We start from the raw sequence: 117,576 nt of genomic DNA on the forward strand, positions 1-117,576 counted from the left end.
CGTTACCGAAAGGCGAGGAGGGGAAAACGGAGAGAGGGGCGTGCGAGGGGCAGCGCTTCAGCCGCGGGGAATTAAAGGGCGCGGATACCTACGAGGCACGGCGTGGAGGCCGGTAGGGAGACAGAGAGGCAGGCCGGACGCGTCTCCGAGTAGAGAAGAGGTGGGGCGTCAGCAGCTCTTCTCCCGCGGCTGCCGGCGTCTCCCTGCGCCCGCCGCCACGCCATGTGGCCCCTGGTGGCTCTCTGCTGCTGGTGGGGACTGTCGCTGTCCCTGTCGCCGTCGGCGCCGCAGGGCTGGGCGGGCAGCCAGCCGGGCGCCCTCCTCCGCGCCCCAACTTTCGCGTCGCCATCCCTGGAGGCGCCGCCGCTGCCCGACACGACGGAGAGCAAAGTGGAGAAGCTGGGGCGCGCCTTCAAGCGCCAGGTGCGGCGTCTGCGGGCGCGCAGCGGGCGACTGGAGCTGGTGTTCCTGGTGGACGAGTCGTCGAGCGTGGGTCCGGCCAACTTCCTCAGCGAGCTGCGCTTCGTCAAGAAGCTGCTCTCCGACTTCCCCGTGGTGCCCGCGGCCACGCGCGTCGCCATCGTCACCTTCTCCTCGCGCAGCAACGTGGTGCCACGCGTGGACTACATCTCGCGGCGGCGGCCGCAGCAGCACAAGTGCGCCCTGCTGGGACGCGAGATCCCCGCCATCGCCTACCGCGGCGGCGGCACCTACACCAAGGGGGCCTTTCAGCAGGCGGCGGTGAGACGGGGCGGCGGGCGGGGGCTGCGCGGAGTGCGCGGCTCCGCGGTGTGGGGGAATGCGCGGTCAGGGGTGCGGTGAGAGGAGCGAGCGGTGGTGCACCGTGAAGTGCAGCACCGGTGCGGTGCGGGGTGCGCAGTAGCAGGGCGAGGTCTCGGCATCGAGGGAAGGCGCGGCGATGCGAGTCGCGGTAGTGCGTGGGGTGCTGGGGTGCGATGGCTCGGCGTACGGTGCTGTGCTGTGCAGTGTGTGGTGTGGGAATGTGGTTCTCTGCGTTGTTCGAGGGTGTTCCGTGACAAGGGGTGTAGGGCTGTATGGTGGGGTGTGGAATGGTGTGGTGTGGCATGCAGAATAGTCTGGTCAGAGCAATTAGTCACTATCTTCCCGTCCTGTCTGCACCTACGACTCCCACGTTTGCTGCTGCCCTTGCAAACAAATGTGTGAAATTCGTTCTTTGTAGGGACATGGAGCCCGTGTCTCAATTACAGAAGTGATATGTATGAGTCAAGTCTGGCATCTGAAATGCCTGCCTCGTTTCATGGCAGCTGGACTTGAGTGCCTGCTAGCTGTCAGACCTACCTACGAACCGTTGCCAGGTGTCTGTTTTAATTGCTGATGACTTACAAAGGTCCCCTTAAGCTGCGTGCAGTATACCAATAAGTAGGGGCACGTCCCAGGAACATTTCCAGACACCGTAACATAATCACTTTTTGTGCTGTCATACAGACCCATCGCAGAAATTTGGTCTAGGCAGCCCCTGGACATGTATTGACACTTGGTCATACTTGGGGAGACTTCCCGGTTGATGGTTAAGGGACAGCCAGTCTACTCAGAAAGCTTTTTTTATGAGGCTAGGCCTGGTTCTTCCTTGTCATTTGGCCTCTGTGTTCAGAAACAATCACCAATCCAAGTCTCATTTGTGTTTTTTTAATTTTTTTTTTAAATCTAATTTCTGGTAGTGTCCTGTAGGAGAGCATTTGGGTGCACTTGTCTTGAAACACTTACACATTCTCATTTGGAGCTGAGGAGTGAAATTGCAAGAGGTGCATCACTGCTGGGCATATGAAATTGGTGGAGATTAGTCTCTTCACTTTTGGCAGGAGAAAGCAAGTTCACTTAAAATGTGCTCAGAGCTGCACATGCCAAACCTGCTTCAGGAAAACACATCCCTGTATTAGATCTTCCACTGTGAAGCCATGTTTCAATATATATCCATCCCAGGGGTGTTGTGTGAAAAAGTTAATGATACAAGTTAAAAATAACCATTAAAAACAAAATATAAGCTTAAGAAATACCATCTGTCGTCTTGATACGAAATCTTGACTAATGATATCTTTAAAGTGGAATAAACAAAAAATCCCTTCAGAAACCTACAATTTAGTTCCTTGAGCCCAGCTAAAGTTTGTGGCTGCAACAGCATGACTGTCATTTTACACTGTGTTCTTATAAGAATGTGGGAAGAAAAATATTCGCATGGTGACAGGGAAAATTAAGATAGAATGACAAGATTAAATTCCAGTCTGTTTACTAGTTCTTGGTTAAAGATACTGTACTGTGGTTTTCTTCTGTTTGATTTCTTCATGTCAGACAAATTAACATCTTCAGAGAATACTCTCCTTTCTAGACACTCTTCAGAAAATGACTGTTCTAAGTTTAAAATACTACTGTTGGAATATATCTAGAAAGTTTTTTAAGTATAATAAAACTGCTATTCCCTCTGAACTCTTAGACTGCTGCCTTATGTTTTTAACTGTCTTTTGGTACAACCGTGATTATTTATTCTTTCACTTTTCTAAAATATCTCTTTTTGATTTGTTCTTTTTCTTTTACACTTTAACTTGGCATTCCGTATACTTCTGACCAGAATTCTCTGCTACTTTTCCAAACTCAAAAGTATCTGCAAAGGATTACAAAGTCTCTGGGATTGTATCATTTATGTGTTATAGTAATAGAAAATAAAGGAAAGTGCACTGTTAGAATAAACCTAGTGCTTGAATCATCATGTAACACTGTTCTTTGGTAGGTCCCGAAGTCATTAATTCACATCTCTGACAGTTCCACTGAAACCACAGAGGCAGAGAGATAAGTGAATTCTGCAAGGTCATCAGGCCAGTTAGTGTCTGACCTGGGAATATGAGTGAACAGGAGCAAGATTTACATAGCAGTAGCTGTCTCAGAACCTGTGGAGCAAAACATGATCCTAAAAGCAGACCTGTGCAGTTTGACAAGCTGTTGCAACAACCACACAACGTCCATCTTCTTTGAAAACATAAGAGAGTTCTCCTTAACTCTGCAGCTTTGCATCCTCTCCAAAAGTACTTTGCAGACAAGTTTATTGCAGAGTTTCTGTGTTTTGTCAAAGCTGTCCTTACTAACTTTTGCCATGTAGACCACACTTCGGCATTCCTACCCCACCTATTAAAGATAAATTCGATGTGATTCACGGAAGTATGCTGAATATACCACAAGAGACAGTGGCAAGAGTCAGAATCCTGATGAGAATGGCTGAACTTCTATTCATGTTTGGGTTTGCCATCCTGTTTGTGATTTCGTGCCATGCTTGAGCTAGCAAGTGCTCATTTTTTGGAGTCTTTCTTTTAAGGCACATGCAAACAGTCTTAGAAAGGGGAAGAAACTGAGCTCATTAATTCAAAACTCTTTGGCTTCAGTTTTTCACAGCATAAGTTGGTGGGACGGCACAAACTACATGCAGCTTATGTTAAGCAGATTGCTTATTGCATTATGGAAAGCTACAGAGCTGTTGTGACAGCAAGAAAGAACCAAAGCAGAATTGAAAATACAAACAGGTTAAAGCAAGTGTTGCTCCTGATGCTTAAGGAATGCAACTAAAGCCAAAAGATCTCAGATGTGAAAAGTGTTAAAACACCTGTTGGCAACTGTATTGAAGCTTCTGATCCTGAGAAATAACCACTGCTAACAGCACCCATTATGTTTTGTAGGAGGGATGTGCATTTGTTACCAGATGGATTTTGAAATAGAACTGAGGGGTCATCAGGCAATGATGGAAGTTTAATAGGCTCTTGTTTTAGCAGCTGAGCGTCACAGTTGCATATATGCCAGCATTGGTGTGCTGTTTTTATTGATGGACAGTTTAAACATCCTGAACCTGCATTGGTTTTGGTGGTCTAAAAAAAAAAAGACAAAAATAAAAATTATTTAAACTATTCCATGTGGCAATGTGTTGATAAAATTATATCTTCTAAAAAGAAGATAGTCTTATTTCTGTCTTTCAGTGGAAGTAAAATGGGAACAATTTATCTTCGTAATTGAAGTGGAAGTTGTAGGTGTGCACTACTATTAAGCAGAAGTCAGAGATAGTACTCAGACAGGCTCAGACAAGTCAATTGTAAAAAATCTGGCAAAGCAGTAGCTGAGGGAGCCTTTGGGACTTCTGTGTTATAAAAATAATTGTTGCATTAAAAAGGTGATCTTTTTTGGTTTTGTAATTCATCCTCACTCCATTGAAGTCAGTATAGATATAGGTATATGCAAGTGGAAGGTTTGTCACCTACAAAGTAAGGTTACACATTTTCTGAGAATCTGGTCTTTGAAATCTGGTGTTTGTATCTAATGTGATTTTGGGGGAGCATGACAAATGTCCAACCAGAATGTCAAATCCCATGCACTGTGTTATAGTTAATAAACATTAAAAAAAAGTCCTCCAAAAGAATGTAAGCACATATCAGTTTAGGATATACAGTTCTAATGCTTATTTAATGCTTGTTTAAATAAGTAGTGGTAGCGATGGCTTTGTTTCTTCTGTATGACAAAAGCACAAAAGTACAAGATGCAGGATTGTTACCCACTAGGAAAATTAGCTTTTATTTTCAATGCATTTTCAGATTCAGAATCTCATTTTCAAATTAATGAAGCTAAAGAACTAAGAATCTTTTCTTACCATGTACTTGATTACATTTTTTTAATTTGAAAAAAAAGTAGTGCCCTCTCACTGAGAAGATGAACATACAGAATCAAGTATATCATCTGGTTATCAAGCATTTGTTTGTGGATTTTTATTCCTATGTTCTCTGCAAAATCTGCAGCTAATAATGAGAGAGTAGAGATTCTAAGTTATCATTGGCATCATGCTCTAAATATCTGATGATGGCTTAGGTCAACTAGAGCTAACTGACTGGTTGACAGTGTTGGGCCTTTCTGAGTTTTGACATGGCTTTGGAAGTCTGTGTTGGAGATATGGTGGTAAAAAAATCAAAGTGGACTCGGTTTACCTCTGTGGCCACCTTTGCAATTGCAGAGCTGGTAGTTAGGGATTACCAAAGTAGCATTCCTGTCAACCATCACTGGTGTCAGCTCTAAATCAGCAGTTTTAATCAGTGTGGTGTTGTGAAGAGTACTGGTCCTGCATACTCCAACTTTGCATGGGGATTGTTCACAAGATTAATAAGGTAGGGTCAGAGGCAAGATACACATCTGCACATTGTTCATTGCCCTTAGACCAAGCCTGAAATATACCTATCTTTAGAAGTTACTAAGTAGTTAATTTTTCTCTGACCTTTTGGTTGGGACCAGCAAAAAGTGCTCTGCTTAGCATAATATCTGTGGCTGCCTAATCAGGATTAATGCTTTCTTTAGCTGAAAACCTGTTCTTTGGAATTCTTCTGCTTATGTTCACAAAATTGTGTCTTGCCTTTTGGTCTAATCAGAAGCATGTCATTTGGAAGCCTGGTGTAGATATTGCTGCACAAAATAAAACAAATCTTGGGAATGTAATATCTGAACCAACAATACAATGAATGGAATATTTCACCACTATGGTATCTGGATGAAATCATCCTAAATGTTTCAGGAGTAGGGATTCCTTTTCATGAGGAAACAATTTCTTGTTGTCATCTCAGAGCCTTTTTTGGAAGGATCTGACAATAAGACCCTTCTGATCCCCAGTCCTTAAAAGTTATGACCCTCATAGACAAATCAATCTTATCATATGCTTTACTTCAGAGATACAAAGACAAACCAAAAAAGCTGCTAAGTGATTTGTTCTGAGAGAAGGAATAAATCCACAGCATTAAAATTTTGAGGAAGTCAGGACAAATTAAATTGGTTCATTTTTAATTAATTTCCTAAGCTTTCGAGAGACCTTTACAGCAAAATACATCATATTTAGTTCCTGACATAAGCCTCAGTATTAAACTTCTGAATGTTTATTTTGCATGTTCTGTGATACATATTTTACACTTTGTCCCCCAGTTCCATGTGCTAGTGGAATCTGTGAGTCAGATTTTGCAGGTGAGGCCACATGTTTGTGATGCTAAGAATTTTCTGACTTTTCTAGGTGCAGAAATTAAAGCACTATTGCTTTTAGCAACAGGTTCTTTGTAGGACCCGCACCCTCCTTAAATTTTGGAACTGCTTCCTTCTCTATGACATTAGCACAATCCAAAACAAAAGCTCTTGTTAAAATTATAATACTCCCTCTGGTTCAAGGTCTCGCTGGCAGCCTCAACCAGGAAGTTGAAGAGCCTCCTTGAATGTAAGCAGCAGTCTATAAAGAGCTTTAACTTTCAGAGCCGTGGTGCTCTGCTAAGCATGGGTGGTATGAACAGTTAAGCAGAGATGGGTTTGTCTCCCATACACTCCCCCACACCCAGTTGGTCTGGGACATCTCTAATCAGTGATAACTTTGGGTTAGTGTTGCTCAATTCTAGCAGCTCTGGAGAGAAAAGAAAAAAAAAAAAAGTATTCAGATGGTAATTGAGCAGTGACAGCTGGCAGTAGATGGGCCAGGTCATGAATTGTGTTAGTCCTTTTGGAATTAATTATTCAGTTCAGCTTTTATTCTTTTCCCCTGCATATTTAAAGTAATAAATGTTTAAAGTAAACACAAAAGAAACAAATATTTGGCAGATGTACTAGTCAATAGTGATGCAATTGCTTGGTCTGAAAATACACATAAATCTGTTACGTATTTAGTAAAATATTTTTGAGTCCCTATTTTTATTATTAGAAGAATATACTTATATACTATATTTTGCATACATATTAATAGATTTTCCCAGGAAAAAACTATGCATATGATAATAATTTTAGCAAAGTCATTACCTTACATTCCCTTCCTTCTGTGCATGCTTTCTGTCTTGGGAGACTGGTGATCCCTGGTGGTGGGCAACCCCAAAGTCGTACCTGATTGCCTGGTGAACTGGTAAAAGCTTGCACAATTGGGCTGGTTGCTTTCCAGATCTTCTTCCTATAGAATCATCGTTGTGTGGTTCCATAGGTCAGTGGTTTTTGAAGAATATGCACTTACCGGGTGCAAACAATTCTTCACCTGGCAACAGTTTCATGATGAAGGGGAAGTGTATTTGTTACCCTCCAGCTTTGCATTATTCTTGGGAGATGACCAGATTCCTCAGGATTGCTCTGGATTCAGTGATAAGATGTCTCAGATTCACCAAAACTATGTTTGATCATAGTACTGGTTTGGTTTTGTTTTTTTTTTTTTTCTTTATAGAATATTTATTTATGTAAAATCTCCTGTCAGATTTGGACATTTTTATCTGTGGGAAAGGTGAAAGCAAAGAAACCTTGGAACAGAAGCTGAGCTTGGCAATTTCCCTTTGTGAATGAAATACCGATCTGCTTCTGGGGCCACCTATGATAAATTAGGATGTACTGTTTTAATATTCTTATGAGTATATGGACCAAATCTATGCAGTGTTTTTTGTAATAAATTAACATTTACTCATTTTAATATAAGCTTAACAACAAATATATTATAGATAGTTAAATTAATTCTACAATATTATAAAATGGAAATTATTTCTTTTATATTGAATAAGTGATCATCTAGGAAAAAGAATAATTTCATTCTATTCAGAACTCATGGCCTAGTGTGTATGTTTTATGTCATTCCTAATGTGAAAAGTAATCCAATGTAAGTGGTCTTTTGAGGTAGCAGAGCTGAATGGCTCTCTGGTGGAAAGCTTTCTGGTTTGCTTCTGAGATGCAGTAGTGGTTCTTCCTGATCTATAAGAAATAACTTTTGCTTTGTAGTGGTTTTTCTGCAAAGTGAATGTTGGATAATGTTATTTTGAGGGTTAGGTTCCAACTTAAGCATTTTAAGGCAAGCTTCTCCTGAGGCTCTATGATGTTTTTGGAGGCTTGGTCTGTAAAGTGAGAGAGAGTAGCCCATTTCAACTTGTTTCCCCTCTAGATAGATATATTAATATTCAATTCTGTATGATCAGAATCTTCTTTAAAATCAAAAGAGAGAGTAAGGATGGGAATCAGGCCCAAGATAATATGTTTATGGATTACATGCAAAAGATGTAGTTGAGACAGTAACAAGGAACCTTTGACAACATCATTGCTGTGGCTGTCAAGTGGCTGAAGAAGTCTTTGCCCTTCAATACTGCTCATCTCCTAATTTTGTATTACAAACTCCTTGTTAATGTTAAAAATGCAGAAGTTAGAATTTAACTGGTTTTGTGACTGTACTGATAGGATTTAGTTTTCCACTACAGTAGTGACTTTCTAGAGGAGAATTTTGTATGATAACTCTTTCGTTGCACAAGACTTCATTTTTTAATTCTAAGGACTTTTATTGGCACAAAACATTGGTTAGATTGCCAGATATTTGTACACACCAAACAGTCACTGAACACAATACAGATGGTAATAACTTTTTGCTAATGTGAAAAGAATGTTTTATTTAAAATCTGGAAAGATTACTGAAACTGACTGATCTACTACTCCTCTGAAGGAAGTGTAGACAAGAAACTAGTTTGAAATAGTAAAAGACTAGGTATTTCTAGTGGCCCCATGAATTTCTATTCAATCATCAATAGCACTAGTTGTTTTGTTTGTACTTATCCGCTATTAATTTATAGTAGTGACCGAATTGACTAAATTCTCAATTTAACAGGCCATTCAGCCCTGTAATTTGAGTTATGGCTGGTGCTTAGTTTCATTTGATGGTAAAATCAGAAGCAGATGTGGATATTTGTGTCAAAGAAACAGATCCTCAGGATCCTCAGTGCTTAAACTTACTAGTACTATTTAGAGGGCATTTAAACTGTATTTATTGAAGAACCTAAGAATTTATGAAGGGACTTCGAAGCCTTGTCATGAAAAAAAAGTCAACTTTATGTAGATACAGTCCATGAAGTTGACAGGGACTGATGAACGATCTTTGTGTGTATGTACAAGTTTAGGGGTTAAACAGGTTTAGGGGTTGAACAAACATTTTGAAATATATGAACTTTCTGTTCGGAGAAAAAAACAGCTTTCAAAACAGCTTTCTGGAGAGGGAAGGAGAGAGAGGTTTCTCAGAATAGAGGGATGTAAGTCAGGGTTAGCGAAAACAAAAATTTTGTGAAATGCTGCACAAATATTGCAGAGTGGAGGAATGGGTACTGATACCTGGATTGTCAGCAGCTCTGACAGGATGGTGGCCTGTCCTCTTGTCCTCACTAAAAGAAACAAAATACTAAGTGGAACAACGGACATACACAAATTATTTCAAAATAGACTTTTGTCTTCTCTCCCACCTCTTCCTTGCCCCCCTCCATGTTGAATGTTTCTTTCCCTCCCTTGTTGTTTTCCTCTGTTTTTATACAGCAGGGATTCTGTGTCTAGAGTTACAGCTGCAAGACATGAGGGCCAAGCTGGTCAGTTGCTTTGTTTTGTTTTGATTTCTAGGGGCAATATGTAGCAATCTTGTCTGTTTATCTGTCTGTTTCTCTACTCAGATTCCCTAGTGCCTGAATATTCAAATCTTCTGGGTAGCAGGAAGATATCTTCATGCTCTCTTACCTGTTGGTTCAATTCATGTCTGTGTGACTGAAGTGCTGTCTTTAAGACGCAGTTGCCCTTTGAAATGCAGAGGACAGAAAAGATACTGGCTCTTGCCTTATCTGAGGGTTGTGTAGCTAAGGCACATTTTTCCCTCAAAAATAATAATTTGCTCCTCAAAGATGGTCTTTTACTGATGCTTTCCTCTTACTCAAACACACATCTTTTAAAAGGTTTTGCTAAGCAATTTTTCATGGGACCAGAAACTTTCTTGATTACATGAAAAGTCATAGAGGGTTTGTGTTTCAGAGCTTTCAGAGGGCATTTGTAGCAGTCTAATTTTGTAAAACAAAAATTCCTGCTTATTTGTTAGTCAGAATTAAATAGTCCTAAGATATCTGTAGTCCTGTCTAGACTACTGGGGCTCAAGCTCAAGTTCACTGGCCATGCAGACAGACTATGTCTCTGTGTTTAAGGAAAACACAGAAGTTTGGTTGCTGCTGATTATGATCATTAATTGCTGGAGAATCAGGGCAATGTGGAATGCTGTCCACTACCTTCATCCGCAAAGTGTGTTTTGCCATCCTTCCAAAATTAAACTTTGTTCCCCCTTCTGTACAGATTATACCACAATCACGAGTTGAAATAATATTCTGCTAGAGCAATCTGCCTGTAGGTGGTATCTTCAGAGAATTGCACTGGCAATCTCCATTATGTCTCCTAACCCTGTGTAAGTTGTGATTTCTTCCTCAGTTACACACATTCCACAACTTGCATGTATTTGGGGCATATTTTTCCACCTTTATTATCTGATTTGCAGATTGAAAGTTCTTTTTTCAAGGCTCAGAGATGCTACAGTTGCCAAAACCAAGTGAGTATGGATGGAACATATGTTTTCCTTGTCTTGTTTTTCAAGAAAGGGCCATTTTAATTGAAATAGCTTTAGACAAACATCCTGGGTTGAGAATATCAGCCTGAATACTTAAGAAGTTGGATAGAAGTTTAAGTTGTTTATAGTCTGCTTTAAAATAGCACAGTTAAAGGTAAATATGTTAATTATAGATGTTAATTATAGATAACGTTACCATCTCTGCTTGCAGTCACTTGTATTAGAGTGTCAGTTTCAGAATGCATTTTGAAATTAGGCATTTGTACATTTTTCCTACTGTTTGCCTACATGTTGTCTTGTCTTTTTCTTCCTGATTCTTTTCATTCTAGTTTCCCACTTCATTCTGTTTTCCCACTTCATTCTGATTTTCCACTTGTAATTTAAGCAATATGAGGAACAATAAGTTTGATTTGTGAAGGGTATTTTTGACTGCAAGAGAATCTGGTTTCACTCCCTTTGGGTTTTGCAAACAAGTAGTAATAAAATCAAGCCAAACAGCAAAATATTGCTTGGCAGTCTCTCAGACCACAGTGCCAATGGTATGTGCTTTGATTTATGGTGTGTGTGCTTATTTTTTCATAGTATCTACCTGAAATCAGAGAACTAACAAATCAAAATCCAATTGTCCTAAAATGTGGCCTGGCTTACTGAGAAGGGGTTTAAAAACTCTGCAGGTTATTTAGGCTGGCCTAGCTAATAAGCTTTTGGATGAGCTGAAAGGCAGATGATTTTACTTTGTAAGACTTACATAAAGATTTTGTAATAAAACAGCTCAGCTTGGTTGATCTCTGGTTTTGGAATTTGTGCTTGTTAAGAGTGTCTTAATCACATTTACCTACTTGTCGTACAATGGTATGTCTTTTGGAGTATCATTCAAAGGTCTATTAAATGTGGTCTTTTGCATTAATTGTAGCATGGTACAATCTATTATTGAAATAAACATGGTCATAATATGCCTGCTTCCAAATTGGAAGTCTGCATTTAATTCTTTCTATGTAAGTTCCCAGAAGATGGAGAAAATATATCTTCACAATCCCCTGCTTTAGGGTTGTGGACAGCACCTGGCCACAATTAGGAAGACTAGTGCATTGTCAGACTGGAAGACTAAAATGGGCAGGAATCTGTGGGGCATATTCTCATTCAGGCAGTTCTGAGCAGTATCATACATGCTTTGTGTGAAGTACTAGGAAGAGTGAGCAGCAGAGTAGAAGGAACTACAGGCATTTTTGAGGCCACGATGAACAATCTAAAGTGATCTTGGCAAACTGTTGTAAGGGAGGAAAGCATCATTCAACAGGGACAAATAGGGAAGTTTATGCAAGGTTTAAAATAACCAACAGTCCAAGTACTTGTTAGGAGAAGCCTTACAGTAAATCAGCAGTAGGGTTTATAGTTTAGTGGATCAAAACATAATATCACATTAAAATATGTTAGATTGTATTTTGGGTCTCACACTAGATTTTCAGTGTTTGTAGTACCTATTTAAACTTCAGTCTAAACAAAGTCACTTAAGCTCTGGTCAGAATCATTGTGAATCTGATGCATGGGTGACTTAATCAATCAGCATGACAAGTGTCTTATTTCTTATCCTGTCATGATTTCTGTGCTTCTGTAAACTGTGACTGCCTAAAGTGTGACTCGGTGGTTGGCCTCGTTCAACCACAGGCTCTACACGCTGATGTTTGACTTTCGTTCTGGTGGGTGATCTTGCAAAGGCCTTATTAGCTGTATAATTCAAATGAAAGGAGTTACATAATGGAGGAGGTAGTGTACTGATCAACCACTGTTAACCTTTCACTGAGGTGTGCAATTTCATTTTCTCTTCCAGCAAATATTACGGCATGCCCGTGGAAATGCTACAAAAGTGATATTTCTCATTACTGATGGCTATTCCAATGGGGGAGACCCAAGACCCATTGCAGCATCCTTGCGTGAACTTGGAGTGGAGATCTTCACCTTTGGCATATGGCAGGGGAATATCCGAGAACTGAATGATATGGCATCCTACCCAAAAGAAGATCACTGTTATCTTCTTCACAGTTTTACTGAGTTTGAAGCTCTGGCACGCAGAGCTCTTCATGAAGGTATTCCTGTCCTAACCTCAAAAATCTACAGGGAGAAGAGAGGTCTGAATAGAAAGCTCTCCAGTACTGTCTTGCATTTACACTTCATGTAGTGTTGATTCCTTTTTATTTTTCTTATACTTTCTAGCAGAGGTGTTTCTCCCTCAATTAAAAGGATGAACTTTATTTGGCTTAACTCATCACCAAGAGGATGTGAGAAAAATTCTCCTCACTGATGTGTATACATATTTACATACATTCAGCTCTTCATTTTGTCTGTGAAGAGCAGACTGTGATCTTGGCCTAATGTATCTTGTGCTTGAATGGGTGAACCTTGTAGCTGGGTACAAGAGGCACCTAGTGTACACTTTAGAACTAGACTTTATGCCTTTTAAGGTGTCTCACACAGCAACAACAGCCTGTTCAGAACCAATCTAGATCCCTCTGTGTAAGAGTAAGTACAGTTTGTGTTTATGACCTTATACACACAGTAAAAGAGGAAGAGGTGGAAAGAGAGTTTGGTCTGTGATTCCTCTTTTAATCTGCTATATCCTAAAATGAAAGTTCTTTCTGAAATATAGGGTCAGTTTAGACAAGCAAGTGAGAACTCATGACTAAACATTTGTTTGCCAATGCTGCTTGATTGAGGCTTAGAACAGGCATCAGACTAGCCATCTGAATTTATTTGCTATAATTTTTAAAAACATGCTACTTTAAATAACAATGTAAAATATGGTTTTCTGCTGCTTTGTTGTCAACCTGTTTGTTCCTGGTAAAGTTGGATTGGTCTATGTGAATGTGATGAAGTTTTTTAGTTCATAATATGACCAAATGGTTTTATGTGCCATGACCAAATGTTCTTCTGATGCCAAATATGGCATCCACCAAAGCTGGGAAAAGCTGTCTCAACAGCTTCTGTTGGGAGTGAGACTGCATTCTGGCAGTGTTAGACTCAAATGAGGAGAAAACCTGAGTGCACCATGGATTTCAGGGAGCCCTTTTCTGGAATAAGGACACCAATTTTTTGCATGTTGAGCATAGCAAGGCTCTGCTTCATACTGCCATCTCTCTTACTTAGAACTGGAGCCCAGGGTTTTTAACAAATGTTTCACTGATGGTATAATGTGAGACTGTGGCATTACTTTTGGTTTTCTGAGGGGTTTTTTAATTCGTTGTTAATAAATTGATACTATTTCAGATCTGCCCTCTGGCAGCTATATCGAAGAAGATATATCGTATTGTTCATATCTCTGCGAGGCAAATGAAAACTGCTGTGACATCATGGCAAGCTGTAAATGTGGCACTCACACTGGCCAGTTTGAATGTATCTGTGAAAAAGGATACTATGGGAAAGGACTACAACATGAGTGTACAGGTGAGTCTCATGTCTCAGTATTTGGGTTTCTCTGCATGCTCTGAATGCATGGCTAATCTATCTGAGAGCTGAAAAGATCTTTTTGGGATTATGGCTATGAACCTGGATCAGAATGCATCCAAGGCTGCTGGAAAACTCTCTGGCTGAAGACGTAGAATAGCTCTAGCAGTAAAATTCAGCTCATACCTTGTTTTCAGCAATAGCTCAAAGAGATGCACAGAAAAGAGGTAAGAATAGGGCAAATGTTCTGACAAAGTAAAACTTTCCTAAAACACAGCTCACTGGAAATTTGTGACTATGAGTTTACCAAGTCTGAGGTAATTCCTTTTATTCTCAAGTGCTCATAGTACATTTTTCCCTCATGAGTTTTGCTGATCACATTTTGAGCTTCGATAAACACTCCTGTTTGGAGAGGGGTTATATATGTGAATCTTTGCAGGATAAATTCTGGGTGAAACTTACAATCATGGAAATGTGTTTTAATTCTCCCATGATGACTTCCAATTACCATAGAGGAAGAAAACATTTGAATCGCTAAACAGAGACTCGTCATTGTGACATTTTGCTAATACTGGTTTTGTTACTACTTTTTGGACAAGCCCTTTTACTTGTATGCATTCAAAGTATGGTTAAAAAACAACAGTTTACGCTTCTTTACAGAAGTTGATCTGTGAAGTTGTATTACACTCCCTGCCAATTATCACATTGCAATTCTCCTTTGTGCCTCTGGAATACCTTTCCTTTTTTCAGTATGTAACCAGGAATTCATTGAGTTTTGAAAGCACCATGAGTATGCAGTTAGGAATCTATATCAGCACTGGCACAATGGATCACAATTGTATTTTATGTAAGTGGTTGCAGCTCCCTTTTGTGCTCGATGAACTCTAAACAAATATGCTATTCCATTTCACTTATTTTCAGTTCTAATACTAATGTATTTAAGACAAAACCACATTTTCATCATATTTTTCCTTTTGTCATAAATTAATTTTTTCCTTCACTTTGAGTGCCATAGTAAGATACTGAACAAAATACATACAACATTTCTGCTTTATCAGTAGTTTATGTCATTAAATATTGTTTTGAGCTATTCCTAAAGAGAACAGGACTATCATTTTAGAGTTGCCCTTTCTTCATGAAAGGGTCTTTTTTCAGGGTAAGCATACCTTTCAAGTGCCATGAAAAATTGTGAAAGTCAGATTTCTTAAAATGGGAACTTTGCAGCTGCAGATTAAAGTTTCATTTTTGCTTCCTTGGTAGGTGCTTCTGAAATAAATTTGTGGAAGGGTCATGTATTAGATACGCTGCAAGTAAGCTGATGATTGCAGCCATCTGCTGTGTATGTGATGATAGTTGAAGTTGCATACATGTATTTTAGGGAGAATTTGACCTAAGTAACTCAAACCTTTTCTTTGTGTATGCTCTGTTCAACTCTTGTATTTTTCAAGAAGGACAGAAAAATGAAAGACAATATGTGTTCTTTAAAGGAATAAGAGCGTATTCTGAAATCTTTTATTCTGAAAAAGGATTCTAGCCTTTTTTTAACATTTCACATTTGAGCATAGCTGTGGATTTGTAAAGCATAAGGAATCTTAAGAATGCATTTTAACTTTTCCTTACTCTATAATGTGCAGGAGGATTTGTGGCAAGTTTACAGTGATAGAACTTCAATTTCAGTTGGACTATTTTTAGGAATTTTTTGGCAAAACTTGGAAGATACTCCACTAGCCTATGTTTCCCTAATACAGTAAGGCTTTTTTTAAAAGAATTTTAATTAAGAGGGAAATTGCTTTTCTGTGTAGCATCTGTTAGTTTTGCTATTGTGTTTATTTTCTGTGATTATTTTCTGTATTCTCTGCTTTTCATTATACAGCCTTACTGTTGTTTATGGTTTTAAATGTGAAGCATCAGAATAACACGTAAAAATCCTTACAGTTTTTTACTTTCATAATTACCAGGAAACACCCTAGAAATCTTCTGTAAAATAAAATAGGAGCCACGTGCTTTGTGCTGAAAAGCAGAAATTCAGTGTCCCACTCCTGTTCTTTGTAGTATTGTTGATGGTGTGCCACTAAAGGAAGTACAGACTGACTGTTCTCTGCTTTAAAAAGCAAACCAAACACTGGCCCACACTTGGGAACTTCATGTGGCCAGATATGTGTGATATCTATGATAACTGGCAAAGGAAGGGAGTGAGAGTTAAAACAGAGGCAGGACTGTAACCAGTACCCGAGTATTGCAGAGTACATGAGCACCTCCTCTTCAGTAACTCTTTACTTTTTCTTCTCCTTCTTTTCCTTTATTACAAATATTGAGGTTCTAACTAGAGATAACAAAAAAAAAATAAAACCGCAGAGGGCAGCAAAAATAAATCTTGTGATTTTTCATTGGGACTCTTTCTTCCATTTAATCAATAAATGATGAGTTCTTTAAATCAACTGCACCTTTCATAGGAGAGTAAGAAAAAGGTTCAGATCTCCACTGGTATCTTCTTCTCTCTCTTACAGGATTAGAATATATGTCTTTGACATGCCATTTTCACAATTTTTTTGAGTAAGACTCTCCTTGGAAAGTTCTGTTTTAGGTGGTCTCTTGGGTTGGATGACATTCTAGGTTCAAGATGATGCAACTGAAGATAGTACCCATCATATTCACCTCATCAGTTACTCCTAAGCACAGCCACAGTTATTGGGGAGGTTAGGACACTGTTCTCTTACAACCACTAGTTTCTTTTGTCTAACATGTAGACCCCATTTTTTGCAGACCATGGTATCCATAAAGATGATGCGCAGCTCACAGGGCAGAATAAATAACTTAATTCCTTGTTCTCTAGGCTGGTTATTCATTCTTTTGTTTATATTTAGCTCACTGTTTGGGTATAATTATTGAATTCCACCATCTGCATGAATATTTAATAGCTTGCCTAGGCTTTTATTTAGGAATGCAGCATATCAGTAATCATATGCACAGCTACTAGGGCAGCAGTCTTGGCTTCAAAACACCACATGGATTAGATTTGTAAAGAGCCTTTTCAATGAAACATGAAAACATGTGAAAACTTCACTTTTTTTTTTTTTTTTTTTTTTTTTTTTTTTTTTTTTTTTTTTTTTTTTTAATTTATATTTAAATATAAATTCAGAACACATTACTGAAAAGACTTTAAACTGAGGGTATATCAGTCCAGCAAGGGAGGGAGGATTTTCTTGGACTGTGGACCTAATTTTCATCCGAGCATTTTTTCCATGAGATTTTCTGGATTGTTCCTGTTGAGAATGCAAAACCAAACCTGATGTTCATAAATGAGATAGCTTTCTAGTTAGAAAAGAAACTTTTGAGTTTTATATACCACTAGCAGTTCTTTCCTTAGTCACACAGGAAGAACATTAATTTTCTTCTTTCCTTAGTCATACAGGAAGAACATTAATTCCAGTGGTGAGTCCAATCATCTAGTCAAAGTAAATATTTCTCCTGCCATGCTGTCTTCTTCCTCCCTTCCTTTTGATAGGAGCTTCCACTCCGCAGAAGCTGAATCACCCTTTCTCATTATTTCTCTATGGGAGGTATTTCTTCAGCCACCCTGGAGGACTTACTGACTAAATGAAGCTTTGCCAACCATCCTGGGACTTGACAGATGGTACTTGGAAATCTTCAGTAAGTTTTCGAGGTTCCTCCAAGTCCCAAGGTTTCCAGAGTTAACAACACATACAACAACATATGCTGTACTCTTCAGTGGGTGCCTGCCATGGATGTGGAGGAGAGCCACCACTCTGAGATTCTGACATACAGAGAGGGAAAAGAAAGCAAGAAAGGAAGTGTGAAAAAGAAGGTAGAAAATGTCTTCAAGCATAGTAAGATCTTGAGCTAAATTTTCCTGATTAATCTGAAGGTTTGAATTAGTTCATGGAACTGCAGATTTTCAAGCCCTTAGAACTAATTTTCTTGCTGTCTCACAAAGCAGTGCTATTTTATGCTTTCGTTCATTGATTCTGCATCTTAAAACTGAGTGGGAGTTTGTTTTGATTCCTCTCTCCTTCTTTGCTTTTAATTTCTAAATCAGAAAAGTACTCTAGATTTCTAACTCAGCTGTCACTAAAAAAGGGCTCCTTTCAATGCAGCCATTGAAAACTGACAAATTGAAAAAGGGACATTGCTTGGAAGAAAGTGTCAAATGGCTGCTAGTGTGGTATTTTGTGTCACATAACCCTGCAGATCTTGATATACCAAAACAAGAAAGCTAATAAAAATTTTACATCAGATGATTTCAAATAGCTTGGATTACAGCTGTGCAAGGAATTTGGAATGTATGTGCTTAATAAAGCAAGAATGAAATGCTTTCAAAACCTGAACAGTTTGGAAAGACTTAGGAGTTAGACTCACCTGCTGTAGAGAGAGAAAAGCCTTACTGGAGAGACCTTTCTCTGTAAACAACATCTGTAAACCTGTGATTCACTCCTTTTACTGAACAGCTCTTTAATCATGATCCCATTTCTGTAACACTATGGGGGATGAGATGCATTTGTTTACTTCATTATTTGTAATTTAGTTTTCTTTTGTTACACAGTGACTTTCAATCTGGCATAATACACAGATGTTCTATTGTGAATATGCTGTGTCAAAATGCCTGGCTGTCATGAGGAGGGAACTAAACCAAGAGGAAGGATGCAAAATGCCTGTAACTAAGTAATGCTGAATTGATGCCTAATTAATACTGGCAAAAATATTCCTTGCTGCCATTCTGTGTATTTTTTTTTTCCTGTTTCTTATAAATCTTGTGACTGTTTATGGGTAAGAGTTTCAGGAAACATCGTGATGGTTAAATACAAAAGAAATGTAAATGTGTTTTTCTACTGAGGGTAGCATAACATCATGATGGATGAGTACAGGAGAAATATAAACCAGTTTTCCAGCAGTTTTCCACTGAGAGTACTGGAAGACAGGTGGATGAGAAAGGTGGATATAAAAAACAAATGCTATGGACATGGCTATGGAAGTTTAGCAGGTTAATTATCTTTTAAAAAGTCTTTTTAAGTCTTAAAACAATAATGTAAAGAATTAATAATTGTTGTTTTTGTGAAAACTGAAGAAAATGGCTTTTACAAGTGTTTTGTGTGCAAAATAAATACATCCAGAAGCATGCAGACATGCTACTCCAGATTTTTTACATTTAAATCTGCTTTCTTAAAAAAAATCTGCTTTCTTGAAAAATAGGCCCATGAAGCCCAGTATTGGGTGCTTTGCTTCTGGAAATTAGGTAGTGGTCCTCCTACCTATTGCTATAGAAAGCAAAGCAAAGCTGATGGAAGAACTTAATTGGATGCTGCAAGAGTTTTTGAAATGTAGCAGACAGTAGAGATAAATCCCTTTGGTTTGAAAATTTCAAAGTATATTGTCAACATATTCTTCATCTCAGGAGAGGCTTTTGATTGGGTTTTTGGTTTTTTTGTTTTGTATGAATGATTGATAGAGATGAAGATTGCTGCATGATCTTAAGGTAGCTTTGCTGTTATTTTACATGACTTTTGACCAAAGCAGTTTGTTGCCCACCTGTACAACCTGCTTTATGAAGATGAGGCATTTCTGGCATTGAATTTAAATCCAGATTTAGTCCATCAGATAAACTCTTTAACAAACAATAAAGTCAGACATTGAGCTATCAATTAAAAAAAAAAGAAAAACACCACCAAAATGTGAGTTTTAACATCTAACCCCAGGGGCTTTGCCTGCAAAATTGTAAAAAAAAAAAAAAAAAAAAGGAGGTTTTCTTAATCAGTTTGGTACACATTTTTCAAATAAATAAATGGCACATGGAGCTGCTGGTGGGTTTTCACCATATCCATAGTTTCAACAAGCTGGTTGAAGTGGATAAGTGTATCTCCACTAGTATCAATGAGATCTGGATCAAGTCTTTGAAAGCGGGTGATTCTTTGCCTTGTGTATCAACTATATAAATCTTCTGTCCGAAAAGTAAAACTTGTAATTAACATGATAGCTAATATGGGTAAAATTGTTTCTATGGTATATTCTTTTTTCTAACTCTGTACCATGTAGCTTGTCTCCCGTGTATTTTAAACTCAATTGTGGCAGAAAAAGAAAACCCAGAAGCTAAAAAAAAACAAAACAAAATCAACAAAAAATTTTCTCTGCATTTCTGCACCATTCCTGACGAATTACTTTAACAAATGAAGTTGAAGGTAAAAATCCAGATTCAATTTTGACATATGCAGACCAGAAAAACAGAAGTGTAATTTTACACCTGTACAAAAACATCCATCCTTTCCATCTAGATGTTATCTGAGGCTTTAGAAAATAAGTCTCTATGCTAAATAAGGCTCTTTCCTATTAAGTCCAGAACTGCTTCTGCAATACATTTGTTGGAATATTAGAAAGTGATGTACAACTTACTCTTTTTTCCTTATCTTCAAAGTGACATGTCTTGGTCACCTCAGAATGTCAGGAAAATAAAGCCCCCAGAATATATGTGCAATTTGAGGAGAAAAAGACCAACCATTTGGAGGACTTGAGAGATGCAGAAACCATACTCTGATGAGAAATAAACATGACATAGAAATATTCTTCCGCTTTCTGTGTCAATCAAACTTAGGCTCTCTACAGATCCTGTCTCTATGTGTCCTTTGGCCACAAGGTAAACATTGCAGCAGTAATTCTATTAAAAAAGGTTAACAAAAGTGTAAGTACATTTAGTTAAATGACTGTAAAATCTTTAGTGTTAAGGCTGGGATTTGCCCTGAGGCTCTAGACTGGAGGAAAAGCAGTCTGTCTTACCTTCACTGAGATTGTGCATGGTTTGAAAACGTCGTTTTCAGTAGTGCAGTCCTGGTAGAAGTGGTAGTTTAAAAGTTTGCCCTGGACGTGCCGTGTTTAACTGCTTAAAATGTTCATCAGCCAGCTGTCACTCATTTTTAATCAGTTTGGGCTCAAACCATTTGACAAGGGCCTTTGATAAGACTTTAACTGGTCCTGTACATTTGAAAATCTATTTTAGGGTTGGGACTGGCATCATAGCAAGCACTTATTGGAATAGTTGTCCCCTGAAATCCTTAATGAAAAGTTATCTAGTGCAACATTCTTTGTTTACCTCTGTGGATCCCATAGTGTCATCTCACTTTCTCTGCCTTTTCAGAAACACATAGTCAGGATGTTTTTGTAGACATATTGTTCCTGAACTTGTGCCATCTCACAAATTAAAAGCAGACAACTTAGCATTCTATAAGCTTTTTACTAGCTTTTCTCTTAGAGAAGAAAATATTTAAATTAATGAAACAGTGCATCAAGGACAAAATTAGATAGCAGTATACAGCAAAGTGTTAATTTTTGACGTAAGAGAGGTTAAAAATTTGAAAAATTTGTTTTAGCTACCTACTTTGTTCCTGGTGGTTCTCCAGGGCTCTGAAGCTTCACATTTAACTACTTAAGTCATTCCTAGAAAGTACTTTCTGCTACAATTAACTTGCAAGTTTTAGTCTTAGTGCCTGTGAGGCTGTGCGTAAGTATCAGGATTTCTAGCATCATAAATTGCATAGGAAGTCTTGTCAAAGCTGATTACTTTAAATGGAATAGAGCACAGCACTCTTATTGTGACAAAATCAGGTGTCTCCTGTGTGTCTACATTTGGATTTTAATGGATTGTACATACTGTATTTGTCATGTGTCAAACAAATTTGACTCTTAGTTCCTGGAATCTGTTTCAAATTGAGATGGAGTATTTTCTCTTTTTTTTTAATCCTTCTCTTGATTGACTTATGCTGTGAAATTCATTCCTCCCAAGCCAGTGTACATTGCAAAGTGCTTTCCCTGTTAGAAAGAGTACTTTCAATATTTTAAACAAAATTATCTACTTCTCTCCCAATATGATTATATTGTGTATAAAGTGCAATTTGCAGCAATTGCAAATGTTCAGATGTGGTGACCTGTTACTTGCCTTGGTTTTGCTGAGATGGAGAAGAAAACATAGAAGCAAAAGTGCACAAAGCTCATCAGGTCATAACCCACATCTAAATAAGTCTTTTGTTTGCAGATTTTGACCTAAGCAAAGCCTTTCAAGGGATGTACCAAAAAGGCAATATAGAGGCTTCTTCCACTTCTGTCTGTTCACTCGTCTACCACTGTCAAAAGAGCGTAAACATTGTAGTGAGAAGGGCTAAGATTGCTTTTCCGCTCCCTCTTTGGCTCAGTCCTGTCCATCTGACTTCTCTGTGCTCTCTGTGGAAAATCAAGTTCCTCAGATCATTTCACAATTACTTCAGGGGAGAACCCTCTCTGCCCTCTGCAGTTGTGCTCTCACTCCCTCCCACATTCTCTGTTTTTTCAGCCTCACCGGGGTCCAGAAGCACTTCAGATTCTGGTACCACTCAAGCAAAGACCATGGACAGTGAGAAAGATATGGTGGAAAAATCACTGTGATGAAAAGGGTTCAAAAGCCCACTCAACTTGGAGAATAATTACAGCATGTAGGTTGCGGAGTATAAGATATTCTATTATAAGCTTATTATATCTGCAAAGTACTCAGCAGCCAGACTGTTTGGTTGACTTACAAGTTTGGTCTTACAAGTAGCCATATTTTCTTCTATCAGCCTAAAATCTGCTGCAGATAGCCCAAATTTCTCAACCTGAAACAATGCTGAGTGCATAGTGGAGTGTGATCCGGTCCCTAGGGAATGAGAAGGCAGCAGCACAGATCAATTTCATCAAACAGGAAATTGTTTTTTACTGTTTTTTTTTTCACTTTCTTGGTGATTTGTTAAAAACAGAATCAGGACTCTGCATAGACATGGAAACATCTTCAGGCCAAAATCCTAGGGTTTAGTTTGTAACCATGCAAAACAAAGACAGAACAGCAAAGCAGATGTTTGAGTAGAACTAACACCTGAAGATAGTTTGAGAAGTAGAATTTTTTCTCCCTAGTCTGAAATTTATTGAATAGGAAATGTTTTAGTAAATAAGAGTAGGAAGAATGAATGGACCTTGGGGTTGGTGGGGAGTTGAGAAAGTGATGTTACAGAAGTGAGTATATGTAGTTAAATATATGGTCTCATCTAATATGTGGTCTATAGCCATGTCTTATAGATACAATTTAGACCTGACAGATGTGAAACAAAACCCAATAAAAGTAGGCACTAAATTACAGATTTTAATCAGTGTAAAGCATGGAGAAAAGGCAAAAATCTACCATCTGTGTCAGTATGGGCAGATGCACTGATTTGACATAGACCTGCGCTTACTGTAACAGCTTAAGAGCTGGCTCTTTCTCTTGGTGATTAGCAAAATTTGCTGCTGGGGGTTTTCTCCCCCGACATCAAAAGAAACATTATGAACAACAACAAAAACAAAAACAAAAACAAAAAAAAAAAAAAAAAAAAAAAAAAAAAAAAAAAAACAAAAAAAAAAAAAACAAAAAAAAAAAAAAAACCAAACAAACAAACAAAAAAAAAAAGAAAAAAGGGAGAGTGGAACTTTTGTCCCAAAAAAGTTCAAAGAAAGGATGTTCCTTTGTAAATGCTGGTAAGTATCCATGCAAAATTGCCAGCTCCTTGTGGCATGTGGTTTGTTTCTCAAACAAAAATTCCAGAAGATAAAATACAAGAAATCTTCTACATTGAGGCTACTAAGTACTGCATGTCTTTTCTCCGAAGATTATTACCATTAACTCCAACCTGTTGTTGGTTAGTACTTCACAGATTATTTGAGAGTATAGCATTGCTCTTACTATTGTCAGGCTCTATGTCCGCTCCAGTTTTTGATTTTATGGCAGAAAAGTGCTTGCTACGTTCTCACTGTGTTCCCCTAGAACAGCTCATGTATGGAAATACACACAGGTGGTATGAAAAATTGTGTAGAGATAGAGGCAGTATTCTAGTGGAACAAAAAACACCCACATGATGGGCTAGGAATACCCTAAGTCACATAAATTTAAAGACCTATTTCTGAGTTTTATGCTTGTATAAAAAATCTGGAGCTCTGGAAGAAAACACTAGCCTGTTATGGTGTTTTCTCTTTCTATACCTCATTCCATACATTGCCCACCTGCTGACTTCAGAACATATCATGAAGCCTGTACAGGCATGGGAATGCCAGACTGCTAAATCCTACTGCAATAACTTTAGCATCTCAGTAGTCAAGACCAGTCTATCTGACATCAGCAACACTATGTATGCTCACTTTGGGGAATCCAGTCAGGTGAGGAGGTGCTCTAGAAACTTTAAATGCAGCAGATAACTAGTCTGAATCTTCTGCATCTCTTATCCCTGTGACACAGTAGTGCCTTGAGTCTCAAGAAAGAACGTATAGAAGAGGGGCTTTCTTGCAGGAGTATGAAATACTGCAAAAGTCAGTCAAGTAACTCAGTTCACAGGACTAAGGTTTTCTAATACAAGGAGGAAAGTGGGAGGCCGAGTAGCCTTATTCTGAGGAGTCATGGTATCAGCACAGGATGTAAGTAGTGCTTGCCAAGCATCATAGTCATATACCAGAAGAGTTACATGATGTTAAGCTGTAACTTGGACTTGCATTATTTTCTGTCTCACAGAGGCATTAGTATATACATACTAATGCCTAAATATATTCCGATCTTTTAGGCCTATTTCTATTTTCAGCTTGCAAGGAATATCACATGAAATGCAAATGTTCCCCTCATTTTAAGACCTAAATAAACTTTTGCCTCAACTTTGTATCAAAATATGCTGTCACTTGCAAATCCCTTGAGTTTTTATGTCATTGTGAACTGTAGAGGAGTAAATCACATATATAAATTTTGATCTCCTTTATTTCTGAATGGAAATTCCAAATGCCTTATGAAATGCAGCACTTTTTTTAAAACATGGCACTTCTGTGAGCACCCATTTTCTTCCTGGTTGGCCAAAAACACTAAAAAATTGTCCCAGTGGCAGCACAGGAGTTCTGCCTTGGTCACGGCACAGGTAATGGCAGGGGTTCTGGCTAGGTCATGGCACAAAGTTTTCATTAATTGCTTGATTTCATCAGTGAGAGTAGCCAAGCTGCATTCATGCATGGCTTTTTAAGTGGACCAGTAGCTCACCTTGTGCTCACAGTCCAAACCCCTGAGAATAGAAGTTGTGTGATCAAAATATGGATTGAGAAGGATCTTACTTGCCTCAGACACTGAGGTACCCTCTGCAAGTATCTCTTTAGTGTAACAGCAGCTGAGGGTTCCCTTCATGCCTACCTTTTTCACTACTTAGCAGTGATACTCCATTTTCAATACTCACAGAATCGTATATCTGTTGAGGTTGGAAATTATCACTAAAATTATTGATTCTGACCATTAACTTAACACTGCCAAGTCCACCACTCAACCACGTCCCTAAGTACCATTCCTACACATCTAGTAATACCTCCAGGTTTGATGACTCCGCTTTTTTGGACAGTCTCTTCCAATGTTTGACTTTCTTGACATTTTGGTGTAGAAATTTACTAGTATCAACTGAAACTTTCCTGGTGCAATTTGAGGCCATTTCCTTTCATCCTATAACTTCCTACTTAGAAGAGGCTGACCCCCACCTTGCTACACCCTCCTTTCAGGGGGTTGTAGAGAGCGATAATGTTTCCCTCCGCCCGAGCCTCCTTTTCTCTAGGCCAAACATCCCCAGCTCTCTCAGCTACTTGTGCTCTAGAACATTTGCCATCTTTGCTACCCTTCTTCGGTCATGCTTCAGTGCTTTAGTGTCTTTCTTGTAGTGAAGGGCCCAAAACTCACCCATGATAATGGCTCTCCTAACCTATGTGCCAGAGGAGTTTAGCCTAGAAGCAGTAATAAGCTAGACTGTGGCCTCAAGAGCACAGTTTGTATGGCCCTCAATTCCAGCTAAAAAAATGAGGTGTCTTGCTTTGCCCACCTCCAAGATACTGTTGTCTTCACTCTCCTGGTCATGCTTCACCATTAACAGCATTTTATCAGCAACTGCCTGGATACCTTCTCCTCCGTCACAGACAAAAAGGCAACTTTGCACTCTGAGAGCCTGTGAGAAGGCCCTTATTGCCTTCTTGTTCCCCTGCTTCTTTTTACCTACCTATCCCTCCAGATGGAGGTGATGGATTACAGCTGTGACTTGTCTGGTTTTTGCCTCAAGGCTGTAGCACAGGCAAGTATTAATGGTAGTAACTTCAAGATCTATGACTGTGATGTTTCACAAAGCTGTCTGTAGCAGCTTGAATTTCACTTGCAGTGATGTTAGAGATTGATTTATTCTCATTATTTTAAGGTAATTTTTGGGAGACCTCCTACATTGAAATAGAAAGTGCAGTGCTTCATGCATTCATAATCAGAGAGGTAGTTTATAAAATGTCACTTACACCCTCACTGGTTCACAGTCTGCAAAAGTACAAGAAACTAGCTGAGAATTTGGCTCTATCTCAGGAAAATACTGGAATGTTTTTAGATAGCATTAATTATATTGTGAAGCTAAGTATTTGGAATCAAGTGCTATTTAGAAATTGATTTTTTAGCTAAAACTCTGTAGTTTGATAATTTTAAGTCTTGGGCCATTGAGCAGTGATTTAATAATTTTTGCCTCTTACCTTTTTTTTCCCGTTTTGCTTCAGATTGCTGTTAAGAGTGTTCCCTCCTTCTTATTCTCCATCTCTGAAGATGTGTATGGTCTTGTTTATGGCAAAAGAGCTTAGAAAGAGAATATGTATTTAAAGGAGAAGGTAGGATTGGAAGTGTGGCAGACCTTTTTTCTCCCAAAACATGCAAAGAATCTCACTGCCCTTTAGAAAGAGAACAAGTGATTCTGCCTTTTTAAGGTGGAAAAAGCAGAGAAGAGGATGGAAAAAAAGCAGAGAAGAGGATGGAAAAGTGGGACACAGAGCATAGATTCACTTAAATATGCAGAGAGGTTGAGAATCTGACAGTTCCTGAGACAAGCTCACTCACAGTTCCTGCTCCCTCTCTGGCAGCTGCCACAGGGTGTTTCATTCTAGTTTAATCAACGCCCTTCAGTAAAGTCCTTGAATCTTACAGGGGCTACTTTAGCACTTTTTATCAATACTGATAGCAAAATAGGGGCCTTAGAAATGTAGGACTCACTGTCCTGGGATTCCTTCTTTATGGGAAAATTCCTGCATCGCAGAAAATTAGGACATTGAAGAGTGACTGTCTAGTGGGGGATGAAAAGCATGGTTCAGAAAGGTTTTATATGGCAGCTGTGTTAGACTGAGGCCTGAGGCTGTGTATTTGGTTAAGGTACTGCAACATAATCGTTTTTATTTCATCCCTTCTACTTTGAAGCAGTAATGTTCACTTTATTGGCAGCCACAAGTCTTAGTATTTAACATCCTTTCTTCAGTTCAGATCTGAAATGACCCTTTTCCTGCAGTAGCTACTGCTTTAGCAAGGGTCAGATCTGTTCTTAAGGATATCCTTTATATCTTGCAAAGGAATGAGGTGGGTGGGGGGATGGGGGACAAGGACAATTGGGGAAAATGAAGTGAGAAGCAGTCAGTTTTCCAAATGTTTCTTGAGCAAGCAGCAGTTAGTAGTGAATATACTGACTTAGTTGTTAACTCAGTGCTTTGGCTTTCCATAAACAAGATTTTGTTTTGATATACATATTTGGATAATATTAAAAGAATTCAGGGAATCCTGTCAGTTTCCATAAGAGTTTTGCTTGAGGAATGACATATGGGATTTATGGCATTTTTCACGGTAAATCGGGAGTATCAGTAGTGATTCCAGGAATTAAGTAGGAACTATAACATCAAGATTATAATAGCTTACTGAACTCTATGCAGGGATAGTTGGGCTAGTTTCACAATACGTAAAAAAATAATTGGCAAAACCAACACTTTTTATGGCCTGATTACTGGCCTGAGCCATTGCATGTCCTCCAGCCGTCTTAAGTTAACCAAAAACTCTGTTTCCTACCCTGGGCTGCTAAGTAAATAAACATGGAAATAGTGACATATGTTCTCCATCTGCATAGTCGTGTGCTATATCTTCAGTGCTCAGATATGTTACTTAATAGGAGTATAATCTCTGTTGTTGAAAAGTATATTTAATGATAAAAATAAAGGATGTGGAAAAGAGGCCAAGTTTGGCACCTAATGCAGTAGTGACAGTTTATTGAGCGTCTGGCAGAAATAGCTTCTCTTTCCTGTTTATAATAACTTTTACTTGCTGCATTCCCCGTCTGTGATTGAGCACTGGAACTATTCTGATCTGCAGAGAAAGGAGGCAGAAATAAGTGACTGGTTTTTTTTTGGTTTGGGTTTTGGTTTTTTTTAACTCCAGGATCATATGCACCAGAAGCTGTTGGGAGTGGGTGTTGGAGGCAACAGAAGAAAATTTCACGTTAGGCTAGCAAAATTATTCAGGAACATACAGGGCTCTGTTAATATTTGCCAGAGAGAAAATTCACAATTTTTGTATCAATGAGAATGAGAAAATCTGAGAATGTAGAGTCCCTTGACTACTCCTGGATTCCCTACACAACTAGCTTCTCTCAGGAAAGCCAGTTTACTCATTGAGTTTGAGCTGAGAGTAATTTTTGGTTACTGTTAGGTCCCAAGAATCACTGGTTACTATTTGGTTACTATTAAGTCCCAAGAATCACTGAAAACAAAACTGTTCAAGTTGCTGAGTTGGTGAACATAGTGGAAATGGATCTTGAACCACCAGGCACGTTCTTCACTGCAGTTACCTATTAGTATGAAGATTGGGGTGCATGCTTTGTCAGCTTCTAAACCCTTCTCCCTTATTTTGTTAAATTGAACAATCCCAGGAGAAGGTGATGTGTTGAGTTAGCTGTAACATGAAACTCCTGCTCTCTGCTTCTGGAAGAAAGTGCAGGCTGTGCTGAGCAAGTGCTGGCTGGACTGTGGTAATTTCAGTGAGTCCTGGGGGTCACAGGCAGTGGAGATTCTCACTTCTGTCCAGATTCCTCTGGGTGTAGCACATTAGTTGTTAAAGAATGAGTTTTTTCAGCTCAGACTCCTCTCTTGCCAAGTTGTGCCTCTTTCAAGCTGTGGTTAAAGCTGTGGATAAAGGAAGCCTATTGCTTGTTTCTCAGTGTGTACCTCTAGCTCACACAGCAGTTAGCTGAGCAGCACAGACTGCAGCCCAGTGGAGCTTTTGAGCTCTTCTGTATGTAACAGCCATCGCTTGGGATCTGGCCTAGGGATAATTTTAGCCCTTTAGGCACCTAGTTGCTGATTATTCGTCCTGCCTGTTAGGGAGGCAGGTGATGGGTTGGTGCAAATGTGTTCTTTTCTTGTCCTTCCCTTTTCCTTCTTGACCCAGAACCTTTTGTGAAAGGGTGAAAGCACAAGTTGAGCTATTTGATACATGGTGAAATGGTTAGACCAGGCCTAGAGAACCCTGGGCTGCCAGTGCCTTCCGACAAGAGAGATCTCTCAAGCAGGTATTTGCTTATCTATGTGTAGCACAAATGAAACAAAATGTTTGGATTCTCTTTAATGGAATTCTCTTTACATCACTCAGTCCATTTGTTGGGGTTTTTTAAATTTGCTGTTCTAAAAATGAATGTGCAACTTCACAGCAATGATACCAAAATGGCAAACAAGTGCAGCTAGTACAGGATGGCAAAGCTCTTTTTCAGAGTTTATATATTTAAATAGCAGTATGCTATCCAGGGCACTTAGGGCAGTACTATTTAGAGTAGCATGTGCTATCACATCAGCAGTGATCAAGGTTTGCTGAGGAATGTGTGTCTGTGATTATGATAAAGACCATATCCAGAGAAGCCTTCTGTATAGCAATGCTGCTCTGAGCAAAGCATTTTCAGAATTTATTGTATTTCCCCTTTTGTATAGGGGTCTCATTCCGCATGAAGTTTTAGACAAAAAAAAACCCTTCACTTGCATGTAAATAAATTCATAAATAATCTGCATTTGCTTAGCAAACTTAACAATATTGACTGAGTTAATTTCCCAGAAAGAATTTTTTTGTAGTTTTGAAGTTAGTTTTACACTTTTGGCATGATAACTTCTAGAAACACATGGGGACATGAGGACATAAATAAGTATTCAATTTCTAAAAATCAGAAGTGCTGGTATGAACTGATATCTGTAGCTTATAGGCATGTATATGTTTGGACATCTTCTCCAATGTATCACCCAGGCTGGATTTTATGTCCATGAAAACAGCAAACCTGTAACTGTCTAAAATGCACTGAGACTTAAACCCAAAAAGCTTCATTTCAATACCTGAATGTCACATCTGTAACTAGATATTGCACAAGTTGCCAGGATCTATCTTGTGATTTTGTAGTTTGAATGAAGCATAGGTAGACTTCCTTTAAAGTTACGGTGCATGGAATCAGGATTTTTTTTCTTATTCTTAAGTAAGCCACATGCTTTGAAACAAAAAAAGAGAAGTTACTTTCTGTAAAAGTATGTATAGTAATCTCTATCAGTAGTCTTTATTTTTATGATTGTAAAACATTTAAAATACATCTCACTGCTCTGTGTCCTTGCAATGCAAGTGTGGTTCAAGTATGAATCTGTTTAAGGCATTCACCTTGCTTTTAACATGTGATAGCTGACCTGCTTCTTAAAAAAGGTTTTAAAAGTGGGCATAGGTGGATTTTCTGTATATTCTCAATACTGCTGCTATGACCAAGGAGGGTGTTTGTCATTCAGAGTCATTGCTTTGCAGTAATCCTGTGTGAATGTGCTGGCCCCAAGCATACCCAGAGGTGCTCAGCACAGCCAGACCTCCCTGTGAAGAAGGTTCTCATTGGCATGCTAACATTTATAAGCTGTGATGCTTCCTGGGCTTATATTCTTCAAGCAGGCAGATGGTTCTCCACATTGTGGATGCTTGCAGTACCAGGATGAGATGCTCACCCAAGAACTGGATCTCCTTACAGGCAACATCTTCTGCCCCATGGGAGGGAATCCAAGATTCTCATTTTTATCAAGAAAACGTTTTTTCTTCTGAAAGTTTGCTGTGCCTGTTTGAAGTGCTTAAAAATCTGGAGCTAAATTATCGCAAAGTGTCATAGCGAAGTCTACAGACTACTTGGCAGTGGAATATTTCAATTTTACTGTCTGTAACCTCAAATGTAAGGTTTGAATGAACCATCCCCTATCTATCATGTAGAGACAGTTAAACTTCTGAATTATTTCTAAATTGAAAGCCTGCTGCCTTTGCCTGAGAGAAAATTTGTGGGACTAATAAGGAGATGGAGGAAAACACATCAAATAAGAACAGAGACATCTAGCTTGTTAAATTGCTAATCATGTTGCTTTGAGAAGACTGCTTAAAAAATACTGACAAAGTGCAAATGGATGAGCAACTTCAATGCCATCTGAAATTAATGCAGAGCACATGCTGGGGATAATAGGAGATATTAAAGAGCTAGAGAACATGCTAAGACTTAGAAATCCTTCTCTGATCCCTACACATAAAGGCAAGCTCAGGGTTTTCCTTTGCAGTCTTTATATAAGTCATGCATGTCAAATGTTTAACTAAAGCCACTTCCTTGCCTATTTTTTTGAAATCCTAGCATGCTCCTGCCTCATTTTTGTTTGTTCGTCTGTTGTTGTTTGTTGTTTTGTTTTGGGTTTTTTTGTAGCATCATACATGTTGCAAATTGCAGAAAGGTGGATTACTGTATCTGCCAAAAGTTTAGAATTTTTTTCCTGATCTTTCTAAAGGCATTTCATACTCACAATGTGGGCAACCTGACAAACCTACCATATAGAAGACCTTAAGAAAAAACATCTTCCTAGATAATAGAGGTGACAACAAAATCTGTAATTCCTCATAGTAATCTCTACAATAGAGACCCATCCTGTGGAAAGTCTTAGAGAAGCAAGCTTAAAGATCTTCTTGTGCTGGTCCAGTAAAATATATTTCAGAGGCCGTGATGGCCTGTAATCCTACTGGCCCAAGCTGAGAAGGGCTCGTAAGATGGTTGCAGCAAAAGCCAAGAGATGTGACTGTGAGATACATGGGGATGGCAGAAATCTGGGGAGTTCCATGCAGCTGTGGCCTCCCATGTGTTATTCACATTCTTCCATTGCAGAGGTCACTCACACTTTAAGTGTGCAGCAGCAGCAGAAGGGGTTTTGGAGGCAGAAGGCAGTTTGAGCAACACTGTATGCTAGTACTGCAGGACATTCCCAAGAAGTCTTTGCTTGGTGTGGAATGGGATCTCCATTTCCTACATAACACCATGGGCTTGTCTTTGTAAAGTGCATTTTATTTGGCAGGCTATTGTCAAAAGAAATTCATAATAGCCCCTGGTTCCCACTGCTGCTTCTAAGCAAGGATGTGCTTGGCCCTTAGACAAATCTGATCATGCAGTACTTTGTCATCTTGAGAGATGAAGATATGAAAGTAGAAAGATGTAGCCTGATACTGTACTGTAATTTAGCCATGTATCCTTAATTATTGAAGTTTTAATTCCCATTTAGTAAAATAAATAAGGTTTATAGTCAGATCTGTTCATGATGCCAAATTTAATGCATGACTAAGGGCAAATACAGCTACCAGTGCAATTTTTTCACACACATGAATGTTACAGTGACAACTTTTTTTTCCACTATTGCCAAGGCATAGCAATAATAGGTGAAATAAAGGAGTAGAAAGGACAACCCACAACTTCAGACTGCAGTTCTCCAAGGACATAAATGTAAGTTGATTTGAGATTTCGGTTGTGGATCTTCCACATAACTTCCAAGAAATTGCTAGAAACACAAGGAATCATATGTCAGGTCTAAGATCCACACAACAAAAAATCTCCATGCCCAGTATTTGGAGATTCTGTAACCTATGGGTTCCATCATTTTTAGTGGGCACCAGGAAACCAAGTAAGAACAGATATTCATGGTGTACTGTGATTCTGGGACAGATCTGTTGAGTACCTATCATGCAATCAATGTCATAAAAATAGTTACAGTATAATAAACGTGACTTGGTTAAATGGCAAACTAGGCTTTCTTTCTTCATTGAAGATGTTTGGAGGCTGAGTTATAAAGACTATTGGAGATTTACATCAGGGTGTCATTTCATTTAGGCTTTGCACTTTTGAGGAAAAATGAGAATTATAGCCTACAGTCATCAGAGTAGCTGTGTATCAATAGAACTAAGGGTGATGCAGAAGACAGCAGGATATTGCCTAGCTGATTCCTGCCATGTCCCACAAAACATAAATCCTTAATCAGATCCTTCATTAGTATAAAGTGTGGAAAAATAGTTCATGCCATGGATTACTTTGTAAAGGTAGTTAGTGGGAGAAATTATGCATTGAAGAAAAATACAAAATCCCTCAAATTAATCTTTGAAATACATGGTATTTGAGTTTCCTCTCTCTTAACACTGGGATAATTGAAGAGTAATTCAATTTCATTGACTTAGAGCACTAGACTAGTTGGAGAGGAAATTGAGTTTGCCTGCTCTCCCAGGATTTTGGAAGTTTTACATTTTTAAGGCAGAAATGTTTATCCTTAAAATTTGTACTTGTACATTTAGAGGAAGAATTGTAATCCTGTATCACAGGGTAGAAGAACCTTTTGTCCCATGATCTCCACCTGTTTAAGTCCAGACTGGAGTCTTTATACCATTGTGGGGGTTCAGTGCTTGTTGGCTTAACTTTGCTGATGGCTTTAGTATTTGCCATTTAAAAAAGCCAAACTGGATAATACATACTAATTGTTTGGTGAATCTCTGAAATAAACCTTTATCTTTGTTGTCACTTTTACAGTATTAAATTCTTGTGAAGATTGAAATGTCAATTACAAAATAGTTGTAGGAAGGCAGAATAAAATTCCTACTGAATTTTAAATGTTGTTTAATTTTTTAGTAGCCTTTTCTAACATTCCATGTTCATTGTTTATCTTCAAACAACATCTTGGCATATAGTTGTGCTGTCAGTATGGCTAGTTGACTGAAATGTCTGCCCTGTGGGTCTTTGTTTCTAGCAAACCCCTGTCATATTTCTTTTCTAGTGATTTCTTTTTGCAACTTAAGTAAGAAAGTGCATTCCATTGGTGGCCCAACATGTCATCAAGCCCAGTAATGCTCAAAAGCAGAAGAGACTCAATTCTCTTACAATTTTTCCATTAGTTATATACCTATGACAACATATGTGAGGACGAAAATGCATGAGGCATGCTGAAGTAATTAATGTAAAACCATGTATTACTTCATTATCATTTCTGGTCAGAAAGTTATTGCCTGTCCTTACTATAGACAATGGAATATGCATTGTCTATAGTAATAGACAATTACCATTTTATGAAAGCAGGTTGTTGATGACAGCTTCAATATGGACCATCTTTGTGTGCTTGGGGAATTTGGGTCTTGTGCTCGTTTTAGTTTGCAAACTAATCCCTGCTTCCAGATATCCTTTAACAAAGAGGAAATCCTCTGGTGTAGCTCAGTGTTCACTATTCTGGTCTCAAGAGAAGAATTACATTAAACAAAAAGCATTTCCTTGCTCTTCCCCTCACTTCTGGGCAGAGAACAACATGGTTCACATATATAGAAATTCACATCTTTTGTCGAGGAAATCATATATGCAATGTGCATCTGAGTTTCCTCTCTCTTTAAGGGCTAATACTGTTAAAATTGTTTTCCCATTTTTAAATTCTTCCCTCTTTTTGTCATTCTTGACAGTGCTAAATTGGTGCTTATTTACACTGGGTTTATTCACACACTGTTTTCGGGCTTTTTACACCCTGACATTGCTGGAAAGGGAAACCAAACCTTGAAAAAAATTTAATTGTTTTTACAAATTAGGATCAAAGAATATGATCTTTCCTTGTGGTCATTTTTTGCTGGTACAGAGTTGGTGAATGCATACAGGTGACTAGAATGAAATTTGGCACTGCTTGATCCTAGAAGATTCCTGACTGTATGATCAGTCATGGATTGAGCTATATGTGTTCTTCAGATGTGCTTGCCCCTCAAGCTCTGCCTTAGTTTTGAATCCACCACTGAGTGTATAGTTCTGGCTAGGATGGGTCTGCAATCTAGCTGGGCCAAATGTGGACAGTCTAGAGCAGATGGCCAGGGCTCTGCTCATCCACAGCTGATTTTGGATGATTTTATTGTGAGCTGTGGCCAGACTAACTTCTGTTACTTTATGGAAATGATGGAAATGCACAGTGTGCTTATGCTCTATTCTTAAATCATCTCTTTGACATCTCAGGATAGGCTGTGTGATCTCACACACTTGGAAATATCTCTGTAAGCCAGTGCTTTCTGGCAAAGGTTCTGAATGAAACTTGTGTGGAGTTTTGTAGTTTGAATATGTCTAGGGCATATGTGGGATCAATGAGCAGGGGTTCAGACATGTGAAAAAAATTCCACATAAAATACCAAGTTAGGATATAGTTCAAGTTCCTGTAAAGACAGTGATAAGCATTTGAAGCATACAAAAAGAATGAGGACATTTGGGAAAACATGTTTTTCTCAGTAGAGACATTAAAAACCATCTTAACAGTGTTATTTACCTCCTGCTGCTTGCATGGAAAGAGCAAATTGTAAGTGTGATTTCAGAATTAATAATTTTTTTCAAAGCAAGACTGATTCAAAGCTCTAAGCAAATTACTGGGTTTATTGTTAAAAATGCTCACATCATAGAATGGGTAATTGCTTCTATTCCATTGTTCTCAAAACAGAAAGGGAAAATTGCTGCTGTTTTTGTTTTTTTTTTTTTTTAGGTGAAGTTGAAAGGGAGAGAGAAATTAGATTGAGGGTTTGTTGGTTTATGGGGGGCATTTTTTGGAATTAAACACCTAGTTTAGATGTCATTTTTTATGCCATACATGGAAAAGAGGCTAATTTACTTCAATTGGCATATGGTGGGCAGCTCTGTCACAGAGCAGGTCCCCTGTGATGCTTAATTTTCACTCTTTCCTGTCTCCTCTTGGATGCACTTCGTCACTTTGTGCTGGATACAGTTTTAAAAAAGGATGAACAGAGACCTTCACAAAGTGCCAGATGGAAATATTTCAGAGACTTCAGAGCAATGCCTCTGATACTCTGATCATCTAAAGCAGGAGAGAATATTTTGAAGGCATGTGATGTTGAAGATGGGAATTTCTGCACAGAACAAAGGAAAGAAGCAGTAGAATTCCAAGAAGATTGTCTTGGATGGGAAGAACAGGTGAATTATATAAAAGGGACTTTTTTCCCCGGTACTTATCTGAAAATCCCATCTCTAAATATGATTAGATTTTTCTGCCCTATTTCCTTCCTGAAATGCTTTGTTTTGTATTTATATCTTTTACTGAATAGGCATTGTTATTGTCTCTTTTTAAGTGTGTTTAAAATACAAATTCATTAATCCAATTTCAGCACCCAAAATTGCCTCTTAACTGGAAGCCACTTCTTCAAAAAAACCACACAAAATTTTTTGAAAAACCAACAAAAGTATTTTCTCTGGAAGCTATCCAAAAAATCATCCTCCTTCTGGAAAGTACCACCTGTTCATATTGGCTCATTTTTGGGGGGTATATTCCATAAAACTTGGCTTATGAAAGTCAAATCTCTCATGACAGGTGAGGAAAAAGGAGAATGGATTTTCTTTTGCCTTTGTTTTTTGGTATTTTTTTCCCAGCTGCCTAGAAATAAGGTTTTCTTTAGTAAGACAAGAGGCAGAGTATCTTAGCATCTAAGTCTCAGAATAGACCAAGTCGGTCTTAGAGCTACCAAAGAGGAGGTTGATGCTGCCAGAATGTCTGAACTCCAGAAATACAGCTCTGTAGGAGAGACAAGCAAGGCACACCTAAGTGTGTAAGGAGGAAGTCACTTGAACGTGTTTGTTGTTGTACAGTTCCGAGCTATCGTTGTACCATTCAGAGCTACTTCAAATGGTACAAATTGACTGAAGGGAGAATGAGAGAGCCTGACCTGCAGTCTGAAGGAGAAAATGTGGCCATTTTATTGACAATCAAGTTAAAGGAGTGAGAGTTTTTTGGCCGGGTTTCAGTGTTTCTATTGCATAACCTTCTCAGAATATTTCCTGAACTTTTCATTAGTAGTTACACTTTTCAGCACAAGTGTCTTTACGTTCTGTTTCAAGTGGTAATCTGGTCAATCAAAATTTCACTTTAGCAGCAGTTGCTACATTGTCCTGTTGATTAGTCACTCTCTTAATTCACACATCTTGTGAAAGAAACACAAATAATTACAGTGGTTTCCTGAAGATTAGAATTCAAGGCAGAGAGCAGTAAGACTCAGAGCTATCAAGCCCATCTGAAGTTCTCTGGTGACAGATGCCTTTTCCCTATGCATTTTCCCTGCCTTAGAAAATGTCTCCTGAATGTTTTTACACCTTGTGTGTGTAGGTGCACTGAGTTAAAAATATGAAATGCAATATAAATGAGTGCAAAGGCTTCAAGCAGTAGCTGCTTTGATTAATTCCTTCTTTGTGCCTCTCACATTTTAGCACATCTAGTATTTAGATCACATATATCATATGACCATAATGTGTAAATTAAAAGCAGGGGGTTTTGCTGGCTTGTATTAGCTTTTTACTATGAATCTCTATGCATTAAACATCTTGTAGTTTTGAATGGCAAGGATTAAGTCTGAATTAATTTTTTACACTTCTGAATCACAAAGGTCTTCATAAGAGCTGCACAGGTTTTGTCAGTGAAAATCTGGTGCATTTCCTGGGACTGTGTTTCTTTTCAAGATGATTAATTATGGACTTAATGTCAGTTCCCAGACAGTTGCTGTAGATAACTCCACCGAGTCTGATAGGCATTAGTTCAAACCTGTTAAGAGCTCTGTAGTAGTTCAAGTGGAGAATGCTCCTGCCCTAAGTGATACTGAATATATAAATGAATAATGTAGAAAGAGTAAAGCAACACACCTGAAAAAGTATGCTAGGTGAAAGGTGAATGTCATTAATTCCTTTCTGTTTTCTTTTGCTGAAAGCTTGTCCACCAGGAACGTACAAGCCTGAAGGCTCACCAGGTGGAATCAGCACTTGCATCTCATGTCCTGATGAGAATCATACTTCTCCACCGGGAAGTACCTCCCTTGAGGATTGCACATGCCAGGAGGGATATCGTGCTGTAGAACAAACCTGTGAAGGTAAGTGTTTCCATCCAGGAACAGAATACCCCTGGAATGCACAATGCAGTGCTGGGACAATTTTTTAATGTGGTTTTGCGCTTTGAGGGACATGTCAAATTGCATGCAAGATTTTCTCTGTCATTCCAAACCAGAAAAAATGCCAAGGTGCAAGCTGAGTTAGAAATTCTAAAAGATTGTTTTCCTTCAGTGGCCTATTGCACTGCTGCTAGTAACCACTTTGTTGTGGTTGTCTAATTATTTAGCTGTTCACTGCCCTGAACTGAAGCCCCCTGAAAATGGTCACTTTGTCCAGAATATCTGCAACAATTACTTTAATGCTGCCTGTGGAATCCGATGCAAAACAGGATTTGATCTCATTGGAAGCAGCATCCGGCTTTGTCAACCAAATGGGCAGTGGTCTGGATCAGAGGCTACTTGCAGAGGTATGTGTTTGAAAAGTTTTTTCTGTTGCTCTTTCTTAGCAGTGGTTTTCTTTACTCATTACATAGTGTGCAGATCTGATCCTGTTAGCCCTGTGTGAAATATTTTGCAAGTGAATATACAAACTCCTTCCTTAGACCTCTCTTCACCTCCGTCTACCTAATTTCTATGAATTTTTGTATCTACACTGTATAAATACAGTGAACCTCCCAAGTATTTAAATATGTAGCAAGACCTTACCACCTGACTGTTTTAAATCCTCCACCACATTCTCAGCATAGAGAGGGGTGTTGGTGTTGGGAGACATTAGGCATGGAAGAATTCCATTTTGCTTTCTTACAATCTCTTCTTACTGAAAATAGTATTACTGAAAATGGGTTTTTGACAATTTAGAATGAAAACTGCGATCCCATGCCTGTATATCTGTCTGGTATGTCTTCCAAGGAGACAATAAAAAAATAAACCAGGTAGAAGCCCTTATCTCCTCAACAGCCACAAGATGTAGTTTAGCATGTTTAATTTGACTTGAATGCCCTTGACATTAGTGTGCTGCACTGGAAACTAGTAAATAAAAAGCCATCAGCTTATTCTGTACCTCTTGTCCTGCTCTTGTGTTCAGGGAAAAAAGGCAGGACTGATCTTTGGAGAAATTAGCACTTTATGACAGTACAGCAAACACTAAGCCCTTAAAGAATCAGCAACTTACGGTTCTGAAAGGAGGAATCTGAGCTAGAGATTAGTCTCTCAGGACATGCTTTGTACAGCAGTTTACTTCAGCTTAGATTTACAGGAACTTTCTTCAAATAATCCCAGAAATCTTAGATTTCCTTTTTAGCTTCCAGTGACAAGAGGAGAAGGTTTCAATAGAAAATAAATTGCTGACAAGTACTATGAGGGTATCTTGAGTAGCAGGAATTGGAACTGTGGACTTTCAAGCAGTCAAAACTGCATGCTGCTTCAGGAAGACTGGGACACTGGGAAAGAGCACCCTCTGTTAAAGCTTCTGTCACACAAACGCCCTTTGTGCAAAAAATCTGGGAAAAGCTACAGTCAGCCACAAAGAAGGGATCCTTGATCTTTTCTTTCATGGAGAAGTGGAAGATTATAGTACTTGAAAATCTTGCTGGAGCATTTAAAGGAATTTGCCTATTTGGGGTGTGATCTTTCTTTAGCAGGGAATTTGGAAGGTGAGGGAAAAGTCTGCATTGAAATACTGTCTTGATATTGAGCTAATATCCTTTGAAGCATTGGAAGGATATTTTTTGGCTTTGTTTGTGCTGTTGTCCATCATACTGAAGACTTCTAATAAAAATAAAAAAATACTAAAAAAAAAAAAAAAAAAAAAAAAAACCACAAAAAAAACCCCCACAAAAAACCTAAAAATCCCACTGTTACATGTGCTGGATCTGCTAGTCTTGATTCACTCAGACTATGAAAGGGAGCAAGATCAAAGGCATGGTTTATAGCTGTCTTGTTAATCCCAAGAGTATTTTATCACATAAATTAGGAAGAGGAGAGGGAAGGAAAATCCCTTTCCGCTGCTTTGGTTTTTGACGTTAAATACTCCTTAGTTCTTTTGCTAGCTAAAATCTGCTTTGCTATTAGAAAGTGATTAATGCAGTCATATGTCATGTAATTAACAGTGACCCAGGGGAAAAAAAACTGCAAACCCCATATTTGATCCAGAGAAAAATTATTATTAGCAACCCCAGAGCAAGCAGAATATACTGTTATTGTTGTTGCTGTTTTCACTGTCTTTTTGGAAATGTTTCTTGGTCATGGAAAATGTATTACTGATTAGAGGATGGGCTGGTGTTTAATGCTGGAACCATGTCCGAGGTAACATTTGCTCAGGTCCAGGTTTTTGCCAGACCCATGCTGAGACACTGAATAAGCATGAACATTGAAACACTTGAGGAGGCAAGAGCACTACAGCTGTGTAGTCCTTCCAGAAGAAATGGCTAGACAGCAGGGAGTGAAGGGACTGCCTTCTTTGTGGGCACATTAACAGTGACAAGAGTCTCTTCAGTGCTCTTAATTAATTCAGGCTTCCTAAGTAGTAGAGTTTGGTAGAATTTGCTTCTTTTTACTGCAGGGACTGCCTTCTTTGTGGGCACATTAACAGTGACAAGAGTCTCTTCAGTGCTCTTAATTAATTCAGGCTTCCTAAGTAGTAGAGTTTGGTAGAATTTGCTTCTTTTTACTGCAGATTGGGTATTTCTATGTCTGTAGAAACCTTGAAAGAGCAAGCCTACTTTCTTGTGGATAGTGCACTTGAGATTCAGCTGTAAATATGTTTTTCCTACTCCCCCTACTAGAAATAAGATACAGCATATTATAAAGCTGCTCTGAAGCTCAGAGTGCCTCACAAAATGAGCATTTCAAGACCATTTTTAAATGCACTTCTTAAAGAATGCCTATGTATATGCAAGCACAAGAGTACTAATACCTTCAGAAAGTAATGTGAGACAGTAGTAATGTAAAGATAGATTAGATACATCTAGATGGCTAATTTGCCTTCTTTCTTATCCCATATACATAGGTTTTGCTACTTTTTCCCCACTTAAGTGCCACCATAGCTATTTTAAAAAAAAAAGATATTATTTAAAAAAATAATTTATATAATTTATATAATTTATATAATTTATATAATTTATATATTTTAAAAAAGATATTATTTAACATGCAGAGGCTGTGTAGTTAGTGATAATTATAGAGCTGGCTTGCATCTGAAGCAGCATTCAGCCTACATGCCCATTAATTAGTCTGAGGTGTCTAGTGGTGTCCACTTGTGTGCAGAGTAAACAATTACTGGAGAAAGGAGAGGTTGCCAAGTTGGTTTTTCTTTGAGTGCATTTGTAGAGATTGAGTTTTGCCTCCCACCTGATAGGAGCAATTTAATTGGTAAAATCAGCTTCCCAAATCACAGCAGAGAAGCAGCTCTCTGAAACCACCCATCACCAGAGGATGCCCTCCTGCCAACAAGGTAAACAGAAGCTGTGGAAAACATGGAAGTGAGAAGAGAGATCCTCTTGTGAAGAAGGGATGAGAGGCTGGGAGAGCTGGACCTGTTTATTCTGGAGAAGACTGAGAGGGGATCCTATCAATGTGTATAAATATCTGAAGAGGATGGAGCCAGGCTCTTCTTGGTGGTGCCAAGCAATAGAACAAGAGGCAATGGGCAGAAACTGATGCACAGCAAGTTCCACCTGAGTATAAGAAAGAACTTCTTTGCAGTGAGAGTGACTTAAGCACTGCAATAGGCCACCCAGAGAGGCTGTGGAGTCTCCCTCAGTAGAGATACTCAAAGTTGTCTGGACACAATCCTGCACAATGTGCTCTAGGATGAGCAATGTAGAGCAGAGAGGTTGCACTAGAAATGCTCCAGTGGCCCCTTCAAACCGTACCCATTCTGTGATTCTGTGAGTTTAGGGAACTGCAGTCTTGGTTGTATTTTTGAGCAATCACACCATTTTCCCTTATTTTATCCCTCTTTTGAACATACTGAACAGTATCTGCCAACTTCAGCTGAGATCAGTTTTAAATCAGAGTTTTCCGCTCATTTTGGAAAGCCAGCAGCTGGTTATTGGTGAATCATCATCATCACATACTCATGTCCAGACAGTAGATGTGTAGAGCTTAGCTACTTGAAGGACCCGAAGGCCAGGTAGTGTGTATGTAGTTCAGAGTTTTGTCTGGAGGGGATCAAGGACACAAATGCTGAAGCATTACATCCTAGCTGAAAAGGAACTGCACTGAAAAAGCAGTACAAAGGAAAGAGGTCCTACTATAAAATCTTGGGTTATGACACTGAAACAAAGAACATAAACCCAGGTCATACTATTGCTACATTTTTCTTACTTTTTCTTACTACGATCATCCATCTCTTTTGGGATCAATCTTAATTGTAGAGTATCTTTGTGCTAGATTGCAGCATCAGCATTCAGTAGTAAAACCGTAAGACAATCTGATGCTCACTCTTCACTTCCCCGCTTCCCTTTCGGCATACACATCCTGCACAGGACTGCATTCTCCTTGGAATCCCACTGCTTTCAGTGTTTGCAAGAGATTACAGGAGAAAAGCCTTTGTGCTGAGCAGCAGCCAGGACTGTCTCCATGCCTGACACCTGAAAGGGTCTCTTTTGTATCAGCAACAACCTGATTTGTTCCTTTTCATCTCTCATGGACCTGATATACAAGCCATATAAACAGCTTGTATTCCTTCCTCCTCTCTCTGTCTCCTCCAGCATGCTGAGCATCTTCTCTTCTGATTTGCTGCGGCTTACCTGTGTCTATATTCTGTGAATACAGTCCAGAGTGCCTGAGAAAATTCCTGAGTACTGGGACATTGTCATCTAACCTGTTCATAAGCTCTTAGCCTGTTCCCTGGTGTGTACTCAGCCCATACCAGCCTGCCAGTTCGAAATCCCCCCAAAATTCTCAGATGTTGTTGGAGACTAGAAACTCCCAAGAACACACACTTTTTCACAGGATTCCATTTGCCTTCAGCTGTCCTGTTTTGAAGGCTGATAGACATTACCAGCTCAGGCTGCACACTGTGTACCAGATACACAGTTAGTTTGCTAGTTTGAACTTATGTCAATACTTAGGTGAGCTTGGAAGTGTGTGCCCAACCTCATACATTCTGTGTTGGAGTGTTTCACGAAGAGGAAGGTGTCAAGCCTTTGAAAAAAATCTACACTGTACTAGCTCTATTTTCTCAATTCATACAAACTACTGTAACTAATGTACAAGACAGTATCTCTCCTACCTCTGAAAAACTGGGCAAAGTGGTGTAACTCCAATGATAATCAGTGCTGAGAGTGAACCGGTGTTTTTCCCCTTTGCAGTGCGAACATGTCCCAGACTTCGGTCTCCTCAAAACGGACACATTAATTGTTCAACAGATGGTATTTCCTACAAGACAGTATGTTTTGTGACCTGCAATGAGGGCTATGAAATTGAAGGAAACAGTAAACTCACCTGCCAGGGAACCTCTCAGTGGGATTCAAAGGAGCCAAAGTGTGTGGGTAGGTATCTGATCTAACTTTGTCTATGCTGTCACAAGTGAGAAATTGTTCATATTTTAATAACTAAATGAAGCTAAGACATGAATGAGAATTTGTCAATGGATGTTTTATACACATCTTAGAAGTTGGGGAAGGGCAAAGGAATTTGTAAATGGAGAAAGTGGACAGATTATCATTTGAATACAGCATGGACTGCTGATTACTGAAAGGCTGCTGTATCTCGTTAGTGTCAGACACTGTCACACAAGAAACATAGAAGCAGTAAGTCTAGGGATTAAATATGAACAACCAGCAGTTTGAGTTACCATAATAAAGCTAAAGTTGGTCTGCAGGCAAGGAATAGCTTATGTTAGCCAGGCACTGTGAGTGCCAACTAAAGGTGCAGCAGTTGTCACTTTTGCTGGACTCACAGCAAGGAAATAAGAGTTTACACAAGTTAGGAACTAAACACCTCTAAGTCAGGATTCAGAGGTCACGCCAGCTGTGCAGGGATAGGTAGGTATGTATTGCTGTTCCAAAAATAAAGGACTGTATATTTCAGAATTATCTGTTTAGGACTACTGGCAGGTACTGAATTAACTTTGGAAAGGAAGATGATGAAATACAGTTGAAACACTTCCAAACATGGACTGAAGGGGAAAAAGAAAAAAAGCAAAAGTCTAAAGTCCGCCAATACAGAAGTTGATACAGTGCTGACTAAAATCAGGGTGAAGTATATGTCACCTGGATCCAGTAAATGCAGTGCCAGTAGTGTGACTTCACTTGAAAGTCTGGCTATTTCTTTACTGTTTTATTGCAGTCTTTAAAATGTGGACTTTGTGTGAGACAAGCATAAATTTCTAGCTGTAAGTACATTCTCTGAAATTATGAAAATAATCCACAAGAAATAATTTAACAAGACAGTTTGCTAAGAGATCCTAATCTTTCTTCTGTTAAAATCAGTGGAAAAACTTCAATTAACTTCAAAAGGAAGGGACCCTGAAATCCGGTTGGGATATTATAATTAGAAGATTAACCATATTCATCAGTTGAATTCATCCTTCCTAACTTAGCATTTTGATTAATAAAATCCAGCTTTACTCTCTATCAGAAGATTTCTTCACACCATGCAATATTGCCTCCGTTCCTGGATTACCCATGGCAATATCTTATGTTTTGCTGAGTCTGAAAAATTTAGTGAGAAAGTTACCTTTGATTGTCAGAAAGGAAAGAATGTTGGCTAGGAAGCATCTCTGCTGCTTCTTGCGACTGGTATCTAGAACAAGCTTGCTGAAACTCTGGTTCAATATATGTGTGTGGAGTTTTGTTCAGGGCGAGGTGTAAATCAGAACACTAATATTGTATCCTCCTCTTGAAGGTTGAAGCTACCCTTTGTACCCATTTTCTGAATGATCATCATTGTCATGGAGGTATTGTCTGTTAATTTTAGTCCAAATAGCTCCTAACTATTATTTACAGTCTGCTGTATAAAAGGTACTGGAAATCCTGCTGTATTTAGGCATTTGCAATTGATAATTTATTGATTTAATATGCTTCTGTTAGAAAACTGAAATGGACTTGTCTTCAGTCTGTTACCTTGAAACAGATTTCTTGGACGTCAGGGTATCCTTCTAGCTGGTTTTCTGAATACTTTTGGGTTTGATTGCTCATCAGTGCAAAATTTTCCGCATTTGCAAGTTAGCTCATTGAGACTGTACCACAGCCATGTGTAACCCCAACTGACACTGTGCCATAACATTCCCTGGATTGTTTACAGTCACGTCTGTGGGGTCTTTTGTCATGCATCTGTTTCCAAGAGACCGGAAGGTAATGCAAGTTTGGATATTACATATGTTTAAAATTTTTGTCTTTTTCATTAAAGATATTGTTAACAATGAGCTACTTCTGAGGAGGCTACATGTATTTTATAGATGTCTGACAAACAAGATATCTGCTAAAAAGGGGGAGCTTGGTCATTTGTCCAGTTTGAGGAGAAAAAAACCAAAACTATGAAAGCTCCATAGTCATATTCTTGTGTTTCCTACCCATTGGCAAAAGTTTAATATCTATCACTTTAAAATAAATAAATTTTGGAAGATGCTTTTCTCCCTCTTTGTTCAAGGTTTAGTGAAGTAAAAATACGAATGACATCCAGGGCGTTGATGCCATCTAGCGTTGAAAGAATTACTAGCTCACACTCCTGGTTGCAGCTGGCCAGTTTTATTCCTGAAGCAATCTTGGCAAAGGGATTGAAGGAAGGAGGCATGATTTGCTTTGTAATCTTCTTATTTGTTCCTTTTGATGTTGAGAATTATAATACAGTATTGTGTTTCATCACAGGTGCTTGCAGGTGAAAGCAGGTTCTTGTGTCTTCATAGAAATACTCCTCTATTAATTCCCTATCAATATAACTAATGTTATGGATATCCCTCTACCCTTAATGAATTCCAGACTTTTGGATCAGCTTGATCAAATTCTGGAGTTGAGCTCAGATAAAAAAATCTAAACAACACTACTACAGTTGCTTTTCCTGGTAAAACTTACTTAAAAGAAATTCCCTTTTGCTAGATATACCAAATTTTATTCTGATTTTTGTCAGACATTTCAGGATTGTGCTATAGTTGGATTTTTCTACTATAGCTGGATGTGTCTCAAGCAAGAGGCCCAGCTGGTTTTGCTGCCCAGAGAGCTGCAACTTTCTCTGCTTTTCATGCTTACATGTTTCAGTTTCTCTACTTGTTCCCAGAGTAATATACATTTTAATGCTTTTAACATCCCTCTACAAATATAGTTTTTTAAATTTTTGATCTTTTTGCTATTTGTCAGTTATCTTCATGTGGTGAGCAAACAAAACTTAGAGATTGGGTTTTTTTCCCCTGATGGAGTTGTTCCACTTGCAGAGCCAACAGTATCTGCCTGAACTATAAAAATGTGTTAGAAGTGTTTGTGACCTGTGCATCCTATTGGAATGAAGTGCAGTTTTTAATTGCTTGGGCTTTTAAGCATTTCAGCATTGAGGGTTTAAATTTCAGAAAATACATAGAATGTTTAGAATCTTTAAATTTTTTTAATGCATAAAAACCAATTTTCAGTTACTTGCTGTGTGTTATGGGAAAGGAGGGGAGAGAAAAGGAATGTGAAGTATTTTGAATGTGAATCACTTTTGTGTCATTGAACCATTGTTCAGTAGAACTTCCCCTCTGTGTAGCTGGGTTGGGTTAGTTTTTGTGTTCTCTTGGTGTAAAGACCTGTCTGATTGCTACACTGACAAGTTATAAAGAGTTACAAGCCTTCTCATTAGCTCTGAATAAGGGAGTGTGTTTGTGTGTTTGCCTATTATCTGTTTTAAGAAACAGTACTGAAAGTGTGCAACCTGCATTCATGAGATACCCCTTTTTGCCCCTTTGTTAATGTCTCCATATTTGAAGTAAAAATAACAGTCCTAAAAACAACAGCTTAAGAATGAAACAGAGCTTTCATGAACCTGTTTAAACACTTCATGGTTTTTGCTTTGATGCAAATTGTCTTCAGGATTTGTTGTGAACCCTATTAATAGAATAGTTCAAAACTTCCTTTAAAACCTTTAAGCAACCATCAACCCTCCCTGATTTTACGGAGCTCAGCTGCTTCCTGTGGTCACCCTGAGTCTTTCCAGCTGTTTTGAACACAGACAAGATCAAGTGCAATTTAATTTGGTTTGGAATGCAGTAAGCAAAATCATGTGTCATATCCCTAACCTATAAAGAGTTCATGGCAAAGTATCCTTCTTCTTCTCCCTTATTTCTTCTTCTCCCTTCTCCTTATTTCAAGATAGAGTATACAAGATATAGAAAGCTACAGATACCTCTTCAATTCCCTCTCTCCTGCTATGGTCTAGTTTTCATAGAAGCAAGGAAATGCAACTAAAAAGCAACCATGAAAGATGAAGTTGTAAGGAAAAGAAAAAGATAAAGGCAAATCTGTAGATTGAGATATGGTGGATCTGCATGAAAATTACCATGTTTTGGTTTCAGTGAAGAGCATGAGCAAGAAAACAGAAGACCTGATAAACTGGCTGCTTTTTACTTCAGTCAGAACTGAAAGTCAAATAGCAAAGTTTCATCAGGTTGTAATGTTTTGGTGCACTCATACCCTTACAGACTCTTGAAAAGACAGTATATTTTGTGTTCCCACTAATTTTCCATATGACTTTATTTGCAGGTTTTTTTGAATGTGTACTTTGTGTATGTCAGTTATAAGTCATGTTCTACTGCTGTCTTGTAGAAAAGCGTTGTCCCATCCTCCAGAAACCAGCAGGTGTGACAGTTGTCCCTCCCAGTTGTGGGCTGGAGCCTGCTGTTTCTGGGACTGTGTGCCAGCTGAGCTGTCCCCAAGGATTCATCTTGTCTGGAGCTAGAGAAGAAATAAGGTGCATTTCATTTGGGAGATGGAGTGCAAACATCCAGGAGGCTCTGTGTAAAGGTAGAGACCAGCACAAAATCGTGTCTGTGTATACATGAGTGCAGAATTGAAGGCAGGTACATAGCAAATAACTGAGTGAGGACACACTTGGAGTGGGGAAAGCACAACTTGAATAGTGTGTAAGAAGTATTGCCTGTACCTTTACAGCTTACCTCTCAGATTTACTTGTAGTTTGTTATAAAAATGTGGAGTTCAGAGGTCCCTTGAGTGTGATCTTGTAGAACATCATCAACTTCCTCTCCTGGGCTCCATCTCTCTTTTGTTAGGAAGCTGCCTGAGATAAATTTGAAATTTCAAAGTAGAGGTGAAAGCTCATAGCTTAAAGATATTCAAAGTGGAACCCACACTTCTAATAAAATAATAATGGTAATAATATCATTACTGTTTTAGCACAAGTTTATGTAAACCCTGTAGTCAGAGCAGAACTGTAAAGGCTGTGTAAGGCCTGGCTGATAGACAGACTATAGAGAAATGTTCATTTTAGCTGTCTTTGAGTGGCTACAGGTGTTGACATGCCTCAAGCAACAATCCAGGAGAGTTAAGGCCAAAATTCACTAACATCGAGTGTATTGGCTGACACAGAATGTAAAGCTGGGCAGGAGAAAGTGACATGCATTTCAGTATGGTTCTGCCATATTTACCCACCTCTTCTAGAAGTGCTTGGTTATTTATTCCCTTATACACAAGCATAACTGTACTGGAAAGGGTCTGGCTTTGGATTACAGTAGGATAAAAACAGGAGTATCTCTGGGAATATGCTCTTCACCTCTTCATGAACTATTGTGCTCTGAGAATTATTTCTTTCCCCCCAGACTGGGGCCCTTGCCAGCCACTGGGTGATGGAACAGTACAGAAAACAGTTACACCAGTCATCATGCCAGGTCACTACAGAAACTGAGGCTTTTTTTTCCTCTGTACAGCCCAGGAAGATTTTGTTTCTCTCTTTAAACATACTATTTTGTTTCTCTCTTTAAACATTCCTATTTTGTGATGTTCCACATTGTTTTTCTGAATCTCTTGTGTAAACCTGAGCCAAACCACAGTTTTTAATATTTGATGGGATCCCAGCACAAGCTGAAGTATTTAGATCACGATAAAACAGCATAGCTTTGGTTCAAGCTTTTAGAAATTACCAGTGCATAAACCCCTAATGTAGGAGGCACTGAGAAACTATGAAGCTTATTCTTTTTGAATAAAAATGAACAGTTGTATTTCAATTGCTTTCATTCTTGTTATTGTCTTTCTCTGTTTTACTGCCAACATATTTGGCCAGTTCAAAAGAGCCATTTTCTTTCTGACTTATTTATTATTAGCCTTTTTAGAGAATTTCACTTTTAAGTGGAATTTGCCCCAGCCTGAAGGCTGTGGTCAAGGGAGTGTGAACCATAAGTGGTAGTTATTTATAAGAGTGCATTTCTAATAAAATTTTCATTTGAATGAGTTCAAAGGAAGGCAAAATCACATGTATTTATTGCTTTGTATTCTTAATTATGTAATTTAATTGCCTGAGATATGCTTTTACTGGAACTATTTCATAACAAAAATATAAGTGAAATAAGTTCTGAGTTGTTTTAAAGCCTCTTGAGCATAGATGAGTTCAGAGCCAAATGTATCCTTGTCTTATGATTCTAGAGTCCATTTATCAAGCACTACAGCAATAAAATAACCTGACCACAAATGTTTTGGGGGGGCCTGTGCCAGGGAACTGAAGAAGTACTTAAAGTTTGTCAGAGATACTTGAGGTGTAGATGGTGGTGGTGGTGTTACCCATATTGTACCACCAGTCCTCTGGAACCATCTGACATTGTCACATGTCACAAGAAGACTCCATTTGTCCTACATGATACCTTGTAATAGGAGTTTATTAAGCAACTGCTGCCTGAATTCTTGACATTGTTACTTTTAAGTCAGTTCCACAGCATACTCCAGAGAATTTGAGTCACTATTGTCCTGTTTATAGTATCTATATCATGTCACAACTACTTTCAGGTTTTTTTAGTCACTGACTATCAGAAACAAGTGTTTTCATCTGTATGTGTCCTGTGTCTGGACAGGGAAATGATGGAGAAGGAAGGGATGGGTAATAAAAGAAACAAAATTATTCTTATTTATTACTTGGGATTTGGTTCTGTGTAGAAACCAGAATATCATTGTGTTCAGTGATAAACAAAAATACAGCAAAAATCAGCCCTTTCCACAGGAAAATTTACTATTCATGTGTGAATCTCTAGGAAAGAATCTCGAAGGGGTAGAGACAGGAAGTTTACAAAAATCTTACATTTCTATTAAAAAGAGTACAAAAAAGAGTGATTATAAGGTTTTACTTCTGTTATACCACATATAAAACCAGATTGTCTTTTTCTGGTTCAGATATTGAAGCACCTCAGATTCACTGCCCAGACAATATTGAGACTGTGACTCTGGAACATCATAACTCTGCTAATATCAGCTGGCAGGTACCAACAGCTAAGGATAACTCTGGTGAAGAGGCAAGTCAAAATCTGTATCTGTTTAACTGGAGGCAATCTGTCTGATTTCAATTAATTTTATTGTCCTAGAATTTCTTTCTTCTCATAAGCAGAAGAAAAATCTCCTAGAAAGTTTGTATCTTGAGAATTCAGCATTTTCTGTCTTAGTTAGAGTTATACTATCACAGAACACTGCATGGAGTGTCAGTGCATGAAACCTCATATGGTTAATTTATGTGGTCAAAAGAAAGAATGTGCTCTTGTTTATAATATGAAGACAGCTGCTTTAAAAATGAGCACTTAGAATGTGAAGAAGTTTAATAAACTCGTCTCAGAAGGAAGTAAACCAGTTCATTAATCTAAAGGGCTAACAAGTACACACTGTGATAAGTAAAAACTAATTTCAGCTTCCTGGGTGAGAAAAAGAAATCTGATTTTCCTGTGCAGGGTTCAGAAATGTGGCCATTGGCTACTATGCATGTCAGGGTGTCTGGAAAAGGAGTTACCAGGAAAACTTGCTTCAGAGCTGTTTCATAAAGAACAACATTCCCTACAGGCTCAGGCATGATCAAATTACAGCAACTGAATGCTTTATCAGGAGTCAGCAGAACAGTGAGTCTGTATGTACGTTTAATGCACGAGTTTTTTGTGCTAGGAACCTGAGCTATCCCAGTAAAAGAGATTTAAGTTCACACATTATTTTCTTTGGCATAGCTACGGTCAGGTATTACAGCTCTGCTGACACAGGGTCATTCACTGAAGTGTAGAAGCCAAGTGCCATACTGAAGCATCTGTGGGCTATTAACTCATACACATACATAGATTAAAACTGGGCATGTGAGTACTTATGGTCCACAACTGTCTGCTCCACTCCTCTCCCAGGTCTGCTGCCCTTGCAGTTGGAGAACTGTCAGCAGACAAAACAGGTTCTAAGTTGATATAATGTGCCTTCAGTCCCCTTTAACAAACAAGGGTCAGTATGGAATTTTCTTAATGCACAGTGCTGTTATCTGCACCAGGTCAGGGTCATGATCCTGACTTGGGGAATCTGTGTTGCCATAAGGAAGGCAGACTTAAGAAGGGACATAGAGCACTCTGTTGTAAAATCTGTCCTCATTACTTTGAGAGGCTATTTGAATTCAGAATGAGCAGGCTTGACACTGAAGGATTGATATTCTGTCCACTCTTTGAAACATGAATATTATGATTGGTAACCAGCTTTGGCTTTTAAATAATTAGTGTTTTCCTATAACAGGTCTCAGTTCATGTTGCCCCAGCTTTCATACCACCATTTCTTCTCCCAATTGGCAAAGTTGACATTACTTACACAGCAACTGATAAGTCAGGCAATGAAGCAAGATGCACATTCAATATCAAGGTTATTGGTAAGTGTTGGTAAAAATCACTGAGAAGGCTGTCTATCATGGCTGAAGCCTTCTTATTTGTGCAGAAAGAGACTGTGTGCAGTTATAAGCCAAGGAATATTGTCATCTCCATAAAGGCTTTGCATCTCCATAAAAGCTTTGCATATGTGCAGTCACTGCTTGCAATGTTCAGTTCGGGGTGTATTTTATTCTGCTGTTCTTTCTAATTGTTAAGATTTCTCCTCACACATTTATCAAATGCATTATTGCATTGTCAGTCATTGCCTTCCATCATAAATCTCTATTTAATTCTTGAAAGACTCCAACAAGTTTCCAAAGTTCACAAACATTGCACCGATGCAAATCACTATTCAAGTATTTCTGTCAGACAGTTGTGTAATTCAGGTGTCCTGCAGGTAGTCCAAGCTTTGCTCTGGAGAAGACAAACACTGAAGAAACCATGAGTTCAGCAGAATAATTACTCTTATTCATTCACTGAGCATCTTCCAATTGCAGCAGCTTCCAAGTGTTCACCTTTGTTGTATCTTCCGATATGAAATTAAAGTTGCTGTTCTGGTTATGTTATTTGAGTGTGGCAGTAGTTCTGCAAGCTAATGTCATGCCATCCTTTCAAATTCTACAGATGCCGAACCTCCTGTAGTTGACAGATGCAGATCTCCACCACCCATACAAGCAGCAGAGAATGGCTACCCAGCAACATGGGAAGAACCAGAATTTTCAGACAATTCAGGTGAGATAGCGCTCTCCAAAACATACATGAGACAGTGGAAGGCTAGAGAACTCCACCTGTTCACCCTTGATCCCTTGGAGTTTGAGATTTGCTGAGGTTCCTTTTACTCAGATATTTTTAAATAATTTGGAAGATTTGCTGCCATTTCCTTTTCAATTTTTCAAAGTTGGGTATGAGCAACACTTTTTCTTATCGATGCTTTAGGTTATCTTTTGACTCTTCCAGGTGGTCCACTGACTGTCACTAGGAGTCATGCACCTGGAGACCTCTTCCCCAGAGGAGAGACAACAATCCAGTACACAGCTGTGGATCCTTCTGGCAACAACAGGACATGTGAGATACACATTGTCATCAAAGGTGTGTTGTCTTCAGATTCTGGCCAAGACCTGGCATTGTTTTAACTGAATATCATAAAGGATTCAAGGTTGCTCCACCTCCTTGTTTACTTATTCCCATTTTATATTGAGGTAACTTGAAGGCAGTCAAGTTACCCAACAAATAAATTGTTTATGACTGAATCAGCACAGCAGTGAATTATAAATTCAAATTACATACAAAAGCATCGAAATTATGATTCATTAAGCAGTAAAACTTACAATTTTTGCAATACCGTGTAAAATGTATTAATAGGTGTTACTCAAATCTTGCTCCAAATCTGTAGTTAAAAGGAATTTTCTGAGAATTTTTCTCTAATTGCATGGAAATACTGCAGCAGATAATAAAACACTCTTTAGATTTTGGAATATGCTTGTACCTATAGATATACTACTGCATTTTGTTTATTGCATAGAGATCTCTTCCCCACAGTTCACTTTCGCATCAAAAATCAAAAAAAAAATTAGGCAGATCAATTATTAAGAATGGAAAATCTATTTGATATCTGCTTTCTAGTTTCTATGTCTCAGTTGGACACCTATGTAAAATATCTGTTAGTGAAGAGAGAATTTAAAATCATACAGACTGCTTATAGCTTTATATTTTGGTTATAGCTTTCAGGAAAGGTAAGTTGCAAATGAGCATGCTAGTCTCTGATTTGCTCTAAATCTCAGCAAGAACCAACCAGTGCTTAGAACTGGCATTGTATCAATGTCTGTACCATCTCAGATGTTTTGTGGTTTGGTGTTTGTGACATAGTATTTACAGACGTTCACAATTTCCTTCACAGCTGGCCTGAAAAATTAATCATAACTGAGGTCATGAGGTAATCCTAAGATGATTCAAATTAATTCATATGTTGTTGTGAGGGTCCAGAATGGATAACGTTTAGTTTCAGAGTTCAAGATGGTTTATAGTTTATAGTTTACTAGAATTCATTGTATAAAGTTTGTATGAATTAGATTGATGTTTGATATTATTTTAGTAAATAGTTTTTCATATGTATAACTTTTTTTTAAGTCTTCATGTTTCTGGTTTTCTGATTGCAATAGCAGAATTTGAGAATTATTTAGCAATAGCCTGATCCTGACTTATGGATATAGCAAGTAATGCTTCCACAAACTTCAACAGAGGCAAGATCAAGTCAGTACTAAATACTTCTAAAAATCCTATCAGGGCTGTTTTCATGCAGGATCACTTATTTCACCACGTTAATCAATATATAAATCTTTGTATTTTTCACAGGTTCTCCCTGTGATATTTCCTTTGAGCCTGTGAATGGTGATTTTGTCTGCACATCAGATGAAGCAGGAGTTAATTGCACATTGCGCTGTGCAGAGGGTTACAGCTTTTCAGAAGGATCAAGTGAAAACTACTATTGTGCATATGATGATGGTCTCTGGAAGCCACCTTATTCTCCACAGTGGCCTAGCTGCTCTTGTAAGTCTTACTGTTACTAGAATGGATCTGCAACTCATGAAACACTAAATTTAATGAGAAAGCAAATGAAAATATTTTAGAATATCTGACTTCTATTCATTTATAACAAATATGCTCTGTCCTCTGCCTCTGAATTGCTACAAAGATGGTGAAATAATGTTTGGAAGTCTGTAAATATGTTTTTTCAGAAGCTGTCTAAATCACAAAAATAGCAGTGAAAAAATAGCAAAGATGGCAAAGCAAACAGGTTAATTGAAACAGTTTGCTAACAAACACTATCAGTGTATTTTTAATAGGAATACAACAGTCTTTACAACTTCCTGATTGAAATGCACAGTGTGTGCTGTGCTTACATATCTAATTACCACCAGATTAGAAGAGCTTATGTGCTCTCTTTGAGAGGGACACATGCAAAACTTCAGTGGTGGAATTTTGCATGTTTAGTGACATTTTTATAATAAATGTATTAGAACTACATTTGAAGCCAGTCTTGGTACCATGTTGCATCTGCTTCCATCAGAGTCAATTTCTTGGTTTTAGCAATAAAAGATCAATGTTTCAGCTATGAACAAACTAGAGTTACGTTTCAGAGCTGCCAATTCAAAATCCATAACTTGGACACTTGCTTAATTTCTCGATGAGAATTTTTATATTTAGTCTAGCAGCATTAGACATAAGACTTTCATATTTATTGCTTTCCTCTCAGAAGTTAGCATGGAGTTTGGTTGACAGTTTGTAGGTTTCTTCCATTAAGAAAAAGCTGAAGTAGAAAAGTTACCTGGGTTTTAATTTCTTTTAACTTTTCCAGTAAATTTCATGCCTGCCAAAGGGTCATATCATTTGCTGAGAAGTAAGTGATCCATTTGGATTGCCGATTCAAAGACTGTATTTACATTCTTATATTTCAGTTTTAGCCTAAATTGTCTTGATTTTAGTTCTGAAACTCTTGCACTGATAAGTAAAAATTTATTTCTCCAACATTTTTCAGTAAATCGTTTTGCGAATCATGGATTCAAATCCTTTGAAATGCTCTACAAAGCAACACGATGTGACGACAACAATCTTCTAAACAGCTTTACTGATGCATTTCAAAGTGCACTTGGTAAAATGGTAGGTTAGTAAATACTCCATCCCTTTGCACACTTCTTGAAAAATATTGTTACTTTTTCCAAATAACTAATTTTCTACAAGAAAATTGACAGCAGAAGCCTGTAAGTTAAATCTGAGCTTTTTCAGAGGCTGATAAGTTATTTTTAAAAATAAAGATGATTCACTGACATTTTAGTGTAATTCAGTTTGGTCTTCAATGTGGACTTGAACAGGGCAGAATTTATGCAAGTATCCAAGATTTTCAGTAGGCTTCCAAAGAGAACCTGTGTAGTTTTGAAACCCCCAATCAGTTGTCCCCTCAGTGTTGTTTTTCAAAGTCAGATGTGATCATAAAATAAATGCATAAAATAAATGCATAACCAAATAGTATGAATTAACACACATATGTACAAATGGATTCATTCCACATTTGGTGTGTACATCCAGGCACTTAAATGCAGTAGCAGTGATTTGCTCAGGTTTCATGAGTTTCTGAGTTCTCACTCTTATCATTAAGAACTGCACAATACTGAATTTGAAGAGGTCCTGTCTTTCTCCTCTGCCATGGCTCTTGCTCTCCACTTCAATATCACAATCTCCCCTGTTAATCCACAAATCTCTCCTCATCTGAAAAGTAGAACAAGCAGAACACTGAGTTCTGATCCCAGGAGTGGATGTCCAAGCCTGGTGCAACATCATTTTTCCAGTGGAGAAAACTGGGCAACTACATGTGTTTTTTGCAGAACACAGCCCATATTCTAATAAAAGGTTGTCTATTAACTAAAAAACATTGTTAGCACATACAAATAATGGGCAAACTCCTGCAACTTTGGAACATATGTCAGTAACACTTGTCAAATGGCTGAAAACTTAAGCGACATGTCTAACACTTGGACATAAATGTCTGCTACTCTCTTGCCCTGATTCAGGTTTGTTCCTTCCAGTAGAGAAATCTTGACTGGTTTTATTTCTGTTTCTTTCCCTGGTACCACCAGGTTCCAGTGCTTGGACTGTTCCTATTGGCAAGAAAAAGATAATAAGAAAAAATGAGTAGTGGCCTTTCCAAGCATTTACATCAAAATGCAACCGTCTTGAAAAACATTCAGAAAGGTTGTTTTGAATATGCTTATTCCTATTCCAAAGAATTTGAAGAAGGTTTGAAAGCTAGAAAAAAGTAACAGCATTGTTTTTAAACCTGACAGAATTACAAGTAACATAGCTGGAAAAAACACAGGTGCTTTATAAATATGAGTTCTCTAGTCCTCTTTGGCAGGGAGAAAAATGCCTGAATTTATTTCTGCATTCTTAGATTTGGCATGCAAGAGTGGTTAATTGTAAGAGTAATGAATTGTCATCTTCTTTTAAAAAAAAATATCTATAATGAAGAGATTGTACTCATGCAAGTTGCTTTCTTATTTCCAAGTTGTATCAATAAAACATAGTTTTCTAGCAGACCTCTCTAGGGTTATAAGAGACATGAAAGGGGAAGTCTAGTGTCACTGGCAGAACCAGTACTTTGCATTGTAATTAGAAGTTTTTATAAGTCAGGGGAGAGGGCTATGTGGGTTTATGTTTTTAAAGTTATTCTTCTTTATGTTGAAAGGTCCCGTCATTCTGTAATGATGTTGATGATATTGACTGCAGATTGGAAGATCAGACACAGAAACACTGCTTGGAATATAATTATGATTATGAAAATGGATTTGCCATTGGTAATTATTGACTCCATAGGTTCTTAGCCATCCAGGTTTAAAGCAGCATGATTCCTGCCACAATGTCTTTAGTTAGATTTTTTTTTTAGGTAACTGTGGTACTCATAAGATAATAAGCAATTACATAAAGGTTTTATAAAAATATTATGGAACTCTTTGATGTCTTGTATCAATGCTGCTTCCTATGTAGCGTGGAGTAGAATTACCTGGGATGCCTTATGGTGGGGAGGGAAAAAAAGCACACACACGCAGAGTCCTAGAAATTGGACTTGGTTAACCTAGAAAAAAGGATCTTCTTAAAAACGTACAGTTTAAAACCAAAATACTGAAAAGCTACAATCAATAGATTTGGAAGTTGTTAAGAAAATGAGGAACATCTGTGATGCCAGTTCAGATCTCCAGAGAATCCTCACTGTGTAAAGCTATAAGTGCTTAAGTTGGCCTATTTGCTGTGAAAATATTTCCAGCACGCAAGGCAAATTTTGCACCATGACTGTGGCTATATCAGAGTGAAAGCCATAACCACCCTAGTGGTTGTTCCCACTTTGGTTTATGCCAAAGTAAGTTGTCATTTTCAGTCTGTTTTTGAACAGCTTAGTGTCCGTGTTGTACTGCTGTTATTCTTGTCCTTTCTGAGTCCCATAGGGGTGCTGAGAGCAGAAAACCTGAAAGTGGATAACTTTCATTACCTATCTTAGCAGGAGACATTTTGGCAGATCCATATCAGAATCTGTCATAGGACTGTGTCTCTTTCACAGGTATATAGTGGAGTTACTTGGTAGAACTTCCTGCTTATACTCACCTTTTATAATGCTTCACTCTGAGAGCATTTCTTTGTGTTCAGACATGGGGCTGGTCTAGATGTTCACGCTGCAGTTGTCATCAGGGTAAGGATGAATGCTGATGACAGCTGGAACTAATCTGTAAAGGCATGTGGAAAAAACAATTACAGACATGGAACGTAGCATCCTATTCACTTCTGGTTCGTGTCAGCCTCTTACCAGAATAACCTTGTTGCTGTTTTTCAGGAATTTCTCATAATTTTACAGTGTGGAAGCAGGAGAGGAGAAGTCTCCTCAAGGCATAAGAGACAGCAGTTCAGAAAATTAGTTGTGTAACAGATGATATTAAACTGTGGGGTTAACTTGTCCTAGTTACCACTGTAAACAAAACATAATCTTGGTGATGCTAACAGATAATTGGCAGATTTTTTTTTTCTATCTAAATGTCTTTTAAAAATAATCTAGATCAATGAAATAGACCACATCCCTCTAGACTTAGTAATAATGAAAAAGTAGATTATGTACAGAAAATATTTTGATTGAAATCATGTTAGAGTGATGAAGGACATTAGAAAGGGGTGAATTTGACTCACTGTGTGTAACAAGAAATGCCTGTCAGGGGGTAATACATAGTCAGGGTGATGCCTTTTCTGAGAGTCCAGACAATGTTAGAACTATTCAGAGTTCTTAGAAGAAGATGCAATGGAGACATGGCATAGGCTATGCTGTCTGTAAGTAGGCAAGAAGTGGAATCAAAGGCAATATGGAATTGTTGAAGAAGTTGCTGGCAGGTGAGGGTGGCAGGGGAGGGTTCATGCAAGACAGAGGAAGAAAAATAATTGCAACATGTGACTTTTATAACTACTTCTTTAAAGCTTTGAACTAATTTCACCAGACTCAGGACCCAGTCTAATTTCACCAGACTCAGGACCTCTAGGGTATCAGTCAGAAGTAAGATTTTTTTGTTAGTAAAAATGCGGGTACAGTGACCACTTGTACAGAGTCAAAGCCAACATGTGTCATCCGAAGCTTCAAACAGATGATATTGGAGTTGTATTTTAGAAATAAATAAGGGTGCTTTTTTTCCACATGATGTTGATTTTCTTTTGTTTTTTTCTTAATGTCCCACAGGACCTGCTGGCTGGGGAACAGCAAATCACCTGGATTATTCCTATGGTGATTTTGTTGATGCAGTACAAGGAGAAGATTTATCCAAGCATCTCTCTGCCTCTGTAAAAGCAGCACCTGCTCGGGTCAAAAGGCATAAGCTGAATGTTCCAATGACTGACCAAAAAATCAAGTTAATATTTAACATCACAGGTGAGACAAGACAAAATACTGAACTTCTTTGCTTCCTTCTTTTTAAAAATTGTGTCTCTAATACATTCAGTAAAACTTCTTCAGCTCATAGAAGCCTGGTGAAGATGCAGATGGCAGTTCTCTGGACATATTCATAGCCCCATTTCATCACAGACTTCCTTCTTGGGGGAAAGATCACAGCCTCATTTTCATGGAGAGCTTTGTGTACATGGCCTCCTTTTCACTTTCCATTGACAAGCTTTACTGTTGCACCCTTGATAAGTTCCAGAGTACGCTGGAAGTGCTGACTGCAAAATTTGTGTGTTTTTTGTGTTTGCTGTTTATATTCCAGCTAGCGTGCCACTGCCTGATGAAAGGAACGATACAGTGGAATTGGAAAACCAGAGACGGCTCCTTAAAACTCTGGAAACAATCACAAACAGGCTGAATAGAACTCTCAATAAGGAACCTATGTATTCTTTTCAATTTGCATCTGAACTCATTGTAGCTGACACCAACTCACTGGAGACTGAGAAAGCCTTTCTTTTCTGCAGGCCTGGTTCTGTGCTGAGAGGGAGAATATGTGGTAAGCCAGATAACCTGTTGCTTATGTGTATTTAAAATCCTTTTGCAAAACAAGGTTTTAGAGGATGTTTTTAGAGGGTTATGATTTGACACAGTCCAGTGCTTGTGGTCTCCCATAATAATAAACTGCAAAAATGCTTTGCACAGTTTGACTTCTAGAGGACGTTTATGTTCCTAACCAAGGCCTGTGGAAAAGGGATGCTTTGTACCCAGGATTCCACTCCCAGGGGGAAATCAGGCATATCCTTGCTTAGCCATACAGAGAAAAAAGTGCTTGGTATGCAGTCTTTTAACCCTATTAGTCCTGTCAGTGATGTGTAGCTAAGATGGGTATTGGATTCCATTTCTTGTGAATAGTTAAATCTTTGCAGTGTTCCAGATCTCCCTATCTGCTGGGGAACAGAGCCACATTTCATAAAAACATTGTTTGATTAAATGAGAACTCCAGGGGCAAGAGAGGTATGTATGACTTTTCATTCAAAAGGAAACTTAGGTTTCCAATGTTACATTACAGTCAACTGCCCTTTGGGTACCTATTACTCCCTGGAACATCTTACCTGTGAAAGCTGCTGGACTGGATCCTATCAAGATGAGGAAGGGCAGCTGGAATGCAAAAGTTGTCCATCTGGTAGCTATACTGAGTATCTACACTCTAGAAGCATCTCTGAGTGCAAAGGTAGGGACTTTTGTCTTATTCGGACAGACACTTCTGAATTCTTGGTGACATCCTTTTGGACCCCTTGGTCGAAGTACTGGAATGAAGCTAGTGTGTGAAACAAGGAGCAGTCCTAATTGCACCTTAATGCATATGTATAGGGAAATATCTAACTTTTCATCACTGCTCTACCATGCAGGGTGCCTAGGCAGAGGTTCCAAGAAGAGTTGGCTTTTGATGCTTTGTTTAATTTCTGTCTTTCATTTCTGTATTTCAGTTCTGTGATTGCGTTTTTCAGACACTAATACACTTAATATAATTCCATTGTCATCCTTGCCAGCCACTTTCCATCGTACCCTACAGTGCTGAGGCATTGAACAGCACAGAACCGCTATGTGTTCGTGATTTCTTCTGAAAAGGAAATAGATAGTTTGATTTAATTTTTATTGTCTTTATTGCTTAGTTTTGTTGATTAAAATGAGTAACTAAGTTGCAGTACATCATCTGTGAGGCTGATTGCACAGAATTCACTTGTTAATAATTCATAATTGCACTATCAGTACCATAACTGTCTTTTTCTTTTTTTTTTTTTTTTTTTTTTTTGCTGTTTGTACCTGTTAAGTCCTTCAGAGTAGAGATACTCCAGAAATAAAATTCCTTGTGATGTGTATTGTGATTTCAACATTATTTTCAGAGATCAGGAGTCATGTTTCCTGTTGGATATAGCTTAAACTTTCTGAACTCTTTTGCCTTATAGCTCAGTGCAAGCAGGGAACTTATTCACCTAATGGCCTTGAGACATGTGAAACATGTCCACTTGGAACATATCAGCCATCATTTGGATCCAGGAATTGCATCTCTTGTCCAGAAAATACATTAACAGTAAAAAGAGGTGCTGTGGATGTCTCAGCTTGTGGAGGTTTGTAACAAAAAGGGTAATGAATTTTTTTTAGACTAAATATTAAAAATGTCTAAATTCTTGTTTAAACATTAGCTAATGTTATCCAATTCGTCTGACTGAGACTGAATTCCTCTTCTTGTTAAGTGTAGACCAGGGAACATTTCCCAATAAAATGACAGGTCATTTCCTGTTACCAATTCTCCTCCTTCTGATTCTCACATAAGGAGGAATAAAATGAGATATGTGATGGGTACCTAAATGAAAAAAGAATATTTTTCCTTACAGAAGAGAAAGTGAATTGTCACTATTATTTCTCCCTTGTTTTCTGTATAAAAATTCTGATTTTTAACACAGTTTGCTCAGTAATTTTTTTGAAGAAATTCTCCTCAATTGTCTTTGCCAAGCTTTGCTAGAAGAATTGCTGGGGAAATAGTCTGTAAGGATTCATGGTGCAAAAAAGTCTTATCTTTGTCCTTACTCTTTCAACTCCTTCAACTCCTTACTCCAACAACAATAATTAAAACAAACAAATTTAAAAAACCAAATTAAAAAAAAAAAAAAAAAAAAAAGGTGTGAGAAACAAAGGGAAGTTCCATTTAAAAGCTACCTTTTAAGTCTAAGAAGACACTATGACAGGAGAAGAGAGAGTGATAATGAAGAGGTGGAGGGAAATAAGGTGGATGTGCTAAAGATCAGGTCACTCAAAAAGGTTTTATTCCTGTTGCAGTACCATGTCTTGCAGGCGAGTTCTCTCGTACAGGTTTGACACCCTGCTACCCTTGTCCCAGAGACTACTATCAACCAGACCCAGGAAAGTCCTACTGCTTGTCTTGTCCCTTTTACGGAACAACAACTGTTATTGGTGCCAGATCCATCACCGATTGTTCAAGTAAGCCAAATCGTCTCTGCTGGATGAAGCGAATAATGGGAACATCTAAAAGATAGCCAGAAGTAGTCTTAACAGAAAACATCCCATTTCCTCTCTGGACAAATGTAGGACTTTGATTTCAAGCAGTGAAGTTCTCAGCTGGTTCTGCCTATTGGTGTTGTCTCTGGTTTTAAGACTAACTCTGATGCATGCCAAGGCTCAGTAAACAGAGTATCCATATGTAGTGTGTGTGTACCTTGCCTATGTGTACTATGCAGATATACTATAGAAAGAAATATATATATAAATATACAGTATATGCATGCATGTATCTGTATATAAGAACATAGGAAATATTTTTATGTGTAAACACATGTATGTGTTTTAGAAGTGTTTATCCTTACAAATACATATTTTTGTAATGGGTAATGTAAGGTTTCTTTTTATTCCCACAAATACACTTTTTTCAGCATTTATTTAGGTACATTACTAATGTGTAATTATAATGCCCCCATGGAACAGGGACCTTGTTACACAGTGTTATTAACAGTTCTTTCATATCTCTACACTTTAGGTTTTGGCTCTACTTTTTCAGCAGCTGAGGAAAGTATAATGATGGTACCAGCCTTCCCAGAAAATATCAGCAAGCAGTACAAAGTCAGCAGTCAGGTAAGGACAAGTGTTATTTTCCAGTGCTATCTCAAATGAAAGAAAAAGCACTTCATGCAGCAGTAAACAAATAAGATCTTTTTAACTGTAATTCTTTTGCTGAGTTTATTTCCTGAAGAGATGAAAGCAATGGTTAAGAGGGGAGCACTCAAACTCTTTGTCATCATAGAGGAACTTTCATTGAACAGAGGAAGTGGCATCAGCTGTTGACAATCTTAAATTCTGTTTTTGAAGCCTTCACCTGATATATTAAATACTTATTTCATTTGTAAAAGAAAAGTAAACTACATGGAAGAGGTTCAGACAATCTAGCAAAAGTACATTGTCTATGTTCAGTCATCTGAGGACTTCCATATGCTGAGTTCCAGAAAATGCTACCAGACATTTAAGTCTCAGATGTAAAATCTTGAGTTTACATGTTGTAACACAGATACACTTGAGAGGAGGCAAGCAGAGCTCCGTTCTGTTGTGAGTACCCTCTCTGAAATACAGGCAAGTGAAACAAGTCAAGTGACAATGTTTGCTGGAGATGCCTCCTCACCCCTTCACCCCCAGTCTGTAACTCTTGACAAAACTGCTTTGACTGAATTGGAATTTGGGATATTGTGTAAAAAGGAGCAAAGTTGATTTGTGACAGATTTGGCCTGAAACATTCTATAACACAGGGACAGGAGACAAATTTATCTCCTATGGTTTTAGTTGACCATTTACTCAAGGGCTTTGATGAATTCAGGTTTGCAGGAATAGGAGAAATAATGCCACATGGTGAAGTTCCCTGTCAGGTCACCTGATGGCCAGTAGCTGATGTAGAGGGATGCAAAGTGGAGAACTTGCATATAAATGTAGTTTAATATAAACTGTGAATCATAGCTCAGACAGTTTTGAGGAGATTTTGCTAACTAAAATGTAATTTTAAAATAATATTCACATTTGTGGTATTTTTCAGTAGGAAAAAAAAGCACAAATGGTTAGCATGTTGAGAAGACAGAGGAGGAACTAGAAGCTAAAGCTGGTGACTTTTTTGTCCCATCTTTCCAAAATAACTGATGGGGCATACAGTTTAAAACTAGAGTATTGTGTGCCAGCTTTGCTGTAAGTGTATCATTTGTGCCTTTGGCAGGTCTTTCATGAGTGTTTTCTGGAACCGTGCCACAATAATGGGACATGCAAGCAATTGGGAAGTGGATATATTTGCATATGCCTGCTTGGATATACAGGTAAAAACTGGGAAGCAGGTGAAGTAGCTACTACTTCATGATGCCCTTAAAATGAGGAAGTTTTAAGGAGCAAAGCATTTCAGTATAGCCTAACTAATTGGAATATTCATCACATGTTTAGAATATATAAGAAAATAGATACTTCTTCATGTCCTTGCTGAATTATGTTGTCTTTTGCAGAAAAGGTTTTGATTGGGATTTCTTTTAATGGGATTAGTGGATGTGAAAATCCTATCACTTGGCAATATTTATTATTAACAGAAGCTAGAAATTTGCAGTCTTGACAGCTAGTTCCACCTGTACAGAGCCTGTACTTGTCTTAGTGTTAGCTACCCAGTTGCTTCAAATCAAAGAGATGTATTATAATTCAGCTGTTATCAAGAAGTTACTTTTGATTGCCCCTCTCTGAAGCTGATCAGTCTGCTGCCCAATGTGTATCACACCTTTCTAACATAATTTGTCTCAGGTCTGTGTTAAAGCACAACCTAATGAAAAGATAATAAACCTGAATGTCTGCTATTGTAGGCAATTAGTCATGTGTTCCTACATTAGGTAGTCGTGGCATCCATTTTTCTGAAGAATTTTAAATTTTGTCTTCCTATTCTAAATCCTTTATTTTGCATTCTAGGCTTGAAATGTGAAACACAAGTTGATGAGTGTAAATCATCTCCTTGTCAAAACAATGGAATATGCAAAGATGGCATTGGAACCTTTGTTTGCCACTGTCAACCAGGCTATTCAGGTAATTTGTTTCACTTCATAGCTTTTCTACAGAGGGGCTTGGTTTCTGTGCCAAGCAAGTAACACAAAGGACAAGTGCTTGTAATTCCACATCCAGTTATAACAGGAAGACAATATGATCTACATGTTAGAGTAAGGTTCTACTGTATCTGAATAGGTTTTGAAATAAAAGGGCAAGCATCCAAGGACAGGGTGTGGGAGTGTGTGCATCTGTGTGTGTGCATGTATCCTTCTCCTTTGTGACATTTCTGGTCTGAAAAAAGGAATAAGGTTTAGAGAATTAGTAAATACTAACAGAGAAAGTGCTTGTGAGACTGACTGCTCAGCTAGACATAGCATTTATGTGGTTGCTTTACTGCAGCCCTACGAATAAGTAAGTGGGCTTTTGATTATGTTTTTTCTCAGTGTTTTTAACTGCCACCAGCATGCACATTGAAAGTATTGAAATTTGTGGGGAAACGAACACACTTGAATAGCTGGCCAAAACAGCACCTGATTTCTAAATATGGAAATAAACCACTGAGGAGATAATTTTGTGTAATTTTGTGTTTGTGTTTTCCATTAGAAATAGTCTCCCTCACTGTTCCTGTTTATGACTATACATTTATTGACGTCAGCATTAGCTGGATGGGTTTTTAAACATTATAAAGATACACAATGGACTTTGCACATTGATCCCAGCATCTAAATAGCACAGATTATCTTTGTAGCTGTTGCAGTAGTGCCCTCAATCACATAATTTTGTCACCCACTCTTGGTAACCTTTGTCATGCTCGCGGTACGGTTTTGTTCTGTTGTTCACATCCAGTCACTGCAGCATACAGTCTGTGACTGTGTCTTGATCATGCCTTGTAATCCTTGGTGTTCAAAGGTCTCTTGTGCGAGGAAGACATAAATGAATGCAGCTCCAGTCCATGTTTGAATGGAGCCCACTGTGTTGATGGCAAGAATGGTTACCACTGCACATGTGCAAAAGGGTTCACAGGTACACCTTGTTCTCTTTGAGTCAGCTTTTACTCTTTCTGACCAAAAAAATGTGTCTTTCTACCCTACCCAAAGTATTTCCATCTCACTGCTATATAGCAATATATATAATATATTACATGTTAATATGAATGTGAGTTACAGATGTTCCGTAGGTCCATCTAATCTCTCAGACTTTCCGTAGTGTAAACGTGACTTCAGAAGGATTTACTAAGTGCTAGATCTTCAATTAATAATTTTGCCATGAACTTGCTGTGTGATGTTAAAGAACGAATAACAACATTCTAATGGGTTTAAATAGTTGTTTTTAATTTTATTTAAAAATAAAAATATTTTAACAGTAGATAAAATGGTCTATATTAAAACTACTCCCCAGTCTCATAGTCTGCTTTCACAGATTTCTATAACAAATACACATATCTGTTGATTATTATGCTGCCAAAAAGCTCCACTATAAAATCACATGCAGTATCAGTGCTTGTGACATAGTCTCTTGCACATCATAAATCACAGAATCATGTGTTTCTGGCTTTCACATCTCTCCTTAGAGTCAGAGTTTCAGTCTTTTATAGTAGGTTTTCATTAGTTACTCAAAATAGTTTCTCAGGTGATTTCCTGGTTCACCCCAAATTAGTCACATTTAAATTCAACAGTTTACTGCATGTTATTTCTGTAACTGTTAAGATGGTTCCCATAATTCTTCTGTGTTTACTTAAACTCTGTTAATGGAACAAATTCCAAACCTGATGTTTGCTTTTTCTTAGAAGATCAGTTACATCCTTTAAAAAATGGAGATTGGTTAATAATCTTCTTTCTTACGTAAATTCAATCTAGAGCTGTTACTTTGTTTGTTTGTTGTTTTTTTTTTCCCCTCAGGTGATCACTGTGAACAGGAGATGAATGAATGCCTTTCCAACCCATGTCTTAATAGGGCTGTTTGTGAAGATCGAGTTGGAAGTTTCTCCTGCAAATGTCTTCCAGGTTTTACTGGTGTCTTGTGTGAAAGAAACATTGATGAGTGTCTCAGCAGACCCTGTAGGAACGGAGCTACATGCAGAGATGGTATCAACAGCTTCAGGTGAAAAACAGATTGATGTAATATAATGTGAAAGTCAGACATGTTGAGGTGCCTCAGCCTTCTCAGATTTCAGCAAGCATATTTTGGCAGACTGATCTAAAATAAGTGGTCCCTGTATGAAGACTAAAGGAGATCTTTAAAGACAAGAAAATATATCCTAGTGTCTTGACTCTTAAAAAATTCCAAGGAAAACAGCAAAGAAAATATGCAGAGTTTGAAATGTAAGACTGCATGGTTTTAATATTGATCTTCGAAAAGGTGTCAATTTTTCTAAACTTCAGGGATTTACCTTGCTTTCCACTGGAATAATACAGGATGACCAATTATGTACCTGGCAATACTATATTTCTGTAGCTTGAAAAGACAGCTTGAAAAGATAGCTGTACATATTGAGCCTAGAGAGGTTAAAATACAAACCCCAGTGGAAACTTCCAGCTATTTAATTTTATGATTTTAGGTATCTGAACTCAGATCAGATGCTACAAATGCCATCAGAAGTGTCATATCCTAGATCACTGTATAGGTAGATGGGCCAGCTGTTAATGTCTATGTTTAGTTTAGTCTTTCCCTCCCAAAAGCCCTAGAAGTTTTGATGCCTTTCAAGCATCTCGGTTTTCCAAGTATCAAAGGCTTTGGTGTTTTTTTGGTGTCTTGGGTGGCTTGGTTTTCCTTATATATAAAGGTGACTATCTGAAAAGTTGAATACCTCTCATCTTTAATTCTGTATATGTAAGAGGTATGCTTTACTCATGGAAGTGCAATGCTTATGTCTCACAATTTCATATAAAGAAATGCAGGCTGTTTAAATATTGTATTGTCCCTGTCTAGAAGTGTTATTATGCAACTAATAGAGTACAAGCATGCTTAAGAGGAATGACCAAAATAACACTCCATTAATTCTGTAGTATATCTGTTGATTTTTTTTTTAGTATTGTTATATACTGTTTCTCATTGGCAGATCTGGCCTCATAGCCAGAATTCTTTGTTATGACAGCTGTCACCTTTGAAGTGTGCTTCTCTTCCTCCATAGGTGTCTGTGTGTGACAGGGTACACAGGACAGAACTGTGAAGTAAACATCAATGACTGTGCCTCCAGTCCCTGCTTAAACCAAGCCACCTGTGTGGATGCCTTGAACTCGTATGTTTGTAAATGTCCCCCTGGCTTTACAGGCAGCAGGTGTGAAACAGGTACACAGGACTAAGTCTCAGAAAAAGGTGGCTTGACTAAGTCTCTGTGCAAGATTTTCACTGGCTGGGCTGATTTAATACAGCTTCCTCGGAAAGTAGATACAATAGTGGGACTGTGAGAGGATGAGTGAAACCTGTGTGACTGCAGCATTAATAACTGTAATTGCAGACAAGTAACAGCATGTGTCTGAGTCATTTCTCTTTTCTAAGGCATGGTTCTAGCTTTTTAATATCCTGTAGGTCTATTGAATTCAATTTGTACTTGCTCTGTGTATCTGAGTTAAGTGGATCTTTCTGTTTCTTGTATTTTTTAGGGCTTTGTATCACAGGGCTGGAGATTAGTAAACAGTAGTCTTAGCTTCAGAAATCCTAACAGGCAAGAGTATCAAGTTTGCTATGGACAGGTGGCATGGGTCACACCCATAGCACGACTTCCTGGGGAATACTGGAGACTACAAGGCTCAAATCCCTCTCCCTGAAAATTATAAAGTAGCCAGTGAATCTTTAAACGGAAACAATGTTGATTTCACAAAGACAGTAGAAGACATTTACACCTGCCATACTATGTCAGAGTTTAACACCCACCTTTCAGGAGAGCTTCACTTGATAACTGTAGCTTTCTTTTAAAGCATTGATAACATTGTAGCATCCTTGTAAAACATGTCACTGTGCATTGAACAATAGCACAGAAATGCTGTCCCATACCAGGCAGTGTATTTCAGTAAGTACAGAACAGGAAAAATCTTGAGTTGTTTTGGGTTTTTTCTTCAAAGCTTGATTAAATGGAACCAGTTGATTATACCTCTTTATATTGTTGGATGGTAGATGGTAGACAGGTCATTTCAGGGATAGAGAACAGAGAAGGAAGGCTCCTGTTCATTGCTAGATAATCAGTGTCTTTTCCAGATATTTGTCTTCAAGCACTGTATTCTAGCCTTGGAAAGCTCTGTATGCTGGCTGATGTTAGACTGCCAGAAGTTCTTTCTACCTCTATTCAAGTTAGTGAATAATTTTGGTAGCAGGACTGCATTCCACTTTATTGCATTTGCTTAGATTTCATAAGATTCTCTTTCCATGTTTGTGTGAATATTGTACTGAATACTCTTTGTCTGTGTTGTAGAACAGTCCTCTGGTTTCAATCTTGATTTTGAAGTCTCTGGTATCTATGGATATGTCATGCTTGACGGTGTTTTACCATCTCTTGGTGACATCACCTGTACATTCTGGATGAAATCCACTGACACCACAAACTATGGGACTCCTATTTCTTATGCAGTAGAAAATGGAAGTGATAATGCATTTCTTCTGACTGATTACAATGGGTAAATCACAGTTTTGCTTTTCTATAGCTTACAGATGTCTTGGATTGTTAAAGGAAGTGTAGAACAGAAGTTTGAATGTAAGTTTTGCCTACTTTGGGGTAGAAAAATCTGCATCCAAACTTCCTTGAAAGAGTTGTCTCTATGTTTTATTTTTCTTTTTGCTTTGCTTCCATCACTTTTTGTACTATAGAAGAGTAATGGCAAGAGAGCTGTGAATTTAGATAGCATGATTTTTTTTTCTGTACTGTATTCACACCTTTTCTTAATGGCCCATTGAAACAATGAGTGAAACAAATGGAGCTCAGCAGTCAGAGTACTTCTGGCATGATTCTAAAAGCAGAGTATGACTTGTACTTTGACAAAAGCAGAGTATGACTTGTAGTGTGGCTCCAAACTCAACAGGAAAATTTAGGAATCCACTATGCAGCCGTGACTTGAGCCTTAATACTTTGTTACAAAAGCATGTCACTTTTTTCAACATGCTTTGCATATGATAACCAACTTCCAAGTCCTCTGGGAGGAAGATATCATCTATGATGACCTTTAAAGACTCATATGATAGTTATCACACAGCAGTTATCTTGTTAGTCAAATAACATTTCTTTGAGTCATGGGGCACAGATCATGCTTTTAAAGTAGCTGCATGCAGCTGAGTATGCCTGTGTCTTCCTTCCATGCAGCTGGGTTCTTTATGTGAATGGGAAAGAGAAGATAACAGACTGTCCTTCAGTGAACGATGGTAACTGGCATCACATTGCGGTGACATGGACATGCAGGGATGGGGCATGGAAGGTGTACATCGATGGAAAACTGTCAGATGGAGGCAGCGGGCTCTCAGTCGGATCAAAAATCCCTGGTATGTTTTATTTATATTATACCACATCTGTTGCCTTCATTCTGTTTTTATTGTGGAATATGCAAGAAAACGTTTAGGTGTTTTTGGTATATATTCATGTTTTCAGCATTTCTGAAAAGCTCGTGTTTGCTGTTCTTTTTTTTGTGAGTTCTCCTCATTCAGCATCACTGAAGACAAAATGCACATTTCTAAGGTATACTGGTAGGTAACTTGTTTTATGGACAACACAGTTTAGTTCACAAATGAGCCTGTCCAGGGCTGGTTCTGGGATGACTTTGTAAGAGTGTCTCACTCAACAAAATAAAGTTTATCTGGCATTTCCCTTATATATGTGTATTCAGGGTTGATTGACTTAGCCTTTTCCTGTTCTTTTCAGTCATATATTTGAAGTTATGTTTGTATTTTTTTCTAACAAGGTGAAGTTTGCTATTTCATTGTTTCCTGTGATCAGTTATTTATAGAGTAATATCAGAGGGCATAAAAAAGAGTATCTTCAGCACTGAAACACTATGAAAAGCCTGGTATTATTTGGCTGCAAAGAGGTTTTATTTTAGTGCTGTTTGCATAATGCCACCATCCAAATTTACATCGAATTTCAAAATACTATTTTATTAAAATAAAAAATACAATATTAAAGCATTTTAATCCATGATCCTTATGTTTGTCCTGTCTTTCCCCCTTAAATTGGAGCTCTTTCCAGAGAACTAAGACCTAAGGAAGTGTGCTGTCTCCATTACTTTTTGACCTTGTCCACATACCCTGTGATGTAGAAGGTGCATGTTCATATGTTATTGGACAAGAAGAATAAATTTAACTTGTGTGCCATGTCTCAGAGCATTAACTACTCTCAGTGTGCTTCTGAGGGTACGGAGTCACATTTGACCTGTACAACTTAGTAAGCTTTTGTTTAAAGCAGGAAGTGTAAGTTGGTATTGTAAAATGTGCCCCAACTGCTCAAAACTGCATTTTACGGTGCTGTGTGTTATGCTTCAAATACTGACCTACAAGTGACCTCTTTGAGCCAATATCATTCCTGAAGCAGCCATCGGTGATTTCTGCTCCCATATGTATTTGACAGTCACTTCCAAATTGCTAGGTTCACCTATCTCAGTCTAACATAAGGCTTCACAGAGGTTTTGCTGAGAGAGTTTGTTGAAGGTGGCTGGTCTTCACTGCAAAATCCTAGTAACACAGGGCAGCAAAATTTTTGTTTTGCTTAGTTTTTAATCTTCTTATGGGATCCCTGCTGTAAGGCTTTGTTTTCTACCCCTTTTCAATTTCTGAGTTTAGGTGGTGGTGCGCTTGTGCTGGGTCAAGAGCAAGATCAAAAAGGAGAAGGATTCAACCCAGCTGAATCTTTTGTGGGCTCTATCAGCCAGCTCAACATTTGGGACCATGTACTTTCTCCACAGCAAGTAAGTCCTTAGTGCAGTGTTTGAGCAGAGGGCTCTGAACATAGGATGAACATTTTAGAAGGCATTCTAGGTTAGCATATTGGCTAGACGTCTACTCCCACAGAAGTCAGTGGGGACCAGATGGAGTTCTGGCTTAGGGTAATAAGCTTAGTGTAGTTAGTAAAATAGCTTTAAGCAGAACTAAGTCTGGTAAAATCAACACTGAGTCACCTTCTATTTTGATTGAGTCTTTCTGTAGTATGTGGCTTCAAAACAGGAAGGAAATCATGTATAAAATTAACAGTGCTGCTAGAAGAGAGAGAAATCCAATTAAATTAAAAAGTGCTTGTTTTACAGACTATGTACAGTTTCCTCATTCTGCTGTTAAAATTTCAGAGGGGAGACATCACAATTTCAGTCAGTGCATTAGACACTGAAAAATCTGAGCTATATGGTTCCAGAAAAAGTCTGAAAGGGCAGTATAACTGACTACTGAGTTACACCTAATCAGGTACCTAAAATAAAGTAGTTTGGCAGCACCAAATTCCACTGAGTTAAAAATCAATAAAGACTGAAAGATGCCTGCAAGGACAGTGATCCCTCAACTTTTCTGGGAGCCAAGCTTCAGTGCTTAGTTTTCCTCAAATGGAATCTGTTTCTCTATGCCTGGTTGGGACCTCCCACTTCCATTTATGACTACTGGTTGTGTCTTCCACCATGTGCTGCTGTACAGACCTGTATGTACCTGGTTATCTCCCCCCTACACACAGGGAGGCTGGGAGGTGTCCCCATAGTTGTTTCTGCTCTAGGCTGAACCAAGCTCTCCTCCCAGGGCAAATGGGAGGCAATCCCATCCCTGAGCTTGCTCCAACTTGTCAATGTCTTTCTTGCTGTGAATAACATGAAATGGAATGCAGTACTTCAAATGTGATCTAATAAGCACTGAGAAAGAATAACCACTTCCTTGGTTTTCTGATGGTAACCCTATTCACACAGCCAAGGATGCTGTTGGTCCTCAATATTTGCACAGTGCACAGCTGGCCAGTACTCAGCTCACTGGTTGCCAGAGTCCCTAAGTTCTTTTCCACAGAGTTTTTTCCTGGTCTTGGCTTTCCTCGCCTATATTGTTCAGAAGTTTTTTCCTTCCCATTTTCCCTTGTTGAATTTTTGAAGTCTGGGTTTGCCCTTTACTCCAACCTGTCAAGGTGCCTATGCATGCAACTCTGTCCTTGAGCACACTGACTGGTGATATTATCACTGGCTTGATATTATCTGCAAACCTGATGACAGTGCTCTGTCACTACTTCCTGCTCATTAGTATTTCTATCCTGAATGTCAGTAACACTTGAACAACAAAGACAAATGTTTAAAGTTAGAGGCATTTCTCTGGGGAAGAATCTTTAGATTACAAGGTTTTGCTATTCTGATTTTTCTTAACGTTGTATCACTAATTGGTGGTTTATAGCTGTTTGTTATCCATGATCCAAATAAGAAATAATAACATGAATAGATAAAAAAGTAAAGTAGAATCTTTGCTTCCAGCATCCAGATGTCTCCTCTGTTTATTTCTCTGGTTTTTTACTACTTTGCCTCTCTGACAGGTTTAAAACTACCCAACCATCTGCTACGGTCCTTGGCTTTTAGGGTCACCAACTGTTGCATTGCCAATCAGATCTTCAAGTTTTTGTCCTCTAGCAGTTTTGAAGCTGATAAGCATACATATGATTTTACAGGGCACACTGGTGAAGAGTTTTAAGTGCAACTTTCTGAAACTTTCTCAGTAGTTGCCCCTCTTTAATGACACGTCTGATTGAATTCCAACTTGCTTCAGATGCAATAGAGTTAGGACAAGGAAGAAAATCCTGCCATTCATTTATAGTTATCCATATTACTAATCTGAAAAGACAGATGTAACACCAGACAGGAAGCTAAGCTAAGTAAGCTTCCTATACAATTTTTACCTCATTCATTTCAGAGATTGGAACAGTAAAATGCTATTGTAATCTGTTATCATGAGGTTTATTCTGGCCAGCTGGAACTATTCATTAAGTCTTAACTTTCTATTCTCAGCCATAAAGGACAGCAAGGCGACAGAATATGTTGCTTAGTGAGTAAAGGATGGTGGAATCTAGTCTGTAAGATTTTTCATTGCATGCTTTAGCTGCTTATTCACTTGCACATTAATTTTGTATAGGTTAACTGTGACTTTGGTAGCTTTGTTGTTGAATAGACAGCAACAGAAATATGAGTCGTTTATAGGAAACTGTGAGATCCTTTCTGGCCCTCCATTCACCATCATACAGCTTAAAAGGGCGATTCCCAAACTTGTTTTTCCTACATTGTTAATTTTTTCATACAGATTCCTTGCAATTTGTTTGCAGCCTTTGGCCTAAGCAGTTTCCATTGGCACAGATTGCTGAAATGAGAATTTTGAAATGGCCTCAGAATAAACAGAGAACATCAGTTCCTTCTCCAGCTATCCTGACTCTAGAATAAAGTCCAATCTGCCTCAGTGGGTTCAGAGTAGGGGCAATATGAGAACAAATCACTCCAAAGTTCATGTACCTTTCCTTCTCACAAGGATAGGCACTGTAGAACATTATTCTTGGTAGTTGAATTTATCTACTGGAAATTTGACAGAAGGCAATCACCCATCTGAGAACACTTTTCCATCAGAGACATATGACCAGATCTTCTCTCAAGATACTAATCTGCTGTTGGTCTAATAGTGTGTTCCTTTGTTCCTCCTGTACTTAGCTGGCCTATGTAGTTCCTGTTTCTATATTCCCTGTCCCGTTTTTGTTGGGCCTCACCTACAGTGTTGTAGAGAGTCTAGTTAATACAGTTCACACAACTTGTGTTCTAGAAACAGCAAATTACTTTATTAAGCTTCTCCTTTTTGTGTTTCTGTCTCTTATTGTGGTGCAGTGCTAGCAGTTTTCAGAATACAGATCTTGAACATTAAGTTCCTTTTGGCTCCTATTTGACATTTTTTGCAAATAGATAAGTGTTCTCTTCAGGTTGCAGCCTTGTTACTGTCTTTTCCTATGATATGGATGTGTTCTTCTTTTACACTAACAGATGCAATTGTGTCTCAAGAACTGTGTTCAATACCTTGTTTGTATGTCAAGTAGTCCTTCAGGTAGTGACTCAGCACTAACTCTCCATATCTAGATAGCTTATAAGAACAGAATAACAAGTACTTCAGCCAGGAACCTCTTGTACTAGAAAAGATGAGCATTACTCCCTCAAGGATCTGTTCTACTGTTGCATACACATATGAAGGGAATATTTTTTTTTAATATTCTTTTCCTACACTGTCCTTAAACATCACCTAACCAACTGTTTTAAATCCATAGGTAGAATCTCTGGCTACATCCTGTCCAGAAGAACTGCAAAAAGGAAATGTCCTAGCCTGGCCAGATTTCCTGCCAGGACTTGTTGGAAGAGTGAAGATAGATTACAAGAGTATATTTTGTGCTGGTTAGAACTTTACTTCCTAGAACCCATTTTTTTTATGAGCAATACTACAAGACTCTTTTATGGGGTCAACAAGATAGCTTGCGGCCTTTGCTCTACTAACCTTGAATAAATTATTTTGATAATTTGACAGTTAGAACATGCAGTCCTTCATTCTTCAAATTCCAGGGTTTTGTAAAAAAAGTTCATTGAAATCTCTGACAAAAACTTATTGCTTCCTGAATTGAGATGGGAAAAGACTGAAGGTGGTAGTAGATCAGGAAAAAAAAAATACTGTGTTTTATTCTAATAATCATTGTATGGTATTAAAATACCTGCTGCCTCCTTGCTTCTTTTTCTGTAGATTCCTTTTCTGAATTTATATGTTGATGATTCTAAAAACCCTTTGGACCCAAGCGGGATGTAGCATGCATAACATTTAGGAAAGCTTAAGATAAATCATATAACCAATTTATTCATTTCAGCATGTAGCTGTACCTCTTACTGAATGCATATATTCTGTTCACAGATTGTCCATCTTTGCAAGGCTCCATACCACATCTGCGGGCCTCTTCTGCTGATTTAAAGCCAGGGTCAAAAGTGAGCCTTTCCTGTGACCCAGGGTTCCAGATAGTGGGAAACTCTGTTCAACACTGCCTTAACCTGGGACAGTGGACACGGCCTTTTCCCCGATGTGAAAGTGAGTTGTCTCAGTGAGCTGGCAGGATTAAGAAACCCTGATATTTATTTGGATCCTATCACTATTCATGGCCTGGTTTTTTTTGCAGCTATCATACACTTGAATCCATCCATGTTACAGCATAGACATATATGCTTAAAACTAAACTCATGTTTTGCTGAGCAGAAACTGTATCATAAGCAGGTTCTTACATGTTTTTCAGTCAGTTTTTAACATCCAGGGCTGTTAGAGAAATTAGTCCATTTGGATCAGCAATCTGGTATTTTCCTCCTCTGCGGCATCAGGAGTGTGGAAGATGCACAGGAAATGCTAGAATATCTCTGTGATTTTTAGATGTCACTGAGAATGTCTGGTTTGAAGTAGAAGCCTTGACTTTAGTAAGTTATGACCTAATTTCTTTAAAGGCAGCAGATATTTCTGTTAGGACTTGGAAGTGCACCAAGATTTACAGGATTTCTTCAAAGAAACTGAAATGTATGCATTCAGGCTGCCAAGTTTCTTTTGATTCTATGATTCCTGCTCCTGCTTTCTCCTTTCCTTTGGTCCTCCTCTGTTGTGACTGCATATATGATTGCAGTTGCTTGTGTTGGAGCTGATTACATTTTTCATTTCAGCAGAATAGTAAATTAGCTTCAGAAATAGATATTGCATAATCCTAGAATTTATATGCAGTTTGGAGAAAATGTGTTAAAAATGCCTTTAAAATAGTTTGATCTAAATTTTAATGTCTTCCTCTTTATTCAGTTATTTGTAGCAAAAGTCTCATTTTCTGTGTAAATAACAGCATGCCCGTAAGGATTTACCCAAAAGCAAGTCCTGATGAGCAGAAGGAAAGCTCACTGGCAGAGACAGCTCTACACTTTCTTGGTGTGTAATATGTGACAACTGCCAGAATCCTATTAGTGTTTCTGATTTCTCTGCATTGGGCCAAGCAGTTTTACCTGCTGAGCACAGAACTGAGACAGAATAGGGCTCACCTGCCACAAACAGACCTTTGGCCTTTACTTTCAAGGTACCTGCTCCACAAGGACGTGATAAATGAAAGTTACTTGAAGATACCTATTTCCTGCTACAATGAACTTTAGTCTATACTAATGGTGTAGGCCTGAAAAAGTACTGACTGAATCAGGCTCAGTGTAATCACTGTCTTCACCCACCAGGATACTTTTCCTCTTCCTAGGGCTACATACCCCCAAAACCACAGATGCCTGAGAGCTTGTCATTGTTACAGGCTCTCCAGGTCTATTCCTTCCCAGCAAGTACTTGGCTTCCATAACTATAGGCTTTAAATTCTTGTTGTGTGATCCTTGCACACAGCTAGGGGACTAGGACTTGCTATAACCCATGTAGCTACAAAGATGAGCTGTGTAGCTGTTGGAGTAAGTTCAAGCCTTTTTGATTGAGATAAAGATGCACAGAAGCAATTCTGCTAGAATTAACAAAAGCCTCTGGTAGGCAGGTACAGGGATGTTTTCTGCTGGCACAACTGGGATCAGATGGGATTATTTACTATAGTCAATCTAAGGGATACCCAGGGTTGTATGTGAAGTCAGTTCCAATCTCTCCATCATTCATGCACTCCCTCATCTCAGGCCAGGACTGTAACTGTTAGCAGTCTCTGTTGGCTACTCTGTTCTCATATTGCCCCTACTCTGAACCCACTGAGGCAGATTGGACTTTATTCTAGAGTCAGGATAGCTGGAGAAGGAACTGATGTTCTCTGTTTATTCTGAGGCCATTTCAAAATTCTCATTTCAGCAATCTGTGCCAATGGAAACTGCTTAGGCCAAAGGCTGCAAACAAATTGCAAGGAATCTGTATGAAAAAATTAACAATGTAGGAAAAACAAGTTTGGGAATCACCCTTTCAAGCTGTATGATGGTGAATGGAGGGCCAGAAAGTAGCCAACAGAGACTGCTAACAGTTACAGTCCTGGCCTGAGATGAGGGAGTGCATGAATGATGGAGAGATTGGAACTGACTTCACATACAACCCTGGGTATCCCTTAGATTGACTATAGTAAATAATCCCATCTGATCCCAGTTGTGCCAGCAGAAAACATCCCTGTACCTGCCTACCAGAGGCTTTTGTAGCCAACAAAAGCAAACAGAGCAATCCTGAACTAGATTTTCAGCAAAGGGAAGTAACAACAACAACAAGGCAATCTCAGTTTTCCTTTTTCTTTATCAAGGATTATTTCTTATCAGAAGTGTTCTGTGACTGAAGGGCATCTGCTCAGATCTCAGCCACAGATGTCTCCTCCAGACCTAGTAAAATTTTCTTAGAAGGACCTGGAAAGTCCGGCTAAGACTCTTATTGAGAAATGCCCAGAAAACAAGACCCTCCACTAGACCTAGACTTGATTAGCTACTTCAGAAAAGGACTGGACCCTCTTGCTAATGGAATAGTACAGCTGCAGAGAAAAACATGTGATAGAGGCTCTAATGTGAAATTATTCTGAAGATGATATGTGTTTGCTCTACTAATGCCTGTGCCCTCTTTTAACCCATGTTGCAGGAATCAGCTGTGGAGTGCCTCCGACTTTAGAAAATGGATTTTATTCAGCTGAGGACTTTTTTGCTGGCAGTACTATTACCTATCACTGTAACAGTGGCTACTATTTGTTGGGTGACTCCAGTATGCTCTGCCTGGACAATGGAAGCTGGAACAGTATTTCACCATCATGCCTTGGTAAGACGTGCCATACATTTTGATGCATGCACTGACAATCTCACACTTCTCCTGTGCCCTTAGGTTTGAGCAGACATTCATTCTGAAACTGTGGAGGCTAACCACAGTCTCAGAATCATAATCCAAAATATTCACTTTTCTGAAATACTATGCTTAGCCTTATGTGAAACAAAAACTACGTTCTGTCACCTTTTTCTGTCCATCATCTTGTATGCCCCACATCCTGCATTTATCAAACATATATAAAATTATATAGGCCTGCATTGCACTCCCAGCCTTTCTCCTTCTGTGTCCTGAAATCCTTGCATTCTGTGCTTCTGACCTGTGCATTTTGTTGTTCTACAGTGTTTTTCAGGCAGTGTCCCATGCTCTCTGACCAGGTACTTTTAGATATTTCACACATGGACATTGTACTATTTAATATCAGATTTATTCACCTGAAGACAGTAGATGCTGCACAGGATCTCCTATCAAGCTGAGTGATACAAAATGTACTGTATAGCACAACAGAGACAAATTCAAGTTATTTAACAAAATACAGCAATAGTAATACACAGTTTAGGCATAATTCCAGTGTGTTTCCCATTATCAAGCTCTGTAATATGTTCACCATCATGACCTTGCACATTCCCAGTAGCTGGGCATGAATGTGTGGGTTAAGGTCAGCTCAAGCCCATTAGGAGTTATCTGACATTTATACCTCAGTGTACCTATTTCCCCTCCTCCATGCTGGTCTGGCTAACTCAGGAAGACATTCACACTCTTTAATGAGATCAAGGAGAAGCATTTACACTGCCAGCTGATCAACTCAACTGTCAATTGATGTTTACCTAAATGAAAGGCCACCTTGCTGTCTCCTTAGTCCCTAACTTAATGGGCAGATCACCTCTGCCAGTGTTCTCTGAGCCTTTTTTCCACTGTGGGGTTTTTTTGGTGAGTCAGACATGCCTACCAGCAAGCAGCTGTAGCATTGAGAGGGCTGGGACACAGTTCATACAGTTGCCACACGGTAACTTACTTGCCGGTCAGATGGATCTGATGTGCCAGGTGCAGCGGCACAAACTGAAAGATGTGGCAGGCTGGCATTGTACTGTGTACAGTGGACTAGGTGTCACTGGTCTTGCAGGGCCACATCTCCAGCCTACCCCTGCTGGAATCCACTAGCTACCTGTACTTGGATTGCTGCATCTGGTTGTACTGGATCTTAGCCATGCCTCAAATAGGAGTTGCACAGTAAAAAACTGGCAAGATTTGTGTTTGATTTGACTCCTAATTCTTTATAGGTATAGCACATTTTCTTTTTTTCATGAAGACAAGCTATAGAAATGCCCAAAGTCTTTTAGTTCTGCCAAAATTCACTTTGGAGTAGGATCCATCTAGTTTCATAGCATCCTATCCAGCAGCACTCCTTCAAAATCTACAAACAGCATCACAGGTGTGTTGAGGCTTTCTAAATAGTTCAGCTTCCACACTGTAGGAGTCACAATGTTCAGAAGGAAAAAGCCTGTGCCCCATCTTCCAGCTTGCCTCACCTCTCTTAAAGCAGCGTTATGGGAAAATGAAAATGAGAGTGGATTTGGCACTCTGACCCACCATTTACCTTTCTGACTCATGCTTCAGGGAGTTGCTAACAAAACCTGGTACACCTATGCCCTGAAGCATTCCTTTTGTTCTGTTAGGGTCTGATTCACAATGTAGTTCCACCCCATTGGAAGTCTCTTGCCTAACAAGACATTACAGAAGAAGCAGTCATTCCAGTTCTGCTGTGCTAGCAGTTTGCATTCTCCTGGTACTTGTGTAGTTGGCAACTGTCTTGGTATTACTGTACAGCTGTCCTGCTGCATATCAGAAAGAAACTCCTTTTCTTTACAATGTGTTGTGGTCTTTTCATGCTGATCAGACTCATCCAGCAGTGAAGAGTAAACCCTCCAATTCAGTAGATTTTCTTGCTTTTTTAACCAGTGCTTTTTTTACTGGAAATGGACAAGGAACACAAACTGTGTATCTGCAAGGTATACCTAGTTCAACAGCTGTCCTGTAGCAGGGCATTTAGATGAAGAATTGTTCTACCTCTCTCTAATGCTCTGAAACAAGCACATTTATAGACAGAAAGTAATCCCTGAGACTAATCCCTGATGCCAGCACTTTTCCATTAGACACTTTGAAATTGACTCTTTGCAATTTTGACTTATTGTTTTCATATGAAGGACATTTCCTTACTGTCAAGATTAAAAGATTTTATGAAGTATTCTGGAGTGAGGAATTTTTTGTTTTTAATTTTGCTGCATTGTACCAAAGTACATGGATCATAAATTATCAATTGGGATTTTTAGGTGCTAATGTCATGTAAATAGTTAATTACAATAACTAACACATTTTTGATTAATTTTAACTTTTCTGGCAACTGCAGGCTCTTTTTGGGCCTAGTCTAATTCTCTTCATCAAAGATGGGGCTCTAATATTTTCAGAGTATCTTCCCTCTTGACTAAGTTTTCCTGTCTTATAAGTAGGAAGGTTGAGATAGAGATGATTTCCCAAGCAAGAGTTTAATGCAAAAATCCTTCCTCAGAGTGTTTACGCAGTAACAATAATTACAATATCTGTTCTTTTGCAGTTTGGAAAACAGATACTTTATGTTGAAGTAGTGACTGAAAGTTAGTAACATTTATCTCTGATTTTCTCATATTGTGCAATATTGTCAAGTAAATTATAATTAAAATTGTAATAAAACTTCACAGTGAGTTATAAATATTTGTTTAAATATTTAGCATTTTTACCAATGGATGAAAAATGTTATTGCAGTAAGTGATTTTTAATTATACTACTTCAAGTAATTCCACTTGACAGTAAGACAGAAATTTAAAGCAAATGCTTGCTACAAATAACACTCTAGAGTCGTGGGTTTTGTGGGTTTGTTTTGTTTTGTTTTTTGCAGATGTTGATGAATGCGCTGTTGGATCAGACTGTGATGAGCACGCATCTTGTCTCAACACAAACGGATCCTATGTTTGCACTTGCATCCCTCCTTACACAGGAGATGGTAAAAAATGTGCAGGTATGGGAAAGAAAAACATCCAGCTAGCCTTTCCAAGATTCTGTATAGGCCAGTATCCTGCCTTCCAGTTGCGAGACAGTAACTGAATCTAGGACAGGCATGCTTTCATCTCCAGGTCAGTTTAGTCTGGATGGGGCTGTGATAAAGTGTCTCCTTTTGTTTCTAAAAAACTCACCTCTCTGTATGGATACGGCTGTCATTGGGATGCTGCTCCAAGACATACACACATACAAAAACCTTATTGCACACAGAGCACAAGACCTGGGAAGGCTACAGTGTTTCACTTCTCAGAACAGAGCTGTGCAGCGAAGAAATATTTTAACACAGGCTTCTGAGTAGGGCTAGAGCTGCCTGTGGAAACATTAAACAAGGTAACTTTGGATGAAGATAACTAGACAGTGGCATAGGTTGTCATAAAAGGTAGCTGAGCAGTTTTCCTGTTCAGGGATGGACATGCTGGAATGGGCTTTCGCTCATAGAGGGAGAAATGACTGTAAGATGTGTTTGCTTCTGACAAGGAATGTAAACTCTGTTACAGAGGGCTCTTCCATGTCAAGATTAGTTTACTTGCATGAGTCTTCAGTGTCTGTCACTTACACATAAAACAGAAAAGACTGTAAACTACTTATGTAAATTACTTTAGTGTTTTCCATGTGCTTTGCCTTCCTGCTTTCAGCAAATTCCCAAGGATATCTCCTGTAATTTGTTCATAAAACCTGACACATAAATATATTATTCATAATTTCCCTCTTCCTCCTCAGAACCTGTGAAATGCCATAATCCAGGAAATCCAGAGCATGGCCATTTACATGGTGGTACTTACAGTGTTGGCAGTCAAGTAACATTTTCCTGCCAAGAGGGGTTCCAGCTGACAGGAGCAACAAAACTTACTTGCATGGAGTCTGGAGAGTGGAGCCACCCAACACCCTATTGTAAAGGTTGGTTCCTAGGGCTAATGCATGATGAAATGTGACTTTAACATTAGACAGATGGAAGGGCCAAAGTAATAGTGAAGAGCCTTTAGAGACCATGGCAGCTTATGAAACCCTGTACTAGCAGATCTGGATGTCAGTGTTGAAGTCTTTGTTTTCTTAAGACATAAGCACAGTTGTCATGTTTGTAGTTGTTCTCTCTTACACAGATTCTCCAGTGTGTCAGAGGTATAGACTCAGTCTAATGCAAGCATTAGAAGTGTTCTTCTAATTCTTCTCCACCCAGCCTTCCATTTTCAAGCAATTAAACCAGAAAGTACAGGCTGATGCATGTACATAGTCATGGTATAATAGCAGAAATTGCTTCTTTAGAAAACCAGAACAAATGAGATGAAGCAAAAGGTAAAGTGAATAGTTGACAAAGACTTTCTAAGCAAAAAACCAATTACTTTGTCCATAGAGAGAGGTAGATATGGAGTCCTCTTGATAGCCAAGCATGTGGTTTGTAGAGCAGTTATAACTACCTACTTCCAATTAGTTCAGTTTCTCAGTAAGGTGAATTCAGATAGTCTTAAATGTCATTTACAGATTAGTCAAGAACTCATTGTTACCTAGGGCTTTATACTTCTTCAAATCTTTTCAGAGAAAACAAAGAAAATCCTAATTTTCTGTTCATTTTTGTTTGTGTTATATCAACCTCTCTTGTATTCCTGTCTTTTTAAAGCTATATCCTGTGGTGCTCCAGTTATTCCAGAGAACAGTGCCATTTTTGGCTCAAATTTTACATACCATAATAAGGTGGTGTACAGGTAGGAATTCAGTATGTTTGAAGTGCTGTATTAATAACTGATTGACAGTCTGGCAGCAAATAAGAGTATGGCTGAATTGAGAGATTGGTTGAAATAAAGGAGAGGAGCAAGATGGGATTAAAATAATGGAAAGACATTTGGTTATAGAGTGGCTGTTCATTAGCAGAGCTGAATGTTTATTCCAGTATTACTTCTCTATTTCCTGAAAAGAAAGATGGTTTATGCAGGTGTGGATGATGAGAAAAAAGGGATGGCTGATTATATTGTGCGTGAAAGGCTCTGTGTTTGATAGCACTTCTTCCAATGCAGATGCAATGATGGATACAACTTGGTGGGTGAAAAGGAAATTCTGTGCCTTGCTAGTGGCATTTGGAATCATGCTCCCCCCTCCTGTGAAATGGTGATGTGCCCTAGCCCACAGGACATCAGCAATGGAAAATACACACTCAGTGGCACAGCCTACCTTTCCTCTGTATCATACACCTGTGACAATGGATACAGGTAAATGCACAAAGATTCCTAAGCCAAATGCAGGTGGCATGCTTGTTAGAATGTCTGACTTACATCTGAAAGAGAAAAAGCTGAGATCATTGCTCAGAATGATAAAATACTAAAACAGAATTGTAAAAAAAACTTCTTTATACCTTGAGGGTACTTTCTGTATTTTATCCTGAACTAGAGCAGTTCAGAATAGTCACTCAAGATTTGCTATATGCATTATGTAATGCTTTCATTTTACCATCAAACTCATAAAAATATTTTGAATATTCAGAGAAACAGTTTTCATTATTTCTAAATGTTCTCATACCTCTACAACTGTAGTTCATATTATTTTTGCTATTAATTTACAACACCTTTTGTGAAGGAACTTTCTGGAAGTTACTAATTTACTCCTTGAACTCTTTGTACTAGTAATTAATTCTAAGGTTTTGTTCTGTTTTTAATTTGTAAGCAATTATACTGCAAATGCATCTTTAACATGCTGCAATTAAAAATTAACCCATTAATGCTATATCCAAGGATGTGGCTTTACATGCAGGTTTCTGCCTCCCCTGATACTCAGACATAAGTGGTCCCATATGGGCCTGTTTAGGGATGATTATTTTCTATATTTTCCTGCTGCAATAATTTCCTTGTCCAGATGCAGGCAGGTAGGTGAGGTGTGTTCATTTGGTGAAAGTTTTAATTACATTAGTACAAATAGATAACTCAGCTGCAGTTCAGTGTAGTGTTAAGTCATAGATTCACATTGTGAGTTTATCTGCACCCCACTAAACCCGGCAGTACAATGAGTTTTTTGACAGTGGACTTTGGACATATAGGCAGCAAATACCACGTCAATTTTGATTCTTTGTCTTTACCTGTCTACCATAGCTTAGTGAGAGAGATCCTCTCTCCTGTGGTTACCACTCCAGAGGAAGCCCTCTCAAACAGTGTCCATCTTATGCATTATTTCTGGACCCAATCTCTTCCTTCAAGCACCTTTTAGGTGTTTTTAAACATATTGCCACAGGTCAGCAAAGTTCTACTTCTCTGACAAGGGCCTGTGCCAAATTTTTAAAAGCATTACAGGTCAGTGTTCTTTTCCGTTAACTTATTTTAGTCAGCTAAACATGGGGTTCTAATACCATTTGACACCAAATTGTAGGGAATCAGACACTCCCATGTAGGGCTCTCAGATATGATGTGGGCCCCACAGGGAACCCACAGACAGCTGACATAGCAGCTGGGGACAAGTGGTTTCACCAAGACATCTCAGGGAGGTCTTTCACACTCTGTTCAGACATCTGAGTCACACCATCTGAACCAATCCTGTTTCCTCAGATAAGGAAATCAAAAAAATACCGTCAATTTCAAATTCACTCAAACAATATCCTTTACTTCCTGAAAGAAATGAATACCTTTTTGTGAACAAATTTGAACTGGAGCATTTCCTTCAGTGTCCTGGGTGAAGATAGTGTTTTAAGTCCTTAAGTGAATCAGGTCTCAGGCAGAGGCTTAGTTGCAAATCTCAAGACTGGCTTGTTGTTGATGGCATACAAATAAATTTTTAAGGTTAAACAAGTATTTATTTCTTTTGTGCTCAAAGATGGGCAAAGCTACAGCAAAATTGTGTGTATCTGCACAGAGCATTGAAGCTCCACAAGAAATCCACCAGCTTGCTCTTCAAAGTGATGTGAAGACCAGCTTTTTTTAATAGCATCAGAGTGTTTTTCCATGAGCAAAGCATGAGATTCTGGCCCCTACTGAAGTCAGTGAGAAAGACTCCTTAGTTTCACTGGGGACAGAAAGCAAAGCAGCTCTTCCATTCTCTGTCCCTCACCCGGAATGAAATGGCAGCCTTAATAATGATCTTTGTGTCTCAGCCTTCAGGGATCTTCTGTACTTGTCTGTGCATCTTCAGGGAACTGGAACAGCACACCACCAGCATGCAAAATTGTGTCTTGTGGACCCCCTCCTGCCATCAAAGATGCAGTCATCAAAGGAGATAACTTTACTTTTGGAAACACGGTCTCTTACACGTGTAAGGAAGGGTATGTAGATTAGCACTACTGGATTAATATTCAGGTTGAATAAAACTGGTGCACTGTTTCACAAGTCCTTTATTACTGCACACTAATTCATTTTTACTACTTCTGTCTTAACTTTTTGGAAGTTGAATGGAATGGAGATTTTTTTGTGGGCGGTCAGGATAGTATGAGACACAAACATTTCTTAAAGTAGTTTCAAGTGAACTGAATACACTCAGGAAGAAAAGAACAGAGAGGAATCAGGGGGAATGGTAGCACAATTCAATAGGAAACCTTTTTCCTTGGATTTACTATAGAACCAGTACTTCTGTGTTAAATTCAAGACTCTGATCATAGCAAATTCTTTATGTCTTATCAGGGTGTAAGAATGCTTTTGATGCAATTTAACAACTCTCTGTTGTGGTGTTCTAAATTCTATTTACTTAAAATAAACACTCTTTGTTTATTGAATGCATTATTTTAAATTTATTTTTATCTACTCTATGTAGAGAAATTTTCATTAAAGAGGAGGCTCAGTTCTGATGACATTAAGCATGAAAGTATAATGCTGGACTCTGATCCTGCAAGAACCTTTGCACATGATAATCTTTACAGCCTGTAAGCAGTTCCATACAATTTCTTGGAACTGTTCTGTCTAAAAGGCAGAGCAGATAAACAAAGCTTTTGCCAGTTTAGGTCCAAAGTGACTGGAGGATTTTCTGCTTTTTCTTGGTGTAAAAAGGTAAATTGACAAGCCAGCATTTTTCTTATAAATTGGCTTTGCAATGTTATTTGAAACATAATTGAAGCAAAGTATCTTTATTATGTTTTCTAGACTGTATTATGATTTTAAAAGCTGCTTTTCTTTTCTATTCAAGCACTTTAAATGGGGTAGGATAGCAGCATTTAAAGACTGTCACAGCTGTTTGCCTGTGACAGCGGATCATTTTAAACATTGGCACATGATAGGTTCTTTTTCTGGGGTCCAATCATGAGGCCTTGAAAACAAATCCTGCAAACCAGACAAAACAGTTTTGCAGATGTTGCTTCAAAATCTGAACAGCCTGTAGTTGGAAAGTCAATGGGGAATTTGCAGTAGTTATTGTTTCTTTGCTTTTTGTGAGACCACTGGGGAAAAAAAAAATAAGAAAACAGTCAAAGGTACTGTGAGTACACTACTACCTGTTGCATATTTAAGCAGTAGGGGTTTAAGTGGGATGATGAGCCGCACAGATTAATGCCTGTCCCTGCATCCTAGAGACAGACTGGAGAACTACAGCTACACTAACAATATTAATGTGGTAGAATTTTATTATAAATCATTTCATTGGGTTTTTTCCAGTCAGCATTAATTTTTTATTGGCTTTCTAGTATTTTTAACAGTGTCTTTTTAGGAATAAGATATTTTAAAATTGCTATATGCATTATTGGTAAGAGTATATCTGGGTAACTCACTAAGAGGTTTCACTTTGCTTGCAAGTGTGAAAATAGATTGATAGGTCTAATACAGAAACCCGAAAGGCCTTTCTAGGCTTTTCATCTCATTCTTTTCCAATCAGTTTTGCTAAACAGAAATAGTTTCTGAGTGGGATCATTTCCTTGGGGATTGCATGGACCATCACTGCACAATACTAGATTTATTGTAGTAGTTTGAGACAAAATGGAAGTTCAGAAATGGTCATTGGATAGACAGATGAGAGAGGCAATATGCACAAGGTGTGCTAGGATATATCCACCTTTGTGATACCTCATCCATGGACATGTAAGTTTTAGGATGTTCCTTTTGAAGTTGATCATAGCTTTTCTAAAGGATCCTATTCTTCTGGGGTTCTAGCAAACAAGCTCATACTGAAAGGGCTTCAGGAAACCTTAGGTAGAGTTTGACAGTGCTTGTATTTTTGACTTCCTATGTGGTTTCCTTATCCACAGTTACACATTAGTTGGCCCTGAAACCATAGAGTGCTTAGCCAGCGGCAAGTGGAATGTGAGCCACCAGCAGTGCCTGGCAGTATCCTGTGATGAACCACCCCATGTGGAAAATGCATCACCAGAGAGTGGCCATCGCCTCTTTGGTGATATAGCTTATTACTTCTGCTTGGATGGTTACAGCCTGGCTGATAACTCTCAGCTGCTTTGCAATGCAGAAGGGACATGGGTGCCTCCAGAGGGCAGGGACATGCCCCACTGCATAGCTGATTTCTGTGAAAAGCCATCCGCCGTCTCATACAGCATCCTGGAATCCATTAGTAAAGCCAAGTTTGCAGCTGGCTCTGTTGTGAGCTTCAAGTGCATGGAAGGCTTTGTTCTGAACACTTCAGCCAAGATCGAATGCCTCCGAGGGGGCCAGTGGAATCCTTCTCCTCTGAGCATCCAGTGCATCCCTGTTCGCTGTGGAGAGCCTCCCCACATTAGCAATGGCTATGCCAGTGGGTCCAACTACAGCTTTGGAGCAGTGGTGGCTTACAGCTGCAACAAGGGGTTCTACATCAAGGGAGAGAAGAAGCGGACCTGTGAAGCCACTGGCAACTGGAGTGGCAGCTTGCCCACATGCCACCCAGTGTCCTGTGGAGAACCACCACAGCTTGAGAATGGCTTTATTAAGGTACAAAATTAGTTTTCTCATCTGCCTGGTACCATGGCAAACTGAATATATCTTCACAACTGTTGCTGTTGGGGTTTTCTTTCTTCTGTTTTGCTTTTCTGTCAAAACTGAGGAAGTACATGATTGGATAGAAAAAGGAAAGGGAAAAGTGGGTGGATTTGCAGCAAAATCATATCTGAAAAGAATGAATACTTCCATGGGATTTCCTATCATAAAGTGGGTTATCAGTTAGGAAACTCAAGATGCATTATTAAACTGATTTCCTTAATGTCTTATTCATCATTTGTTTGGTTCTTGGGTAGCTTTCAAGTGCATTCTTATATTTGAAGTATTGATGCCAGTTCATAAGCCTTGCTCTTTTCACTGCTATGAGAAAAAATCTGATATACAATAGATAAATCACCTTGGGATAATTTTTCTTCGTTTGATGCAAGCACATTTCTTTACTGAAGTCAGAACTTCCCTTTCCTTATCAAATTAAATTGCAACGATGTGCTTTGCTTTGGTGCACAAGGATAATATTGTGGTAAGGAAGATCAAAACCACTATTATAAAGATTTAACATTGAATTTTTGAAGCATTTTTCTTCTGAGCATCCCTCTTCCTTCCTTAAATCCAGGGATTTAAGATACCAGGATACCAGATACCAGGGATACCAGATACCAGAGAATCTGCATTTGATGAATTTGGAGGGTGGAGGCTGACATTCCAGTTCCTACATGGGTTTCCAGCAGTACTAGCAACAATTTCTGTTCAGACTCCCACACAGATGCATCTTCTAATTATGCATATCACTCTGTTTGTCTTCTTTAGGTAGGATCACTCCTTCATATATTCCTTACAGTTAGAGAAAAATTTTAATACCTCAATAAAGCCCAGACTGCAACTTTGAGGTGCTCCTCAGCTGCCTGCTCAAGGCTCTGCAGCTGCATATGTGGCATTTATAAATGTCTCCTAGCAGCAGTAGATTTGAGAGCTCCAACCTTAGATACACATAGAAGCTAAAGAATCGTGACAACAATAGGCCATTTGATGGTAGCTTCCCCTGATCCATTTCTTTTCCATCTTCCTTTCCACTCCACATCTATTTTGGTCTCAAGGGTCAGGAAGGGAAAAAGCAGAGGAATTATTTTCTAGCTTTTACGTTTTAAGCCTTGAATTTTCTGTTTTCTTTTGAAAGTGGCCTCAGATTTCCTGAAAACAGAGTGCATTATTTGAGGCAAAATATTTTGTGCCAGTTACTTGCCTTCATTCCTTCTGAGACAGCCTTCACTGCTGTCAGGGATTCAACTAGAAGCTAGACCAGGAGAACACAAGAAATTAAATCAGTCTCCTATTGCCCAAATCATGCATCTTCATTTCAGACATGTCTCTGTCTAAACTGTTTTCCAGGACACCACTGGACACTTCTTTGAAAATCAGGCAAATTATCAGTGTGACTCTGGTTACCAGATGGTTGGGAGCCCACTGTTTATCTGCCAAGCAAATCGACAATGGTACAGTGAATCGCCTCCTTACTGTGCTCCCCTCAGCTGTGGAAAACCACCATCCATCCAGCATGGCTACTCCAAGGGACAAACTTTTGATATGGGCTCCAAAGTTGAGTTCTTCTGTGATGAAGGCTATGAGCTGATGGGAGATGTTTCATGGACCTGTCAAAAGTCTGGGAAATGGAGCAAAAAGCAAAGCCCTAAATGTGTGCCAACAAAATGTCCAGAACCACCTCTGGCAGAAAATCAGCTGGTCTTGAGAGAAGTGTCTTACCAAGTCGGTGTTGTACAGTTCTCCTGCAAGGAGGGTTATGTTTTGCATGGCTCCTCTGTACTGAAATGCTTGCCATCCCAGCAGTGGAATGATTCCTTTCCCTTCTGCAAGGTTGTACAGTGCTCTGCACCTCCCTATATCCCCTTTGGGGACCCCTTGACTTCATCCCTTTATTTTGGCAGCACTGTGAAATATGTCTGTGTGGATGGGTTTTTGCTGAAGGGTGAGTCCACCATCAGATGCCAGGCTGATGGCTCATGGAGCTTGCCTTTGCCAGAATGTATTCCCGTGGAGTGTCCTCAACCAGAAGAAATTCAGAATGGCATAGTTGATGTGCAGGGCCTCACCTTCCTTAGCACAGCCCTGTACACATGTAAATCAGGTTTTGAACTGCTAGGGAACACAACTGTCCTCTGTGGAGAAGATGGACAGTGGCTTGGGGGAAAGCCAGTTTGCAAACCTATTCAATGCCCAAGGCCTAAGAAGATTCTCAATGGCAAATACTCATTCACAAATTTCCATTACGGGCAGACAGTTAGGTATTTCTGTGACAGAGGTTTCCAGCTCCAAGGGGAGGAAACACTAAGATGCCTAGAAACAGGAGAGTGGAGTACAGAGGTTCCCTCTTGCAAGGCCATAAATTGTCAGCCCCCTCAACCCATTGAGAATGGCTTTGTGGAGGGTGCAGATTATAGCTATGGGGCCATGGTCATTTACAGCTGTGTGCCAGGCTTCCAGCTGTCAGGCCTTGCCATGCAGACCTGTGAAGAATTGGGGTGGTCTAGCTCTACACCAGCCTGCCTTCCAACAGACTGTGGCCTGCCTCCTCACATTGACTTTGGAGAGTACATGCAGTTGAGACATGGGGAAAGACGTTCTGACCAAGAGGGTGTTACAGAGAACCCCTCCCTTTCACATACGTTGCTGGCTGACAACATGAAGGACCTCAAAAGTTCCTTGAAGGAGGACAGTGCAATGCAGCTCACCACTTTCCTTTTCGGAACTATCATTTTATACACATGTTACTCTGGCTACGAGCTGCTGGGAAACCCCATTCTAGCTTGCCAAGAAGATGGGGCTTGGAACGGCACTGCCCCTGCCTGTGTTTCAATAGAGTGCACCTTGCCATCCTCCCCGGAGAATGGTTTTTTGCACGTCACGGAGAACAGGCTCGGCAGTGCAGTGAGGTACACCTGCAGGCCAGGATTCACACTGGTTGGCTCTGACACACGACTGTGTTTGCCAAGTCGACAGTGGAGTCACACTGCTCCTTACTGCAAAGCAATAACATGCAATTCACCTACCCATCTTTTGAACGGGAAAATAAGAGGGGAAAACTACACTTATGGGAGTGTTGTCTACTATGAGTGCGATCCTGGTTACCAGTTAAACGGCCCCACAGAGAGGAGATGCCAAGAGAGCCAGAAATGGGATGGCAGTGAACCAATCTGCATTCCTATTTCCTGCAGCCCACCACCAGTTTTGGAGAACGGTCAGGTAACTGGAGAGGACTACACGTTCCAGAGACATACAGAGTATAGCTGCAACAAAGGTTTTCTGTTAAATGGGGACAGGAGTAGAGTCTGCCTTGCAAATGGAAGTTGGAGCGGAATCACTCCAGTTTGCAAAGCTGTGACCTGCCCTGTGCCACTGCCTCTTCCCAATGGGAGAGCTACTGGCTCAGATTTCAGCTTTAATAAAGAAGTGCACTATCACTGCAATGACGGTTATACCCTGCAAGGAGTGTCTACGCTTACCTGTCAGAGTGATGGTACCTGGCACTCAGAAGCACCACACTGTGAACCAGTCATTTGTGGACCCCCTGAAGACATCTCCCATGGCTTTCTGAATGGCTCAGCCTTTACTTTTGGGGAATTTGTCCACTATATATGCTTCCCTGGTTATGAGCTGCATGGCAATCCCTTACGGCAATGCCTGTCCAATGGCTCCTGGAGTGGAAGTCTTCCATCTTGCCTACCCTGTCTGTGTCCTACACCCCAGATTCAAAATGGGGTCGTTCTTGGTACAGATTTCAGCTGTGGGGTAAGTGTCCAGTTTCAATGCCTGGAGGGCTTCAAACTGCTGGGACCTCCTGAAGTCACCTGTGAGGCAGCTGGCAAATGGAGTTCTGGGTTTCCTCACTGTGGACAGATTTCCTGTGGTGCTCCACCCCTCATCCCCAACACATATATCAATGGCAGCAGCTCTGAAGATGAGAACACAATCATCTATACCTGCTTGACAGGTTTTGTCATGAAGGAGGGTCCAGAACTGACTTGTGTGGAAACAGGTGTGTGGAAGAAGCCATACCCAAGCTGTGAGCCCTTAAGCTGTGGCCCACCACCATCTATTCCAAATGCAGAGGTTTTTGGGAGCACTTACACCTATGGAAGTAAGGTCCAGTACAGGTGAGTATGATGCTGCTATTCTGTTTTAATTAAAAGTCTCTGAAGGAATGAAGATGGAAGGTTTGTGTACCCTCAGTTAGTGCAAGTTTCTACATAGTCAGATTGACAAAGCCCACATTGCCATGTGCTTTATAAAATATTATTTGGACCACTCAGGAAAACTCCAGAAAGGCATTTCAGCCTGTTGGGCTGATGCCTCCACTGACTTTAATTTCCCATTTCCATTTGCTTTCTTATTCTTCTCCTCTGAAGCACTGGTTTCAACATACAGGTTTTGTTAGCGGGTGACAGCAACAGTCAGCAGGGTGTGCAGCTTCTCTCCTCTTGGCATTGCATTTATGTTTTCCTTCTGCTTCAGGCGGCTCTTGTAATACAAAAGGCTCGATATCCCTCTTATCCCATTTTCTGCACTGCAGCACTGTGCTGTCTGGAGCACTGGAGCAAGTTACTCCTTTGTCAGATACGAGAAACTGAGTTTTTTTGTTAATTTTATGAAGTGTATACACTGCAGATCTCTTTCTCCAAGATGAAGAAAGCCTTGGCCAAAGGAGAGATTTATTTTTGATGGTAAAAGCAAATAATGGTATGGGACAGAACTGGGACAGAGATAGCAGGTGGGTGAATTGAACAGTATCACTCATTCCTATGCATCTTTAACAAGGTGAAGGGAGTACTTTTGCTGCCCACTAGTAAACCCACTAGTGCAAGCCAGTTGAGTTGTTCTTGGTAAAGCACCACTGAGTGAGCCTTGAGTGTCTAAGCAAATGGTCTGTGGTCAGGCTAAGGCTTGGTTTGTTCTCTTGTGAGATCATCTTTAGCATTGCTTGGTGCTCTCACACTCTCTTTACCTCACCAAAGGCCCTCCTAACTAAGAGATGGGCAGTGTAGAGACTGCACTAAAACTTCCAGTACCCTCTGAGTACTAAAGCCACCAACTCATTTTCCATTGTGATGCTACAGCAGCATGAAACAACTGGAAATTAAGTCTGAAGTCTCCAGCTCTTGCAACAGAATGAATTCAGTCCAGACATACTTCTTATAGGCTTACCTTGAAATAATAGAAGAATCTCAAGAGGTACTTATTAACAACTAATGCTGAAAAATTACTGTCCTGACTTTTTAATTTTTGGGTCATTCCTAGCTGTGTCTCTGTGGTCAGGTCTTCATGCTGTGTTGCAGATGTCTGGAAGGGTACACTATGGCGACAGAAGTGGATGTATGCACTTGCCAGGAAGATGGACAATGGTCCCCTCAAAGTATTTCCTGTTGCCCCAGAAAGTGTCCCCTTCCAGGAAATATCACTAATGTAATCGCACTTGGGAACAACTTCACTGTGAACACAAGCATCACTTTGTCATGTGTAGAAGGCTACACTCTGGTGGGAGCAAGCACATCTACATGCAAGGTATAGTTTTATTAGCACGGTTTTATTCTGTTGGCCTTCTTGAATTCAGGAGTCCTTCTTATATCTTCCTTACCTTTTGGCCCTTAACTGGACTCAACAAAAAAATTCAAAGCGCATTCTTGCAAAATATAGTGTGTTTAGTTGTTTCCCAAGAACAATTATTTGTTTTCTATGTATAGACTTTCAGAACAAGAAATTTTTTATTTCTTCTTCCATCAAAAGCTGAGGCTGTCTTTTAGAAAAGCATTCATTTTATCACATGCCAGGCATTAAATTATGGGAGATTTTTAAAAATTATGTCCAAGATTTCTAATGTATTTTGAGGGTTGCATGCAGAGCTTTATCTCCAGAATAACAGGCAGCAGACATTTTAATCCACTGAACACCTGTAGAAACTTGAATCCTCTGTTAAAGAACAAACATCTTAATCAATTCTGCTGGTAATCTCCTGTCATATTCGCTGTGGACAACCTCATCTTAACTTTGTAAATAGACTTTTAAAGTCACTAAGTATGCTTGTATGAGAAAAGCTGAGCACGTGTGGGTTTGCAGAGTAAGTCTTTCTTATGAAATGTTTCCCCCACATTTTGCTGTTTCAAATATCTGTAGAAGTAGTAGTAGTAGTTGTCTTTGACAAGTGTTTCTTCAGGTATCAGACTTCCTTTACTGAGTCAGAGAAGTCTGCTGAAGCACTTAGCCATGGTGTTAGACATTCAAGCAGGAGAGAAAGACAAAACATGAAATCAGGCAGATGTACTTTTCATTCTTCTGATGTGTTCCCTGAGCGATTAGGTGACCTTGCACTAGTGAACTTGCTTTTCTAAGCTTTTTTCCCCATTTTATTTTTTGTTCCTTCTGTCTTTTAAATCTCAAGCTAAGTGTTCCTGCCAAAGATAACTCCAGTCTGTGTTAACCTCTTTAAAATGTTACTTAAATTACCAAGTTTTATAAAGGATTGAACAGATAATATTATATCTGCACACCCACAGCAACTGTATGCTCCTACTATGATTTTTCTTTTTCAATTGGATATGATGGCATATATAATTGCACATATAAAGCAGTGCTCTTACATTTCTAATTACATTTATTTTTCAGGAAAATGGTGTTTGGGTGCCACCATTTTCTGATGACATCTGCAGTCCTGTGTCCTGTGGAACTCCAGAGTCTCCAGAGCATGGATTTGTGGTTGGCACTAAATACAATTACAAAGATGTGTCTCTTTATAAATGTGACTCTGGCTATGAATTACAAGTAAGCAAGCTCAAATCTCTAACGCTCTAAGCTTTGAGTTCTCATTTTCAGTTCCTGAGTGATTGCTGTGAACTGCCTCATTCATTTTGACACCGTAGAAGCTGAATGTCTGCTGGTTTTGTTACTGTCTGTAGAGAGTTCATGGTATGTTTGGGGCACCCTTTGAATGGCTTAAGGGTATAGTTGAAGCAAATATAAGAATCCTGTTCAGCAGGTATTTTGTAGTATTTCGGTTTTCTTAACTGAAGTCCTCTGCAAATACAGCATTACACATGCTTGTGACCATAAGTCACAGAAGAGTTAATTTCTCTGGTTCTTTAGCCATAGTTAGATTGCATTTTTTTTCTATTTTGTAGTGTCCCAATCATTATGTCTGCGTGCCAAGAGTTGTGCCTTCCAGACTTAAAGTTCCTCATAAACTCCTCTGCCCTCAGTTCTATGACATTGCTAGATGGTATTAAAGTGATAGATCAAAGGTATTCCATTTTGTTCAATGGCAGTTTTATTCCCTGATGGAGGAGGAATCAAAGTTCTTTCCTGTCCATTGCTTTTATTACAGCTTTTATCCCCACCTGAGCTCTGAAACAGCACTGCTTTCTCAGTATCAGGATTCAGGCTAGCAAGTTCAGAGCTACCTCAGGGGTGTTTTCAAAAGGTGCAGTGAATTCAGAAATGCCAGTAGGTTGCTGAGGCACAGCATGATCTCCACTATCCCCAGGTGATGAGTGAGACATGAGGTGGTGAGATGTCTCCAGAACAGAGGCTGGCTCTTAATGCTGGTTTTCTGAGGGCCAAGCAGACAGCAGGATTGCACTGCCTTTGTACTTTTGTAACACCAGTAACTAATTAAGAACTTCATGCATGTAAAAACACCCAGTCAGAAGTTAATTCACTCAGTCAAGTTAAAATAAGAGTTTGGAGAATGCTTAAGTGACAATGACTTTAATTTTCATTATGTTGTCAAATATGCAATATCACTGGGGATTAAGGTGTTGGTATTTAGACAAAAAGATAGAGTTGCTGTTTCAAATAATTCTAGGAAGCAATAAACCAGCATCGTTACATAGTAATAAGCCCTTCCAAGGCTTTGTAATCCAGTTTTGCCACCTAGTGCCAAACTGTGTCCCCGCTGTAGAAGTCCTGCTGATGGCTCATGGAGCTGTAGAAGTCCTGCTTTTTTTCTTTGGGAAGCAAAGTCCATTGGGTGTGATGCTGTACAACATGTCAAACAGCTGCTCTTTATCGATAGGTCTGCTTTGTAATAAAAGTACATTACAGCAAGGGACATAATTAAATATTGTTCTCCATGTCTTGGAATAAAATAAGAATTAAATCCTGGGCTATTAGACTCTCCATAAAACTTTTATGTAAGAAAGAAATAATGTAATTTATAGGCAAATATAAAGAATGAGTGTTCGGGATGTGGTTAAATCAGCACATCATGTTTATCAAACACAAGCTTGTACAGTTGTTGAAAAAATTGCTAGTTGAATTTCCTATAAGTGAGTCCTGAAAGGAGAAAATTTGTCATCACAACACATTCCTAGGAACAAGAATGATAAAACTAACAAAAAAGATGATACTCCGGAGATACAAGGACAAAAGAACTAACTAACTGGCCCCACAAACTTTTTGTTTACAAACACCCATCATTTTGCAGAAAGTTCTATTATAAACTCTACTAGTAGACTTGGGCTGTAGCACTTCATTTTCTCTTTACATGGGTGGCACATGGAGAAAAAGCTTCCTCACTTTGCTGGATACTAAAGATGATAGGAGAAAAGAGTTAACTAAAGCAAAGTTGTTCTTTGAGCATTTTCTATTGTTTCACAGGGTGATGCAAAACGGACTTGCCAAGAAGACAAGCTTTGGAGTGGCACAGTGCCAGTGTGCAGAAGTATGTTCTACCTGAATCTATCACTTAATGTTGATCAAGGGTGATATCATACAACAGAAATCACTAATGCTCATTTTGCTTTATAACCCATACTGTCTGCATTTACCTAAACATTTTGGTAAGTACCACTGGTAACAACCTGAAAGGACAGAATTGCTGGTGTGTGCAGGTAGCAGTATGAAGAAAATCTCTACACCATTCTGCCTTGCTTCTCTGCAGAGAGCTTCCAGGTTTAAATAGTTCTGACACTTGAGGTCATGGGTTCTGCGGTTACTGAGAACCTCTGAACACGTTAGTTGCCAGGAGTTACTGGTATTTAGCATCCTCCAGGGTAACTGTGGATATCATCCTCAAAGGCACTTCACTTCTCTGAGATGTCATTGCTTGCAGTGCTGAAATAGGAGTTTCTACACAAATGCTTACGCTGACTTCACCTGTTGGCTGAAAGAGGCAACAGTTTCCTGAGGTTTCCTGCCAGCACAGTAACAACAGATTTTTTACTTTTAGCATTTAGTGGAAGCACCAAGTATGATTCTGTTCTGCTATTTGGGGGCAAATTCCTGGCAATGACCAGAAAACTGCTGTGTTCTTTCCTGTTTCTCAGAGTAAAACCTGTGGAGGAGTAGTGAACAGATACATTTTGTTTGATTGGGAAGTATTGCTTACATTACAGGAATATCATGTGGACCTCCAGACATGATAGAAAATGGATCTGTTCAGGGAGAGGAGTTCCTGTTTGGCAGTGAAGTTTTTTACAGCTGTGACCCTGGCTTTGAGCTACAGGGGCCAAGCAGAAGGATTTGCCACGTTGACAAAAAGTGGAGCCCTTCCGCCCCTACATGCACACGTAAGTAGCAAGCAGAGCAATGTGATGTCCAGGAAAGCTAGGGCAGGAGGAGAGTGTTTTGTCTGGCTTCCTCCCTGTCTTTCCCTCCAGCAAAGGGTCTGTAAGAGGAGGAGTCAGAGGAAAAGCCAGAGAAGTTCTCATTGGCAGTACCTCTCTGATCAGAAGCAGTCTCCTTTTGGCACATTGAAATGGCATAAACACAGAGAGAGTCATGCTGAGGTCAGTAGGGTGGCCTGTTGTATCTGACTTGTCTTGTATTATGGTGTGCAGAGCCTTGGACATGTTCACCCCTGCCATGCCAAAGCAAGTATATCCTGGCCACTCAGTATGTCTGGATACCACAGCTGTGCTCCCTAGGATCAAATCTTGGCTCTCTATCAAGAAAATAACTAATTGAGGGAGCTTAGGAACAAGGATTTATTACTTATTTCATACAACTTATAAATAAAATGCAAATATTTATAGTCTTTACCAGTAAATAATTTTCCATCTTTTCTTGCTGATGTCATAGTTCTATGCCTTGCATTGTTCTCTCTTACCTTTGATGAATTTACTTGGCCTCCACAGTGTGGGACAGGGCTCAAGATTCTTCTTAACTACTGCCATGGTTCTTGAGCACATTTTGAGATCATCTTCCACTGTAGGAGCACAAACGGGACTGAAAATGCAGCATCAGGCATGCACAGAAGAAATATTCTGGATCCTCTGTTGGTTTGAACATACCTCATATTTTATAACACCACCAAATACATTTAGACACACTTTCAGGGTGTCTGCAGTGTGAACCCCAGGAGAAAGGGCAGGAAAGGAACTGTATAACTCTTCTCCATGTAACAGTTCACAGCTTCTTTCTTGCTGTCTTTCCATTAATTCAGGGTAAGAACAGAGCTATCAGATGGTGTGTGACTCATAGAAAGACTAGTCTTCATTGTGTATAAAACCCAAAAGTTTTCTTCTCTCCTAGAAATTACTTGTGGGCTTCATCCCTCCATTGAAAAAGCAGAGGCCATGTCTACTGGAAGCACATACAGAAGTAATGTAACCTTTGTGTGCAGCTCTGGATACCATCTTGTTGGGCCCCAGAATATCACATGTCTTGCCAATGGGAGCTGGAGTAAGCCCTTGCCATTGTGTGAAGGTAACTGGTTTTGTGTCCTGGAACATTCCAATCTGGGATAAGCAATAGCTCCTCCCTTATGCATGCATATCATATAATCCAGAGACTGAATTGGTTTTGAGAAATGATTTTGTAATGTGGGGTTTCTGGAGAATCTATCAGTGGCAAGAAAGAATGATTTCCATCTTTCTGCCCTACTGGCCCCAGTCTGAAGTCATAAATGTGCCCTCACTTCCCCATTTTGTTGGGGCTTTTCTCTGTCTCCAGGAGGAGCTTCTTTTCTAGGCTGGGTACATTTCCTTCCCAAGGTTACTGAATCAATGTTCTTCATTATTTATAAGTCTGTGGTGACTTTAAACATATTGTGTTATTAATTCAGGAAATGTTTGAAGTCCAGGACTAAATATCAAGCTGAATTAATAAGACCCCTTCCTTTGCAGAGACCAGATGCAAAATTCCAATTTCCTTGCTGAATGGGAAAGCAATTTATGAAAACAATACAGTTGGCAGTACAGTAACATATCTCTGTGAGAGGGGATACAGCTTGGAAGGAGAACCAGCAGCAGAGTGCACAAGAGATGGAAGATGGAGTAATCCCTTGCCTCTCTGTAAACGTGTGTGTTTGCTTTGTAATGGAAAAGTTTTTGCAGAGAAACAATAGGGGCAGTTATGGATACAAGTTAAAGCACTGATTTCTCTGAGTGTATTTTTGTGACAGTAAAAAAATAAGCTGTCTTTTGCATAGATCCCTCTAGTTGGAAAGATGACATAAAATGGAGTTATTACAGTCAACCACTTGATATATAGTAGAAGCAGGTGAGAGAATCATTTGGAGGAGAAGGCGAAAGGGAGACTTTATTTTTGTCCACAAGTGACATATTGACAGGGTGTAAAGGAAAAAGTGCCAGATTCTTCTCAGAGTTGCACAGTGTTAGAGTGAAATGCAATGCACACTAGTTGCAATAAAGGAACCTCCAGTGAAGTTTTTGAAGAAACTTTTTACTATCAGCAGAGTCAAACAGAGGAGCAGAAACCCAGAGAGCTCTCCAGCCACAGAGTTACTCAAATTTAACTCAAATTTCTGATCGGGTTGCAGAGCAACTTCTGACCTAGTTGTCCCTGCTTGGAGAAGCAGGTTGGACTTAATGGCTGTATAAATTCTTCTGCAATTCTGTGAAATAGTGTGTTATGTACATGTGCATTGTACCCACACACCCATAATAGCCTTCCTTGTTGCTGTATATGTCTGTAAATAATTTCAAGACCTAGTGTCATCTTAGGATGGTTGATTTAGACATTTAATTTTTGTATTACAAAGTATTTATTCATTTTACTATCAAGAAACTGACATAAATCTCTGCTCTTTATAGAGCCAATATTTTCCACACTGGGGATGAGATCAATAGACCATGCAAAAATAGCCCAGCAAGCTTACAGCTATCAATAAATGAAATTAGAGAGATTCTAAACTTTATTGAATGTCACAGTAAGTCTCTAATCAAACATCTGAATTTTTGGTGCTCTTTATTGGTCCAGCCCCTCCGAACATGAAGTAGGATAAGTCTGGTTCTCTTTTATAGAAATGTTATGGTAAACAGGAAGGACAAGAGAGAATGGTTTCACACTAACAAGTAGGATATTTCTCACTTACATGCTTAGAATGTGCTCTCCTGGCATCAGCAGAGCATGATAGCAAGCCATGTGACAGCAGTGAATTAGAAATCTTTTTATTATTATTTTATGACCCAAATCGCATCATTTCAAATCAAATTACAAACTGGGCTCACATACAGCATTCATTTCTATTGCTTCTCTTGTGTTTTAGGTTTGAAATTTGCAGAAACTATTCTAAAGTGGTCTTTCTTCCTTCCATCTCTTTTTCTTCCCTTCTTCTTTTCCCTCACACCCTTACTTTGAACAGCAAACCCTTGTCCTGTGCCTTTCATAATCCCAGAGAATGCCCTTCTGTCAGAGGTGGATTTTCATGTTGGCCAGAATGTATCCATCAGGTGCAGGGAAGGCTACCAGCTGAAAGGGCAGTCTGTGATCACCTGCAATGCTGATGAGACCTGGACTCCAGCCACAGCTAAGTGTGAAAGTAAGTACAAGACACATCGTTCCACAGGGATTGGTGCTTTCCAGCGGGCTCTAAGAAGCTCTAGAGAAGAGCTGTGTCTTCTTTCTTCCTAACAGAGATTTTCCTTTAAAAGGACTCAGAATACATCTATGTGGGTTGGTGCTTCAACAGTATTCATCCTACTATTTACTAGGCCCTTCTGTAAATGTATTTTTAATTTACCTTTTGCAAGCCCTGGAGCTGGGTTGGTTGTTGGATACCCTAAATACCCTAAGAATGATTCCCATGAGATTATGGGTGATGAGACAAGAGTTGCAGAAAGACTGTGTATTTTATTTATTGATACTGACAGAAGGCAGTATCCTTTTGCAAGCATGTTGGAAAACCTTTTGACTTCTTGCAAGCAATACTGTTTAGACTCATGGGATTGCAGAATGGCTTGGGTTGGAAAGAACATTTAAGATCATCTAGTTCCAACCCCTCTGCCACCATGGGTAGGGATGCCATTCATTAAATCAGATTGCTCAGGGTCCCATCCAACCTGGCCTTGAGCACTTACAGGTATGGGGCATCCACGGCTTCCTTGGGCAACCTGTTCCAGCACCTCATCACTGTCTGGGTAAAGAATTTCTTTCTAATATCTAAACTAAACATGCCTTCTTTCAATTTAAAATCATCACCTCTTGTTCTGTCTCTATCTTCCCATATAAATACTACCTCCTCTTAATTAGACCCCTTAAGAAACTGGAAAACTGCACTGAGGTCTCCCTGAAGCCTTCTCCTTGATCCATGCTGAATAATCCCAGCTCTTTTTACCTGTCTGGGTAAGAGAGATGTTCCATCCCTCTGATTATTTTTGTGTCCCTTCTCTGGACCCACACTTTCTTGTACTGAGGGCCCCAGAGATGGATGCAGCACTACAGATGTGTCTCACAAGGGCAGAGTACAGTGAGATAATCCCCTCTCTCACCTTGCTGGTCGCACTTCTTTTGATGCCGCCCAGGATACAGTTGGCTTTCAGGGCTGCATCCAAAAATGCAACTGTTGGCTCATGTCCAGCCTCTCACCAAAAAGAACCCCAAGCCCTTCTCAGGTTGTTCTCAGTGACTTCTTCTCCCAGTCTGTATTCATGTTTGGCATTGTCCTGACCTGAGCACAGCACTTCGCACTTGGACTTGTTGAACATCATGGCGTTTTCATGAGCCCACTTTTTAAGTTTGTCCAGATCCTTGGACTCCACTGCTGATTTACCACCAGAGGTGTGTCTGTGGCATCTCCCCCAGACAGCATTGTGTCTAGGATTAAAACCAGTGTCATGCAGGCTCTGCAGCTCACCAACATCTGGATGGTTTTTTTTGTTTAGAGATATCTTGCGGTCCCCCAGCTCATGTAGAGAATGCTCTGATTCGTGGTAGCGTCTATCAGTATGGAGACATGATCACCTATTCATGCTACAGTGGGTACATGATGGAGGGGGCCCTGCGGAGTGTTTGTTTGGAAAATGGAACATGGACAACACCACCTACCTGCAAAGGTAAGTATTTTTTATTAACAGAATGATAGCTTAACTTGCCATAAACACAGAGGTGTCATCCTAGGTACAATAAAAATGAAAGTGAAATTTTTGCTAGTTTTAGTGCAGTCATAGTTTCACTCAGGGCATTTAATGCCAGGTTATTGCTTTATTTCCAAGTTAAAGAGAAGGCTTCTGTAATTTTTTTCTATAGTCCTAGCTAGTCTTACAGGTTTTTTTGCTACAGTATTATATCCCACACCTAGGATCTTTTCTCCTGACATCTTTTGTGAGAAAGGGACAGAACTAGTCATCTTCCTGACAAGCTGAGCTGTTTCAGATAAGCATTGCCAGTCAGTTGTTCACAGTCAAAAACTGAACACTGCAGAAACCAAAACAGAACAAATGGCTCACTATGTTTAAAGTGTGGCAGCTCCTGAAATTCAATTTGCAATAAATAAGAGGTAGATTGATATAGCTTACTAAATGATACACACTGAGCACTCTAGAAAATTCATAGATCTAACAATATACCAGGCTTTCTACACTTGGCATATCAGCAGGTATTTGTAATTTCGTGGTCCGTTGAGCTAAAACATTCACTTTTTTAAAGCCAAGAGTTAACTCTTCCATTTAGAAGATTCAAATAAATAAAAAGTTTTGAACAGAAAATGGGGGAAACAAAAAACTGAAGAGAAAATAAACTCAACAATAAAAAACATATATAAGCATATTCAAGTACTAACTTAAAGCCATGGATGAGGCACAGCAAAAGAGTTCAGGGTCATAGGGCTTTGGTAGAAAAGGTCTTGCCATCTGCCATTTCCATGTCAGAAGCTTGGCTTGCCCTCTGCTGCTGAGTAGCTGTGGAGCAGGGAGTTGGCTGCACCCTGAAGTCTTATTTCAGACTGTGGAACAGCCACCATGACAAATTGAGCTTTAGGTATTCTGTTTAGAAAGTAAAAAACCTTACAACACAACAGTGGCCAGTCACAAGCAGCCACATTCCTCTTCACACAGAAGAAGAAAAGTTCAAGGACACTCACCTGGGAACATTGGAGTCATCATCAGAATTATCAAGTCTGCCTCTCCTGCAAGTCTCAGCTCCCCATGTTAAAATACAAGCAACAGTTTTTCCTTCCTCAGAGAGATTCTATTTAGGTCAGAAGCCATTTGGAGACAGAGGATTCTGTCCTGTGATAAGCCTGGCAAATCATGGACCCTCATCAGTTTTTTTATATGAATTCTGACAGCAAAATATTATGAATGCTGTCACCTAAACAAGTTGAGTTACCGTACTCTATGAAAGCAGGCACTCACCTAAATTCCTGTATCTGATAGTTATAATGTCTTGCCTAAAAATCATGGATCACTACAGCATTTTGAGGAGAACCAGAACCAAAGAAGAGGGCTTGCACCTCCTGAATATTTCAGGAATAGAGTAGCTTTTCCTGACAAACAGGTTTGTCTTGGGTTTGTGACTGTGGCTTGCCACTGGCATAAATACCCATCACACAGGCAAGTAGAGAAGATTTGAAGGAAAGCAACTGAGTTAGTTCAGTTGACATGATGTATCCAAAAGTCCTGTTAGAAATTTGTGCTCCTAAAGCACCAGGCTGTTTCTAAAATGTTTGTATTTCTAAACTGTGATGGCTACAGAATTCAAGGGATCTCTGCATAATAGCTACTTTAACTAAGCTAGAATTCAGTAGCAAAATTATTTGAATATTATCTGTTCCAATTGTAATACTTTGGATTGTTCAACCATTTTTTTAATATCACCAGGTTTACTTTTTATTATTATTTAGTATTTATTAGTTACAAAGAACTCCTTTATGCCAAGGGATGCCATTGTCTGCTAAGAAACGTTCATGCCACTGGCCACCAGGAACCAAGAAGGGCTGATCTGCAAAGCAATGTCAAACATTCTGTTTGTAACACTGCAGTATCTACTGGAACTGTTCAGAATAATAAGTATTAGGGAAAATTATTTCAAAAAAATGCAGTGAAGAGGTAGACAAATGATGAAGGTGGAAAACAAGGCAGAATAACCTGCATATTAAGGGAGGGGAATAACAATTTCTCTCCTCTTTTCTAAAAGGGGACTTTAAAAGAACTAAAGATGTTTGTGAAAGGACTGTCCTGCATTTTCATGACACATGTCAAAGTGATCTTTCAAAACTGCTTTATAATTCATGTGAGTGATTTTCCTAACAGAAGTCCTACAGGACCCAAGCCTTTGTGGTCTACATCAGAAACTACATGAAAGCACTCTTTGTAATGACTCATGCTGCATTTCTTGCTTATGGCTGTATGACTTGATTATTAATGTTTTCTAAGCCTGCTTGAAACATTCTGTCCCAGCTGAACAGGTTTGTTAATGTAAATATTATAATTAAAAAGCAGACTTCTTTGGAAGAGCTCTCACCACAGCTGCACTTGCCTGAATCACCACTGGTTAGAGGCTGCTGGCCAGATTCTGATCTGAGTTTCAGGAGTGAGAAGTATTAGCCTGGATCTGGTGACTGTAAATATCTGCAGGACTCATTAGGCTGCACAGATGCACACAGCTTACCTGACTCCAGTTTCTTCTTTCTGAAGTGCTCTAAAACTCTTGTCTGTATGCCCTCTTCACATCTTGCTGACTGTGAGTGGTCCATATGGAGCTGTCAGCAAGAAAGTTTGTACCCTATCAGCAAATAAGAACATTATGAGAGGGAAACTGGGCCTGAGGAAATTATTCACTTGTAACCACAAGAAAGCATTTTGTAAAGCTGAAAACAGATAACAGAATTTATTTTTCCCCTTCTGACACATTTGACTTGCAGCAGTGTGATGCTTTTGTGTCCTGTGTAGATAAATTTACAAGGGGATGTCAAAAGATTGATACAACGGATGTGATATTTGCTACCATTAACTAAAGTCAGAATTGATCCTTTCTATTCTCTCCCCAGCACATCAGGACTGCATTTGCTTGCTTCTACAATAGACAAAAAAAAAAAAAAAAAAAAAAAAAAAAAAAAAAAAAAAAAAAAAAAAAAAAAAAAAAAAAAAGATATCTCAGCTTAACTTCCAGTCCCAAGCATTTTTCTAGTCTTGTCCATTGATAAGAATAATCCTCACAGCTACAGACAAGTAGTCTTTGCTTTCCTAAATTGGTGTATAACAAGTGCACACCTAGGGATGATACATTCTCACTCAATTTCACAACTAGGACCTGGGCAGAAATCCAGGAAAAGCCTATCTCTGTCTGACATCTGATTGCTGAGTAGCATGGAGTTGTCATCCAAAGCAATTTTTGTAACTCATGAAATACCTGCATCTTCTACATTGACAGAGAGGAAAAATGCATTTCAGAGACCTTATTTCATGGGCTTTGAATTTAATATGGGATATCATTTATACATGAATCTTTTATCTCACATCCCATTATACATTCATGGAATATTGTTTAAGTGGTGTAGATCACACAAAGCTTTAAATGGTTCTTCCATTGCAGAAAAGAAACCTGTTTGGCACATTATTCTGCTTTAGTCAACACCCAGAGACAAGCTGTCTGTGTAGTAACAGATGTTTTTGCAACAGAAATTTTCAAAATCACTGCTAAAATATTGCAAATTTTGTTAATCTTTCAGAGGTCTCTTCCCATTCTCATTATCAGCTGACACTTGATGGGAAGGCTCTTGAGACTGAAAAATAACATGGCAGAGTTTGGCCTCATTTCAACAGACTCCAAGCTGTAGCTTGCATTTTGGTATGGCTTAGCTCCAGGAGTGACTCAAGTTTGTCTCTCTGAGGGAAAGATTTGCATTCCTTCCAATGATGATTTCAGGTCTGAGCAGTGTTTCAGTGTGCCAATCCACTGTTTGTATTTATTGCTAAAAATCACTCAAAGCTTAAATGCATATTTTGCTCACCTAATAACTAATTAACAATAGCAGTTCAGATGCAATTAGGAGTTCAGAATAAGTTTCCTGAGATTACTGTCAGTCTGATTACTTATTTGTTCTGTTGTACTGTCTTGAAGCCACAATTTTTCATTTTCTCTGTATGTATGTACATCAACATGAGAAAGATTGCGCTTCCTCCAATGATCTTTAAATATAAAATGTTTGTGCATAGCTTTCACCTGATTTTCTAAAGTAGTCCTGGTTTCTCTGGATGTATGTGACAAGAGATGGTACAGTGTCATAGAAGTGACAAAGAAGTCCAAAGTCTGTTCAGCCCAGGCACCATATTGGCCCAGCATGATAGACTCCACTCCAAATTCCTCATTTTTATGATCAGGTGCTTATTAATAGGAATGGAAGCCGAGGAGCAGCAGTAAGCATGAATGCTAGATGAGGTTTGTAGGCACACTTTGAGTTCTTGAGATGAACACTTACTGTGCCCCTGCTGCACCCTTTTTGGTCAGTCTTATTATGCTGGGTGATAGTGCAGTAAAAATTACCTGTTCTATCACACAGTTAATCTCACTTTAGACACAGTGTATATTATGCCAGATGACATTATCTTGGTGTTTCATAGCAAGGTTAGAAGAAAGCTTGATTTTATTCCAGAGTCAATTTAGAAGGCCTGGGTGAACGGGTGAGGAGGGTAATAGGTTTTTATGGTGTATTGTATCGGTATTTTCATTTTGTTTTACAAAAGTTAGCGGGAAAATCAGATAAAGAATAGTGTCAGCCTTGAAACACTATTCAAATAATTTATTCAGCTATAAATATGTCTACATTTTCATTCTTTCTGTGGACAATCTTTTGATTATCTTAATGATTGCCACACTCTTGCTTACAGTACCTAATGAAACACACAGAGCCAGAAGATGATATAGCCCTTGAAATCAAAATCAAGCAATGTTTCTAAACTTCACTGCATTTGTTTGTTCTGCTCTAAGCTTTATAACTGCAAAGGTCTGTGCAAGATGCTGAGTTACTAGGCTTCTAATTCACTGTCCAGAGTTTGTAAAGAAATCGTGGTGTTTCCAGCTGTCTGTCGGTTCCCGTGCCAGAACGGTGGCATCTGCGAGCGACCCAACGCCTGCTCGTGTCCGGATGGCTGGATGGGCCGTCTCTGTGAAGAGCGTATGTATACCACCCCTAACTGTAATCTTAAGGGTGTTGTAGATAAGACAGATGAATTTACTGCAGTGAACCAGAAAAGGCATAAGAGATAAAACCATAAAAATCATTAATATATTCTGCTTGACAAATGAAAGGGAACAGAAAGGTATACACTTGGCTTGTTTCTAGAAAAATAACCGTTCCCTTACATCTACAAAGCAAAACAAGCACTTTTTTAATTGATGTGATTTTGTTTCTGGGTGCTCTTTCACTGTGGTTGAAGAACACCTTGTTTCATTTCTCCAAAGTCTGTTTCTAATAGCAATACCTGATAGTTTTGGGGAATGAACAGAGATTAGAACAGAAGAGGCGTGAGTGTTCTGCTGGTGGCTGCATTAATTTCTTGGCTTCCGTTTTTCTCAGTGTGTGGTTATGAACCTCATCAGTTCATGTTCAAATAATGTAATGTGTCACCTTTTCCACGCTGTCCCTCCTAACCTGTGTACTTGTGCTTCACAAATTCTAGACTGGTTTTTCTTGTCATGGATCTCCAGATTATTAGAGAAGTGGACCTGCTCTCACTGAAAAGAGCCAAATCTGACTCTCAAATCAGATTCCCTGGGTGACATTGGGATGCCAGTTTGATCAGTGTTTCTCTTCATGGTGGTCTTAGCACAAGGAATTTGGGAGATTTAACCCTTTCAGGCTGGCATAGCTGCTGCATGAGGAACCTTATTACTGTACACATAGTAAGGCATAGGCCTATGTGGATAGAAAAGGGAAGTGCCTTTATTTAGTATTTAGTATTCAGTATGGTCCTGATGTAAGGCTTTAGTGTGTCCAAGATTTACAGCAGGGGTGGTGTCACTGTCCCCATATCTGAGTCACTGCCCTTGAATTTGAGTATACATGGAAACCTATAAAAACTTCGGACAGTCTCATCTAGTTCTTGGAAAAGAATATGGTTCAAGTATTTAAGATGTATCATTTGTTAAAATGGTCCACTGAATCTATCTCTGCAGCTTTCAAGTCTTCTCTGTGACAGTATCAGTTACCCATGGCACAAACTAGTGGTAGATACAGAATAAGAACAAGAGGTTCAGCAAGTTTTGTCTTTTTGTGTTTTTGGAAACTCCAGCTATGTGGTATACTTTGCTGTGATAGTATACAGCTCCTCTTTTTCTGTCCCTGTGCCTAGCAATATCACCACAGCCATACATGCAATTTAGTCCTGTAAGTCTCACAGTCTCAGCAGAAGAGGACTGCACCCTGTGTCTGACAAAACTGTGTTTGGTATCCCACAATTGAGTTTATTAGTTTCATCAGTAATGACACTTGAAGCATTCTCCAGAACCAGCCATTTCAATCATCCAGTTCAGACTGGCAACTGACTAGGCAGGCCACACTTCTTGCAGGTAAAGGCACTAACTTTTTTTTTTTTTTTTACTTTAGTATAGATAGTTAGAAAAGGGGAAAAGAATTCCCACAATTGGTCAGTGCAATACCAATTTTGCATTGCTTGTCAAACAAGGTGCACCAGTGAACAGAAGAACAGGTTTAGTCTTAGAAGTTACGGGCCTGTTCTGGAAGCCCAAGGAATTTTTGAGTGCTGGCACTGAGCACTGACCTGTCAGCATCAGACCACAGTTAGGCCACTGAGAGAATTCAGTCACATTGTAGTTCACAGTACATTTCACAAAAAAGATAGGATTCATCTTCTTTACAGAGTCCTGGCCATTCTAAAAAACTTGCATGGTACTACAAGTTTAATGATATAGAAAAGTATTTCCTGGTGATACAGGTTAGTCCTGTGAGGTCCATGGAAGTTCACAATTATTTTCTTATCCAAGCTGATTGCACCTGCTCAGCTTGACCTCTGCTGTGCAGCAGAAGAGCCCCTACATCAGTGTTCTGCAGCCCCCATCCACCCTCCCAGTATTAAACTCTACTGGACGTGCCACTTGAGTGGCACTTCCAAGTCCATTTGGACTTGAGTCCAAGTTTGAGACCTAGCTCAACTCTTGCTCTTCTTAGAGCATGTATGCTCAAGTACTTTGTTCACTTAGCATAGTGGAGTTGATAGTTTTGTAAAGATACTTAAAGCATGAACATGTGGGAGTTTTGCAGATCTGCTCACAGGAGCAGTGTAGCTCAATTGTTGCTCTGTCCAGAGGTCATCAGCTGCTTGGTATGTGCTTTGTTTCTTCCCCAGAGCTTTCAGCTCTAGCCTTTTTCAGTCAAAATGCCTTGTATCCAAGCTGCCTTTCCCCAAGAGGCTTATGTTCTCACCTGTCTCAGCATGTTTTCACGAGCCTAGACAAAGTGCTTTTCTGTGGGGAGGGCACAGATTAACTTGTTTTGGATGCTACATCTCCAAGCCCAGAGAATTCACGAACTGTCCAATTTTTTGTGATTAAAGCATGAACTGGTTTTGTTAGCACCATCACAGAAGTGGCCAGTATCTATGGATATTACATGCAAGATACAGACAGCCCTGGCTCATTTCCCATGAGCACAGAGCCTACAAGCAATTGCTCCAGCCTATCCATTTATTTGCCACTACACTTTGTCATCTCTGTCTGCCATGCCAGCTGTATGTGCTGCTTATGCCTGGTGGGTAGATCCTGCTCAGCTCTGCTGATACTCCATGCAAACACTTCAAGGGGCAGTGGAGTTTCTAGTTAAGCATAAGTTCATCTCTTGCACACTCTATTCTTTGCTTTCATGGGACATAATTGTTTTCTCTGGTTCTCTTCTCCTTAGCAATATGCATTCTGCCATGTCTCAATGGAGGTCGCTGTGTGGCCCCTTACCAATGTGACTGCCCCCTTGGATGGACTGGATCACGCTGCCATATGGGTAAAACTTCTCACCTGCATTTTTTCTCACTTTCTGGAACTCTACTAGCAATACCTAGCACAGCTCTCTAGGGACTCATAGAACTCCGAAGCTTGTCACAGGAAAACCCAAGCCTACAATAATATTCCTGGAGGATTTGCTGTTTCCAGCTGTTAACTACCTTCAGACTAGTCCCTCCCTGATGAGTCTTTAAAACTCCCAGAAAAGCTTGCTCTGAAAAAGGACAGACAGTATTCACTGCAAAAATACTCTCTGCAAAAAGCAGTGGAAAGGAGAAAGGGTATCCAAGAAGAAGAATAAAACTATTTTTCTCAATTCCAGATGCCTGATTTTCATTTTCATCTTCAGGAAATTCAGGTCACCATTAAATTCACAAACAAGCTGCAGGTATTATAAAGGTTCTTCACCACATAGCTGTCTGGTTTGGTGGATGCCCACTAATTACCTGGGTACTGAATCAGGACAGAGAGCACACCAAAGCAAGGATTTAAAGGTGATTGAGTTCAATAGATACATCGTACATGGGTACCTTACATTAAGTATCATCTAAGTTCTTTGAGCAAATTCAATGTGCACTTCTTTTTACTAGATCTCTTACTTGCACCTAAACAAAGGTGAAGGTCACAGAGCACGCAAAAATAGTGAGGGGTAGGAGGGGAGTGATTCTAGTGTCCAGGTTTGTGGCCTAACCAGTCCATTTGTGTGAGATGAGGTTGGCTGCAGTTATGGAAAATATTTGAATCTGAGTTTAGAATATGGGTTTTCATATGAAGACTGAATGAATACTGGGTTTTGAAAGACTTTTCCTTGTGAAAAGACAGTAAAACTCAGCAACTGACTGATTACTGAAACATCTTTCAATCAGTGTTAAATCTTAAACACTTACAAATATTAGCTATTTTTAAACATATATTTCAGTTTCTTCACTGTATTTTTATTGTCCAGGTGCACCTTAACTGATTTTTAATAGGGGCTTAACATGAAAGCCCAGTTTTGGCCTTCCTGCAAAGCTTTGAAGTGGCTGATGGGGTGAGCTGGGAAGGAATCCATGCCTCTGTTAATGAATGTTCATAGTATTTTTTTGACTGATAAGAACAGTGAATTGGGGGGGGCAAGCTGTGCAATACAGTGCAAACCAAATCCTTCTGCAGAAAATTGAAATACCAGAGAGAACATTTTAACTCTGAACTATTGTCTTTTGAAGGGACTCTTGCCTAACACATAATGCATCATTTCCTCTCATATTTCACAAGCTTTGCAGCTATAATAGGTGCTTTAGGAGGATAGATGGCTTCTTGGCTTTTCGGCCAGCAATTCAAATCTGTACAAGCTTGACTTGCTTTTCAGTAGCTAAAGGGAAAATTATAGTGAACAACTGCATCTGCATCATAAACACTGCTTACGAAGTTTTTTAATCACTTGTTGTTTCAGCTACTGATTTTGACATTTTGCTGCGATAGAGAAATACTTCAGTGACAGCTAAAGATGTTTTGGTCATATGCTTCATTCCAAAATCAGAAGTAATTTTCAACATAATGTACTTGGTGCACTTAATTGTATATGGATGGCCTATCACTATGGCCTTCTGCTATTGTTTGTTCTTGTTTGGCCCAGAGGAATTGGAGTAGGTTTTTTGCATTCCTGCGACTACTCAATTCCATTTCCTGTAATTCCATAATAATCAGCGCTTCCTGATGCATATTCCTTGCAAAAATATTACCCAGACTAGTATCTTTATGTCTGTCCTCTACGTATGGCATTATCTGCTTTAAAGTATTCACATCTTTCCTGCAATATAAATGTCTGTATTTGAAGAACCTCATTAAGTGTATATCTAAATTGGTTCTATAAATTGTGTGGTTCTTTACCTTTCAATCTCAAAATTGACAGGAAGACTTGAAACTTTGACTTTTGTTTGGTTGGTTTGATTTGTTGGCTTGATATTCTTGGGTTAGACTGTCACACTAATGCATGTTCAGCCAGGCTCAGCATGACCTGTAAGGCAGACAAGGGTTTTTTTCTCCAAGGTCCCATTGTACCTAGTCTCACCTCTTAGGGCTATCCAGTGCTTTTCAGGGTCTTACTGTCATTCTCGGCTTCCTTTCCTCATCTCCATACAGGTGCCATTCCATGAAGTCTTACTCCTTGCTTGCTATTGATCTGCACATGGCTTTCTGACCTTCACCTTCCTCTGCTTATGCTGCCTCTTTCTATACATTTTTCCCATGTCTGGTGTCTGTTTGTCCTGGCTAGGGTTAAGCTGTCACATTCCTTTCTAAAAAAAGTAATCTACATTTTATTCCATTCTTCTGTTCATCTTATGATTCTTCTAATTCTTGCTCCTACTTCTGTTTGCATTCCTTTGTTGTCTTAATTGGAATCAAAGAACAACAGAATTTTTAAGGCAATGTAAAATTACACACTGACTGTTTCATACAGTTCATACAATGTGTCAGACAACAAAAGTAATAGAAGGAGTCAAACCACACTTAGCAGATGCATGCTGCTCAGGCTGCCCTTCCCATTCTTAACAGAATAAGGCAGAAAGGATTTTCAGTGTCCTGCTACAGTTTGTTGTGGATGTGCTCATTAATGCAAGTTTGTGTGTCTGTGTGCAGCTGTTTGCCAGTTGCCTTGCTTAAATGGTGGGAGGTGCATACGACCAAATCGGTGCTACTGTCCCTCTTCCTGGACTGGACCTGACTGCTCTAGGTAAGTGTCACTGAGCATTGTCCCAGGGCTAGGCTGAATCACACCCTACTGAGCTCTAAATCTGAGGAATGAGCAAATAATTTTAACGTTTTGAGTATCTCTATATTCTGTAAATCAGTAACCTTTAGATACCTCAAGATTTATGGGCAATGTGTAAAGACCTTAGAGAGTACTCTGCAAAATGATTGCCAAACTTGTAGAAAACTCAGAAAATTGTATCTTTACATGTAAGCAGACAGGCAAACCCACAATGTTTAGACTGATTTTTCATTATGTAAATGAAAGTGTGTTTTTGACATGTAATACAGAATGTTTTCCAGGAAATTTTGGTGGCTTACTCTTTACTAGTGCTCATTTTGAACTGTATATACCTCACCTGGGTCCATGTTCAAGACCGGGGTCATGCAACATTTGTCATAAATAATAAGTCATTTTACACCCAGCACTGAGTGATGTAATAATTTAAAGAGTACAAGAAGGTGCCTCTGAGGCAAGTCCACGTTCAAATCTCCTGGCAGCCCTAGGGCCATGATAGCAAAATATGTATATACCTCAACTCACACAGGCTCCTGCTGAACACAGTGCTCATTATGCTGGAAAGCTAAATAAGAACCACATGAATATTATATTTTTCTGCAGGGAACAGATGAAGCCTGTGACATTGTAATTTTTTCTGTTCGTCTTTCTGGGCAGATAGTGACAAACATTCCTTCCTATTTCTCTGATATACAGTTTATCTTAAAGCTATAGAAGAGATGCTTGACTGAGAAATCACATTGTCCAAAATTAATAGTTTTCATTTGTCAGCTGTGATTATATGTGCCTTAGTGAAGCAACTTAAATGTATTGCCAACAAACAATATCTTTCAGCTTTAGACTGAAAGGTATACATCTGAAGTCTGGTAGTATTTCCATTTAGGATATGAAGCAGAGAAGCCCAAATCCAGTGGACATAATAGCCAAAAATTGTGGAGTTTATCTCATGAGAGGCAAAGCAAAGTTTCAGGCAATTCCCAAAACAGACTATCCTTGGCTTCTTTTGTTGGGCTTTTTTGTCCAAGTCCATAGCTCTGTGCAGCATGGGAAGTCTGACAGAAGGTGGGTCATTAACCCAGCAGGATTGGAGTCTAGCAGCTTGTACGTTCCAGAGCGTTTTGAGAGGACATTCCCCAAACATAACTGGGTGGGTGAAGTGAAGACAGAAACAAGCTCTGAGATCTGTTTCATATTTTGTTAAGTTTTCGCCTCAGTTACTTGTGGCTCTTTATGGAGTATGGTATCTTTCTGGGAATTCTAAAATAATACAGGCAAATAACATGATAGCAGAGATTCCCTGCTGCAGGTTAACAAGGTGTGGATTTGTAAGGGGAAACTGAAAGGCTTTTATCAGCATGCAGAGTAAGACTAGTTCCAAACTTCTCTGTGATAAGCCATGACTTAAATTAAATGTCAGATATTTCTATTTCCCCATGCCCACTCTCCCCGCCTCTTTGAGCTGTGGCATTCTAATCCTTGGTATACTTTGAGACGCCATCCTCTTGTGCCTCACTGTTGATCATTTGGTATGTTCAGCACACCACTGATTTTATTTTGTTTGGGTTTTTTGATGTAGGAAACGAAAGGCTGGATTCTATCCCTTTTAACATCAGAGCAGCAATTCTACATTCAGATATCTTTCTTCAGCCTAGGCACCAGAGCTTGGATTCTAATGCATTGTAAATCAAATCCATTGTTTCCCTTTCCCACCCCTCCCCAGCTCCCTTGTTTTGTATTTCATTTTGTGATACATCTTTCAATTTTTAAAGAAATCCTCTGTATTTTTCATTTATAAAACTATTATCAAATATATGCTGCTACACAGGTGTCATACATATATACACATACAAATGTAAACCACCAAGGAAGTGGTTGCTTAAAGTGAAGTCCCTTCCATTTCTTACATTAAGTGAGCTAATTAAACTCTAATAATACTACCAACCATGATTAAACAGAATATAGAAGTTCTGCTTAGCAGCTGCCAAAGCATACTACTGTCCAGCAACTCAACAGTAAAGAGCGTTACACAAGGCTGAATGAGCCACTAAACTCTCCATTGGGCTTCTCTCCGAACTTCAGTTGATAAAAATTATAACTGCATGTGATAAGGTCTATGTTGTAACCACAGTTTCTGGTGAGTATAAGAAGAAGATTCTGTAGTGCAGTTTATGTGACATTAACTTCATTGGAGAGTGACTTAATGGGAGGCATCAGCATGAGTTTTACCTGAGATTTCTTAGTAAAAGAGATGAGGAAACATCATCTCATTCAGAGAAGAATTATTTAAGTCTAGCCAACAAGAGCTTTTGAAGCTTTCTGACCTAGAGGCCATTCAGGTGTAGCTCTGAGATGGATAATCCAGGATTCAGCAGTAGGAAGCAGATGGATCTCTGAAACTTGCACTTTCCATTTGCCAGGGGACTCTCCACCTGCCTGTAACTACCATCCCTTTCCGATAAAAATGAAGTACATATCTTCATAGGTATCTGCTAGGTGAATGGTTTTGGTATCTTATGTTTGGGTCCCAATCTTAAGTTTGGCCCCTGACATGGAGAGAGAAGGCACCAGTTATGTTTACAGGTAAAAGTTTGCTATCTGTTTGCCAAAATGTTGTGGGTTTGTTATGCAGAATCCTCAAAAAAATGGAAAAGACCTCTCTTGAGAGCACACACACAGGCAGAAATGCTAAACTGACTGAGAAATACTGAGAGTACACGTTATCAGATTTCTCACTCTCAGACTGGTGATCCCATTGTGTCTGAGGAAAACACACATGATTGCCACCATTAAGTAATGCTCTTATGAACTGAAATGTTAAAATTTATGATTAAGTAGGGTGGTGGAATTACAAGACAGAAATCACATGCATTTTCCAAAGTCATGTGTTTGGTAATTACTATCAGTTTACAAAAAAATCTGATCTATGAAAAAAGATCTTAGAGTCAGAACCTGAGAGTCATTGATCAGAAGGTCCATTTTTTTCCCAATAATAACAGAAAAGTGTAATTTGCAACTGCAAATCATTGGGAAAGAAAACGGAGAAATAAATTTTACCTTCTGTAGCTTCCTATTCCTGCTTAGTTACCCTCCAGATAAAGGTGTGCACAATTGCCCCACTCCACTTTATGGATGTATCTTCCTTTTATGTATGAACCCTGATACAGGAAAGTGATAGGACACCAAAAGGAGCTCACAGTTACAGTAACAGAGCTCTAGAAAATACTAAACACTGATGGCTGGTAGCCCAAGACCAGAAATGGGAAAAAAATGGGAAAAAAAAGCAAAGTTGTTAGCCATTAGGCGCTTTCAGCCAATTAAAACAAAAACAGATAGTAAAGAATAGGAGTCATTAGGGGATCAGATTAATGTGAATGTAGATTCCTTCCCAGTGGGAGCTGCAACCAGCTGAAGAGTTGTGGTTTTAACTCCCACAACCTTCTTTTTCTAATGGACTCTGCTAGCACGTAGCAAAAATCTTCTGTCTCCCAGCTCCACAGCCATTGATGTTTACAGCTTTGACTGAATTTAGCGTTCAGTAATGTCCACATTTCAACACAGTCACCACCACTTGTAGGCACTTTGTTCCTTGACTTCCTTGCTGCCTTAACAGCAAATGAAGGGAAGCTGCAGTGACCAACACAGGAATTCTCAAGGGAAAGAGTGCATAGGTGAGAAAAGCAGATCTTTATGTCATTCTCATGTTTTTGTCCCTTTTCTAGTGTGCTTCTCTGGTGTGTCCTCTGACTCTCTCCTGGTCATCTCCAGAGCAGAACAGCAGTAGTGAGGAGAGTGCTTAGATCTGGCAGAACATTGCTGGAGAGTTTAGGGCTGGAGAATAGCTTTTATCACCCCAGCTTCACACTAGTGACGTGTACATGGAGTCCCAGGATCAACCCAGTCAACACATTTTGTAAGGAGATGTGGTGTTAGGACAGAATAGCTGAAACTAGAGGCTGTCATATTAGTGCTATTGATGATGTATTGATACTTGCTGGAATATTTTCCTCTCCCTACCCAGTACTGTATTGTCATTTATGTCACTGCTTGTTGTGTGTTTTAAACGACTTCGATGTGATGCACTTTACACTGTAAATAAAGTTGCACCCTGTTTAGTACCTATATAGAGGCAACATGGTATTCTTTTTGTAAACCCTCAGGACAATTATATTAATCTATTAATCTTTAGGATCTCTTGGCAAAGACTACAAAAATAGACCTCCACTCAAGCGAAAAGACAAAATAATTGCCAGCAAACTTAAAATGTTGTGCTGGATTAGTCCAGGTTTGATATGCAGATTAAAAAGCAGTTAGCACCTCATTTTTCAAAACCTTTCTTCTGCTAGAGC

At 39.1% G+C, this 117,576-nt stretch overlaps 1 protein-coding gene across 1 annotated transcript; it reads left to right on the forward strand.

Moving 5' to 3' along the window:
• Positions 1 to 222: 222 nt before the first annotated feature.
• On the forward strand, positions 223 to 117,349 carry SVEP1 (sushi, von Willebrand factor type A, EGF and pentraxin domain containing 1). Its single transcript, XM_054002732.1, has 50 exons — positions 223 to 741; positions 12,231 to 12,486; positions 13,664 to 13,840; positions 37,734 to 37,892; positions 38,138 to 38,317; positions 43,166 to 43,345; positions 47,588 to 47,785; positions 50,156 to 50,274; positions 51,509 to 51,638; positions 52,261 to 52,368; positions 52,594 to 52,725; positions 53,989 to 54,183; positions 55,172 to 55,293; positions 56,876 to 56,984; positions 58,898 to 59,086; positions 59,418 to 59,651; positions 60,165 to 60,326; positions 61,063 to 61,224; positions 61,934 to 62,095; positions 62,649 to 62,743; positions 63,864 to 63,960; positions 64,589 to 64,702; positions 65,573 to 65,686; positions 66,562 to 66,763; positions 67,794 to 67,951; positions 69,072 to 69,273; positions 69,954 to 70,129; positions 71,420 to 71,544; positions 74,883 to 75,006; positions 75,512 to 75,682; positions 78,200 to 78,373; positions 81,309 to 81,428; positions 82,190 to 82,366; positions 83,085 to 83,169; positions 83,479 to 83,670; positions 85,536 to 85,703; positions 87,609 to 88,281; positions 89,674 to 92,453; positions 93,633 to 93,858; positions 94,957 to 95,112; positions 96,946 to 97,009; positions 97,683 to 97,856; positions 98,821 to 98,994; positions 99,414 to 99,587; positions 100,895 to 101,071; positions 102,414 to 102,584; positions 107,549 to 107,644; positions 110,387 to 110,482; positions 113,101 to 113,194; positions 114,807 to 117,349. The coding sequence occupies exons 1-50, from the start codon at positions 223 to 225 to the stop codon at positions 114,835 to 114,837; spliced, it is 11,073 nt and encodes a 3,690-aa protein (XP_053858707.1). The 3' UTR covers positions 114,838 to 117,349.
• Positions 117,350 to 117,576: the final 227 nt, after the last annotated feature.

The sequence above is a fragment of the Vidua macroura genome, chromosome Z, assembly GCF_024509145.1.
Source record: "Vidua macroura isolate BioBank_ID:100142 chromosome Z, ASM2450914v1, whole genome shotgun sequence".
Lineage (NCBI taxonomy): Eukaryota > Metazoa > Chordata > Aves > Passeriformes > Viduidae > Vidua > Vidua macroura.

Coding starts and splice junctions, on each gene's coding strand:
- SVEP1 (XM_054002732.1), top strand. CDS start 223: ATGTGGCCCCTGGTGGCTCTCTGCTGCTGGTGGGGACTGTCGCTGTCC. Junction 60,327..61,062: donor AAGCATCTCTGAGTGCAAAG/GTAGGGACTTTT, acceptor TTTGCCTTATAG/CTCAGTGCAAGCAGGGAACT. Junction 102,585..107,548: donor AACACCACCTACCTGCAAAG/GTAAGTATTTTT, acceptor TGGTGTTTCCAG/CTGTCTGTCGGTTCCCGTGC.